Below are 144,179 nucleotides of genomic sequence, written 5' to 3'. Positions count from 1 at the left end.
GCGTTCCTCCTGTGGGTGTTCGAATGGAGGTTCGGTATCCCCAAAGTGCGAATGGGAGTTTGCTCGGTCAATCGCGGTAATTGTCCTACATTTTCTTGATGATTGTGACAAGTATTTTGTTTAGTGCTTATACCGCTCCGTTGTTTGGGGGAAGGTAGGGAGATGAACAGTGTCATTTGATATTGTACTTTTTTAACAAGGCTTGTGCTTCGGTTCGGAAATGGGAGCCTTGATCATTGACGATTTCATGTGGTACCCCGTATCTGCAAATGATGTTGCCTTGCATGAACTTGGCCACTTGTTTAGCGGTCAAGACTGAATAAGACTGTTCTTCTACCCACTTTGTGAAGTAGTCGATTGCGACTAGGACGAAAAAATGTCCATTGGTGCCTATCGGATTGACTTTGTCGATGATGTCGATGCCCTAGGTCGAGAAAGGCCAGGGTGATATCATAGTGCATAGAAAGGGTCGTGGTATGTGTTGTATGTTGGCTGGCAATTGTGGTAATGTTTGACGTAGTTTTTGCAATCGGCTTCTATGGTGCTCCAATAGTAGCCTAACCTCTTCCATGACTTTCTTGGCTTTGTTGTGGTCAATATAAAGGAGAAGTATTCCTTCAGGTATTTTTTTGTAGAGTTTGTTTTTGTTTATCACGAATTTTGATGCAAGTAAACGGATGGCTCTTTGTCATCTTGGATCAGAGTTGGGAGGTAATTCGTTTTTGGTTTTGTAGTTAAGTATGGCTTGGTACCAAGGTTCGGCATGGTTTTCCTCGTCATTGTTGATGGCGCAGATGTGAGCTGGCCCGCTCCTTCTTTTGACGCATAAGGGCACGGTTGTCATGTCATCAGGTATGTTGATGAGTGAAGCGAGTTTTGCCAGGGCATCGGCAAATTGGTTTTCTTCTCTCGCTAAGTGGAAGTAGTCAATTTGGTCGAAGAATTCGACTTCTTGATTGATTTTTGCTTGGAAAGGTGCTAAGCTGTTGCTTCGAATTTTCCATGATCCGGACACTCGATTGATGATGAACGCTGAATCACTGTGGACCCTCAATATTTTGATGCCAAGTGTTATGGCTTCTTGTAGGCCGATAAGGTAAGCTTCGTATTCGGCGGCGTTGCTGGTGACGGTGAAGTCCAGCTTGACTGAGATCGGAACGTGTCCTCTTTCTGGAGATATCAGAAGGATTCCTACTCCAAATCCTCTTAGGTTTGACGCACCGTCAAAGTATAGGTCCCATGAGTCGGTGTCAACAAAAAGGATGTCTTCGTCAGGGAATAACCAGCTGTCGGTCGTTGGATCCTCGTTAATGGCATTTTCTTCGAGGAAAACGGCGCCATTCCCTTGCTAACATTGAGGGTTAGAAATATGAGATCAAACTTAGATAGCATGAGAGTCAATCTGGACAGTCTTTCGTTCAATATGGGTTTTTCGAAGATGTACTTGATAGGGTCCATCTTGGAGTAGATGTGAATCGTGTAGCTGAGCATGTAATGTTGTAGCTTCTTTGTGGAACATACCAAAGCGAGGCATGTTTTCTCCAATTGGGTATATTTGGTCTCATTGTCGATCAACGTTTTGCTGATGTAGTAGATGGCTCGCTCTTCGCCGTTGACTGTCTGTGCTAGCATTCCTCCCATGGTCGTGTCGGTGACGGTCAAGCATAGGGATAAGGGTGTTCAATGCTGTGGCGGCATGAGGACAAGGGGCTTGGCTAGGAACTTCTTTATCTTATTGAAGGCTTTTTGACAATTATCAACCCAATCGGTGTGATCGGTAACGCGGAGCTTCTTTAAGATAGGCCCACAAATCATGGTGAGCTTGGCTAAAACGCGGCTGATGTATTGAACTTGACCCAGAAATCCCCGAATCTTCTTCTTGTGCTTAGGCCGAGGCATTTGTTGCAGAGCTTTGATTTTGATTGGATCAATTTCGATGCTTCTTTTGCTGACGACATGTCCCAAGAGTTTTCCGGTGGTGACCCCGAATGCACACTACTGAGGATTTAGTCTCATATTGTATTTTCAAAGATGGGCGAAGAATTTTCGAAGGGCGTCGATGTGGCCATCTCATTATTTTGACTTAACGATCATGTCGTCGACGTATACCTCCACTCCCCTATGCATCATGTCGTGTAGGAGAGTGGCGGCGGTTCTCTGATAGGGTGCTCTGGCGTTGATTAGACTAAAAGGCATGACCGTGTAGCAGAAGGTGCCCCACTATGTAGTGAATTCAGTTTTGTGCATGTCCTCCTCATCCATTTTGATTTGGTTGTATCCGACGTAACCGTCCATGAATGATAAAAGGACGTGCTCGGCGGTATTTTCTACCAAGATGTCGCATGCGGTAAGGGGAAGTCGTCCTTTGGAGTCACCCTATTCAGGTCTCTGATGTCGACACAAACCCGGATTCTCCCATCCTTTTTGTGTACGGGGACTATCTTAGCCACCCAGTCAGAATACTCAAAAACTTTGATTAATCCAACTTTAAATTGCTTGTCAACCTCTTCTTTCATTTTCAATGTCGATTCAGGGTGCATGCGGCAAATCTTTTGCTTCACGGGTTTGGCTCTTGGGTTAATGGGTATCCTGTGCTCTTCAAGCTCCTTGTCAATCCAAGGCATGTCTTTGTAGGACCATGCGAATACGTCCATGTATTCGAGCAAGAGGTCGATGAATTGATGTCTCTCTGAGGGGTCAAGGGTGGTCCCTATCTTAAGTTCTTGAGGTGCTTGGTCAATCCCTACGTTAATAGGTTCACTCTCCTCAATGATGGGTATTCTAAGTTCATGTTTGTCGAGTTCTTTTGCTAAAATAGGCGGGTAGTTACTCAAGTTAAATTCCTCATGTTCGTTCAGAATTGCATTGCAATTATAATGAGACGAGTCGTAAGCAAACTTGGCATTCATTAAGTCTAACTAAGCGAAGAGCTCGGACAAAACATACATCTCATGGGGAGTCAGTGGCGACGTTTCAAAGGAGGTGGCCCCCAGGACAAGCTCCAGGTTGCTACCTTTCGTGGGAGTAGGAGTGACAATAGTTGACTCAGCCTCTGTGACATCCCCGAGATTGTGATAAAATAGTGGTAAAGGGACTTTGACACGGCTGTTGGGAATGTTGGGACCTAAGACAGACTCTGACTCTGACTTTTCATCAGACTCAAACTCAAAATCATCTTCACTTCCTTCCTTGAACATGGGGCCCTCTCCGGTTGTGATCTTGATAATGCGGCCTTGGCGATCAGTCCATTTGAAAGTCTTCCTCCACCCTTGGACAGTTTTCTCTTGGTTAGCATCAGAGATCAAGGGAGTAGGGTCGTATTGGTTGTCTTTGAGGGCGATAGGTATGATTTCTTCATGGTTGAGATGTTTGATGTTGACTTCTCCAAAAAGGAGGCTTACAACATATCCGTCTAGGTAAGGGGTTGACTCAGACTTGATTTTTGTTGCATTAGTGTTGTTGTCAGGGATGAAGTAGCAGTCTTAAAAGACTTCTATACCCGAATGTTTGACCTTTAATATAGGATTGTAGATTGCCTTAGGAAAACTATCGTAGAGTCCAGATACTCCTTCAAGAACGAAATATCCGTTAAGGGTTAGGTAATACGGGCGGAGGATGACTCCTTGCTTCTTGCAATTTTTTCACGAGGAGGCCCATCTCCCGAATGTCTTCATAAGTCAGTTAGTAACCTAGCCTAAAAGGGATGTTAGGGACCTTCGCCTATTTTAGGGGAGGCAAGGCATTTTTCAGCGGGTTTAGGGATATGCCCGGGAAGTACCCCTGGCGTATCAAGATTTGATCGAACATGAGGTTTCAGAACGGGTGAGAATCGGAGGGTGTTGGGTCATCGGTTAGGCGTTCACGGCTTGGAACCCCAACATTTTGTCATTGATTTCCTCACTGACCTGAGAGGCTATCCCCTTTTCCATGACATCTTAGATCGGGGATGCGGAAAGGGTAAATGCCTTTCCATTAAAGGGGACCCTAATCTTCTGTTGAAGGGTAGAAGTGAAAGCTTTAGTGCCATGGATCCAAGGACGTCCTAGGAGCCTGTTGAATGATGCATTCATGTCGAATACTTGGAAACTAGCTTTTCTCTCAAAGAGGCGTGTTTATATGGTTAGGGTAACGAAACCTGAAACCTTGCGATGAGTGCCGTCATATGTGCAAACTCCATGATTGGTTGATACGAGGTCAGCCTCCTTAATTGCCAGCTTTTGAGCAGTTTTAAGAGGAATGACGTTCACGGCGAATCCGTCATCCATCAAAACCATGGGCACGTTCTTCTTTAAGCATTGCATGGTGATGTGCAGGGCCAGGTTATGGTTGGCTCCAAAGGGAGGGATATCTTCGCCGGAGAAGATGATGGGGTTACTTAGACCAGGAGCATCCCTTGTCATGTTGGCTACCACTTTTTTAGGTGGGGAGGTGGAAGGCACTGTTAATTCTCCCAAGGCTTGAAGTAAAGCCTCCCGGTGTTCAAAGGATGTGGCAATTAGCTGCCATATGGATATTTCAGCCTTGGCCTTTTGGAGTTGCTTGAGCATTGAATTATCTAGAACCCTCCGTTGGCTATCGATGTCCGGGACGATTTGGTGATCGATTGCTGGCATGTTGTTTGTTTTAGGATTTTTGTTTTAGTAGGGGCGACCGGACCGGGGAAGGTGATCAATTTCCTTGGTTTGCTTTCCCTTTCTCTGAATGATGTAGACGTCATCTACATCATCTCCAAATGCCGTTGATTTCCGGGTTGCGAATAAACTTGGTGGGAGTGTTCCACGATGGATAATTTTAGTGCCGGTAATTTTTTGTTTGGGTGATTTTTGTGAAGGTGGTTATTGTGAGTTATGTTAGAGGGTGTGCGAAAGAATAGTGGCGGAGGTGGTCCACCTTAAAGTTGGGAGTTTTTGGTATTTTGTGGACCCTCTTTTGGATGTGGCATGGGTGTTGGCGTGTTAAAGATTTGTCTCTAGTAAGCATCTTCAATCTGGGTGATCCTTTCAGATAGACTAGCAGTAGTTCTCTCGATCTGCTGAAACATGGCAAGCAAGGAGGTGGCACTAAACATGAACATGCCGTCTGGGGCGTCATTTCCCAAAGCATTCATTTCTTCCTCAATAGGCAAGATAAGGTGTGAGCAATCCAGAGTTCATTCATCAATTGAAATGGCGTGTATCCCCAAGAGGTTTGTTTTGTTGTTTGGCTTTGATAGTGAAGGTAGGGGTAGCTCCCCCTTCTCAATATGTCTTGGATGGCATGCTTTACCTTGAAGAAAGTTTCGGTATCAGGGCCCTTGCCTTGGTGATATTTGCAATAGGCGTTTGGGTTCCAAAAATGAGTCTTCTTCGCTTTAGACGTGTCTGGAGTTGGTCCAATTAGTTGCAATTTTCCCTGTTCCATGAGCCTCTTTAGGGCGCTAGCATATGTTTACCCTAAATTAGTGAATGCCCTTTGGGGACCTTCGACTTTTTTTTGGTTCGAGAAGGTTGACCTCGTCAATTTTGGTGGTTTGACCATAGGGACGGAATCCACTTGATGTAGACCCTTGATAGCCTCTACCCATGGTTTTGGCCAAGACGCCCTTGCGTAGGTCATCTTCAATACGGGTCCTAAGGATTTGCAGATCCTGGAAGGTTTTGATGTTTTGGTACCTTAGAAGATTGGCATATACCAGAAGGAGGTTGTTGGCGAATTTCTCCACTGGGGTTGACTCGGTCGGTTTGCTTACCAATTAGGTGCTCACCCTTCTCCAACGGGTTAGGAATTCGGCGAATACCTCCTTGTCTTTTTGCGTTAGGACTCTAAGGGTGCGGATATCGGCCTGAATATCGACATTGTCGAAGTATTGCTTAGCAAATTCAATGACAACTTTGTCTCAGGTGGTGATGTTTTTTGGATCAATGGAATAGTACCATTGACGGGGAATCGGTTCCAGAGATGACGAGAAGATCCAGGTAAAGAGTTCCTGTTTGACTCCCTTAATTGACATATAATACTTGAAGGCACGGATATGGTTGAGTGGGTCCTACCCTCCTTTGAACTTGGGTACATCGGTTAATGTGAAGTTGTGAGGTAGTTGGTCCCCGACGGGCTCCAACCATCGGTTGTTTTCAAGGTGGATGTTGTTCCCACGGGCTAGGAGTTACTCTTCTAAGAGCTTGAGCCTTTACTCAGTTTCGGTTAAAGGAAGAGGGTTATGTTCTCTAGACTTCTTGCTCTCTAGAGTGTCGATACGAGTCTCGACACGATCTAAGGTGAATTTATGGGCTGTGAGCAGACTAGCTAGCCGAGCATTTGTGAGATCTCTGTTGTTATCATCATTGTTGTTTGACGAGGCTGAAGATGGGGCCTGAGGCAGAAAACGACTCATGTTACAACTCAATCCGACATGAGTTAATGAGCAAACGTAGAAATCATATGGGCGGAAAAACATCTCAGATGTTAAGAGATGAGGGCGACTTATGTGTGGCGCCTTGGTGCTAACTCAATTGACGGTGCGACGGCGTTTACTTGACCTTGAATCGGGTTCAACTTGATGGTGTGACGCAATTCAACGAGTCTCGGTGGTGAGACGACTCATAAGTAGAGACCCATAAGTACATTTGCTTTGACTCGGTAGACACAAGGCAGAATCGGAGTGGTGGACTAAAATTTTCAAAAATAGGAATTTTCAAAAATATATTTGTGGCTTTATAGACGGTTTCTGAAAATAGATATCTTCGAAAACTGGCTAGTTATGATTGAAAAGGTCACCCTAGGTCTGTTTTCAAAAGACAGTTTGGGATAGAGTTGTGACGGCCTTGAAAACAGTGCGTTGTTTCCGAATTCGGGTTTTCGAAATTCAAGAGGTGAATGTTTTGAAAATCGAGGTTTGAAAAGTTTGAAAGTTGTTATGGTCTCCAAAACAATCCATTGTTTTCGGGATTTGAAAACGCCATTATGTCGGTACAAATGTGTTTTTGAAATGGATGTGAAAAACCAGGTTTTGAAATCGCTGTTACGACGGCGTGAAAGGTGTTTTTTTTTTTGAAAAACGGTTTAGAATTCGTGTTTTGAAATTGCCATTACGACAGCGTGGAAAGGTGTTTTTGCAAATGATTGTCAAAAACCGTGTCTTGAAATCGTCATTACGACGGCGTAAAAGGTTGTTTTTTCAACGGTCGGCAAAAGACCTAGGTTTGTAATGGCCATTATAATGGCACGAAAAGTGATTTTTCCAAATTTTAGAAGTGACATAAAAGCACTTATGATCACATAGCACATAAGCACTCACATTTCATTATATTATGCATAATGCTAACACGAGCTTGGGCTTAATAAAGGTGGTTACACATTAAGTGATCAATCCCCGATTTTCAAGAGAGATGCCAATTCAAACAAATTGTGTAAGGTTGGTGCCCTAGCCCCGTTTACGTAGGAAGTGAATGCTCTTTGACAAAACATAAATGTGTGTCGTCAATGGTATGCTTAACGCAATCAGGTTTCCAAACGCGGGGATGGGAAAACTCACCCCGATGAGATGAGCCAATTGGTCGATAATGGTTAGGTTGTGGGCCCCGACAAGGAGCCCGACTTATGACCGTAATATCAAATGATGCACTTCAACCAAGACCTCGTTCGAGTTTCAAATCTAGGGATCACAACGACATAAGTGTCCTAGTTTCCCTAGCGAAGTCGCCAGTCTGTGGACATAGGCCACCTACACGTCAATCTGTGGACATGTAGCGGTCTGAATGCCACGTTCGGGGACGTAGAAATGCTTTTGACCGGATCGCTTTAGATCGGTCGGTTTCGTCTCGATGAAGATCTCAAATGATGCAGGGATTGTTGGAATATGTGTCCTCCGACAATAATGCGATTACAACTGTCGATCATGATGATCACATGTTTAAATCTCATTTTAAGAATACATGCGGGTTGCAATATTTTACAGTCAACTGGTCCACACATATCGGTAATGATTGGCTAACTAGAGTTTGACATTACTGTCGTGCGGCGGTGGTGATCAGTTGATCCCCTTAGGTCATACCTATAGGAAAATACTCTTAATTGATTATTTAATTAATCGTATGCTGATACGAGTTAATTAAATTGCTTAAAATTGACGGATGATCTTGTGAGTAAAATTAACGTGTCTTATTGTAATTCGATTAAGTTAGATACGGTCTAAGTAATCGAATTGTTTTATTACTTAGATAAAATTATTTTTTATGAAACAATTGAAATTGAAATTGAATGAATAATTTATTATAAATACAAGACGTTGAAATTTATAATTTGATAAACCGTTTTGGTACAAGTAATTACGAATTACTAGTCGATATTGTATATGACATATTTTATGAGTATGTTGATTTTTAATATGTTAAAAATACATTACAATTTCATATGTCAAGTAACATGTCACATTTGTCACAATTGACAAAAGACAAAATAAAATGGACCTTCCATTTTATGCCATATATGCCGAAAATATGGAGGGAGTATAAGGTTTATATTGTGTTTTTATTTTAAGTGGAAAACACAATGATTGAAACTAACTAGTAGCCTTGCATACCTATTCTTTCTTGGGTAGAAAAACTAGCTCATGCATTGGGCACTCTCCTCCCCTCCAACCAGTTTTGCATGGTAAAAAGCCAAGGGTTTTTCCTCTCAATTATTTATTCATTTTTGATGATAAAAACTTCTAGTGTAAGAAATAACTATTCTCTCTACATCTTATGAAACCTTTAGAGAAATAAAAACCTCACAAAAGCTCCTCTCTTGACCTAAATATTCAAGAGAAAATACAATTTATTTTGTGTCAAATTTTAAGTAAGACTTGTATTAGTTCTAGTACAAAATAATATTAGTTATTAAGAGGTTTCCTTGGGTATTCACTTTTGGGAGAGGTTCTATTTTGGACCTTTTGTTCATCCATTATAAGGAAGCTCAAGAACCAACAAGAAGGAGATCTTGTTGGTGCCCTTAATCCGAAATCTCTAAGTAAGATAGACGATTTCTTCTCTTATCTAGTTTAAGTTTGCATGCATAAGATCTAGCTTTTATTTTATGACTAACTAAATTAATACATATATGAATATGTAAATTAATGTGATTAATGAATCTAACAAGCGGTATCATGAGCCTTAGGTTGTTTGCATGCAAATCATTTTATAGTTTTTCCGAGTTATAAGATTAACATACAAAACTAATTAATTTGGATTTATGAAGATAAACCGAAAAATAACTTTGCATGTTAAAAGTTTCTGGTCCTAAGTGATTTTTAGGACATTTTGGTTTATTTATGGATTTTATTGTTCATTTTATATATTATTGGCATTAAAATATGATTTTTATGATAAAAATGTCATTTTTGGACGAAAAATAGCTAAACATCGCATTTTTCAGTTGTTTTTGGATATGTTTTCACATATATTTTCTACTGATGGCCTGTAAATTTTCATGTAAAATGAGTTGTTTTGCTCGAAATATGGATTTTTAAAGTTAAAATCGTATTTAAATGGGTAAATAGGTTAATATAAGTTAAATTTCGAATCTGGTCATGGAAATTTAGTATGTTGTCACATGAAATTTTACAAGATGTCTATAAAATATTTGGCTATAATGAAGTCTTTATGCATGATTTATGATTTTTTGATGAAAAATCACATAAATAGTGACTATAATTAGTACTAATGATAAAACATACTTCATGACTAAGGAAAAACGTCACATGTTGCATTTTATCATATATTTCAGATCTAAAAGTGAAAAGTTGATAAAAATAATTTTTCTCATATTTTTATGGTCATAATTGTTAAAACCGATAAACCGCAACATTGTTTTTCTCGATAAATTTTCGAAAATTTTAACCTATGTTTTGAACATTATGAGTGTCATGGTATTTTTCCAGAATGTTCATGAGTTTAAATTTCAAATTTCGAAATTATTTGAAATTTTTATAATTTAATTTGAAGTTTATAGCATAATTTTGTATTTTGGGTCCATTTATGAACAATATTAAGAAATCAAGTTTTATTATTGTCAAAATGTTAGTGGAGACTAATTTTGAGTCCTAAGATGGTTAGGGTAATTAACTTGTACATAAATATGAATTTATGTAATTATTGTGATTTTAATAGGTTAAATCACGCATATCCGTAAAAACCGATTAATATATGATATTGGCTTTTAAAAGGCGATTTAACATAAAATCTAGCATATTATAATGCTGCATTTTATTTATGATTGTCATATTTTAATTTTATGTAATTTTGAATTATGTATTTTTTACTTAGTATGGCCTTAGTTTTAATTGGTATTACCCGAAATGTATGGTAATATCGATTCAGTTGTATTTATTGTGATCTCGTATCACCGTTTTGTAATTTAATAGATTTATTTTTACTTTAATTACAAATGTATAATAGGAAGTTATGTAATGCATTTTGTAATTTAATTATTCCGGAGTTCCTTGAAGATGGTGCCATTCGAGAAGGCGATCCATCAAAAAAAGTGTTGCCTTGAAGTGTGTGCCAAGACCGAAGTTCAAGGGACCAAAGGAGTTGGTTTTCGATTTTGTAATAGTTTATTAGATTTACTATTTTAGGAAGGCCATACTAGGATTTTATTTTTATGCTTTGCATTTTATTTATATGTTGCATGCATCGCTAAATCGCCATAACTAAACATGCATTTTAAATCGAGTTTATCGACCGTGTCAATTACAATTATCGTAGTTCACCGCGTTAGTTCACTTAAAACATGATAGATAATAAATTGACATGACCTCTCGCTAAAATAAACAATTGAGACTTAGCCTTACCAAAAAGTAGAAACCATGAAATCATATTTCATGAGGGAGTGCGCTCGGCCATACCGGGGTACAAACCTTGTTACGTAGGGGAAGTGGGTGATAAATGTCTATCCACCGAATTCATGTTGATAAGGGATGAATCGGCCCTACCGTGCCCAAGTTGATGTGGATTTGGATCATGGACACATTTATTCGAAATTTGGGTTGAACTCAACAAAAGTATTCTCGACCTTTGCCAGGTGTGTTTTGGGCTAAAGATAAATATTAATGTAATTTTATCGACCAAGAGTTCTAAAAGTAGAATCGATTAAAGCGTAAATCCACCGAGTTATATTGATAAGGGATGAATCGGCCATACCGTGCCCAAGTTAATATGAATTTGGATCTTGGAATCATTTATCAAGTTGGGCAGAGGTCACTAGATAAATGCAATAAAACTTGTTTAAATATTTACGATTATTATTATTATTTTAAAAAAAACGACAAGTGTTTTATTCCTTCTATTTTTGTTTTGTAGACCACTTTTATTTCTCATAACAAATGGCCGCACCGAACACCAACGCTACCACTCTCACTAATGTTTCATGGCTCCGATCCTTCATGGATCGTTGTAAACTTGAAAAGAATGGGTCAAATTTCTCCGATTGGGATGCCCAACTCAAATTAGCCGCTCAAGGTGACGACAAGCTTCGTTACCTCACCGAGGCCTCTCCACCCGAACCTAATCCTAGGTTGAGTGCCGCCACTAGGAAAGCTTATGAGGCTTACCACAAAGAGTCCGCCGCTATGAAAAATGTGTTGATTTTTGCTATAGAGGCGGATCTCCAAAGTAGAGCCTTTAAAATGGGCAACGCTAATGAAATCTATTCCAAACTTGTGACAATGTTCTCACAAACACCGAGGATCGTCCAATATGAGGCGGCCTCGATATTCTTTGATCTCGATTTTTAGGAGGGTCAAAAGGTTAGCCCTGGCGTGCTCAAATTGTTGGAGCTAGTCGAGACATTGAAATTTCAAAAGGTTAAAATCCCCAAGGAGCTCATTGTTGATAGGATTCTTCACTCCTTAACCAAAGTCAAAGCATATGTACAATTCCGGGTGAATTTCAATATGCAAGACAAGGACGTGTCTCTTGAAGAGTTGCACAAGTTACTTGTGCAAACCGAAAGTGACATGGGGCTAATTGTTAACCCACCTAAGGACGAGCTTAATATAAGCACTAAGAGCAAGGGGAAGTTCAAGAAGAATGGGAAAAAGGGTAAGAGGAAAGCTCCCATGTCCACCAAGGCTAAGACTTTTGAAGCAAGCACTTCCAAAACAATAAGGGTCCTCTTGATAAATGCCATTATTGTAATGGTGTTGGACATTGGAAGAGGAATTGTTCCAAGTATCTTGGTGACATCAAAGCTGGAAAGATCACTCCAGTAAGTAAATGACTATCCTTTCTTTTATGTTTCTAATTCAACTATGGTATTTTGATACAAAGTTATGATAATGTATCCCCTTTTAATTGTAAATATGGCCTCCTCCAAGCAAAGACAAGGGAAAAGATAAGCAAGCTTGAGAAATCATGAGGGAGCTAGGAGTAGCTACCAATGAAACATGGCTTTTATTATTGTCTTTATTATAATGTTAAGAGTTTTAGAACTATTTTGATTTCCGTGTTCGACATGGAAATGGTTGATCCTTTCTAAACAACGGTTGTATTTTGGATTATGGTGGCTTGGCTTGCAACCCAAGTCACCCCTATTATCGTATTCGTTTGTTTTAAAAATTCATCTTTATATGCTTGCACATAGAAACATATGATCATCTACTTAAAGTGATCCAATAGACAATTATAATGATGGGATTCATTATATGTCCACAAGCTTGAGGCTTGTGGATGATCAATTATAAAGTGATATTAAGTTGATGAACTCTCCTAAAAGAATGCCAATTACCAAGTACACTCATCAAACCTATTAGTCAATTTATGAGATAATCCTCCTTCTAATTCAACTCATTATTTGTGTCTCATAAGCTATCTTTGAATATCTAGGGTATTTATTCTAAATATAGAGTTGGAGAAAAATGAAGACACAAAGAATACAAAGAATAATTTGTATGCTTGAGTAAATGAGATCTAAGAAAGAAAGAATGATTTATATACCTATATAGTTAGTATATTTGAATTGATGAGATCAATGGTATCGAATAGATGAGATCTACATGCCAAAAGAGACCAAGTGAAGTAATCAAAAGAATATGTTCTTATGGTAACTACACGAGGAGACCAAAAAAAAGTTTTAAAAGAAAATGACTAAAGATAAGTCTCAACAAGAGATTTTGCTAGTTTATGACCTAGATATAAATAGATTTTCAATATTGATATTTACTTAAGAGCCTAAATGAAACAAAGTTTCATCCTTGAATATAAATGAGTTTATGACTAAAAGTTGCAAAGAAAGATATGCCGATGTCTACAAAAGCTAAGTTAATTGTTAACCACGCTAGTGTCATTACTTAACCTCATTATGAAAATGAAATGGTTAAACCTCCTTCCAAAAGGGGTATTTTGATGGACGTGAATTAAATGGGATTTCACTTTTAAATAATGACATTGCTACGCATCATTATAAAAATGAATGAGTTAGAGATTAAGATCTCTTTCCATAAGTTTAAGGTTGAAACCTTTTCGAAATAGGTATTTTGAAAAGATATATTGGGAACATATATGGTTTTATCTTAATAACTTGGCAACATAAAATTGTTTTCAATTCTTAAAATGTTTCGATTGAGTAGTCAAATACGAAACATGTGTAATTGAGTGGGAGTTTGAAATTATCATGTGAAGACATGAAATTTTGTGGGAGCAATCTTCTTGTAAAATTTATAACTCATTACTCATTGAGAATGACGAGCTAGTGCTATCTTTCACAAAGAAGTATTTGAGTTTTCAATTCTGGATGAAAATGGACTAAGATGAATCCAATCACATCATGGGATGTTGGACAGGCATTGAGACATGCACATCAAATCAACGAGAAACGTAGGTTATTCATATCGATAAAAATGGAATTACCATAAGCAGTCATGGTCATTCTGAAGGAAAAGTAGATCTATATACTTACATATTCATATATGTTATAATTTAATTTATCATAAAATTAATGATTGATCTTATGCATGCAAACATTAAAACAAAATAAGGAAGAAACATTGTTCTTACATTGTGATTTTCGGTTTAATGGGCACAAGAGAGATCACCTTTCCCTCTTATTCTTGAGCTTTCCCTTTTGGATGAACTAAGACCCAAGTGTAGGATCTCTCCCAAGGATTTATACCCAAAGCTTTCTCTTAATTAAAATTAATATTATAGATACTATTACAATATTAATCTTGTAGAAAAATGACCCAAAACAATTTGGTTTTTAATCTCCCAAAAACCGGTTGGGAGAGAATAGGAGAGGAAGTATTTTCTCTTTCTAAAATCTTAATTTTTGATAAGTTAGAATGAATGAATAATGCACACTAATGCATGTAGTGTATATTAAAAAATATAAGACAAAAACCCTTTGCCTTTTCTTTGGTAAAACCGGGTAGAAGGGAAGAGGAGGGAAGAAAGGAGACCCAATGCATGCTTTTGTTTGCCTTCACAATGCAAACTAGGGTTGCATGGCTAGGCTATTAGTGAATGACTATGTTTTCCACTAATTTAAACAACACAATTTTAGCCAAAACCTCCCCTTAATATCGGTACATACATAAAATGGAATCCATTTTACTTTTGTCAATTTTGTCTTATGTCACATGTCATATGTTACATAAATTAGTTATGTATTTTTAACATATTAAAAATCAACGTATTAATAAAAATACGTCATATACAAAAATCGACTTAGTAATTCATAATTACTTGTACCAAAATATTTTACCAATTTACAAATCACAATAAATTGTATTTATAATAATTCATTCAATTTTAATTGTTTCTTTAAACAATAATTTCATCTGAGTAATGATACAATTCAAATACTCAGACCGTATCTCATTTTAATCAATTTCAATGTGATACGTAAATTTTACTTCCAAAATCGTCCGTCAATTTTCAAGTAATTTAATTAACTCGTAACGTTATACGATTAATTAAATGATCAATTAAGAGTGTTGCCCTATAGGTATGACCTAGGGGATCAACTGATCACCACCGTCGCACGACAGTAATGTGAAACTCTAGTCAACCAATCATTACCGATATATGTTGATCAGTTGACAGTAAAATATTACTTCCCAATTTTATTCTTTATAATGATACTTAAACATGTGATCATCATGATCAACAGTCGTGATCGCATTATTGTCGGAGTACACATATTCCAACAATCTCCCACTTGTCCTCGACAAGTGTGCGTCACCAATTCTCTTGTCCTATTACTATCTCCCACTCAATGCAAGGTGTCTTTCAGGTCGTAGTTGCAAGTGATCATATCGAGAGTGGTTTCCTCGATCTGGAGAATAACTGATTGACCGGATTTATCTATCATAGATACCTTCCGAGCGTGGCCGCGCATTTCCAGTTCATTACTCCTCGAGTGGCCCTGAGATATTGTTATAACCCTGACTAGGGATGGACAATTCCTATCGCACTCATTCCCTTCGACTAGCAACAGACATCATAACCCAAAATATGCCCATTTGACCCCATTTACGAAGGTCGTAGTAACACAAATCAAAGATAATCTGAAACTATGCCATCTTAGGCGAATAGTCTTTAGTCAAAAGAATCGACTCATTCGAATACAATAGTAGCTCTCGCCACGACCAGGCTATAAAAATTTGCCAGAACTCTATAAGCGGTCATTAGGCCCGACAAAATGTTCCTAATAGTCTGCTTATGTGATCGACCAGTCATCTCACATGACTCTATGGCACTTGAACTTGCCATCAATCGCATCACACTCTAGTCATTTCGAGACGTCACGTCATGTAAGTAACTATGAGCAAATACAATGTTAATCCATGTTCACTTTAACGGGGTTCAATTGTCTCCACAACCCATTTGGATATAACAATGTACTAGGTGAGTTAATAATAACTCAAACGACAAATGTCGACATCACACTCGGGTAGTCAATACCATATTACCACCTTGTGATGCAAATCGTAAGTGTAAACACTTATTGATTGCAATAGAAGTTTAACATGCCATGTGTCCATGTGTTCAAACTTCTTATAATCGCATTTTCCTTTAAATTCATGTTCTCTCTCATAGCATGAATCTTACCAAGTACACATCAAGGTTCCCGACCTCGGTTTTGGTTCTTTATCTTGAAAGAACTTCCTTATCGATTATCACATAACGAACGAATTTGTGGTGAATGATATAACTTGTACTGATCAAGTACTCCATCCACACACAATGCACTAGGTATATGTTTTGCAGAATCTTGCAACAATTTGACAAGATGATTAGCCTAGCACTTCTCACAAGTCCTAACATAGTTAGGAAAGATTAGTTTTGAGTAACTTCTTATTCAACTAAGTATCTTTCCAAAACTTCTTATTTCTCTTTCTAGGCTTGAAAGATTTAGGATTCTCATAAATCCTTACATGTGCTCGAATTTTCATTAATATGCGCAACCTCTTGACACATATAAGAGCATTCTGACAAACACCGAAATCGCTCATCGTATTCTACTTGAGAATTCATGACGTTTCTATTGTGGCTTACCAATGAATCATCATGCTCTTATGCATATGATTCACCATTGGACATGTGCATGATCATTCTAATGGCGGAAACATTAGTAACTTATAATCATGTCATCAACTATATTTAGGTTCAAGGAACGACCATGACTGCTAATGGCAATTCCATTTCATTTAGATGAATAACCTATGTTTATGTTGATCCGATGTGTATCTCCCAATACTTATCCAACATCCCTTGATGTAATTGGATTCATCATAGTCCATTTTCATCCAGAATTGAAAACTCAAAACTTCCTCTATGAAGGAAGGTGTTAGCTCGTCATTCTTTAATGAGTGGTGAGTTGTAAACATTCAAAGGATGATAGCTCCCACTAAATTCCATGTCTTCACATGATAATTTCCTAACTCCCACTCAATTCCACATATTTAGAAATTGACTTCTCAATCGAAAATTTTCAAAAATTGAAATATAAATTGCATTGCCAAGTTATTAAGATAAAACCATATATGTTCCCATCATATCCCTTCAAAATACCTATTTCGAAGAGGTCTCATTTTAACCTTACGGAAAGAGATTTTAAATCTCTAACACACTCATGTCATAATGATGTGTGGCAATATCATTTATTAAATATAAGTAATATCTAATACACGTCCTTCAAAATATCCCTTTTAGAAGGATGTTTAACCGATCCATTTTCATAATGAGGTTAAGTAATGACATCTGCGTGGTTTAAAACTTTGGCTATTGGAGATATCGGTATATCAATCCTTGCAACTTCTAGTGATAAATATCGCTTATTACTAGGATGTTACATTGATTCATTTAGGCTCTTAAGTAAATCTCAAGGTTGAAACTATTGGTCAAAATTTATCATAAACTTAGTCAAAAACTTGTTAAGACTTTACATTAGTCATTTTGTTCCAAAACTTTCTTTTGGTCTCCTTGTGTAGTTATCATAAGAATATGTTCTTTCGATTACTTCACTTGGTCTCTTTTGTCATATAGAACTAACTTGAGACCATAGATCTCATCTATTTGGTATACTATGTAAATAGATATACCTTCATTCAAATCATTCTTTCTTGCATAGATCGTCATTTACACAATAGATCTACTTTTTATCTTGTCTCGTGTGTTGTGTCCTCATTTTTCTCCCACTCTATCTTTAGAATAAATACACTATAGATTCAAAGATAGCATATGAGACACAAATAATGATTTGAAGTATAAGGAGAACTATCTCATAGATTGACTAATAGTTATAGATTTCGTAAGTGTACTTGGTGATTGACATTCCTTTAAGAGAGTTCATAGACTCAAAATCGCTTTATAAATGATCATACACAAGCCTTAAGCATGTGGACATATAATGAAACCCGTCATTATATTTGTCTATTAGATCACTTTAAGTTATATGTTTCTAAGAACAAGCATTTAAACATGAATTTTAGAACAAAAGGATAAAATGATAAAACGGGTGACTTGTCTTGCAAACCAAGTCACCATTATCCAAAATACAACCCATTATCCAAAATACCTTTCCATGTCGAACACGGAAACTTAAGGTTCTAAAATCCAAAACATAATTTAAAATAAGACAATGAAAAGCAAAGCTCCATGAAAGCTATCCCTAGCTTCTTGATGGTTTCTCATGCTTGCTTTTCCTTTCCCTTGTCTTTGCTTGGTGGAGGCCCTATTTACAATAAAAAGGGAGATACATTATCACAACTTTGCATCATAATACCATAGTTGAATTAGAAACATAAAAGAAGGATAGTCATTTACCTACTGGAGTAATCTTTCCAGCCTTAATATCACCAAGGTATTTGGAACAATTTCTTTTTCAATGTCTCATACCATTACAATAATGGCATTTATCAAGAGGACCCTTCTTGATTTTTGAAGTGCTAGCTTCACAAGTCTTAGCTTTGGTGAATGTGGGAGTTTGCTTCTTACCCTTCCTCCCATTCTTCTTGAACTTCCCCTTACTCTTAGTGCTTATGTTAAGCACATATTTTGGAGGATTCACATTTAACCCCATGTCCCTCTCGGCTTGCACAAGTAACTTGTGCAATTCATCAAGAGACACATCCTTATCTTGCATGTTAAAATTCACCCGGAATTGAACATACGCTTTGACTTTGGACAAGGAGTGTAGAATCCTATCTACAATGAGTTCTTTGGGAATTTCAACCTTTTGAATTTTCAAGGTCTCGACAAGCTCCATGAGTTTGAGCACATGAGGGCTAACCTTTTGGCCCTCTTTGAAGTAGAGATCAAAGAATGCCGCAGCCGCCTCATATTGGACGATCCGCGGAGTTTGTGAAAACATTGTCACAAGCTTGGAGTAAATCTCATTAGCATTGCCCGTTTTAAAGGCTCTCCTTTGGAGGTCCGCCTCCATCGCAAATATCAAGACATTTTTCATTGCGGCAGACTCCTTTTGGTAAGCCTCATATGCTTCCCTAGTGGCGGCGGTCGACCTAGTAGTAGGTTCGGGTGGAGATGCCTCGGTAAGGTAACGAAGCTTGTCGTCACCTTAAGCGGCTAGTTTGAGTTGGGTGATGCGTGTGTTTTATATGATGTTTTACATCCCATTTTACATGCATTTCAGAGCTCATTCATGTAGTTTATGCTACATTTCTCCCTATTTCCGTCTACTTCCGTATTTTTGTACATTATTGCAGAAATGTGAAGAATCCAGCGGAAATCGAGCTAAATCCATCCCCGAGTATCTTGCATTGCATTTGACGTGAAGTATTCGCTTAAGGAACGAGCTTGGTGCGCAATTCAAGGCCCAAAAGACAAATCCACGAGATTATAGAAGTCAAGTAGCAGCTCAAGCAGTCGATCGACCACGCCATCGGTCGATCGACCAACTGCGGTTCGAGCTAGCTCATATCAGATATCAAGATCAGTCGATTGACCAAACTGCTATTCCAGACGAGAATTAAAAGACCGAGGAAGCGTAAGCCATTGAGTTTAGGTTTTGGAAATAAAAGTTACGTATGTTTGCTATATAACGTAACTTAGAACACCAGTTTTAGGGATCCGATTTTTATCAAGTTTTTACATTAAGTTTTACACAGTAACATTGAGTTTTATTAGGGTTTGGAATATTGTTTAGCATTGGAATTTCCGCTCTTGTTCTTAATCGTTCTTCGGCTATTCTCGGTATTCTTTTGCCCTATTTCATTTCACTTCTATTTCGTTATTAGTATAGAATTGCTAGTTAGATTCCCGAAACCATTTTATTATTGCATGTTAATTGTTTGTCCTACCGCTTTAATTATGAATTCAGTACTTTTATGCCCTAGTATTATTGTTGTTATCACCTTCAGCATGAGTAGCTAAATAGTATGTGCTAGGATGTAGGGGAATTATGGCGTAGGCGGCGTAGTATTAAATTGGACTGAATCGTGTGTCAGTCGATCGACTGCCTTACCCGGTCGATCGACTGGCCACGTGAGGTTACCTTTCGTTTTAATTGATTTTAATGATGTATTTAACGAATCGAATGCATGCGACCAGTTAGATGCTTAATTTATGACTGGCCCATTAGATCGAAAGATAGGGAAAGTTGTTAGATCACCAATTAAGATGACTAAACTGTGCCGAGATCGAAAGATAAGTAGAGTTTAGACCGTTAGTCACTTTTCAGGACGAGAGTCAGTATTAGTGATATCAGGGACCTATAGCGAGATCGAAAGATGCTATTTGTTAAGAGTGGACCGAGAGGACCTGTTGTTTCCCGCCTCACTTGTGTTCGATTTAGACCTGTTTAGTATGCTACCGCCAAAGCTATAACGAACCGACCATCCTAGTACCTCCTTTTATATTTGATTTCATCTATTTGCTTAGTTTACTTTATTTTATCGCTCATTAGCTATAGACCAATCCAATCAAACCCCCCACCTTATTGTTACCTTAGACTGAATTTAAACAACTAGAATTTACGTCTGCCTCTCTGTAGTTCGACCCGACTGCCGCTAGCTATAGTTGTAGTTGGAAATTATAAATTTATTTTTTACACCTCACGACGGGTATCAAATTTTGGCGCCGTTGCCGGGGAGGCAATAGTTCTAATTTTTAGTTGTTTTATTTTTAGTCTTTCTTAGTTTAAGGGACATCCGTTCCTTAAACTTTTCTTATATTCTTTTTGTAGTTTCCTCTTATGCGCAGGTCACAGGGTGGTGAACTAGTACCATTCAATCCTGAGATTGAGAAATCTTTGCGCGAGTTGAGACGATCACAAAGGGTATTACCGACGTAAAGAAGAGAGCCGAGTACCTGTCAAGCTATCACGAGAATGAGCTGTTCGAGGAAGACCCACATTCTTCACCCGTTTCCACTTCTTGGTAGAGACAGTCACTTCTCCGAAATTCCGAGTCATGGCCGAGGAAGCGAGTATAGCTAGTCATTCGACCCGACACCGCAAATTTATATAAGGGGTTCGAATTACCAGAGATGACAGAAGTTCGAACCAAAGCCTTCATACATTAATATGGTTGAGAGAAACCGATTCGGGGAGCCGCAAATGAAGATGCAAATGCGCTAAGCATATGGAGACATTTATTGATTACATCGTTGTTCCATACCCCCACCAGCCAGCGTGACCCAAGACCAGATCAAGGAGACTATGTTTATCTTCTCCCTTCGTGATGCTGCAAGGGAGTGTTATAGAGATCTGGACCGAGCCGTTCATGGGATCACCGGTTGGAATTCATTGGCTTTGGCATTCTACAAGAAATATTTTTCTACCTCAAAGACCAATGCAATTAGAGCTCAAATCATGAGCTTTAAACAAGGGCCGGACGAGAACTTCCACGAAGCATGGGTCCGTTTTAATAAGTTGGTGCGAACCATACCGCACCATGGGTTCGAAAAATGGAGTTTGTGCAATCAGCTCTATAATGGGTCAGTATGACGATCGAGAGGGCTATTTTGGATCTTTGCACCGATGGGTCGATTTGCTTTGAGAATTTAGGAGAAACCAAGGGGTGGAAGATCATTGATGATCTAGCCACCCACAAGGTGAGTATGGGAATTCCGGAGGGAATCAAAGGAGGAGCGCTGAATCTCCTTCTCAGAGGCCGCACATGAAGCTCTCACTGCGAGATTTGACAAGTATGAACTAGGAGGAGCTTCAAAGGGGGGTATGTACCAAGTAAATGCTGTGTTAGACGGTCCATTCATCTGTGAAAGGTGCGGAGCTGAGGGACACGTTTCGAAGAATTGTCCTAGTCCCTTTCGCCTCTTGTCTTTGCCTTTCAACATTATAGGCGGACAAACACCTACTATGAGCCTAATGTTCATCCCAACCTGAGGTGGAGTAGCCGAATGTCCTAAATCCAACTCCACCTCCGCAAAGACAACCCTATGTGCCCCCTCATCAAAAGCAACAACAATATCAAAAACCTCCTTATGTGCCGCAGCAGCAACAACAATCCCATGGTTCTGATTTTGCTGAGTTCAAGAACATGTTGCTGAAGGAGTCCCAAGCAAGAGAGGCCGGGATGAAGCTACTAGAGAGCCAAATTGCTCAATTGGCTAGTAAGAGTACCACTCGAGCTCCAGGACACTTACCGACTTAAACCGTCCAAAAGGAGACCCTAAACGCCATCACGTTGAGGAGTGGGTCTACTCTGGAGTGGCCTGCCATGGTCGAGGACGCTGTTGAAAAGAATGAGGCAGATCCGAGTCAAAAGAAAGCTGTAACGAATAATTCAAATAAAAAGGCGTCTACTAGGTATATTAGTCGATCGACTGATACACCCAGTCGATCGACTGATATGCGGGTTACAGCAGCTTCTGGAACTGTACATCTCGGTCGATCGACTGAGGATAGTGGTCGATCGACCAAGATCGCTTCTGATAGCGAGATTTTTCGTCCTCCGATGCCCGATAACTTGAGGGACCATTTGTTTCGGGGCCCGAAAACTCCGAAAGTGTTAGGGCCAGACCCGAGTGCTGATGGGTCCGTCCCCATTCCGAAGTTTGACCCAATGACGGTTAATGGCTCACATTTGAGACGGTCTGAGGAGGGTTCGAGCTTCAACAAGGAGAAAGCAATGGACTTCCAGCCTAAGTCCACGGATGCCGGCATGCGCAACTTAGAGGAGAGGGCTAAGGTACTTCTTACAGCCCCATATCCGGAGAGACTAGTGCCAACAAAGGAACAGGTATCTTTCAGTAAGTTTGAAAAAGTTATTCGTAGCTTAAATGTACAAGTACCCTTCCTTGAGTTAGTTAATCAAGTGCTAGCCTACACTAAATTCATGAAACAACTCTTGTCTAAGAAAAAGTCACTTGAACATGTTCATACTGTCGCACTTACTAAAGAGTCATGCTCTTACTAGTGTCACACTGCACCTCACAAGCTAGAGGACCCGGGTAGCTTTTCCGTTCCTTGCAATATAGGTACCTTCTCTATTGAGAAGGCATTATGTGACTTAGGAGCTAGTATAAGCGTCATGCCTTTGAGTCTAGCTAGGAAGCTCAAATTGACTAGGTTTGCAGTAACAGATATGACAGTATAGATGGCTGACCGATCTGCGGTCCAGCCAATAGGAGTCTTAGAGGACATCCCTCTCCAAATAGGGAGGTTCTTCTTCCCCGCCGACTTCGTGGTACTTGACATGCCTGAGGATGCCCATATTCCCATTATTTTGGGTAGGCCATTTCTGCACACTGCTGCTGCAATCATAGATGTCGGTCTAGGAACCTTCACTTTCAAAGTAGGCAAGCATTCTATTGTTTTTGCCCAACCGGCTAAGAAAAAGGACCCCATGTGGCATGTGACTTGTAACACGGTTTCTGACAAGAAATCGTACTTTGTGCTTCCGGATTTACCTATCTCTATTCCTGTTGTAACCCCTCCGCCCCAGACTGGGAGCAAATTGGAGGAAGATTTGTCTATTTCTGATAATGCAGGAGCTGGTTTGGGGAAGGTAGAGTTGCAGGTCACTCTAGCTGTAAAGAGGCCGATCATTCAAAGAGGAGGTCTTGATTGCCTTAGCTATGGCATTGATGAGGAAGTTGATGACGAACCGGTCAAGGCACGGAAGTCCGACTTTGACTTTGATAAGCAAGAAGAGGTCATTGACTGGGGAGATGATGAAAGTGTTGATCCGTTGAGCCATACGGACGTGGAAGCTAAGAAGGGTGTAGCTGCTAAGATAAGCACCATTGAGGCTACCTCTAGTAGCCAGAAGCCGACAAAGTGGGCCATTCCGTGGCCGTTCTTGATCAACTACTAGTTGATCACATGTTTTCCAAACATCTTATTTGCTTTTGTTTGACACTTTTTATTGCTTTTGTGTGCGCGAATCTTCGCATTTTATTTTGCTCGCTTAGGATTTTATGCGTTTGAGACTTTATTCTGGGTTTTGCGCAATTTTGGGCGCGTATTATTGTGAACTTGCAGGTTTTTAGACCTCATTAGCTCAAGTAATTGAGCAAATACGAAGAAATAAGGAGTACAGCAGTATTCTCAGTCGATCGACTGGCTACATTGGTCGATCGACTGAGTTGCACTTTCCAGGAGCTACTGTTCCTGACACCTTGGTCGATCGACTGCCGTCCTTAGTCGATCGACTAAGGACGCTGCTGTACTTATTCACGACCTCTCCCCTGCTGTGTTTGGTCGATATGCGGACTTAAGGGAGTTTTCTACTCCACTTTTCTTTCCGTCAAATTATTTATTTCTTCTAAATTTCTCATTTGTGCACAATTTTACCGCTTCAAAATTATATTCTCAATTTTATGCGTGGGTTTTATTTATCTTTCAGGTACCTTTTAGTAGCACTGCTGGCTACTGAAACCTCCTAGCTCACGCTGGTTTGGGGAGGTTTCCTTTTTGCTGCGCTTAAAGTTTTGTAAGTTCCCGATTTTCACTTCATGTCTTATTTATTTCATTTTCTTGCAAATTCCCATTTCTCTCTTCTTCATTACATGATTTTGCACAATGGGGACATTGTGCGATTTGGTTTGGGGAAGGGTTTTGCGTCGCATATCATTTGCTTGCATTCACGTTTACATTCTGTTTTGCATTGTTCATTTCATTTTATACGAAATTCAAAAAAATTGAAAAATTCCAAAAAAAAAATGCACGTTTATTTTAGCATATAGGTCGAGTCGGAACAGTAGTATTTCAAGGATGATATTGCATTTTGCACCTATTTTGCCTGAGCCTTGCTTGATTAACATGTTATTAGTAGAATCGTATAAGTGCATATCTACGAGTTTTCGTTAATTATTTGCTGGACTTGAGACTTGACTTAGAAAATTGGCAAACTACATCATATTTCTGAGATTTAGAGCCTATAACTGATGACATCTATGACCAGTTTATTTAGGAACGTGAGTAGTATGAGGCATGTCACATAAATGTGCATAAATATAAACTTAATCTGCTTAATACCTGTACGCATTCGGTCTGTGGTTAGTTGACACATGTGGTAGAGGTTTCCCCTTATTCGTTTTGCCCATAAACTCCACACTGCCAAAAATATCCTTTTTGTCCCATTACTACATCCTACATTTAGCCTGCCCTTGTCAAGCTAGTAGTCTGTGTTCTTGGGATTGTTACTTAGTTTTTGGTAGCATATGCTCATGTTTGAGATAATATTGGAAAGATGAAAAGGAGGAAAGAAAGAAATAGAAATGAAAAAAAAAAGAAATGAAAAAAAAAACGATTCGAAGAGAAAAAAAAAAGAGTTCTGTACTGTTCGTGCGGTCGATCGACTGCCCCTTTTGGTCGATCGACTGAGGTTCGAGAAAAAGAGAAAGAATCAATTCGCATAATTCAAGCCTTTATCTTTTGGCGATTTTTGCTCCCATGTATTATTCATATTTTATGGGGAGTTAGTTGATTACCTTTATACCTGGAGATTGTGAGATTTGTGCTTGCTATAGCACTGTTCCATTTGTTTTTTTATTAAGAAGTTGGATGTTGCCATATGGTTCCGTTTCGGTACTAGCTTGATCACCTGTACCTCCAATTTCCCATAAATGTTTTGCCTCTTCTTAGCCATACCTCACATATTCACATATATACCTCGGCATGTGTCATGGTCTCTTGTTGGTTGGAATGCGTATGTACGGTTGTAGAGATTGCTTTCATATTAGACTGCAGGCATGTTCTTATAGGTCGTAGTTAGGTGAGAGTCTTTACAAAACCAATTCTTTCTATCCTCTTATATATTCACCTGTGTTTATTGAGTGGTATGAGCGACCCGTGAGAGTCCAATTTGACAAGTCTCTACAGTTGACGGTTCAGTAGTTTTAACGGCTCCATAACTCGTTCGCATGATTCATTTGCTAATCGATTGTTGGTTGTGCATTAAATTGGTTTAGGCTTTACATGTTGCATTTCGCTCTGAGATTGAACTCGTTCCATTATGTAATTAGATCGAGTCTAGTTCTTGCTTGGGGACAAGCAAGGGTTTGGTTTGGGGAAGTTTGATGCATGTCTTTTATATGATGTTTTACATCCCATTTTACACGCATTTCAGAGCTCATTCATGTAGTTTATGCTACATTTCTCCCTATTTCCGTCTACTTCCGTATTTTTGTACATTATTGCAGAAATGTGAAGAATCCAGCGGAAATCGAGCTAAATCCATCACCGAGTATCTTGCATTGCATTTGACGTGAAGTATTCGTTTAAGGAACGAGCTTGGTGCGCAATTCAAGGCCCAAAAGACAAATCCACGAGATTATAGAAGTCAAGTAGCAGCTCAAGCAGTCGATCGACCACTGCCATCAGTCGATCGACCAACCTGCGGGTTCCAGAAGCTACTGTATACTGAAGATCAATCGATTGACCGCCATGCTCAGTCGATCGACCAAACTGCTATTCCAGACGAGAATTAAAAGACCGAGGAAGCGCAAGCCCATTGAGTTTAGGTTTTGGAAATAAAAGTTACGTATGTTTGCTATATAACGTAACTTAGAACACCAGTTTTAGGGATCCGATTTTTATCAAGTTTTTACATTAAGTTTTACACAGTAACATTGAGTTTTATTAGGGTTTGGAATATTGTTTAGCATTGGAATTTTCGCTCTTGTTCTTAATCGTTCTTCGGCTATTCTCGGTATTCTTCTGCCCTATTTCAATTCACTTCTATTTCGTTATTAGTATAGAATTGCTAGTTAGATTCCCGAAACCATTTTATTGTTGCATGTTAATTGTTTGTCCTACCGCTTTAATTATGAATTCAGTACTTTTATGCCCTAGTATTATTGTTGTTATCACCTTCAGCATGAGTAGCTAAATAGTTTGTGCTAGGATGTTGAGGAATTATGGCGTAGGCGGCGTAGTATTAAATTGTACTGAATCGCGTGTCAGTCGATCGACTGCCTTACCCGGTCGATCGACTGACCACGTGAGGTTACCTTTCGTTTTAATTGATTTTAATGATGTATTTAACGAATCGAATGCATGCGACCAGTTAGATGCGTAATTTATGACTGACCCATTAGATCGAAAGATAGGGAAGTTGTTAGATCACCAATTAAGATGACTAAACTGTGTTGAGATCGAAAGATAAGTAGAGTTTAGACCGTTAGTCACTTTTCATGACGAGAGTCAGTATTAGTGATATTAGGGACCTATAGCGAGATCGAAAGATGCTATTTGTTAAGAGTGGACTGAGAGGACCTCTTGTTTCCCGCCTCACTTGTGTTCGATTTAGACCTGTTTAGTATGCTGCCGCCGAAGCTATAACGAACCGACCATCCTAGTACCTCCTTTTATATTTGATTTCATCTATTTGCTTAGTTTACATTATTTTATCGCTCATTAGCTATAGACCAATCCAATCAAACCCCCCACCTTATTGTTACCTTAGACTGAATTTAAACAACTAGAATTTACGTCTGCTTCTTTGTGGTTCGACCCGACTGCCGCTAGCTATAGTTGTAGTTGGAAATTACAAATTTATTTTTGACACCTCACGACGGGTATCATTGGGCATTTCAATCGGAGAAATTTGACCCATTCTTTTCAAGTTTACATCGATTCATGAATGATCGGAGCCATGATGAACTAGCGAGAGGCCATTTGTTATGAGGAAAAAGTGGTCTACAAAACAAAGGAGTAAAACAAATGTCGTTTTAATAATAATACTCGTAAAAATTTTTAATTTAAACAAGTTTTGTGCATTTTTCTAGTGACCTCTACCCAACTAGATAAATGATTCCAAGACCCAAATTCATATCGACTTAGGCACGGTAGGGCCGATTCATCCTTTATCAATATAACTCGGTGGATTAACATTTAATCGATTCTACTTTTAGAACTCATGGTCGATAAAATTACTCTAATAATTATCTATAGCCCAAAACACATCCGACAAGGGCACGGTATGGCCGATGAAACCCTTATCGAAAAACTTTTGTTGAGTTCAATCCATATTTCGAATAAATGTGTCCATGATCCAAATCCACATTAACTCGGGCACGGTAGGGCCGATTCATCCCTTATCAACATGAATTCGGTGGATAGACATTTATCACCCACTTCCCCTACGTAACAAGTATTGTACCCCGGTAGGGCCGAGTGCACTCCCTTGCGAAATAGGTTTTCATGGTTTCTACTATTTGGTAAGGCTATGTCTCAATTAATTGTTTTAGCGAGAGGTCATGTCAATTTATTATCTATCACGTTTTAAGTGAACTAAAGCGGTGAACTACGATCATTCTAATTGACACGGTCGATTAAACTCGATGAAAGAAGATGCATGTTTTAGTTATGGCGATTTAGTGATGCATGTGACATATAAATAAAATGCAAGCATAAAATAAATAAATCCTAGTATGGCCTTTCCTAAAATAGAAAAACTATTTAACTATTACATATTCGGAAACCAACTCCATTGGTCCCTTGAACTTCGGTTGTGGCACGCATCTCGAGGTAACATCGTCTTTATGTATCGCCATCTTAAAGAAATCCGTCTTTGGGAACTCCGAGATAAATTAAATTACATAACAAATTACATAATTTCCTATTATACATTTGTAACTAAAATAAATAAAATAAATCTATTAAATTACAAAACGGTGATACGAGATCACAATAAAATTACAACCGAATCGATATTTCCATACATTTCGGGAAATACCAATTAAAACTAAGGCCATACTAAGTAAAATTACATAATTCAAAATTACATAAATAAAATTATGACAATCATAAAGGAAAAATGCAGCATTATAATATGTATGAACATGCCCAATTTTATGTTAAATCGCCTTTAATTAGCCAATATCGTATATTACTCGGTTTTACGGATTTGCGTGATTTCAACATTTTATAATCACAAAAATTACATAAATTCATATTTATGCATAAGTTAATTGCCCTAACCACTTAGGACTCAAAATTTAATCTTCGCTAATAATTTGACCATAATTAACTCATATTTCTAAATTTGTTCATTAATGGACTAAAAATTTCAAAAATAAGCTATAAACTTCAAATAAATCACAAAATTTCAAATAATTTCAAAATTTGAAATTTAAACTCATGAACATTCTGGAAAAATACCATGACACTCATAATGTTCAAAAACCTTAGGTTAAAAATTTCGAAATATATCCGGAAAAACAATGTTGCGGTTTATCGGTTTTAACAAAAATAATCATAAAAACATGTGAAAAATTATATACATTAACTTTTCAATTTTAGATCTGAAAAATATAATAACATGCAACATATGATGTTTTTCTTTAGTCATAGAGTATGTTTTATTAATTTTTTTTTTTCATTAATTAAGTCACTATTCATGCCATTTTTCTTCAAAAATCCATAAATCTTGCAAAAGACTTCACTATAGCCCATTATTTTACACACATCTTGTAAAATTGCATGTGATAACATACTAAATTTATATGACCAGATTTGAAATTTATCTCATATTAACCTATTTTTCACCTAAATCCGAATTTAATAATAAAAAATCCATTTTTCGAGCATAACAAGTCCAAAAATTATGAAAATTTACAGGTTATCTCAAAATAATATATGTGACAACATATCTAAAAAACACTGGAAAATTCGAAGTATAGCTAATTTTAGACCGAAAATGACATTTTTACTCATAAAATCATATTTAAATGCCATTATTAGATAATATGAACAATAAAAATCCGTAAATTAACCAAAATATCCTAAAACATTTTAGGACCAGAAATTTTAACATGCATGAATTAATTTCGTGATATATCATAATAACACAAATTTTACAAGTTTTATATGTTAATCTTTATAACTCGGAAAAACTTTTAACCGATTTGCATGCAAACAACCTTGGCTCATGATACCGATTGAAGGAAAAGTAGATTTATATACTTACATATTCATATATGTTATAATTTAATTTGTCATAAAATTAATGATTGATCTTATGCATGCAAACATTAAAACAAAATAAGGAAGAAACATTGTTCTTACATTGTGATTTTCGGTTTAATGGGCACAAGAGAGATCACCTTTCTCTCTTGTTCTTGAGCTTTACCTTTTGGATGAACTAAGACCCAAGTATAGGTTCTCTCCCAAGGATTCATACCCAAAGCTTTCACTTAATTAAAATTAATATTATAGATACTATTACAATATTAATCTTGTAGAAAAATGACCCAAAACAATTTGGTTTTTAATCTCCCAAAAACCGGTTGGGAGAGAATAGGAGAGGAAGTATTTTCTCTTTCTAAAATCTTAATTTTTGATAAGTTAGAATGAATGAATAATGCACACTCATGCATGTAGTGTATATCAAAAAATATAAGACAAAAACCCTTTGCCTTTTCTTTGGTAAAACCGGGTAGGAGGGAAGAGGAGGGAAGAAAGGAGACCCAATGCATGCTCTTGTTTGCCTTCACAATGCAAACTAGGGTTGCATGGCTAGGCTATTAGTGAATGATTATGTTTTCCACTAATTTAAACAACACAATTTTAGCCAAAACATCCCCTTAATTTCGGTACATACATAAAATGGAATCCATTTTATTTTTGTCAATTTTGTCTTATGTCACATGTCATATGTTACATAAATTAGTTATGTATTTTTAACATATTAAAAATCAACGTATTAATAAAAATACGTCATATACAAAAATCGACTTAGTAATTCATAATTACTTGTACCAAAATATTTTACCAATTTACAAATTACAATAACTTGTATTTATAATAATTAATTCAATTTTAATTGTTTCTTTAAACAATAATTTCATCTGAGTAATGATACAATTCAAATACTCAGACCGTATCTCATTTTAATCAATTTAAATGTGATACGTAAATTTTACTTCCAAAATCGTCCGTCAATTTTCAAGTAATTTAATTAACTCGTAATGTTATACGATTAATTAAATGATCAATTAAGAGTGTTGCCCTATAGGTATGACCTAGGGGATCAACTGATCACCACCGTCGCACGACAGTAATGTCAAACTCTAGTCAGCCAATCATTACCGATATATGTTGATCAGTTGACAGTAAAATATTACTTCCCAATTGTATTCTTTATAATGAGACTTAAACATGTGATCATCATGATCAAAAGTCGTGATCGCATTATTGTCGGAGAACACATATTCCAACACATTCATTGAACCTAAGAATGGTTGATCACATGATTAAAGATTACTAATGTTTCCGCCATTAGAATAATCATGCACATGTGCAATAATGAATCATATGCTTGAGAGCATGATGAGTCATGGGTAAGCCATAGAAGAATCGTCATGAATTATCGAGAAGAACTAATGAGCTATTCTAGTGTTTGACAGAACACTCTGTTATGTGATAAGAAGTTGCACATATTGAAGTTCCAAAACGCGTAAGTATTTATGAAAATCGTAAACTGTTTAAGCTAAAAGGAGAAATAAGAAGTTTGAAAAGATACTTGGTTATAGTAAGAAGTTACTCAAAACTAGTATTTTCAAATTTGCTAGGACTTATGAGAAGTGCTAGGCTAATCATCTTGACAATTGTTGCAAGATCGTACAAAACATATACCTAGTACATTATGAGTTGGAAGAACATTTGACTAGTATGAGTCATGTCATCCACCATAATTCGTTTTTTATGTGATAAACAACAAGAAAGTTCTCTCAAAGTAAAGAACTTGTACCTAGTTTGGGAAACTAGATATGTACTTGGTAAGATTCATGTTATGTGAGACAAACATGATAATAATGGAAAAGGCAATTCAAGAGTTTGAACACATGGACACAATGGTGTGTTAAACACATGTTGCGAGTAACTAGTGTTTACACACTTACAATATAAATCACAAGGTTGTAATATGGTATTGACTTCCCCAATGTGATGTCGACATTTGTCATTTGAGTTATTATTAACTCACCTTATACTTTGTTACATCCAAATGGGTTGTAGAGATAATTGAACCCCGTTAAAGTGAACACGGATTAGCATTGTATTTGCCCATAGTCACTTACATGAGGTGACGTCTCGAAGTGACTAGAGTGTGATGCGATTGATGGCAAGTTCAAGTGCCATGGAGTCATGTGAGATGACTAGTCGATCACATAGGCAGACTGTTAGGAACACTTTATCGGGCTAATTACCGCTTATAGAGTTATGGCAAATTTATATAGCCTGGTGGTGGCGAGAGCTACTATAGTATTCTAATGAGTCGATTCTTTCGAATAAAGACTGTTCGCCTAAGGTGGCACAATTTCAGATTAACTTTGATTTATGTTACTACGACCTTCGTAAATGGGGTCAAATGGGCATATTTTGGGTTATGATGGATGTGGCTAGTCGTAGGGAATAAGTGCGATAGGAATTGTCCAGCTCTTGTCAGGGTTATAACAATATCTCAGGGCCACTCGAGGAATAATGAACTGGAAATGCGTGGCCACGCTCGGAAGGTATCTATGGTAGATAATTCCGGTCTATCAGTTATTCTCCAGATCGAGGAAACCACTCTCGATATGATCACTTGCAAGTACGACCTGAAAGACACCTTGCATTGAGTGGGAGATATTAATAGGACAAGAGAATTGGTGACGCACACTTGTCGAGGACAAGTGGGAGATTGTTGGAATATGTGTCCTCCGACAATAATGCGATCACAACTGTCGATCATGATGATCACATGTTTAAATCTCATTTTAAGAATACATGTGGGATGTACAACTGGTCCACACATATCGGTAATGATTGGCTGACTAGAGGTTTACATTACTGTCCTGCGACGGTGGTGATCAGTTGATCCCCTTAGGTCATACCTATAGGGAAATACTCTTAATTGATTATTTAATTAATCGTATGCCGATACGAGTTAATTAAATTGCTTAAAATTGACGGATGATCTTGTGAGTAAAATTAACGTGTCTTATTGTCATTCGATTAAGTTAGATACGGTCTAAGTAATCGAATTGTTTTATTACTTAGATAAAATTATTGTTTACGAAACAATTGAAATTGAAATTGAATGAATAATTTATTATAAATACAAGACATTGTAATTTATAATTTGATAAATCGTTTTGGTACAAGTAATTACGAATTACTAGTCGATATTGTATATGACATATTTTATGAGTATGTTGATTTTTAATATGTTAAAAATACATTACAATTTCACATGTCAAGTAACATGTCACATACGTCACAATTCACAAAAGACAAAATAAAATGGACCTTCCATTTTATGTCATATGTGCCGAAAATATGGAGGGAGTATAAGGTTTATATTGTGTTTTTATTTTAATTGGAAAACACAATGATTAAAACTAACTAGTAGCCCTGCATACCTATTCTTTTTTGGGTAGAAAAACTAGCTCATGCATTGGGCACTCTCCTCCCCTCCAACCGGTTTGGCATGGTAAAAAGCCAAGGGTTTTTCCTCTCAAATATTCATTCTTTTTTTATGATAAAAATTTCCAGTGTAAGAAATAACTATTCTCTCTACATATTATGAAACTTTTAGAGAAATAAAAACCTCACAAAAGCTCCTCTCTTGACCGAAATATTCAAGAGAAAATACAATTTATTTTGTGTCAAATTTTAAGTAAGACTTGTATTATTCCTAGTACAAAATAATATTAGTTATTAAGAGGTTTCCTTGGGTATTCACTTTTGGGAGAGGTTCTATTTTGGACCTTTTGTTCATCCATTATAAGGAAGCTCAAAAACCAACAAGAACGAGATCTTGTTGGTGCCCTTAATCCGAAATCTCTAAGTAAGATAGACGATTTCTTCTCTTATCTAGTTTAAGTTTGCATGCATAAGATCTAGCTTTTATTTTATGACTAAATAAATTAATACATATATGAATATGTAAATTAATGTGATTAATGAATCTAACAGAGATGTTCGGAGTCTCTGCCAAGAAATTATGGGATGCCTAGAAACCGTACGAGTCCACTTGATACCTTGGTCAAATGAAGCATAAAGCACTGCTTGACATAGGTACTAAAGATAAGGACTCGTCCCTCTTTTAGCATTCTATCACTAGAATGACTCTGGTACGCCCTGGATAAGACCGTCCACAATCCAAAGGTTCTGTATAAGAGGTGAGGGTACGTATTGAGAAGCTTGTTAATCGAACACCCAATCCCACCCGTGGTAGCGGCCTCTACTGATCGATCTTGGTTGGTTAAGTGCAAAAGTTGATAAAACGGGTTTAATGCATGAATGCGCATCCACAAGTTTAAACCTAACATGTGAGATTTGTTATGTCGGTTATTTATCCAAATATCAAGTAACTGATGTCGAGTTGGATTTAAGTGTTGATTTGCATGCAAAGACATAAATTAAACATCTATTTAATAAGTTACGTTTATGGTGCGTAACACGATCCATTTGTTTGAAGAAGAAGTGTTTAAAATGTGAAATGCAAAATATAAACTCGTCAATCTGATCCCTTATGTATTCGGGTTAACCGATATCAAGATCGTCCTAGACAAGTGTAACACCCCCATACTCCAAGTGCCTTACCAGGACCACTTAGGTATGAAGACATTACCATCTCGGTTACCCGAGGCAATGATAATCAAACAACAATAAAGAAACAACGTTTATTATAAATAATTTAGCGAATAGTTACAATCCTCAAAACCAAACCAAAAGTACGATACATTATTTCAAAATGACTGTTCTAACTGAAATGTAAATAAACTAAAGGCTACAGCGGAAGACTCCTATCATCATGTCGTGGCATCCCAGCTATCCCAGTACTCATCTCAATACCGCTCAATATCTCGCTCACCATCCCGAATGGATCACCGCAGTTTACAAAACAACACCGGGTCATAATAATCACACAATCAATATGTATAACAACCATAAGATACACAGACGACTTTAATCACACACACACACACAACCAACCAATTCCCATCATCTCAATCTTGACCGTCCACCGGACCAGCCCCGCCGATGGGGACCGCAGCCGTACCCACCAAATCCCCGCTCCACATAGTGAGCGATAACCCTGTCCATTAATGTGCACATCCCCTTCCGTGGCGGGTTCCACGAAGGGCGAAACTAGGGCGTGAAGTCACTCCCGCAAGTGACCCCACTCAGCCGAGGCCACGCCTCGCGAACCATCAACAACGATCACAACCACAATCACAGTACAATTATTATATCAAACAACCAAATACAACACATCAACCAATATCCCATTATGGGACTAATACTGAGTAGGAAATCCTACCTGGTATGCACACAATCAGACGGTCTCTCTCACGAGTCAAAAGCCTCTTCTATGAACCCTCCTCCTATCATATAACACATAGAGGCTACACATCACATACTACACATAAAAACCCCCAATCTCTAAATTAGGGTTTAACCAAATCAAAGGAAATACAATAAAAAGGGTACGTAGATCTTACCCTCGACGCAAGGAACCCAACGATATAAACAACGACAAGAACTGACCGTCGAACTCCGGAATTGTTAAGAATGCGATTAGGAAGATGAACTTGTTGCTTTCTCTCTTAAACAGGAAATTAGGTTTTGTAAAAGTGATTTAAAACAATGACGACGAAACTTAAATACCTTAATCGCATAATTAACAAAACCCGAGAAAACTCCCCGTAAAACCGGACACTCGATCGAGTACCCCCTTACTCGATCGAGTGCCCCAGCTACTCGATCGAGTACCCAACAGGTCAGAAACTATTTTATTTCGCAACTTACCCTTACTCGACAGAGTAAGGGCTACTCGATAGAGTACCCCAAGACTTATAAATACGGAGTATTACAGTCTTCCCTCCTTAAAAGGAACTTCGTCTCCGAAGTTCAAACCACTACTAAACAAAGGTACTCCCATAACCTTCCCGACTCAGCAACCAAAACAAAATTCCCCATAAAACATGATACTAACCCAACTCATCCTGACAAACATCCCGACACAGCATATTAAAGGGGTATAAAACTCTTAAAAACTGTTCGCGATCATGTCCTACCCCCCTAAAAGAAACAAGGTTACGTCCCCGTAACCATACATACCTGATCAAAAAGGAAAGGGTAACGCTCTTTCATAGCTTCCTCTGGCTCCCATGTAGCTTCCTCGGTCTCGTGGTTAGACCACAGGATCTTAAGCAAAACTGTCTCACCACTCCTAGTCTTTCTAACCTTTCGGTCTAGAATCTGCTTAGGCACCTCAAGATATGATAAGGACTCATCTAGCTCTAGGCTCTCTGCCTCCAACACATGTGACGGGTCACTCACATACTTCCGCAAAATGCGATACATGAAACACATTATGCACTCTCTCTAACGCAGCTGGTAAAGCCAGACGATAAGCAACTTCCCCAACTCGCTCTAAGATCTCATAAGGCCCTATAAACTTCTGACTTAACTTGCATTTCTTCCCAAATCTCATAACCCCGCGCATAGGAGACACTTTCAAAAGAACCTTGTCCCCAACTTGAAACTCTATGTCCCGACGATGTAGATCTGCATAACTCTTTTGTCGATCCTGGGCTGCTCTCATCCGTTCCCTGATCATCTTAATCTGTTCCACCATCTCATGCACCATCTCTGGTCCTAAAACCACTTTGCCTCAAAGACTATCGTCCCAACAGATTGGACTCCTACATCTCCTCCCATACAAAGCCTCAAACGGTGCCATACCTATACTGGTGTGATAGCTGTTATTGTAAGAGAATTCTATCAAGTCCAACCTCTGCTCCTAGCTACCACCAAAATCCATCACACAAGCTCGCAACATATCCTCAAGTGTCTTGATTGTTCTCTCGATCCGCCTGCGTCTGTCGCAGGATGAAATGCCGTACTCATCTTCAAAGTTGTTCCCAACGATTCCTGCAACTCCTTCCAAAACCTCGATATAAACCTCGCATCTCTGTCAGACACTATGTCCTTAGGGACTCCATGTAACTTAAGCACGTTCTTTCGATAGGCCATAGCCAATTGTGCCTTAGTCCATGTATCTTTCATTGGAACAAAGTGAGCTGACTTGGTCAGACGATCCACTATCACCCAAATCATGTTGTTACCTTGTTGACTCTTTGGCAAACCCACAATAAAATCCATGGAAATGGATTCCCACTTCCACACCTCTAAAGACTGAATCTTACCTTGTGGTCGTCGCTGTTCCCTTTAACTCTCGGCATGTCAAACAACGGGACACAAACTCAAATTGTCTCTTTCTTCCCCCAGGCCACCAAAACGTTTTCTTCAAATCCTTGTCTAGCTTGTCTCCACCCGGATGAACTGAATATGGTGTGCAATGTGCCTCTGTCATGATAGTCTTTTTCAACTCCTCGTCACTAGGAACACACCACCTAGCATCAAACCTCAAACTACCGTCTGTATGAATAGAAAATCGGGACACTGTCCCTTTCTCTACTCCATCTCTCCACTCCACTATCTTAGGATCCAAAGCCTGTTTATCCCGAATATTATCATAAAACTCAAGCTGTACTGTCATATCACCCATGGCATCTCCTTTCTGCATCATATATATCCCAAAACTCGCTACCTCATCTCTCAGCCTCATCAAAGATAGAGCCGTACACGGAATGTACACTCTTCCTACTCAAAGCATCAGCTACAACATTGGCCTTTCCTTCATGGTAGATGATTTCCATGTCATAATCGCCAATCCGCTCCATCCACCTCCTCTGTCTCATGTTCAACTCCTTCTGCGTGAAAATGTACTTGAGGCTCTTGTGATCAGAAAATACCTTAAAGATTGCTCCATAAAGGTAATGTCTCCAAATCTTGAGAGCAAACACCACTGCACCCAACTCCAGATCATGAGTAGGGAAGTTCTCCTCATAAGGCTTCAATTGTCTAGAAGCATAGGCAATCACTTTGCCATTCTGCATCAACACACATCCCACCCCATTCTTCGAGGCATCTGTATAAACCTCAAAGTTCTCGCTCCCTTCAGTAATGCTAAAGACAGAGCCGTGGTCAAACGCTCCATTAATGTTTGGAACGCCGTCTCACAACTCTCATCCCAACGAAACCTGTTCTCTTTCCTCATCAACGCCGTCATCGGTCTAGCTATCTTGGAGAAATCTTTCACGAACCGTCTGTAGTATCTAGCTAAACCCAAGAAACTCCTAACCTCAAGAACATTCTTCTTTGGTGCTTCCCACTTTGTCACCGCCTCAATCTTCGCCGGATCCACACTACCCCATCTTTAGAGATTACATGCCCTTAAAAGCAACTTTCTCTAACCCGAACTCACACTTGGACAGCTTAGCATACAACTCATGATCCCTCAAAGTCTGCAACACGATCCTCAGATGCTCCTCATGCTCCTCCTTAGTCTTAGAGTAGACTAAGATATCATCGATAAACACCACTACAAACTGGTCCAAGAACTGTCTGAAGATTCTATTCATCAAATCCATAAACACCGCCGGCGCATTAGACAACCCAAACGGCATCACCACATACTCATAATGGCCATACCTCGACGTGAAAGTTGTCTTTGGTATGTCCACCTCTCTAATCTTCACCTGATGGTACCCCGACCTCAAATCAATCTTAGAAAAGACTGTTGCACCACTCAACTGATCAAACAGGTCATCTATCCTTGGCAAAGGATACTTGTTCTTTATCGTTACACGATTCAAACTCCCCCGTAATCTATGCATAACCTCAAACTCCCATCTTTTTCTTCACGAAAAGAATCGGTGCTCCCACGGCGATACACTTAGTCTAATGTATCCCTTCTCTATCAGATCATCCAACTGCTTCCTAAGCTCCTCCATCTCCTTAGGACCCATACGGTGCGGTGCCTTAGAGATTGGCCCCGTCCCTCGGCTTCAACTCAACGGTGAAATCTATCTCCTCTTCGGTGGCAACCCCGGAATCTCCTCTCGGAAAAACATCTCGCAAACTCCCCACCACCGGTATCTCATCAACTGTCGGACTCTCTATCCGATCATCTCTCACATGGCACAGGATCGAGGACATCCCTTCCTCGTATAAGACTTCAAGGTAACAAAAGAATCAACTTAACTTTGGGTTTGACTAGAAACCCACGATACGACACACTAACACCCTTAGGACCTCTTAAAGACACTTTCTTTTGATGACAATCTATCTTAGCTTTATACTTTCCTAACCAATCCATCCCAACTATCATCTCAAAACCGTTAAAAGGAAACTCTAGCAAGTCTACAGGAAATCAACTTTCCCAACTATCAAAGATACATCCCCGAACAATCTCCCACACGATACTGTACTCACCCGAAGGTATGAAAACTTGCTCACTAATAGACTCATATACTCTCAAACCCAACTCGTTTTACATTACTCAAGACACAAACGACCGAGAAGCCCCCGAATCAAACAAAACAAAGGTAGGAATACCATTAACAAGGAATGTACTGGTGATAACGTGCGCATCTTCCTCACCGCTTTCTTCTCCATCATGAATAACTTGCCATCGGTCTTCCGCCCACCTCCCCGGACAAGATTAGTTTGATGTGGTCGGCTTAGCACCCGACCCTTAATTGTTGTTGTTGTTCGCTGGTGGTTTCGATAATAATTACCTCCGTTGCGGTTGCCTCCACTCGGTAACTCGACTTCCCGGTTTGGCCATGATCCAGCCCGGTGCATTGCTCGCGAAGCTCTGCGCAGTCTCCGGAAAGATCCCGGTGCACTTGTGCACTCATGTCTCTTGTGGCCTACACCACCACAAATGATAGCAGTCACTCCTCAACTATTACTCACACTTCCACGGCCACGCCCAAAGGAAGCCCCAGCACTGAACCTAGACCCAGAAGAAAATCCCTTAGACTGATTGTGGTTGCCTTTCTTGTGATTAGATTGGCCACCACCCTCGCTCTCAGACTTCCTCTTCTCACCACCTAACCTCTCCTGAGCCATCTCCACCAACCTCTCCGCTCTCCCAGCTCTCTCATAAGCTTCCTTAACATCTGTAAGGATTCCCACGGGTAACTTATCCATAATCTTAGGGGTCAACCCCCTCTCAAACCTCAATGTCGGGTTCTCCTCACTCAAACCCATATCCTCGATACCTAGACTTCTCATTGAACAGCTGTAGTACTCAAAACCACGTACATCTCGGATCATCTTAAAACCATCAAACTCTTCTCTCATCTTACTCCTCACATGTTCCTTACGAACTCCTTCCTCACAGCCCTACGAAACTCCTCCCAAGGTATAGCGGGTAAGCCTTGGTTTGTATATATCTCCTTAGCACTCACTTTCACCGAATCCCACCACTTGCCTGCCCTCCCTCGGATAGAACGCAGCACTGTTCCACCCTCATCTCATCGGACAAGAAACCAAATCTAATATGTTCTCCATCTCTCTCAGCCAACTATCAAGAAGGTTAGGTTCCCCAACTCCCTTGTATTCTTTCGGGTTAAACCTCGCAATGTAAAGGCTGATTTTTGAATGATCAACCTCCTTCTCCTTATCCTTATTCTTGTCCTCATTCACTTTTTTTAGGGTCTCGGTAAAGAGCATCCTGGTGCTCTAACATCTTAACGATGTCATCCACGGTCATAAGCTCAGCTCTCGCATACAAAGCAGTTCTCTTGGGCGGCATCTTGAAACTATACATATATAAGAAAGGGTAGATATGAACATACGTACTAAACTTCAAAACGCGAAAACACGCCACCCAGAACCCACTCGATCGAGTTCCCAAACACACTCGATCGAGTAACGGGCTACTCGATCGAGTGCCCCACGTACTCGATCGAGTACCCAAACTTCGAGACCCCAAACAGGACCTTCGATCTCTTACCTACTCGATCGAGTATCTAGGCTACTCGATCGAGTGACCCCCTACTCGATCGAGTACCCCTAGTTACTCGATCAAGTGCCCCAAAACTCGATTCTGGACTCAAAATCGCCAAAAACCCACCCGATCGAGTCAGTCCCACTCGATCGAGTAACACTATTTCATAAAAGCTACCCGCATGTTACGTCATATGCTAACATGCTAAACTTTATAAACCACATTATATCATAATAAACATGCTACGCATCTTTTCTACTATCTAGAGATCATTTCATCATGTTATTAAATGCCACATTGTAAATCATCCAACATATTATCATCTCATCAACAAGTCCCCCCCATATCACCATTTTCTTTCACATGCTCAACTTTCTACTTCAACACCCAACAATTAACACATTCCATCACATCCGTACACAAGTTAACCAAACACACATACGACTCGACAAACACTTCCCCCATGTGACCGGTTCAAAGTTGTAGGGCGACCCCTGCGACTTTAGGATGTCTCCCAAGCCTTTGCACTAGCTCCTACAACTTTTACCCCGGGTTCATTTTAATTGACTCCCTATGTTCATTAGGTTCATTGGTTACAGGTTTCAGGATCGTCGCTCTGATACCATTTGTAACACCCCCATACTCCAAGTGCCTTACCAGGACCACTTAGGTATGAAGACATTACCATCTCGGTTACCCGAGGCAATGATAATCAAACAACAATAAAGAAACAACGTTTATTATAAATAATTTAGCGAATAGTTACAATCCTCAAAACCAAACCAAAAGTACGATATATTATTTCAAAATGATTGTTCTAATCAAATGTAAATAAACTAAAGGCTACAATGGAAGACTCCTATCATCATGTCGTGGCATCCCGCTATCCCAAGTACTCATCTCAATACCTGCTCAATATCTGCTCACCATCCCCGAATGGATCACCGCAGTTTACAAAACAACACCGGGTCGTTACTAATCACACAATCAATATGTATAACAACCATAAGATACATGATGACGACTTTAATCACACACACACACACACAACCAACCAATTCCCATCATCTCAATATCGATCGTCCACCGGACCACCACCCATGGGGGACCGCAGCCGTACCCACCAAATCCCCGCTCCACATAGTGAGCGATAACCCTGTCCATTAATGTGCACATCCCCTTCCGTGGCGGGTTCCACGAAGGGCGAAACTAGGGCGTGAAGTCACTCCCGCAAGTGACCCCACTCAGCCGAGGCCACGCCTCGCGAACCATCAACAACGATCACAACCACAATCACAAAGACAATTATTATATCAAACAACCAAACACAACACATCAACCAATATCCCATTATGGGACTAATACTGAGTAGGAAATCCTACCCGGTATGTACACAATCGACGGTCTCTCTACTGCAAGTCAAAAGCCTCTTCTATGAACCCTCCTCCTATCATATAACACATAGAGGCTACACATCACATACTACACATAAAAACCCCCAATCTCTAAATTAGGGTTTAACCAAATCAAAGGAAATACAATAAAAAGGGTACGTAGATCTTACCCTCGACGCAAGGAACCCAACGATATAAACAACGACAAGAACTGACCGTCTGAACTCCGGGAATTGTTAAGAATGCGATTAGGAAGATGAACTTGTTGCTTTCTCTCTTAAACAAGAAATTAGGTTTTGTAAAAGTGATTTAAAACAATGACGACGAAACTTAAATACCTTAATCGCATAATTAACAAAACCCGAGAAAACTCCCCGTAAAACCGGACACTCGATCGAGTACCCAAGGTACTCGATCGAGTACCCCCTTACTCGATCGAGTGCCCCAGCTACTCGATCGAGTATCCAACAGGTCAGAAACTATTTTATTTCGCAACTTACCCTTACTCGACAGAGTAAGGGCTACTCGATAGAGTACCCCAAGACTTATAAATACGGAGTATTACAACAAGTGCTGGAAATGAAATAGAAAAATCCCAGGCAACCCCTTTGGGGCGCGAGCCCGTAGGTGATGCAAGGGGCCCTCCCTTGGTTTTACAAAAGGCAAAGAACAGAAGGGCATGGAGGCGCATGTCAGACGGCGGCCCAAATGAGCCTTCCGGGCTTGCAAAAGGTTTTCAAAACCATTTTAAAAGGTTGTTAAAAACGCACTTGTTGAAAAGGTCGTGAAGACCGCTTTTGTGTTAAAGTGTAGAATATGACTCAAATATTCTAATTCTCTTTGCAATGGTTAAAGACACTAGACTTACACTTGCCCCTAGATCACACAAGGCTCTTGATATTGGGACATTACCAACCACACATGGAATGGAAAAGCTACCCGGGTCACCAAGTTTGGTGGACATTTTGTTCAACAAGACCGTGCTACTATCCTCGGTCAATGCCGCCAATTCTTGGCTTCCCAAAGTTCTTTTCTTAAAAAACTATCTTTTAGAGATTTTGCATAAGTTGGCATGTTCAATATCACTTCGATAAAAGGGAGAGTAACTTCAAGTTTGTCCAACATGTCAAATAAATTTGTATACTTGAAATTCTCCCTAGACCTTATGGCTCTAGAGGGATAGGGTATGTGAGAAACGAGTTTTTAATTAGGTGATACCTTACATGTGGAGGTTCCACTTGTTACCTTGATTGTAAGTAGTTGTAAAATCGGCTCGTCAACCCCTTCTTCATAAGGTATATCCTTGACAAACCCTTCATCATCTTCGATCAAGGGAGTCTTCATACAACTTGTTCCTTCACTTTATGTCTTCCCTTTCTTTGTTTCACTCATTCTTGTCGACGGAGTCATCGCCGGACTTTTCCTACCATCATTCATCACCACTCTCTTTCTCTTTGGATCAACTTCCACTTTGAGATTCTTGTAAGGGTCCTCAAATCTCTAGACCTCTTCCTAAAAGAACCGCATGTGCTTGGTGGCTTGCCGAGGCATCCCTTGAATTTTGGCCTTCGGCAAGCAAGCCACCCGGTGGTCGTTGGGGGTTAGCTAGAGCTTGGGAGGCGACTTGGGCCTCGAGATTCTTATGAGAGACGGAAAGATTCCTTAACTCTTGTTGGCTTGATGTGGCCAAGTTTTTCATGTCTTGTTGGTGTTGAGTTGACATATTTCCTAACATCTTGAACAAATTGTTATATTGCACATCTCCCATGGAACCTCCTTGTGGTTGTGGTGGTTCTTGAAAAGGTGGGATGGTTATGGTGTGAGGAAAACCGTAGTCATGATTTCGGTTATTGGAACCTTGATTGTTGTTATTTTGAGGTTCATTCCCTTGGTTGTTTCCTCTATAACCATGGTTTTGAAAATTAGAATCTTTGTCTTTCTTAAAGCTTTAGTTGAACCCTTGGTTTCCATGATTGCTTTGATTAAAACCTTGATCTTGGTACCCTTGATTGTTGTATCCTTGGTTCCTTAATTAAACCCTTGATTTCCATGTTTAAACCCTTAATTTCATTGATTTCCTTAATTGTACCCGGAATCTTGGTATCCTTGGTTGTGATTCCCATAATTGTTCCTTGAGTTTTGCTCACTACCTCTTAGTTGAGTAAATCCCGGAGGATTCAAGTTTTGGGCTTGTGGTTGCATTGTTGGTGGGTTTTGGACATTTGTACTCTTGTAGCTCATGAAGGGAGGTTCCGCAATCCTGTATGGTAAAAGTCAGAATTCAGGTTATAGGTGTTTTCATTGTTGTTGAAAGGTGGCCTAAGAGATCTAGTGGAGGTGTTGAAAGCTTGGAAGGCATTTACATCTTCTACATTGTCCTCACCATTCATGTTGTTGTAAAGATTATTGGCACAAATGTCAAATGTGTGGCCTACTCCTCCAGAAGGCTCACAAGTAGGTGCTTGCATACTCTCCTTCATGGGTGGTCCATGAGAAGAACTTGCTTGGTGTAATTGTCTCCTAGTCATCTCATCAAACTTCTTGGTAAGGAGATCGAGCTTGGCATTCGTCTCCGTAATAGAAGTTGAGATGTTTTCTTGAGGGTATCGACTACTCTTTCTCAATACATTTCTTTTATGCCCATAGTTTGATTCAAATTCTACCATCTTCTTGATTAGAGCCGACCCATCGGCTTCCCCTAAATGATCAAAGGCGCCTCCCCCCCCGAGGCATTAACCATTTCCTTTGTTCTAGGTACCAACGTTTCCAAAAAGGGTTGGGTGATGTACCTTCCGGGAATTTCGTGGTATGGGCGTCTAGCAATCAAATCTTGAAATCTATCCCATGCTTCCCCTAGGTATTCTCCATCATCTTGTTGAGAAGTCGTGATTTGATTTCTAATAATTGTAGTTTTTGAAAATGGATAGTACTTGGCCAAGAATGCCATGGCTAGATCATCCCAATTCGTGAAGGTCTTTGGAGGGTGTAAGTTAAACCATCTATCCGCCTTCTCTTTCAAATAAAAGGGAAATAGAATAAGACAGAACATTTTCTCGGGTAAACCATTTATCTTCATCAAGCTCACCTTACTCTTGAATTTTCTAAGGTGAATATGGGCATCTTCATCTATATTGCCCTGAAGAAAATCTTGCTCTATAACTTCAAGTTGAGCCGGATGTATCTCAAAGTTGTTAGGTGCCAAAGTACCAAAGTTAATTGGGGACGAAGAATCATTGGGATTCGGTATATTATGGTCCCTAAAGCCGCCATTGGTGGTGTTATATGTGGTGTATTTGGTGGAGTTAGGATGTTGTGAAAGGGGTTTTCTAGGAATGGATCAATTGTGCTCGTATCCTCTTGAATGGAGTTTCGAACCCTTGCTATAGTCCTGTTCCTCAAAGAAAGGAGATGCCTCTTAGAATCGCAACTTTAGAGCAAAGTGTGGCCGTTCCACCTAGGTATACAATTCAGTTCACCGTTAGACACCCAGTGCTTTTGGGCACTAGGGATTAGCAATAACACACACACACACACACACACACACACACACACACACACACACACACACACACACACACACTCTAAAAATCAAACAATTACTCAAACAAACAAGAAACTAAAGAAGACTAATGCTAAGACTCAAACTAACTAAGCATAACCTAACGTCATCCCCGGCAACGGCACCATTTTGATACCGGTTTTGTCGTGAAACCGATATGCAAACAAAATTTATAAAACCCAACCACTATGTAGCTAGTGGTCGAGGTCATTCTCAAGGATGGAGGGGATTAGTGTTAAGCTAGTTCAAGTTCTATTTTAGTCTATGAAGATGGAATGAGATTTTCAACTATCAAACTAAATATAAACTAATGAATTAATATGTAAGTAACCAAGGCAAATATGGTAATGAGTTTAGCAAATGTGACAAAAACTAGGGTTATGGTTCACTATAGTGGGATGAAAGAATTTTAGCCAATTTATTACTATGTTGATTAGGGAAGTCGTAGTTAGCCTCATCTTTTGATTAGATACTATACTTGAGTCGAAATAATCCCGGCTTTCGCTTCAAATAATCCCAACTCATCAATAATGCACATTTCTTGGCACAAATCTTAAGCTTTCACTCAAGAACAAACAAATAACATGAAAGAAACTCCCAACTTTCATTGGGGCATTTCATCTTACACTTACCATGCACAAAATTGAAAGACAAATTCCCAAACAACTTAGAAATTAACTAGGCATAAAACTCTACCATATTATCTATAATAGATTCCCCTAACCCTAGGGGAGGATCTACTCACACATAATGGGTTGAATGCAAACAAAAGGGGTTTGAGATAACACAAGTAAAATAACAACAAACATGATGCAAGTTATTGACATAGAAATGTAAACTAAAGAAAAAAGAAGTAAAGTAAATAAAAGAGATGAGAAATAATACCAAACAACCAATTAAAGGTTGAAACTTTGGATTAATGGAAGAAGAATTTCTTCAATATCTTCACATACAATCCAATAACACAATGTAAACATGTAATAACGCTATTTAAGCAGGAGCCTTAACCTAGATATTACTGATTAAATAGGACTGTTACCATCTCTATTTCCTAAGGTGATGATAATCAAACAAAACAGCTAAGTACTTTAAATATAAATCCTGCACTTTAAGACTAATTGTTTAACCACTTTACAAAATTCGAAGCCAAGTGAAAAAGACTTAATTATAACTGAACTTTGCAAAGAACTAGTGACCATAACTAAGGTGGCAACCAAAGCGGCAACTCTAGACCCGTATCCTCATCACGCCCCATCCTCATGCACAACATCACCAAAGCTACTTCCAGAACCTTCTTATCATACTGCTTCCCATTCAAGCGAAAATCATTGAATAAATCGACACATGCAACCCCGGAAACCAGGTGACAAATTACACAAAACAAAATAAGGTCAACTCATGCCAACTATAATTATAATAATAATAAAATGGAATAAAAGAAATACTCTGTAATTAAATTTCCACAATGATCAAGATAAGATAATTACGAAATGCAATATAAGCACTCAGACACGCAGCCTCTGCAACCATGTAGCTCACGGCCAGCATACACACACGACACCTCAGTGTCACACCATCATCGCAATACGCAAATCATTAGGACCACGGTGCTTCTACTTCGCCATGCCTGGCCTACCAGTTCTTCAGGTCCGCAACAGCAGTTGTGCCAAGCCTACCAATATCTCACAGCATAGTTGCCTCGTAGGAAACGAACACGATTTCTCAAACCATTCCACTTAACTCATCTCAGTAGTCAACCGTAACATTTATAATAACTTAACAGCACAATATAAACTCAGTATAAGATGATCTCAATATACTAAGCTACACAATATTTCAGTAAAATACCACTGCAATGACAATTATTACAGTATAACTCAGTAAGATTGATGTAACCTTACCCATCACAATATAATTAAACAGGACAATCATTCTAGCAATTTATGCGCATCTATGTAAGACAAATAACATATAACACGAGTTGAGTAGGAAAACGTACCTCAGCAGCAGACCATCTTAGCAATTATCAAATAAGTTAGAATAAGGCTCTCGTACGAACTTCGCGCCTATTATAATTATTCCAACATAAAATAAATATCGCTGCAACAATAAAATACACAACATACGAATCACGCGTAACCTAGGCTGAGACCAGGCCAGGGCTAGACCATCCCAGACTATGGCCAGGCCATCCCCAGCCAAGTTAGGCCGTCTTACACTCACGGCTAGTCCACGCTCGGCCACAATAGGCCATGGCCATGACCCGAGGCCACTCCCCCCGTTCACGGTCTTGCCCAACACCCCCAAACCCTTGGTCTATCTCACACCACTAATTCATCATAAATCCATCAGTATAAAACCGTCTCATAAGGACAATAAAATTCCCATGCTATCATAGTAAGCATAATGCTAGGGTTTGGGTAATGTTCGTAAATACTAGTACAACAATAACTAAAATGAATGATAAGAATTATAGGATTATACCTACGATCGAAAGGGTTGAAAATTTATGAGACGAGCCTCGAATCTTATGCCCTAGTTCCAACCATGCTCTGTCCTCTCTCACGGTTCTCTTCTCTTTACTTTTCTCTCTAGGTTTTCTTTTGTGTTTAGATTTATGAGAATGGATGGTGTCGTAGTGTAATTAGATGCTTATATACTACGAGCCTATCAACAACATAAGTGAAATCCCGAGTCAGCTTGCTCCCTTACACTCGGCGCATAGTCGGCCCTTAGTCGGGCAAAGTCCTAACCCATCACTTTACTAATTCCCAACTTACCAACTGAACTCAACCTCAGATGATATATATATAAAATATCTGAGGTCCAGCTATTTAAACGAAATATTATTAATATACGTAGATAATATATATATATATATATATATATATATATATATATATATATATATATATATATATATATATATATATATATATAGAATCGGGATCCTCAGTACGAACCAAATTACGGTGCGAACCGCATTTAACTTGTGTATCAAGCCCAATTAGTAGCATAAAAGGCCCCCGCATTTTCTCATTTCTAATCATCAACCAGTATTTCCTTACTCCATATCCTTTGTCTCATCTTTAATTCATCATCACCATACACCACTGCCAGCACCACCACCACCCTACTCCGGTCGTGACCACCACCATCCTACTCCGGCCGTGACCACCACCCTACGCCGTCAATCCTTCGCGCATTACCAACTCTCTTGTACTGCTTACCTGCGTATTAATTGCGAAGTAATAACCCGACCATCTCCCTCGTCGTCTCTTCTTCGACGAAGTATGGTTGTTTGATGTCGGTTTCCGGCGAGAATTATTTCGATTACTTCGCCAGCGCAATCCCGTTTCTTAAATTTTACATTCTTTGTTTTAGATCTAGCCATTAGATCGAATTTTTTCAAACAAAAATATAAATCATAACTGAAGGCTAATACTTTCACCCATAAATCCTTATAAATCCTCCCAATTAATGTCGGTTAACTCGCCACCGGAGCTCATAGGGGCCGAGTAGGCGGCGATGAGTAGTCGATTCATAGGGGGTGGTTACTGATGTCGTGAGCGAGGTCTTGGGATGCGATATAAGCGGCGATGACGGGCCAGGCTCTCACCGGCGTCGTTAAATGTGTTCGCATATGGCATTTTTAGATCTGAAATTTGAAACGTATGATGGGGAACGCGACGTTGTTGCTCAGCCAATTAAATGAGGGATCCAAACTACAAGTTTTCTCCAGAACTGAAATTGAAAGCGAAAACCAAAATCGTGCCGAGAAAGAAATGGTAGAAGACAATCTAGACGCAGGAAAGATCGAAAGCGGTTGATTCATAGTATTATGTTTTGTTTCTTTAATTCACCATCTGAGGAGTTTGTTCAGAATTCTGGGATGTTTCTCCTTTAATTCTGTTTATCTGGATCCAAACTGTTAGTTTGCTGAGGAGGAAGTGAAGAATATCTTCTTTTAGAATTCAATTTGATTCTCTCCGGTGTTGTGTTTCTTTATTTATTCGTGGGTGATGGTGGTGGTGGTGCCAGTGGCAGGCGTGATGGTGGTGGCGGCGGCAGTGGTGATGGCGGCAGTGGTGGCGGTGGAGTGGTGGTGGCAGTCGGTGGTGGAAAGTAGTGTTTGGGGTGGATACATGTATGAATACTACTAGATACATGTATGAATACTATTAGATACATGTGTATCCGGTAGTATAACCATGTGTATCCGGATTCCGGAAGTAATATGATGTGTATCCGTGAGTATGAACTTGTGTATCTTGAAGTTTTATAATATGTATCTGGCTTTAATGTCATGTGCATCCGCAAAAAATATAAAATGTATCCGCAAAAAATATAAAATGTATCCGAGAGTTAGTGTTAAAACTTGTAACAATTTCCATAAAGTGTATCCGCTAATAATATAAAATGTATCCGCAAATAGTATAAAATGTATCTCGGAGTTAGTTTAAAAACTCCCAAAAAAATTAGTGTTAAAAAAGTGTAAAAGTGCATCTAGAATTTTAGTGTGGAAAAAGTGTTTCTACATATGTTATAAAATGTATCTACATAAAAGATGTATCTGGAAACAAAATAAAGTGTATCTGAAAAAAAAAAAAAAAAAAAAAAAAAAAAATTAAGCTAGTTCGTACGGTTCGTACGTTAGGGGCGGGTTCAGGTACGAACTGAGTTACGGTGCGAACCGTACGAACTATTCAAATACACAGTATAATACTTCTCAGATACACAATATAATACTTCACAATACACAATACTTCTCAGATACATAGTATAAATACTTCTGGATACACAAGTTTATACTTCCGGATACAAATTGTATTACTACCCGGATACGCATGGTATTAGTACCGGATACACATGTATCCGGTTGTAATACCAAGTGTATCTAGGGTGGTATTTTGTGTATCCACCGCCGTCGCCATCACCACTACCCCATCACCATCACCACAACCACCCCCACCATCGGCACCACCATTACCATGCGTATCCGGTAGTAATACCATACGTATCCGGCCTGATATTTTGTGTATCCACCATACTCACCACCACACCAGTGACACCACAACCCAACCTGCCGCTAGAACCACCACCAGCCCCACACCTTTCGTATCCACCACCACCATTGACTCTATCATACCACAACACTCACGCCACCAACGGCTGCAACAACACCAACATCGGCACACAACTGTTCTCGCTCAGGACATCAGCAACCACCGCCATACAAACTCACCAAACACCACGACTAATCGGTATACACGCCGGAAACTTCACAGTAATATAAAAACATGAAAACAGACCACCATCATCACTTTCGCTGGCGTTTGTCCTGGCCGTCGCTTTCAATTGCCTACCGCGCGTGATGAGAGGTTCAACTTCTTTAAATTCGGCATCTGAATCATAGATCTGCAAAATTTGAACTAAGATTTCAGCGGTGGTTGATGTCCGTTAATCGATAAAATTTGAAACTTTATTTATTAGATTTACAAAAATGCACAAGAAATTTGGACAAACTATGAAACTAATAATAAAAATGCAATTATTGTGAAAAATCAGGGAGCATACATGTATTCGACTTTTGTTTTTTGAAATTCGAGTTCTAAATTAAATGTGGTTGAATCTCTACCATACATACAGAATTGCATTGTTAGTGAGACTGCCGTCGAGAAATGCGGTGTCAGGCACCTCGCCGGCATCATGGGTGATGAGGATCTGGATGGTGCGTCGACGATGTCTGGATGATACATAGGCGAAATTGATAGAAATGCGAAGAGGAGATAAGAAGTCCGCGTCGGTCGGATGACAGGTAGGAGACGGGATTATGCCGGAATCTTATTTGTTCACCGACGTTGTTGGTGTTTGCCAATGGTTGCTTCGACATGTCAGTGGTGATAGAGATGATGATAAAAGGTGGAGGGGATCTCATTTGGGCTTTGTGAATCTGTGAGGGGTTTGGGCTTGTTTTTGTCATTGGGTTAAGATAGATTTGAGCCCTATATAGAAGTTCGTACGGTTCGCACCGTAATTTAGTTCGTACAGGATCCTGATTATATATATATATATATATATATATATATAGAGATAGGTTCAGGTAAGTCCACAAATTTGGTTGAGTCCCTAAGTCCCATTCTTAGCCAATCATTTTTGAGTGTAACTTTACTGATTTATGAGTGTAACTTTAGCCATTTAATGATTTGTAAGTGTATCTTATCTTTTAAGGCTAACTTATATACACAAATTTGAATTTGTAAATTAAAATTTATGTAATTTTAACAAAAATCTATGTAACTTTAGTGTCTTACGAATGTAACTTTAGTCATTGGGAGTGTAATTTTAGTCGTCGGAGTTATAACTTTTGTAATATGGTGGTTTGTATGTAAAACTTTGAGTTTATATACTTTTATGAGTGTAATTTTAGTCATTTGAGGTGTAATTTTAGCCGTGAAAAATGTAACTTTAGTCATGTGGTGATTTTTATGTATAAATTTGAATTTATATACTTTTCCGAGTGTAACTTTAGTCTTTGAAGTCGTAACTTTAGTCGTTGAAGTTGTAACTTTAGTCGTATAGTAGTTTAATGTAAATATTTGAATTAATATACTTTTCTATTGTAAAAGTAGAGTGTAACTTTAGTCCGATACGAGTGTAATTGTAGTCCGATACAACTGTAACTTTAGTATGATAAGGCTGTAAATTTAGTTCGATAGCTTGTAACTTTAGTTCGTCAAGTGTGTAACTTTAGTCCGCTAAGTGTGTAACTTTAGTCCGACAAGAAGCTAATACAACCATGACCACCACCACCACCCTCAGATCTGAAAAAAAAGAAAAAAAAGGAAGAGAGGGAGGCGGCTATACACCACCACGCATCACGCACCACAAACACCATCCCCCACCCATTCTCCACCGCGGCACCACCATAAAAAAAAACAGAAAAAAAACGAACAAAAAGACACACCAAATTCACCCATCAACAACCAACAACAACCACAACTTTTTTTAAAATCTGGAAAAAAAAGATAGGAGAAGAGGAGGAGGCGGCGTGGTGGCAACAACCAACAACCAACCACCATCCCAATCTTCTGCCCCCATCTCCCACGTCAACAGTAAAAAAAAAAAAAGAAAAAAAAACCACCAGAAACCCACCACGACACCCACCACGACACCACCATTAAAATAACACAAAAACTGAAAAAAAAAATGGTAACAACTCACCCATCAACAACCAACATCAACAATCATTTCAATTTTCGAGATCCGAAAGAAAAAAGAAAAAAAGAAGGGGAGGAGGAGGACGGATGGTGGCGGGGTGGCGGCGTGCAAGAGGGAGAGCGACGGGGGTGTTGTTGTCGGTGGTGGGTAGTGGTCATGTCGTGGATGGTAGTAGAGAAGGAGGAGGGTGTGTTGTGAGGGAGAGATCGGAGGGAGAGAGAAAGTGGGAGGAAGAGAGAGAATGAGAAAAGTGTGTTGTGAGCGGTGAAATGAGAGAGCTAGGGTTTTGGAGTGTTTTAATCTAGACCCTTTATTTTGATCTAATCTTGGCCATTCATTTATTTGATCCAAAGTCAGATTGGAACATGGGACTAACCAAAAATAGGTGACTTACATGATCCTTTCTACATATATATATATATATATATATATATATATATATATATATATATATATATATATATAGAGAGAGAGAAGAACCGGATCCGGTGATAACCACAAATATAAATTATCATCCACTATATTCACACTTGCCGATCCTGATCCTAGAGCAAAGGGGTGATTGAGTTGAAGGAGAACTTGTAAAACAACGTCTTTATGCCAATGTAAAATTTAGAATCTGGGTCTCTTTCGCATGAGGAGTCGATTGTCCTCCCAAATTCAGTGTTCATACTGTGAACTGTTATGCTGCACCTTCAGTTACTCACCCACAAGTTGTGGTCAACGATACGACCCTTGAATACAATTATTAACATGATCTTTAGTTTGCTCATTACACCAATCATCACTTATTATTCCATACTATACTCAGTTAAAAAAAAAACAACTATCAAACAGTGGACTCGACCAAATGCACATTTCACATGTATCTAGGACGACAACTCCTATAATTATTCCGTCAGATGAGAAAGTTGAATTAAACACAGAGTTCTAGTGGCATACATAACCATACACATATTGACGTACCTATGCCCCACATCATTCCCGTTGGTCTGACAGTAAATTCTTGTATAGAAGTACAACACATAAAGCAGGACTACTCAAATAAAGGTTTCACAAATCTCTAATAAAACTTGTCTACTCACTTACACAGAAGATTCTGAACACGCATCATATCCGAATTGAACTTAAAGGCCCACCCGCTTGGTGGCGCGTCATCATATCACCCCTTTTTTTAAAGAGAAAAATAAACCATGCTGAGAGAAATCGAACAAACACAGGTTATCATCTAATTTTACTCACCTTCACACGAATACTTATACAAGTATATGGTTCATGAATGATATTTAAGCTTTGAAACTTGCTCGAGTTTTCCATCAACAATTGCAATACATATATGTATAACATGCAGGGATAGCTTATGATAACATCACTTAAACATTATGTTGGGTTCCTTATGTTGATGATAACATGCCCATTTGATTTGTATTATCTTAGTTTACCTTTTCAGGACTAATGATGTAATCAAGCTTGGATTAAGAAGTGTTGAAGTTGTTAATCATTCCATTGTAATTAGTCGTGTGTCATCTAATGTACAAGTGAGAAAGTTAAGTATAGTAGAGTAATAAAAACGCAGTCAGGATATTTTCTTTAACAAGCAAACAATTTGAGTGGACTTTGCCATGACTCGTAAGAACTTGAAGATCTTTTTATCTTTCAAATGCTCTCTCGTGACTCTTATTTTCAAAGATAAAAATCTGATTTTATTAAGGAGGTAGTATCCAATGAAGAGTGGTTTGAATTATTCAAAATGTTTCCTCTTTGTGCAAATTCAATCCCTTGGTTTTTAAGAAAACAAAAGTTGATTTTTGCCATTTTGGTGATAACTTGTCTCTTGTGACTTGTCTTTCATTCTTTGTTTTCTGATTTTACATGAGCATTTAAGGGTATTCTTCTATCCTTCTTTCTCTATTCTTACCTATGCAAAAGACTCCATTTTGGTGCAAGCTTTTGAATGGCTACCATTGCTCCTCACATGCAAAACCTTTGACCCTTCAAAACCCTAAAGAACCCCTTCACTACCTCCTCTATAAATACCGTGTCCTATCTTCATAAATCCCCAAGACTTTCTGAATTAATTCTTTCATGTTTTGCAAAGTGTTTTTAATAGCTTAAAACCGTGTTCTTTTGCAAAATACTTTTAAAAGTCTTCAAGTGTCTTTCGGTTTCTACTGATCATGTGTACTTTTTGCTTTTATATACTAAACTCTCTTGCTTAAAAGTGTTGATCTTGTAAAAGTTGTCCACCTCTATTCTTTGTTAAGAATGTGTTAGTGGAAACTTGATCCTTTACATTTTAAGTGTGTTAGAAGAGTTTAGGACGGAGTAGTCTTTTACTCTTGACAACCGGAGTAGGTTGTGAGTTGGCAATCGGACACTACTACAAAATTGACCTATTGTAACATATTGCACGCAACACTTACTTTTAATGTTGCAAATTAAAATAAATATATTATCTAAGCAACACTTATCATAAAAATGTTGCATTTATCTTTATAATGCAACATTTTTGTAAAATGTTGCATTTTATCACTACATGTAGCAACATTATTTTCCAATTGTTGCATTCAGTGGATGTTCTAGCAACACCTTTTTGATATGTTGCGATGTGTCATCAATGTAGGGGTGTTTTACTTCCTGTCCGTACCAAAAAAAATTTAACTGGACCAGACTGAAATCGGAACTAAAAATTATGGTTCGATTTCTGGTCCAAGTTTCTTAAGGATTCCGATCCATTCCGGTTCAGTCTCGACTTTTTCCGATTGGACTGGAAAGACCGAAATTTATATTTCTATTTTTTTACTTACGTACATTAGTTTATAAGATTCATTATAAATCTTGTTCAAATATGCGTGATTTATCGTTATTATACGATAATAATATATATTTTTCATTTTTATAGGTATAACATAAATAAATCATTTATAAAGTTGACATAAATAGGCAAGTATGAAAAAATTTCAGTCCAACGGGTCCCGTGTGGCCTTGGACTGGAATTTTCCGATCCGGAATTTTGATTTCAATCCGGACTCCGACCTTTAATTTTTTGTGATTCCGATTTCGGTCCATTCCGGTTCCGGCCTTGACCGAACCGGTTAAAGGTCATAATTTAATTTTTTTTTTTTTTAGAATTTTTAAAAATGAAAAAAATTACTAAAAGTCTAAAAATTAGGCGGGATAAGCGAAAATTAGAAAAAAAGCCAAAAAAAAAAACGGAAAAAACAAATTCACACTTTTATCTGTTTAGAGATAGAGATAACAATCGCCATTTGACATTTTGACCTAAATCATCTAATCGTCTTCAATACCACTGCAGTTCGATGTACCAAAAAAAAAAATACTACTGCAGTTCAATCGTCTTTTACAAGCGCCTTCAATTATATTAATCGTCTTCATCAGTTGTTTTTCGCTATTCAATTCAATCGTCTGCATCGATCGACTTCACCCGCAATATTCCCAATTTGTCTATCGTGCACGGCGATTCAGTTTCGGTAATTTCAATTTGATTTTTCGACTACTTTTTTTTTTTTGTGTTGCAACTCAATTCTATTTGCTATTGAATTTTGATGTTGCGTTGATTTTTAATATAGGTGATATAATCTTTACTGATTGAGATGAATTGATTACTAGAACATAATTATATTATTAATCAAAGCTTACCTTGTATCTAATGCGTAGTTATATTGGATTCTACATGATTCATCAACGATAGTGTTAAAAATACAAAAAGACGTGTGAACTGTTTGATGTATTAGCCTCTTTAATTTTGCTATACAAGCCACCCGTTTTATCTATCTCCTTTATCGAAGTATTGGGGAATGGATTGGTAGTGGTAATATACAAATATTGCCATCGAGTACGTATCATAATATTTATTGACTCATTACTTTTGGTTACGGATTATAATGGAATAAATCAAGATGTCTCACTAAAGTGGTTGCGCTCTTCTTTTGTGAAGTAGAGTGGTCCTTCGATGCAGTTCTCGACGCAATTTTCATCTTCCATCATTCCGAAACAACCTCTTTGTATTGATAATACAAGGGTAAGGTTGAATACATACCGCTCAGTAAACTTATTTCATTTATGCTGTAATCTTCCTGCAATTCGTGAAATTTAGTGTGTGGTGTGGTGTGCACTTCCATAGCTTACTGATGAAGCTATTCAGTTTCTTTATAGTCCGTTATTTCCCAAATTATGTATTGGTATTTACTACTCTCTCCAATTCACAATAAACCTCCCATTTCATTTTGGCACAAAAATTAAGGAAACACACTACCCCACCATATAATTAAATTTGGACCACACAAATACACTACCCCACCATACAATTAAATTTGAACCACACAAACACTTACCAAAAAAGGAAATAGGGAGGTTATTGTGAATAACCGAAAAAGGAAATAGGGAGGTTTATTATGAATTGGAGGGAGTATTTAGCATTTGATTCATTGGTTGCTTCGAGTACTTTATCAAGCCATGTATCAGTTTGTAACTCTTAAGTTAGTGTAGGTCGGCGAATTCTTTGCTAACTGTATTACTTGTAGAACAAGTTATTAGCTGGTGTGAAGTGAAATATGTGAGAATGGTGGTAACTAATGTTAGCTGGGAAATTGAGAGAGTTAAAAAAAGAGAAGAGGTGGTTCTTGATTGTTAATCTAAGCAAAGTATAGGATGTAGGACATAAAAGTTAGGACAGACAGATCGATAATGAAAGTATAATTGTTGGATTACAAAGAATATTAACGATTTAATCTCAGAAATAACATAAGAGAAAGACAGGGTAACTAATGACAACACAACAAGCAAGCTAAGATTTGCTTTGTAAAGCTAATTAATGAATGAATGCTTTCAAGATTCATCTTTGCTTGTTTGATTGTTTGACGTACATGTAGTATATATATTCACCTAGAACCCGCTTTTTTTTTTAAACATTGCTGACCAATTATATTTGCACATTATTTTAATCCACATTATAGAAAACATGTCAACGAGAGGGTTGAGAAATTGATATTATATTATGTAAGCAAAAAGACTTGGTAACCGATGTGGCCTATGGCAAGTGGGAAGGGAGAATGCGTTTTTGCAAAGAAATATTATTTCTTGTGTTGGCCCTTTTCGTCTTTGGTGGTTGTAACTGTAATTGATGAACATGAAGAGTAAACAATAATTTATACATGATGAAAGATTTGTTTCAAGTTCATTTTTACTTTGAATGTTGTCTATTGTCACCAATTCACTTATCTTTTCATTATTAATTACAGTGGTTTTAATTTGATTGGAGGATACATGTGAAGTTACGTCATTTTGAGGTAGTTTCTGGATCTCATTGATGAATATAGAGAATTGCTCAATTTACCGCATAAAATACATTCAGTTTGTGTGATATTGATTTATTGTGAATGTATTGCATCGTTTCGAAGTTTTTATTGCTGGTGAGCTTGGGATACTTAAGCTTGCTAATAAGACAAGACTTCAAGAGTTTGGGATACTTAAGCTTGCTAATTCAATGACAAGTCTAGTTGACAGTAACAATAACAACAAGAGGAAAGCGAAAGAGAAAAGTGCTGCTAATAAAAATGACATGGAATACACTCCAGAAATCATGACTGAAGGTATTTTGTGCAAGATTCTTGGTAAGTTACCTCTAGAAATCGCTAAAAATTATTTATGTTAGAGGTATGTCTTTCTCATTCCATAGTGTAATATTTCTCAATCCCCCTTTGTTGTTGAACTTTGAGTTCGTTTGTTTCTGGGCTATTTTACGATTTGGTACTGGTGAGATCTGGCCAAATTGATCTGCAACTGGTTTGATTTGGTGAGATCAGGCCTTAACTCTTAGGATTAAGTTGGGAATAAGTGGGCGTGTCTTATAAGTTTGCAGCTTTTGTAAAGTTTCTGGCTGCGAGAATAAATATTCATTTGCCACCAATTTAACTGCTTATTTGCTTTGCAGTAGGACTCTGTGATCTTTCCTCAATTTTTTTTTGAATAAAACTTCCACTTGCTAAGCCATGCTTTCTAGTATGAAAGCTTTGTTTTTACCATGCTATTAATCAAGTTTTCTCGATTTGATACTATTACATAATACTGGGTACATGATATATATGCACTTAATTGAATATGCATTGCATAGATTTATTCTACACCATGATACTTGTATGCACAAATCTATTCATATTCACTGTGGGTTGAGTGAATTTGGTATTCAAGGCTATTATGTATTCAAAGATTGTCAGTGTGTATAGTAAGGTGACATGAGGAGTACGGAGTAATATTTTGGGACTTCCTTCTGAGGTTGAGAGGTTTAGCTTTGTTAGGTTTTTGACTGGAGAGTCAACAACTGTTTTCTTCTTCCAACATATTATTGATGGATGGCAGTCTAATTGTTTGGTATGGTATTCGATTTTGTTAAAGAACAATAGTAATTCTACAATCACGTCTTGTTCCTACCTCTTAAGCTTATATCTTGTTTATTCTACGATATGCGCTGGTTGCCAAATGTGTTTTTCATTGTTATTTTATGCTCATTTACTTCATGTGAAGGTACATTGTTAAAAAAATTATTTTCAGACAGATATGCACAAAATATTATTTGCCGTGTATGGTCATCGTGTCTGATTCAGTAATAATTTATAATTAACCTTGTCTTTTGTCACAGGTCTTGTTTTGAGTTATATAGGGATGCAACATTAGATGCAAATTGGGGCTCGCTGAAGGCTTATACAGAGGTCTTGTTTTGAGTTATATAAGGATGCAACGTTAGATGCAAATTGGGACTCGCTGAAGGCTTATACTCGCACGGTGTTTAGTTCAAATGCCCAAATATTTTCTGAATTGTTAGGAAATTGAGCATTTAGCTTTTTCTTTATGACATTTTTTGTATTACGGAACATGGATATTGATTTTGGATATTGTAATGAACATATGGGATTTTGTGGATCAATAATTAATGATTATTTTTTTATCAATCTTGTATGTGCAAAAAAAAAATGGTTATAGCGGTGTAAACGGTGGTACAAATATAGTGTAAATTCAATCTGAATTAAAAAGTTGCATTAGATCTAATATAATGTTGCCTTTGATAAAATTGGGAATGTTGCAATAAAACCAAAATAGTGTTGCTTGTATGTTTCATTTGGACAAAAAAGTGTTGCTAAGTGTAGAAATAAGTGTTGCCAAATTTTGGAGGGAAGGATAAAAATGTTGCATTTATAAATTTAAAGTGTTGCAATAGCTTGACAAAATAAGTGTTGCATAAAGGAAATAGGTGCAACATTTTACAAAAATGTTGCATTTGAGTAAAAAATGTTGCAGAAAATGTTGCAATGATCTATTGCAACGAGACTTTAAGCAGCACACTTAAAAATGTTGCTTAAACCATAATGCAACATTTTATAGGTAATATGCAACATTTTTGACGTATTGCAATAGATTCACTTTGTAGTAGTGGGAGTAGATTGCGAGTTAGCTTGTCATAGAACGGAGTAGTTCTTGTACTAGCTTTGCAACCGGAGTAGGTTGGCGTCTTTTATTACAAGGGTCTTTTAGTTGTCGGAGTAGATCACTAAAGGAAAGTAATAAAAAGGTAGATTGGACGTAGGCACTTTAGTATTTGCCGAACCAATTCAAAAACTCGTGTTCATTGTTTATCTCTTTAATTCCGCTGCTTTCTTACTTTGTTTGTTTGTTTTGTTTAGCTTAAACTTAGAAGTAACATTCATCATACTTTATCGTCGTATTTGGTCTGCGAATACTCCACAAACCGAGACAAATAGATACAAATCGAACGATTGTTGCTTTCATACTTGAAAACATTCATTGTAACTTTGTTTGTTTTGTTTCGCTTAAACTTAGAAGTAACAGTTCACCATACCGTCGTATTTGGTCTCGGTGATAATACTCCACAAACCGAGACAAATAGATACTGATCGAACGATTGTTGCTTTCTTACTTGACAAACATTCATTGTGATACTTGTTCAATCTTTCAATATTATTCAAAGTATCCTCAAATCTCTTTTGTTCACTTAACTTACTTTAATCCAATAAAGTTGAAGTTAAAATTTTTAAAAGAGTACCTAATTCACCCCCTCTTAGGTACTTGAATCCATAAACTCAACAATTGGTATCTGAGCCTCGTGCTCTTGATCGAGGCTAATCGCCTTAGAGTTTGATTCGTGGGTAATGGATTCCGAGAAACACTCCAAGATCCCTGTCTTTACCGGTTCGAATTTTGGATGGTGGAAACTCAAAATGGAACATTACATCAAAATTATCGATTATCAATGTTGGAACATCATCCAAAATGGACCTCTTGCCATTGAGGAAACCGATATTCTTAACGGTTTCACCAAGACAAAAGAGGAAAGAAATTACAATGAGAACGACTTCAAGCTTGCCGAAAAGAATTCCAAAGCAATGTCGATTCTTCAACGTTGTGTTGGTGAAGGGGAAGTTAGTCGAATCTCCGGGTGTCCTACGGCAAAATCTATTTGGGATTCCCTTGTACTTGCATATGAAGGGACGTCCCAAGTAAGAAAACACCGTATTGATCTTCTCATGCAACAATATGAAATGTTTAGAATGTCAAAGGACGAGTCTTTAAATAATTTTTCTTCTCGTTTTTCTTGTATTATTAATGAGCTTCAAAGTCTAGGAAGGAATTTTGAGTCCGAGGACATCATTCGAAAAATCCTTCGTAGTCTAACCCCTAAATGGCAACCTAAAGTCACCGCCATAGAGGAAGCTAAAGACTTGTCAACCCTATCTCTTCATGAACTAATGGGATCACTAATGGCTCACGAGTTCAATCTCGATAAGCATTCTAGTGAGTCATCAAAGGGAAAGAGTCTCGCCCTCACATCTTCTCCAAGTGATGAAGAAGATGAGGAGGAAGACGAGTTTGCTATGTTCACAAGAAACTTAGCCGGGTTGGTCAATGGCCAAGGTAACAAAAAGTTCACTAATAATTACTCTAAAAAACGCTTTCCTAAGAAACGACCTACTTCCACCATGGGATGCTTTAAATGTGGTGATAAAACTCATCAAATTAAAGAATGTCCCAAGTGGGAGGAAATCAAATCTAAGGAAAGAAGAGAAAAGGTTAAAAAAGACTATAAACATAGAGTCATGAGTGCTATATGGGGAATGTCCGACTCCGAGGAAGATGAGGAACTCATCGAGGAGGAACTTGAGGCTAAAATGTGTCTTGCAAATCATGGTAAAGAAAAAGTCTCAAAAACCTCAAAACTTGAAAACTTAAGATGCCTCATGGCTAACCCCGACGATTCCGACTCCGATTCCGACAACGAGGTAAACAATCTAAAGGCCAAGGCTAGAACTTACTCCAAAGAGAAAGTATGTAAGCTTCTTGATCAACTTCTTGATAAGTGTCGGTCTCAAACTAATAAGCTTGATATAATGCAAAATGAGATTGAGGAAATTGCTCAAGAGAATTTTAATCAAAAAATGAACTAAAAGCAACAGATCAAAGCATTCTTCACTTCGAGGCATATAATGAAGTCAAAAGAGTCAACAAGTTAAACAAGCATTTGACTAAAGAACTAGAGCGTCTTAGGTCGACACCCACGGACGTCTCTGACCTTGAAAATGTCAACACTACCTTGGTGATGCAAGTTTCCTCTCTAACCAAGGAACGTGATGATCTTTTGAAGGACAAAGACGATCTTGAAAATGAGATCTATGACCTTGTTGTTGAAGTTGTAGACTTAAGAGAAACAGTCTCTAAGACTGTTGCTTCTGACCACGATTTAGACAAGTTTAAAAGAAAAGGTGAATGGTTGGAAAATGAAAATGAGTGTCTTAAGAGTGAGGTTGTTTGTCTCAAGAATGAAATAGAAGACCTCCATGAAAGGCTTACCTTCTTTCAAAAAGGTATGCCCGAATGTAGCTCTTCTAGCTCTTCTCCTCATCTTAGATCCGATGAAATCGTTGATCTAAACCAAAGACTCGACAAGATGACATCTAAGTATGAAGAGTCCAAAGAAAGAATCATTTATCTCGTGTCTAAACTCAACAATCACACCCATGACTTCATTGTTGAGAAAAGATTGTCCATTGAAAGTGTCAACAATGATGAACTCGAAAGAAAAAAGAAAAGAATTTGCATCTTCTTTCACGTGTCCATGACTTGACCAATGAGCTTGTTAATGCTAAGAACATCACTGAAAAATGGGAAGGAAGTCAAACCGTGTTAAACTTCCTCACGAATCAAACCGAGAAATGCGATAAAACTGCTGGTTTGGGGTTCAAATGGAACAGTCAGACTGATTGTTGCATCCGTAAGCCTAAAAACGATTTTAGAGGAAGGAAGTATGTAGGTCTTCCCGAATACATCATTTGCAATTATTGTGGTGACAATGGTCATGTTTTTAATGGATGTACAAAACGTTTTGATGACATTGAAAAGAACACCAAAGTATTAAATGAAATGAACATTAAGAAAGACACCACAAGTTATGTTGATCACAAAAAGGGACCCAAATTCATTTGGGTTCCTAAACTCAAAAACTAATCTTGTGTAGGGCTTGGTGAGAGGCGGCCGCAATTGGTACTTGGATAGTGGATGCTCTCGTCACATGACGGGTGATAGAAGCCAATTCCTCTCACTTAAAGCGTATGATGGTGGCACGGTAAGGTTTGGTGACAACAAGAAAGGTGAAGTAATTGGTATTGGAAAAGTTGGTAAGTCATCCTTACTTTGTGTCGACAATGTGCGGCTTGTCAAAGGTTTGAAACATAATCTCCTTAGTATTTCTCAACTTTGTGATAAGGGTAATGTTGTTGAATTTCATGCTAATATGTGTCGAATTTTTGATGCCTCTACTAATGAACTAATACTCGAAGGAAGACGTGTCAAAGATGTTTACTTAACTAATTTGAACTCTCTATCCGGTCACACCATGTCTTGCATGAGTGTAATGAACAATGATCCTTGGTTATGGCATAAAAGGTTTGGTCATGTTAGCACAAAAACTCTTAATACCCTTAAAAGACTTGATTTGGTTGAAGGCATTCCTAATATAAAATTTGAAATTGATAAAGTATGTGATGAATGTGCTAGGAGTAAACATGTTAAAAGTTCCTTCAAATCCAAAAGAATTATGAGTACATCTCAACCTTTGCAACTTTTACATATCGACTTGTGTGGACCAATGAGAACTAGAAGTAGAGGTGGTAGTCGTTATGTGTGTGTCATTGTTGATGATTACTCTAGGTTTGTTTGGGCACTCTTCCTAAGCTCTAAGGATGAGACATTTGATGAGTTTCTAATTTGGTTAAAGAAGATTCAAAATAAACTTGGTTTAAAACTTGTTTCAATGAGAACCGATCATGGAACCGAATTCGAAAACTCATCATTTGGTGCTTATTGTGATGACAATGGTGTAGACCATAACTTCTCGGCTCCTAGAACCCCACAACAAAATGGTGTGGTTGAAAGGATGAATAGAACCCTTGAAGGAATGGCTAGAACAATGTTATTAACTAGTAAGTTGCCTAAGAACTTTTTTTGTGGGCAAGCGGTAAATACCGCTTGCTACATTTATAATCGTGTCATGATAAGGAGTACTTTAAATAAAACCCCTTATGAATCATTGCGTGGAAGAAAACCCAACATTTCTTATTTTAGATGTTTTGGAAGCAAATGTTTTGTTCACAACAATGGTAAAAACAATTTGGGTAAGTTCGATCCACGTAGTGATGAAGGAGTATTTATTGGGTACTCCGATCATAGCAAGGCCTATAAAGTCTACAATAAACGAACCTTGTTAATTGAAGAAAGCATCCATGTCATTTTTGATGAATCTAGTGTGCTTGGACAGGTACAAAACATGGATGATGATAATGAGGATGAGGACGATGAATTTGAGATTGGTCTTGTTCGAAAAGACTTCGTGTTCACGGATGAAGAAGCTCCCAACTAAATTGCAACATGATACGAGACTGCGCCATCAAAGGAAAGCAACAACTCGGGGGAACACGCAGTATTTCGATTCCTCTCCCGGAAGCAACAGACCCAACGATCGTTGCTTCTACCTCCGAATCAAGAAAACCAAAACAAAGTGAGGATGAAGAACCTTCCAGGCCAATGGAAACAGATCAACTTGTGGATCGATGCGGTGAGGGGAACAAGAAACCATTGTTCCAAAAAGGTGGAAACATCAAAGCTCTCATCCACTCACCAATCTCACAAGTGATCTCAACTCGGGAATTCGAACAAGATCATCCATCAACAAATCCGCTCACCTCAATGAGTATTGTGCTCATAATGCCTTCCTATCTCAAATTGAGCCTTCAAATGTAATCGCCTTGACCGATGCAGACTGGTGCTTGCCATGCAAGATGAGCTCAATCAATTCAAAAGAAATGAGGTATGGCACTTAGTCCCTAGACCGCCTAATCGTACCGTCATTGGTACTAGGTGGGTCTTTCGCAACAAGCTTGATGACTCGGGAGAAATTGTAAGGAACAAGGCTAGACTAGTGGTGCAAGGTTATAACCAACAAGAGGGTATTGATTACGATGAAACCTATGCACCGGTAGCTAGACTTGAGGCCATACGATTGCTTATAGCTTTTGCGGCTCACAAAGGTATTAAACTCTTCCAAATGGATGTCAAAACCGCTTTCTTAAATGGATATTTGGAAGAAGATGTCTTTGTAGAGCAACCACCGGGTTTTGAGAACAATGATTTGCCTAACCATGTTTTTAAATTAGACAAAGCTCTTTATGGTTTAAAACAAGCACCAAGATGTTGGTATGATAGATTGTCTAAATTCCTTATTGAAAATGGTTTTAAAAGAGGCTCCGTTGACAAAACATTGTTCTTGAAGCAACAGTCAGACGAACTGTTGGTTGTACAAGTATATGTTGATGACATTATATTTGGTGCAACAAATGAACTCCTTTACTTATATTTTTCGGAACTAATGAAATCGGAGTTTGAAATGAGCATGATGGGTGAGCTAGGATTCTTCCTTGGGCTCCAAATTAAACAATCAAATGAAGGAATCATGATCCATCAACAAAAGTATATTAAGGAAATGCTTAAGAAATTTGGGATGACTAATGGTAAGCCTCATGATACACCTATGGTAGCCGGGTCCAAATTGGACAAAGACGAACTCGGTAAGAATGTTAGTGATAAGGTGTATAGAGGTATGATAGGCTCACTTCTTTACTTGACCGCGAGTCGTCCCGACATTCTTTTTAGTGTTTGTTTATGTGCTAGGTTCCAAGCAAATCCGAAAGAATCTCATTTCAAAGCCGTTAAACGAATTCTTCGGTATTTGATTGGAACACAAAATCTTTACTTATGGTACCCTTTACATTGTCCTTTTGATCTTATAGGTTATTCGGATGCGGACTATGCGGGGTGCACGGTAGATAGAAAGAGTACCTCCGGAATTGCAACGTTCTTGGGTCCTTGCTTGACTTCTTGGGCCTCAAAGAAACAAAACACGGTAGCTCTTTCTACGGCCGAAAGTGAGTACGTTAGTGCGGCACATTGTTGTTCTCAACTCCTTTGGGTAAAACAACAACTCTTGGATTTTGGTATTATTTTTGACTCCATTCCTTTAATGTGTGATAATACGAGTGCAATAAATATCTCCAAAAATCCTATTCAACACTCTAAAACCAAGCATATTGATATTCGTCACCATTTTATTCGTGATCATGTGGAAAAAGGACATATTAAACTTATCTTTTGCAAGACCGAAAATCAAATTGCCGATATTTTTACTAAACCACTTGCAAGAGAACATTTTGAGAAATTTAGACTAGAAATTGGGTTAATTAATAGCTTGTGATTTTTAGTATGAGTTTTACACAATTTCCTAATTGATTAAGTTAAATTTGGATATATGTTATTAAGTGTTCTAAGTGCATTGACATCATGTTTGGACCAAAAAATTGACACCGTATTTGTGAGTCGGTAATCACTCAACCTCATATCTAAATTTACGTTTATTATATGCTACCTTGCGTTTTTATTTCGAGTAATTGAATTTGTTTAAGTCGGGCCAACCACCTCTCCTACATCATTTAATGGGCCATTAAACATCATTTAACAACCCATCACCTACAACTACCCGTCCAAACTACCTAAACCCACTAACCCTCCATCTCCCAAATCCAACTCCCTCATATCTCACCTATCCTAACCCACCATGGTAAAAACATCATTTAACACACCCATTAAACCCACAAAAATTACCTCCCTACCTGTCACATCCAACCCACCGACATCACCAACTCCAACCATGCCTCCTGTCAAAACTTCTTACGCCTTTCCTCCACAAACCTCAAACCCGACTTCAACAAACCCAGATCCACCTAGCCCTCAACCATCACCAAAACCCACTGATCCACCATCATCCGACAACACTCCCATCGCCTCAATGGTAGGAAGACGCACTCGTGGTGGTCGGAAGAAAAGCTCCACTACTCCGAGCTCCTCCTCTGAACCGGTTACTGTTATGGTTGAAGATGTTGAAGATGAAACCGAATTTGACCTGAATGATAATCCATCGAAATCCGGCGAGTCTGACCCGACTCCGGCAAAGAAAAACAACAAAAGGAAAGAAAAAGCCCCATCCTCTCAATTACCCCCAATCTCTGAAAATGTTGAACAAAGTAACATTGATAATCCCAGTGTTGATATTCCAATTGAAAATCAAAATGAACCTACCTTAAAAATCGAAAACTTCAAAGAAAAAACTTGTCTACCTTGCTCCCTCTGATCCGGTCTCCCTAACCTCGAAATGGGATCTAGTCACTGTTTGGGCGCACCTTGAGAGTCTCGACCTTCCTACCTCCATTTACAAAAATTGTGAAAGGTTGATGAACATTAAAGCAATTCACTCTCCTCGGGTGTATAATCAAAAGCGGTTCGAGCCACCGGCTTTCCACTCTGTCCGTGATATGGTTTTAGCTCAAGGTTGGGAGAAATTACTGGAAATGCGTGAGCCGGTATTTGTGAGTGAAGTGATTCAATTCTTTGCAACGGTACGGGTTGATAAATCGGTGATTTTGTTACGACTAAGGTGAACGGTAAGCCTCTAAAATCGACTCAATCTGATTTCGCTCATCGCTCTTAATATTCCAGTCGGAGGCTATGACAACCTCCCCTCCGAAACTTGGGTAGCCTTACCATATGCCTCACCTCTTAGCATCGCTCAAACCGTTTGTCCCAAAACTGTCTCCCCCGGACCCGTGAGCAACACCCAAATTCCACCTCCTCTTCGAATCATTTTTAACATGTTGTGTCGCTCCATTTATCCTTCGGGTGATAGAGGAAAACTCACCATTGCCTTACAATACTTAATCTATCACATTGCTACCCACAAAAAGGTGAACCTAGTTGGGCTTATGTTTAAACGTTTCCATCTTATCTCGACTAAGCTTCGTCGACCTTCTTCTAGCTTGATTCATTTACCCTATGGAATGTGGCTATCGGTTGTGCTCAAGGCACATGGGGTTTTAGTGAATACTAGCTTGGGTTCGTTGGATATGTGTGATACCATGAGTGATGGGCAAATGGGGAAGATGTTGATCAAAATTGAGAATGATGAACTAATTGCTGTGAAAATCAAGAAGGACCCGGAAGTTGGTTCATCAAGTCAAGGTAACTCGGGTAATATGCGGGACGTGCTTAATGTCAGTAGCCGAGTTGGGTGCGTGGATTAGGGAAGATGCTCGCCAAAAGGACTTGGCTATTTCGGCCCTTGCCTCTACTTTGGACCTCATTCGTGGAGAGGTGGATATTATTTCCACTCTTGTGTCCACAAAAGAGGTTGGTGAAGATGTTAATGTGGATGATGATCCGTTGGGTAGTGGCTCGGATGGTGAACAAGCCTCCTCTCCTTAGCCTTTCCAGTCCCTCTCGGCCCTTTAACCTTTTACCCGTATCCCTCTATTTTGTTCCACCCGTGGTTGTGCCTTTCTAAGACTATGTTTTATTACTTGCTATTTTGAACACTTGGTGGTGTACTTTAAACTCTATTTAGCTATGTTGAACTTTGGTTAGCTTATGCTTAATCCTTGTTAATGTTGACCTTGTTACCTTGTCACACTTCCATGTGTCTTTTTGTGTTTTCTTATGAAAAATCTGCACTCTAATGCTTGTGACATCCCTATCCTTTTGATGATGTCAAGAGGGGGAAAAGGTAAACTCATGCTTAATCTCTTTGCTATTGATTAAACTAATGGCTTGTCTAACCTTCTTAGCTTGATTCTTGTTTGGGGCAATGTAAAATTGTCATGATAGTTTGATTCTAGCTTTTGCCCTTGGTAAGGTAATATTGTCCCTTCTCTATCATTTGATCTTGCTTGCTAAAATCTTGAATTAAGGTGTTTACATTGCTCTTGCATTCGTTTAGGGCTTGTCATCATCAAAGGGGGAATTTGTTGGGTTCCTTATGTTGATGATAACATGCCCATTTGATTTGTATTATCTTAGTTTACCTTTTCAGGACTAATGATGTAATCAAGCTTGGATTAAGAAGTGTTGAAGTTGTTAATCATTCCATTGTAATTAGTCGTGTGTCATCTAATGTACAAGTGAGAAAGTTAAGTATAGTAGAGTAATAGAAACAGTCCAGATGACTGTTGCTTTAACAAGCAAACAGCTGAGTGGACTTTGCCATGACTCGTAAGAACTTGAAGATCTTTTTATCTTTCAAATGCTCTCTCGTGACTCTTATTTTCAAAGATAAAAATCTGATTTTATTAAGGAGGTAGTATCCAATGAAGAGTGGTTTGAATTATTCAAAATGTTTCCTCTTTGTGCAAATTCAATCCCTTGGTTTTTAAGAAAACAAAAGTTGATTTTTGCCATTTTGGTGATAACTTGTCTCTTGTGACTTGTCTTTCATTCTTTGTTTTCTGATTTTACATGAGCATTTAAGGGTATTCTTCTATCCTTCTTTCTCTATTCTTACCTATGCAAAAGACTCCATTTTGGTGCAAGCTTTTGAATGGCTACCATTGCTCCTCACATGCAAAACCTTTGACCCTTCAAAACTCTAGCAACCCCCTTCACTACCTCCTCTATAAATACCGTGTCCTATCTTCATAAATCCCCAAGACTTTCTGAATTAATTCTTTCATGTTTTGCAAAGTGTTTTTAATAGCTTAAAACCGTGTTCTTTTGCAAAATACTTTTAAAAGTCTTCAAGTGTCTTTCAGTTTCTACAGTCGTGGCCACTTGTTGCTTTTTATATACTAAACTCTCTTGCTTAAAAGTGTTGATCTTGTAAAAGTTGTCCACCTCTATTCTTTGTTAAGAATGTGTTAGTGGAAACTTGATCCTTTACATTTTAAGTGTGTTAGAAGAGTTTAGGACGGAGTAGTCTTTTACTCTTGACAACCGGAGTAGGTTGTGAGTTGGCAATCGGAGTAGATTGCGAGTTAGCTTGTCATAGAACGGAGTAGTTCTTGTACTAGCTTTGCAACCGGAGTAGGTTGGCGTCTTTTATTACAAGGGTCTTTTAGTTGTCGGAGTAGATCACTAAAGGAAAGTAATAAAAAGGTAGATTGGACGTAGGCACTTTAGTATTTGCCGAACCAATTCAAAAACTCGTGTTCATTGTTTATCTCTTTAATTCCGCTGCTTTCTTACTTTGTTTGTTTGTTTTGTTTAGCTTAAACTTAGAAGTAACAGTTCATCATACTGTCGTATTTGGTCTGCAGTAATACTCCACAAACTGAGACAAATAGATACAGTCAGAACGATTGTTGCTTTCATACTTCAGCAAACATTCATTGTAACTTTGTTTGTTTTGTTTCGCTTAAACTTAGAAGTAACAGTTCACCATACTGTCGTATTTGGTCTGCAGTAATACTCCACAAACTGAGACAAATAGATACAGTCAGAACGATTGTTGCTTTCTTACTTCAGCAAACATTCATTGTGATACTTGTTCAATCTTTCAATATTATTCAAAGTATCCTCAAATCTCTTTTGTTCACTTAACTTACTTTAATCCAATAAAGTTGAAGTTAAAATTTTTAAAAGAGTACCTAATTCACCCCCTCCCCCTCTTAGGTACTTGAATCCATAAACTCAACACATTACTAAAACAAAACTTTGTTATAACATGCATAATCCCATGTTCAGCATAGATTCTGACCAGAATGCAACCAAATATTACGATATAAGTTTTACGATCTACTCCATCATTCCTTATTTGACACACCATACATAAAATCCAGCGACATGAAATGAACAAAATAAAATAGCACAACTACGAAGGTCTTCTGTTGTCAGGCTTCAGGCAACTCTCGAAATTCTACTTCCGAAACGAAACCAACTGTACTTCCTAGGTCCAGGGTTGTGTGACTCTTTCACTATCACTACATCATCAACAGAATCGGAGTCAGAGTCAGAATCTGATTGACTCTGCTCCCTAAGTCCCCTCATTTCGGACTCTTCAGAACTCTCCTCTAGGTCGTCTTGGTCATCGCTACTAATCTCTATCACCTCAACTGACTCGCTGAAGTCTTCTGAGGTTGTGCCCTCAAAGAAAAAATCATTATTGACTCTGCTACTCTGACCATCCTCAAACTATTTCGCAGCATGATAATTCATCCAGTAGTAATACTGGTGCCCTAGTCCGCCTTTCATATCTTCGTAGTTCATATCTGCAGGGTACCTAAGCCCACCTTGAAACTTAGGGTCGTCATATAGGCGCTTGTCATGTTCTTCATACTATTTCATGAAATAGCTTTTAGCTCCAGCTAGTGGGCCAGTCTCAGGAAGGGTGCTATTCAAGGCAAAAGCTCTTAGGTAAGTGTCAATCAAGTAATCCTCATCCCAAAGTTTCCCATAGGCTTCCATACGTTCTTCTAAATGTTGACAGCATATATCAAACTCTGTTCTGGGATGCATATAAAATTCTTTAGGGCGATCAGTTTCACGGAGATTCATCCTATGTAAGGACACATACACAGATTAGATTAGAACACATCGAAACATGTATATATACTCAATCGATTAAATTCACAAGATTGTTAACTTTAAATATTCGTTATTCCATCTCATACCAAACACTGTCTTCCCTTTCTTTTCGTGTATAAATATAAATTTTTACGTTAAGCAATACATATTAGCACACATCACATACCATTATGTTACTAAGAGAATCATTGAAATAGGAGAGTTGGAAAGTCCAAAATGCAAATAATCAATTTATAACGATTTTCTCAAACCGTTGGGTCCAACCAGAATGTTTGATGAGTCATAATTATATACATATTTATTCCTCCCTTTAATTACTTTTGATGCGGTTTTCGTGCTAGTTTATATCATTGACATGCCTTTTATGTTAGAATGTCGATACTTCCGCTTTTTGATGTTTAATACAGGAATAATGCATTTGGGGAGCAAATGAACTAAATGGGAATCGCGGAGTGGGAATGAATGGATACACGAAGCATGGAACGGGAATCCATAAGAATGAAGGAAGAGAAGTTAAGAAGAAAACACAAAGAAAAGAACTTCTTATTACAAGTGCTCACTTTGAAGATATATATCTCAAGTTGTACAACTGATTTTCAAGTGATTCCAATCGAAAGTGAAAGCTTATCCTCTTAGCTTTCCAACGCCATGTAAATCGCTTATTTCAGACAAGTAACGAAGAAATAGCGGCCATTTGAAATTCAGTGCGCGAAGTAGGAACTTGGTTCCTCGATCGAGTGCACCTAGGATTGATCGAGGAACCCCATACTCGATCGAGTACACCTTGGGCTCGATCGAGGAACCTCCATAAACAATTATGGTTCGCAATGTCGAGAGTTGGGCTATCTGAGAATTGGTGCCTCGATCGAGTGCACCTAGGCTCGATCGAGGAACCACTAGTTTCATATTATTCCGCAATTTTCCTTAAGTCGGTTATGACTACTATAAATACCAAAACTCGTACTCTAGGTTATTTTTAGGCTTTATTTTCAGTAGGTTTAGTATAGTTACTCTAAAAACTCTCTCAAATATTCTTATTTTAGTTTAGTTTCATTATTATTGTTCAGATCTATTGCCTTTAATTACGATATTGTTCTAATCTTTCATCAATTATTATTTCAATTTCTTGTTCATCTCTATTATTGTTCATCATGTTTTTGATTATTATTATTATTAGTATTAGTGTTCTTCCCTTTAATATGTGTAGCTAAATCTTCTATCTAGGGTAAAAGGGGATCTAGGTTGTTAGAAAAGGGGTTATTATGAATTGATTGTTAAATTGCTCTTAATTGTTGTTTAATTACCGTATTACTTCTAATTAGTTGATTACCGATCAGAATTGATTAATTAGTCTTGCATAAACTAGGATTATCACCGATCGGGTTAAGACTAGTATAGGCCATGATAATTGAATTAGACCGATTTAATAATAGCGATTCCATGTTAAGTTAGATCTAAAAAGACATATTCGAATCGACCGATCTTTTGACTTTCGACGATATAAATTGCTCAATCAATGAATTAAATCCTACCCTTTGATGACTACCTAGTGAAACCGAATCCCTAGACTCTTTAATATCATTGTTATTCGTCTTTATTTACTTGCAATTAGTTGATTAGCATACACACAATCAAACCCCCAAAATTGGTTACCTTAAGACAGATTTAAATATAAACAAAGTAGATAATCACCGCCTCCCTATGGATTCGACCCTGACTTACCGCTAGCTATGTAACACCCCCTCATACCCAGGTACCTTACCAAGGACTACCCTAGCATGAGACGCTGTTACCATCTCGGTTGCCCCAGGTTAGTATATCAAAAGCAATAATCCAAAACAACTTTATTAAAGTATAAAGAGTTTAACGATTACATAATCTCAGACCAACTCAAAATAAAAGTGTAAGGGCCTCAATACAACTGAAATCAAAGACAGCTAAACTCGTAACAGCGGAAGCTAGACTCGAAGTGATGACTCCCCATGACTGTCCCATAGCTAAACATCTGCATTACCTATCATAATGTGCTCACCATCCCCGAATGGATCACCGCAGGTTTTACAAAACAACAACACGGAGTCAGCTACTACATAATTCAAATAAGACAAACAAATAATGTAACCGGCTGATCATCCTCCACAGTAACTGACTACACACCGAAGTGTGTAGCCCTGCCGGATTACCCATCGCAACAGGTAATCCACTCCGCCGGTGGGGGACCGCAACCCATCCCCACCAAGTCCAGCTCATCAACGAGCGACTATCAATCCATGTCCCTTAATATGCACATCCTCCCCCGTGACGGGTTCCACAAAGGGCGAACTAGGGTGTGAAGCTACTCCCGCAAGTGACTCCACCACAATCACACATACCACAACATCAAAGCTGTCACAACACCACAAACGTCACAACACAACCACATCACCACCGTCACCACAACACCCATACTCTGATGATCAGCAGATAACAACAATTACAAAACAAACACAGTCTTAATGAATTAACAGTAACTGAGTAGGGAAACCCTATCTTTTTACAATCCGCTATGCTGCAATCAATCCTACAATATGCCTAACAAATAGCACATCGTCACCTACAACAATGATAATCAACAATCACATAACGCAAACACTATATACAAAACCCCATTTCCCCCAAATTCCTAATTAAAGACAAACCCTAAAATTAATCATGAACAAACATGGAAATAAAGACATACCGACGAAAGAGTGAAGGATTAAATGTGATTGCTGGGATTATCCACACATACAAAGAGGAGAGATTGGGAGTGATTAGAGCGTCGTACGTTTGATTAGGTTTTGTAAAATGATGTTTAGAATCTGGTTATCGAAATTATATAACCTCTAATTACTCCCGAATCAAACCGCTGAAATATTACTCGCCAGACCGAATACTCGGTCGAGTATAGAGTATACTCGGCCGAGTATCCTCTACTCGGTCGAGTATTCATCATACTCGGCCGAGTGTTCCTCGGCAGTAGCCAAACAGACTACACGACACACACTACTCGACCGAGTAGGCCATACTCGGTCGAGTACCGGCCTATAAAATCCGTAGTATTACAGTCTTCCCCCCTTAAAAAGAACTTCGTCCCCGAAATTCCAACCCAACCTATAAAACCTGGACACCTAACACTAAGTCCACCAACCACGCATACTTCCACAACACGGCTCACGATAACATCTCAACATAGCCTCCTAATACTGACTCCATAATATTACCGAATAACCACAATATAATGTTGCCAACCTTGTCTCACTTCCATAACATCACTAGCAACTCAATACCAAGACAATCCACAAAATAAGATCAGCCATTAAGACAGAATGTTACATTCTACCACCCTTAAAACGAACTTCGTCCTCGAAGTTTACTCACACACATAAACATCCTCACACAATCCGTTACTCACACTCCTAAACATCATACTACTATGAGCACTGCCATTACCTGTAATAAAATCAACCCTAACACAAATCTATCCTTACTCTACACCAACACTTAAACTTCCAATTGTACCATAACATGTACAACCATCAAACTCTCTTTGTCGCATCCTATTCCTCTTAAGATAAAAGTTACGTCCTCGTAACTCACTAATAATAGGTCCATTGCCATACCTCTCATAAACCTCATTATCAACGTATGTCAACGATAAACCACTATAACCTCAAGACCTACAACCATTCCTATATCCAGGACTCTCTTTCTCTAGCAGTTCTCGTGCCTCCAATTAATCTGTACTCCCATAACATATATCAAAGAATCCTCAGTATAACCACTACTCCATCTCTTCTACATTACCACACAACAACATACTTCTATATACATATACACTCATCTCCACAATCTTATCTCACAATTCCTCAAGTGTTACACATACTCACATTAACTTCTCATGTTCATCTTTTCTATTACCACAAAACTCACCCTTGACTTGACATGATACTAAGTCCTAAAACTCCGTACTCGCTGTCCCAAGAAAAGGTGCTAAACCACCTGTAATTCCAGTTCAATACCACACATGTTCCACAATTTCTTTCCACAACTATTTCCACCAATGCCTCATCTAACTCAAGATCAGAAGTACTCCAACAACCTCTCACAATTGTGTCCCATTAACAGAATACTACTTTACCATGACAACAACAGAACCGTACCCAACTCTTTTTCATATCATACTATATACATTCAATAGGACCATACCCATACCGACACTGGTAAGGAGCATCGGGAAACAACACAACGGTCTATATGCCCCGACCGACACTAACAAGAAATAGCAGTAAACAAACAACGATCTATGACAACACGAAAATACTCGTATCACAACACGAATTACCGTGCACACTGCACAAAACCACATCGATAGCCATCACAACTTTTATAATCTCATAACACCTACTCAGCATAACTTCCTTGACCACAAGACTTTCTTAAAACTACTCTACCAGATCACGACGCAGCACATTAGACGGGACCACAAATTCTAACCTTATGAATATTATTCATACCATGACTCTTGAGGCTGGAACCTCACACCATTACTTACAGATATCATACATACACATATAAGTATTACATATGACGTGAAACACACATATAACGACTCGTAACTATCACGCCACACCATTACTCGTGAGGCCAGGACCTCACACAAAGTTTTACACACCTCATGGACCCATAATCGAATCTAACTAGCCAATCCTGATCACGTAAGTTACCACTTGACAATGAATACCTCTCATTCGGACTTAACTCAGGTGCCTTTCATAACATATCCTGTCATACACACAATTATCACCCCTCCGGCAAATGTAGCCATAACATGAGTACTCAACTTCAAGAGAGCACCTCATATATCCACATCGTATACTCCCTCACAACCAAACATACTAATCACCTCCACAAAATCAACCTCATTAGAACAACTAACTTCCCTAAAGTAACATCATCCTCAACCACTAGTGACAATACTATGACACCAACATCCTTCATGTGACTACTCTCTTACTATCACTTCTTAATATAACAATCCATTCCCTCTCTTTGGTTATCATCCCAAATAACGAACATCCAATCCATCAACAAAATCTACCTCAACATTATTCCTAATTCTATCCTTTATCATATTGTTACCTAACTCTCCACCAAAATCTCAGATCGTGCAAACACTCCACAAGCTTTTTATTCCCTTAATACCTCGAAACTCACGGCTAACATGTCGTCCTGCTCTCCTATATAACCATTAACTCACACCTTCTAGTGAGGCTATCGTACATTTCCATAATTTGCTACCTTCATGCTCCTTAACTCCGGTCAACGTTCTCTCAACTTACTTCCATCCCTCTTTCCCCCTTTTTACTCAATAATACCAATTAATAATTCATATCCTTTCTCTTTCTACCTAACTCTTTAGTAATTTATTTATTTTTCCATAGCTCCACAACTCTAATTCCATTAATTCATATCAATATATTATCATTCTTATTATCATTTATCCTCTCTCATCTTGCTTCTCACTCACCCTTCTCGCCATCAAGTCCACACACTAACAATTACTCTTCAATTAGTCGTATCTCACTTTTGTATCTCTAGAAACCCAAAAATTTACCTCATACCGTTAATTTCCCAAAGAATTACACACTAGGCTCACCCCTTGATATTCCAAATTCCCAAACTCAGTCACTATCTACAAATCCACATCGCGACATAACTCCATCTACGTTCACTACATACCCCTCTACTTCATCCCTCTAAAGCAACCCTTCATTATATATATCCTTAAGCAACACAATCCTAACCGTCTTCCTCCATAAATCCTTACACAGCCCAATTTGCCACTAATCGCATCCCCCATCTCGACCTTTCAACCTCACATTTCTTTACACTTATATCACTCTTGCCCATAAACACTGACTTTTATATTACTCAACACACGACTATATCTCTCATCATATCTCACCAACATGTTCCTCACCTTGATTAATTCATCATTCCTCCATTTCCTTTTTCAACTATCCCTCATAACCATATTAACACATGTCTTCCTTACCTAACACATGTCATTTACAAGCCGACATTCTCCTCGTCATAGCCTTTGGTAACTTACGTATCCAGACCGTCACATAAATAAAAGAACGTTTGAAGACCCAAAACATACATGTATACATACGCTACGACATAAAACAATGTAAGAACATATCCGGGGATTAAAAATTAAGGTAAAAACATAGCCACCGACTCAAAATGGCCGCCCACTGAGGTACTCGGTCGAGTATGTAGCATACTAGGTCGAGTACAGGCTACTCGGTCGAGTAATGAGACTACTCGGCCGAGTTAACCACTCCAGAAGCTAAACAAAATTATCATAGAGATATTACTTCGCTGAATATGGAACACTCGGTCGAGTATAAAAGATACTCGGCCGAGTAGGGACTACTCAGTCGAGTATCGGCGCAGATCTCAGCACCGTCCAGTTTTCGTAAAACAGTCATATCTCACTCGTTACTTGGTCAATGTGAGCGTGTGACCTATTGTTAGAATCGTAAGAAGACAAGCTATCACTTCCAATTGTAATTACAGAAATATAATTTCTAGAACTCAACTTATGACAGTTTTAAGACAACCCTTCGGTAATCGATCTTCATACAAATCAAATTTTCTAAACCAAAATAATTTGAACATGCATATGGCAACAACAACAACTCAATACTTCATGAAAGCAGTACATAATTGAACTCTTATCATACTCACATGAAAATTAAACACAAAATTCATATATATATATATATATATATTTATAGACGCATGCCCTTAATCACATGTTACTACCAAGTAACCCTAAAAAAAAATCACATGTTACTACCAACAAACCAAACATTAACATCATCATGCTCATATACTTCATGATCAAGATCTATCATATGCGAATTCAAAATCCACCTTTCATATACTACCATGTTCCAACACTTTTACCATGTCATCTAACCACTTCACAAGACTCAAGTTACAAGTATTACACACACATGACTCAAACATACAACAGTTTCCCCCCCAAGTGACCGGCTTGAGATCGTAAGGGCCTTAATGCGACTTCGGGACGTCTCCCAAGTCTTTGCGGTAGCTCCAAACAACTCTCCCCGGGTTCATTTTATTTAGACTCCCTAAGTTCATTGGGTTTATTAGTTTTCGGTGCCAGGATCGTCGGCTCTGATACCACTTTGTAACTCCTCCTCATACCCAGGTACCTTACCAAGGACTACCCTAGCATGAGAGGCTGTTACCATCTCGGTTGCCCGATGTTAGTATATCAAAGGCAACAATCAAAAATAACTTTATTAAAGTATAAAGATTTTAATGATTACTTAATCTCAGACCAACTCAAAACAAAAGTGTAAGGGCCTCAATACAACTGAAATCAAAGACAGCTAAACTCGTAACAGCGGAAGCTAGACTCGAAGTGATGACTCCCCATGACTGTCCCATAGCTAAACATCTGCATTACTTGTCATAATCTGCTCACCATCCCCGAATGGATCACCGCAGGTTTTACAAAACAACAACACGGGGTCAGCTACTGCATAATTCAAATAAGACAAACAAATAATGTAACCGGCTGATCATCCTACACAGTAACTGACTACACACCGAAGTGTGTAGCCCTGCCGGATTACCCATCGCAACAGGTAATCCACTCCGCCGGTGGGGGACCGCAACCCATCCCCACCAAGTCAAGCTCATCAACGAGCGACTATCAATCCCTGTCCCTTAATGTGCACATCCTCTCCGGTGATGGGTTCCACGGAGGGCGAACTAGGGTGTGAAGCCACCCCCGCAAGTGACTCCACCACAATCACACACACATCAGCATCACAACTGTCATAACGCCACAAACGTCACAACACAACCACATCACCACTATTACCACAACACCCATACTCCGATGATCAGCAGATAACAACAATTACAAAACAAACACAATCTTAATCAATTAACAGTAACTGAGCAGGGAAACCCTACCTTTTTGCAATCCGCTATGCTGCAATCAATCATATAATATGCATAAAAAATACCACATCGTCACCTACAACAATGATAATCAACAATCACATAACACAAACACTATATGCAAAACCCCATTTCCCCCAAATTCATAATTAAAGACAAAGCCTAGAATTAATCATGAACAAACATGGAAATAACGACTTAGCGACGAAACGGCGAAGGATTGAATGCGATTGCTGAGATTATCCACACATACAAAGAGGAGATATTGAGAGTGATTAGAGCGCCGTACGTTTGATAGGTTTTGTAAAATGATGTTTAGAAATTGGTTATCGAAATTATATAACCTCTAATTACTCCCGAATCAAACCGCTGAAATATTACTCGCCAGACCGAATACTCGGTCGAGTATAGAGTATACTCGGCCGAGTATCCTCTACTCGGTCGAGTATTCTTCATACTCGGCCGAGTGTTCCTATGCAGTAGCCAAACAGACTACACGACCCATACTACTCGACTGAGTAGGCCATACTCGGTTGAGTATCGGCCTATAAAATCCGTAGTATTACAAGCTATCTTGTTAGTAGTAGTATAGTATTTATTTTGACTAAGGCAAACGACTGATAATAACCTTATCAAATTTGGCGTCGTTGTCGGGGAGGCAACAATTGTTCTTTTTGTTTCTGTTTATTTTTGTCTTTTGTTTCGGGGAACTTCAGTTCCTTGAGGCAGTTTTATCTTTTCTGGTTGTTTTTGTGTATGCCCAGGTCTAATAGGTTAGAGATTATACCTTTTGATCCCGAGCCAGAAAAGACTTTTCGATTCAGACGAATATTTCATTGAGAAGTAAGTCAAGTGGAAGACTTGAGTACACTTGACTACGAGCGGTATACTTTTGCAGAAGATTCATCCTTTGAAGAGGACACTCTTATTTCTGCATCTGTGACTGTGACACCCCCATACTCCGAGTGCCTTACCAGGACCACTTAAGGTATAAGAACATCACCATCTCGGTTACCCGAGAAAATTATAATCAAATGACAATGAAGAAACATAATTTAAATAACAATATAGTTTAAAGTGATTACATGATCAAAACCAAAACTGTTAAACTGAAATAGAAGATTCTCAGACTGTCTACTGCTAAAACTATCAAAGCTATAAAACATCGTCTGACACATCGAAAGACTTCTAACTGCCACGTGATGACTCATCCCAGCTATCCCATACGCGTCATATCATACCTGCTCAATAACTGCTCACCACCCCCGTGTAACACCCCGTATTTTATTAAGTTGGATAAAATTCTTTTAATTGTTATTCTGAATTTAATTACATCATTTAACGATTTATATATATATATGCTTAGCTAATTAATTAATTTCATCATAATTCGATACGTTAATTTTAATAATCATTAATAAGTTTATTTAAAGTTAGTTCGAGTTTATTGAAGTTAGTTCGAGTTTATTTATTTAATAATTTCCGTTTCTTTACGAGTCCTTATGAAAGTTGTTTTAAGTGAACCCGAGATGGATTTTGGGAACAAAACCGTCCAATTAGCTATTTTGAGCTTATTTCACTAAATTAGCAAGTTTTTTATTAATATCCGTTAGTTTTGTAAAAATCGCTAATAATTCCGATTCCAGCTGATATTGTATTATTTACGTTAACTAGCTGAGTTTATTTTATTTTCACTCATTAAATTTATTTATTATTGATTCCGTTTTATTACTGAAACTTTTACTTAAATCGGTTAAATTTAACTCGAAACGGTTTTAATAACTATCGAAGTTTCTTAACGATGAAGAAACGTACGTATAATAAATAGCAGCAGCAGGTCGCTTTGCTCCTCATTTCTCACGCAACATTTCTTCTTCTTCCTTCCTTTTTCTTCTTTTTCGTTCTTTTCATTTTTTTAATTTTAAATTGATTCCGCCACTCCGTTTGTCATCCGTTATCAATGATTTTCGTTCCATAGTCTTTGCTTTCATCGTTCTGTCAATCCGTTGTAAGTAAAATTCATTTTCGTCATGTATTTTTACAAACCCATTTATATTTTCAGCTTTATTTATTATAAGACGGTTGTATGTACTAAAATAGACGGTGCAGTAGAATATTTGTTAGTCATGAAGGACTAGTTCGATCGGAAAAAGGTAACGATAACGGATTACTAAATATTACTTGTAAAATATGTTTATTTCGAATGCTGGTTAGTCTGTTTTATAATTGAGACGGTGTATAATTATATATAGGGATCCTTATGGATGTTAATTAGTTAGTTGTATAGTTGAGACGGTGTATACTGATATGTAGAGATGATTGAGACGGTGTATACTGACCTCTAGGGATCATTTGGGATGCTAGTTAGTAAGTGGTATATTTAAGACGGTGTATACTGACATGTAGGGATCGTTTTGGGATGCTATTTGGGATCTTGTTTAGTTGTGGTATTGTGCAGTAAATTAGGACTGTTTTTGAGTCCACTTTGCAGGTACTTTGGGACATTTTTGGGACTGTTTTGACTCGGTTTAGGACTGGTTTAGGATTGATTGAACTCTGTTTTGGTACCAGTTTTGTGCAGACTTCAGACTGTTTTGGGACAGTCGAAATGGAGGCCGTGTGGGCTGTTTTGGGCTCGGTTTTGGGAGCCATGACAGGCTGGTTTGGGCTCAGTTTTGGGACGGATAAAATGGTGCTTTATGGGACTGTTTCTAGGGCGTAAAAGTTGTGACAATTTTCTTGGTATGCCTGTCAAAAGGGAGGGTCATAATGGTTTATGAACATAAGACAGTAGCTAATGAATATGTTTACATGTTTTGATTTAAATTAATTTCCGTCTCATATTTTTATATAACGATAATTCGTTAATATCGTCCCTTCACATAATTATTTTAGGTGACTTATATGTGGTTGAAGATGAAGAGTAATTTTGGGTTTTAAAAGCATTCTCAAGTTTATTGCTTGCCTTTTTCTAGCTTAAGGTAACTATTCCGAGTTACTCGACGAATTAATGTCACATTAGTAGTAAATGTGGTGTTTGTTGTTTGATAGATGTTAAGGTGATTGATAATGTGTTACTTTCGTTTTTCACATGATAGAAATTAGAAATAGCATGAGAATTATATTGTGATAAATTTTATGATTTGGGCCAAAGTAGGCAAAGACTCTGAGCTGGGCCAGATTGACCGAACGAGTTTGGTCAAACTAGGTTTAAACCGGTCAGCCTCGATTTGACCGATGACCCGTCGCGGGACTCGGGTCGAGGGTTTGTCTTTGAGGTGGGATTGGATATTTTATGTTGATGCCTTAATATTTGTGGTTATCATTTCACATGTTGATTGTTGGATGAATTGGTTGCCTTATACTTGAGTCTTCTTGCCTTGTTGCCATTTTAGCTTGTTCTCATGAATTATGAGATTAACGGTTAGCTGGAATTTGGATTATTATTGATATTGGAGATATTGTTGGATTGTCAGCTGAATTGGGTATCCTACTTGTCTTGTGTGGTGTGGGCTAAAGTATTTAAGCTGGGACTAGCTGGGACTAGGTCCTAGGTGAGTATTTCGGCCTTCATCATAGATAGGCCTTTATAGTCTTTGACGAGTGTATGTTCACTGCTCAATAGCCTTTGTGTTCCTGACTTGGTGGGTTTATATCCAAGTTGGGGCATGACCTCGTTACTTATTTTGAGAGTAAGTGGTCAGCTTAAGTACTAGCCAACCCTTTGGTGGACTCCTTAGGGTACTCACATGGTTTAATAAATTTGTGGGTCTTGGGTGCGGTGGTGTGTATCCGCATGTCTAGGTCTGCGCAGATTTTAGGCTAGGGTTGTGTTGTGTCTTGGCCATGTTTTGATAGAACCTCTGAGCCAAGATACCGGTTCGATTACCTTCCCTACCTCGTGGTATAGACTCGAGTTACAGAGTGACTATTGACCGTACTAAGAACTTATGCCTGTCTTTGATATATTGTCCTTTCTTGTTTGATGATTCTATGAATCATAGAAGGTGAGATGCAAGCCGGCTATGGTTGATAGAGTTTGGATTCCTGGATGTTATGTGATTCACATGATAGTGTAGTATGAGTCTGACTAGTATTCACATGCTAGGACTATGTGTTGTTATATTGTTGTTCACATGATAAGCACGATTGTCTAGCATCTATATGCTAAGGCTATGTGTTATTCATATTCATATTCTTATGTTTACATGTTATATTAATTATGACATTTCGTGGCTGGGAGAACTCGGAGTTACTCCCCACTGACTGTGGCTTTCGTATTTGTATAAAATGCGAATGACAGGTAGGTGATGCATATATGGGGTACATGGACGAGCTAGCGAGCAAAGTAACCTTGGAACCTAGATTGGCTTTATTCTATTGTGACCCTTAAACACTTTTTATGTCACATACATTTTAGGGACGTATGTCTCCCTCTTTACATTTGGTTGTATAATTTGCTATTCGCGACTTTAGCGATGGTTATGTTATGACACTTCTAGTTAGACCTTGTATGTTTGACACCTTCCAATTTGGATATCTTTATAACAGGTTCAGGTTTTAAAATTACAGGTTTTTACCCAATTGAACTTATTACAAACATATCCATGCAGTTTTATTCTAGAATTACGTGTTCACTTTTCCGCGATAAGTGAGGGTGTCACACCCCGAATGGATCATCACAGTTTTTAAAACATTTAAACAGGGTCAGTACTAATTACACGATACAAACTAACATGAAGCAAATACCAAGCAGCTCAATCAACACATCAATCCCCAGTCTCCATCATCAATCTCCACGCAACTGACTACACACTAAAGTGTGTAGCCCTGCCAGAGTACCCATCGCAACAGGTACTCCACACCGCTAGTGGGGGACCGCAGCCGTTCCCACCTAAGCCCCGCTCATCTCATCGAGCGATAAACCCATGTTCCTTAATGTGCACATCCCTCCTGTGGCGGGTTCCACATGAGGCGAATCAAGGGCGTGAAGCCACTCCCGCAAGTGACTCCACTCAGCCAGAGACACCCCCCGAAGAACACAGACACATAAACACTAACAACAACACAAAATCAATAACCGTCTGAAACAATCAACAATGTGAAATCACAACCGTCTGAATCAATCAACAATATGAAATTACAACCGTCTGAATCAATCAACAATCACTAACTACAGCACAATCACCACACACATCATGTAACTAATACTGAGTAGGGAAACCCTACCTGGAATGCAATCACTATTCAGACGATCTAGCAGCTGTCTCAAAATCCTTCTTCTATGAACCCTCCTCCTATACACATATTCATACAATCACTACCACAACAATATAATCATAAAACCACCAATTCCCAAATTAGGGTTTAACCAAAACTACCCAAATGCCATAAAAATGATACGTAAGACTTACCCTTGATGCAGGGATTACAATGATATCAAGAACGAAAGAAACCGACTCCTCTAGCTCCGGAATTTGTCAATAAAGCGGAAGAACAAGGCAACGTAGGATGAATTCTCTCTTTATCAGTAGATTAGGTTTGCAAAAGTGTTTAGGAAGATGGCGAAAAGTTATTAAATATTAATCCGCCTTATTAACAAAATCCGTCAAATATCACCCAAAGACCGACTTACTCGATCGAGTAAGTCTCGTACTCGATCGAGTGCCACTTACTCGATTGAGTGCCAAGGCTACTCGATCGAGTACCCTACAGGCAGACTACCGTTTCGTTACTCAAACATACTTACTCGACAGAGTAAGTCCCACTCGATAGAGTACCCAAAGACTCGTAAAACCGTAGTATTATAGTCTTCCCTCCTTAAAAAGAACTTCGTCCCCGAAGTTCAACCTATACATAAAAAAAACCTACCAACTTGACTAAGACACAACAACGCAACTAAGAACTCAAAACAAAACCTCACCCTATAACACATGAACTCTTAACACCAACTCCACCAGCTATACTTACCTCCACAACATGTCTCACGATATCGTATCAACTACATTATATCTCTCTCGACACTAACTCCATACACTACTGCTAGCTCCGTAACATATCATCCAATATCAAAATACTCATAACATCTAACGAAATGTTACATTCTACCACCCTTAAAAGGAAATTCGTCCTCAAATTTTACTCACACTCATAACATTATCATCCAACTGTCAACACTATTGAAATATTCTCTTATTCCTAAGCATCGAACTATTACAACCACGGTCATGACCTTTAATAAAATCAAAACAAATATCCGTCCTTTATGCTACGCCAACACTCTACTTCCAATTATACTACCATATGCACAACCATCAAAATCTCTTTTATCGCATCCTACTCCTCTTAAGAGAAATGTTACGTCCTCGTAACTCACTAATACTAAATCCTAGCTATATCTTCTAATTATCCCCATCACCACCGCATGTCAAAGATAACCACCTATAATCTGAACACTCGCCATGCATAAATCTACGGCTCTCTTACTTAAACAATTCTCATACTTCAATTCACTCGTCACGCCACCTAACCTATACCTCAAAATCTTTAGCTTAACCAAAACTCCATTTGTTCCCTATTACTGCCAAAGCGACATAATCCTCAATACCTGCACCTATCTCCATACTCATAACTCACGATCCACAATTTCAAAAATAAAACATTTCAAAACATTTCAAAAATACCTGGAGTGTTTAATGCACGACGACGGGGTCACAATGACACTAACTAGAGTCATAACCGACACCAGACCAAAAACCGACTCAAAAATTCAACCCGACTCCAACAACAAGTCAAACCAAGTCAACCACAAAAAACAAACATTTCAAACCTTCTATGCTAAGATTTCCCAGATTTATGAATGGTCAAGTACTAAACATATGACTACAAATCCTAGGATTGAACAAATCATGATTGCGTTTGTTGTGAAAGCGACAACACAGCTCGAAGACCCGCGACGTGGCTCGCGCCTCTTTGAGCAGCCCAGGTGGCTCGCCCCCTCTTTTCTCCCTTAAAATTCTCGACTCGACTTCTAAAGTCACAATCCGACCCGTATTTACGACCTACCGATCGTAAACACGAGCCTTACACATTGTTTGGTACCGTCATCGTGCATTAAACCACTTGACCGACCACTTCGACCACTACACCATCACTAAACTTTTAAAACACTCTTTTACTTACCAAAACGGTTTTAAACCGAGTTTTTTCCGATCAAACGAGTTGTTACACTTACTTCGGTCACTCGCCGTAACCAAACATGTAAGTATGAGGATGTAAAAATCCTCTTTTATTATGTTTTCATTTGTTTCATGACTCTAACATGCTAAAACATGCATAACATGAACCAAAACATGGAATAAACGAGCCAAAAGTGATTTTTGGTCTGAGGTAGAAGCTCCTTAGGTCGCCAACTGGCTCGCGCCTAAATGGGGTATTCAGACCAGAAATCAACCGTGTTTGTTCTCGTCATTTCCCTTAATCCATTTTTCATATTTGTAATCGGTTTTTACCATTCCAAGTATTTTCGAAACCTTTTTGTTTCATTTCACATGTTTTAACCATAAAGCATTTTTCACCCTTGGTTCTTCTTACCATGACGGTTAAATCCGTGTTTCGGTGATAATATTTGGTTAATGACATTTAGAAGGTATTTTAAAGCCTTTTATTTCTTTTCTTCACATTTTTCAAACAAACATATTAGTCACCAACACAAAGTCATCCTTGGTTCTACATACCATGCCGGATTTTAACCCGGGTACGATGATGAGTATCGACTAATTACATTCAAATGGACTTAAAACAATTAGTCCATAATCATTTTTCAAAACTATTCATGTCAAGTTTGTCAAATCGAACCCGACACCGAATATTATCAAATAATGATGATTATTCGAGTCTAGTTCTTCAAATCAACAAATGCGGTCTAAACGACCCTTTAAAATCAAACCGGGTTCAAATACCCATTTTCAACACGTTTTATAACATTTTCTAAAAGGTCATAACACGGCACATAAACCGTGGGCTAACCCGCGCCTAAACAGGCTCCCCATTTCTCATTTTCAAAGCCAGAGGGAGGCCCCTTACACCGCCGGCTGGCTCGCGCCTCTTATTGCCGTCTGGTACAGGGCATGTTCCCTTCTAGCATTAGTCTAGGACGATCCCGACTCTGGTTAGCCCGGATATAGGATGGATCAGATGACTATTCGATTATTCAAAACCATATTTGCAAAATGCCTTACTAAGACTAATGGATCATGTTATGCACCCTAAACCTAATACGGTAAATGGATGTTTAATTTCCGTCTTGCATGCAAATCAACCATTAATCCAACTCGACATATTATACTTGATACTTGGATTAAATCAACTGACTTAGAAAGCTCTCACATGTTAGGATTAAATCATTGGATGCGCATTCATGCATTTAAACAGTTTTATCAACTTTTGCATTCAACCAACCAAGATCGATCAGTAGAGGCCGCTAAACGCGGGCGGGATTGGGTGTCTGATTAAAGGGCTTCCCAATACATACCTTCACCTCTTACTCAGAAACTTTGGATAGTGGACGACCTTATCCAGTGCGTGCGAGAGTCATTCTAGAGATAGGATGCTAAAGAGGGACGGTTTCCTTATCTTTAGTACCTATGTCAAACCCTGCTTTGTGCTTCGATTTGGCCGAGGTATAAAGTGGAATTCGAACTGGTTCTAGGCATCCCACAAATGCTTAGTGGCGACTCCGAACATCTCTAATCGTTTCGAGACCCTTACCGAGATGAAACCGACCGATCTAAAACGATCCGGTCGAAAGCACTTTTACGCCGCCGAGCTTGGCTTTCAAAAAAGACCGCTGCCATTGTCCACAGATCGGCTGGGCATACGCAGGTGGGCCATGTCCACAGATTGGCGACTTCGCTGGGGAAAACTAGGACACTTACGTCTTTGTGATCCCTAGATGGTGAGACTCGAACGAGGTCTTGGTTGGAATGCATTAATTGATATTACGGTCACGGTCGGGTTTCCTTGTCCGGGCCCACAACCTAACCCTTTTCGACCAATTGGCTCATCTCATCGGCGTGAGTTTTCTCATCCCCGCGTTTTGAATCCCGATTGAGTCAAGCATACCATTGACGTTACACATTTCTGTTTCGTCAAAGAGCTTTCATCACTTTCGAGCACGAGGCTAGGGCACCCTCCTTACACATTTTGTTTGGATTGGTATCCCTCTCGCAAATCGGGGTTTGATTGCTTGGTGTGTAACCAAGCCTTTTAAGCCAAAACCCGTGTCAGCATAATGCATTATATAATGAACTGTGAGTGCTTATGTGCTATCTGATCATAAGTAATTCCGTGTCATTTTCAAACTTTCAAAAACACCCTCTTTGCGCCGTTATAATGGCCATTTCAAACCTCGGTCTTTCGCCGACCGATGCACGCCTTTCTAGGCCGTCGTAATGACGATTTTCAAACCCGGTTTTGTATAACCATTTCAACACGCCTTTCTAGGCCGTCGTAATGACGATTTTCAAACCCGGTTTTGTATAACCATTTCAAATCACCTTTTCACGCCGTTATAATCGCCGCGTCTAGACACGGATTTTAACCCGTTTCGTGCCGACAATGGCTTTCTTTCAAAACCCGAGAAAGGCACACACCCTTTTCTCGAGACACTTTCGAATCCCGAGGACCATGCACCGTCCCCGAGACCTTTTCAAACATTTCAAACTCGATTTTCAAAACATACAATTTTTAATTTCAAAACCATCTTGGGAAGCAACACACTGTTTTCCGAGCCAACTCAAACTCAAACCGTCTTTTGCAAATAAACTTAAGACAACCCTTTTCAACTGATCGACTTGTGGAGATTTCTATCTTCGGAAGCCGCCCATTAAAGCGACAAATGAATCTTTTTGGAAATTCCTATTTTCGAAAACTTCAGTCCACCATTCCAATTCCGCCTCGTGTCTATCGAGTCAAAGCAAATGTACTTATAGGTCTTTACTTATGAGTCGTCTCACCAAGAGACCCGTCTAATGACGTCACGCCGTCATGATTGGATTGGTGTCAAAGGTTCGGTCAAACACCGTCACGTCATAAATCGAGTCAGCGCCGAGGGACCACACACGGTCGCCCCATCTTGTTGAGTCGATCTTTGTCTCGTCCTCTGTGTTGTTTGAGTTCAGTCTTGGAGCCGTGTCGGATTGAGTTGTAATGTGAGCTTTTTTTCTGCCTCAGAGCCATGGCCCCGTCTTCAACTTCATCTGTCAACCACAACAACAATGATAACAACAGAGATGTCACAACTGATCACCGCCCACCGCTTTACCGCTCTTAAGGTCACCCTGGATCGCGTCATGACCCGTATCGACGCCCTGGAGAACAAGGAAATTGGGGAACATAATACCCCACCTCTGACTGAAACTGAGAAGAGGCTGAAACTCTTGGAAGAACAGCTCCTAGCCCGGGGTAACAACATCCATCTTGAAAAGAACCGAAGGTTCGAGCCTGTTGGGGACCAGTTACCTGACAACTTCACCCTGACTGATGTGCCTAAGTTCAAGGGAGTGGAGGACCCACTCAACCACATCCGTGCTTTCAAAGACTACTTGGCCATTAAGGGGGTCAAACAGGAGCTTTTTACCAGGATCTTCCCATCCTCTTTGGAGCCGATTCCTCGCCAATGGTACTACTCCTTAGACCCGAAAAACCTTACCACTTGGGATGAGATCGCAGTTGAGTTTGCCAAGCAGTATGTCGACAACGTCGAGATCCAGGCCAACACCCATACTCTCGAGGTGCTAACCCAAAACGACAAGGAAGGATTCACTGAGTTCCTAACCCGTTGGAGGCGGGTGAGTACTCAGTTGGTCAGTAAGCCAAGTGAGTCAACTCTGGTGGAAAAATTTGTCAACAACCTCCGCCCGGTTTATGCCAACCTACTGAGGTATCAGAATATCAAAACTTTTCAAGATCTGAAGATTCTGGGGTCACGTATTGAGGACGACCTCCGAAAGGGTGTTTTAGCAAAGACCAATGGCAGGGGTTATCAAGGATCCACTTCAACCCGATCTCGCCCTTACGGTCAGACAAACAAGATTGATGAGGTTAAACACGTCGAACCATCTGCCAAGAAAACTGAACGCCCCCAAAGAGTGTTCACCAACATAGGGTCGACTTATGCAAGTGCCCTGAAAAGGCTCATGGACCAAAGGAAGTTACAACCGATCGGGCCCACCCCGGACCCGGCCAACGACAAGAAGTCCCGATTTTGGAACCCCAGCGCCTAGTGCCAGTATCATCGAGGGAAAGGGCATGATACCGAAAATTGTTTCAAACTCAAGCACCTCATTCAAGACATGATTGAGAAGGGAGATTTGCCTATACCCCCACCAACTAAGCCGAACAACAAAACGAATCCCCTGGGAATTTGGTCGGACTAAATCTTTTCGGTAACTTGTCGTTAGGAGCACCTAGACCAAAACACAATTTATAGCTTCATAAACAACTCTACAATTAGTAAAGAGGCAAGTAAAGGTCGGATCCTAAGGGACGGGAATTGAGATGAGATTTCTATTGCAACTAGTGGTGTCTTAGGGGTGTCACAATTTGGGTTGATGTAGAAGGTCACTAAACTAAATACCAATAAAAGTAAACAAGCAAGATGAATTAAAAAAAGGTTGTAAACAATTGATAAAAAACACTAGGGTATCATGGGGTCATAGGGGATTCATGGGAATTGATCATACAAACATGTTCTCAAATTATAAGCAAGCAATTATTGTTGTGATGGATTAACTTGGGTTATATCTTACAATCCTAGGAAAGTTTGGGTCCCAGAGCCGAATCGATTAGATTGTACAACACCTACAAGTCGACTTAGTCTTCCCTACTCAACAACATGCATGGTCTAATGAGACTCGAGTTGGTTTATGTCTTACAAGTCTCATTGAAAAGATAGGTGATGGGTAAAAAATGCAAGGATTCATAGGCTCGCATTTCATCAAACATAACATGTGCATGAGTGATTTTGAGGCTTCTTCAAGTCTAGCCATAGCCTTTTCAAACTTCAAATTGATGGTATCAATGTGAGCACTAAGTTGAGCACCCAATTGAGTAACGGAGTCCACTTCATGCTTTCCTCCTCTAGTAGCCTTGCGAGGTCTACTATATTGTGAGTTACGGACCGCCATTTCCTCAATTTTGTTCCAAGTTTGATTGTCATCAACTTTGGTGAACATTCCATTTGATCCAATGTTGAGAATGTTCCTTGAATCTTCATATAGACCGTTCCAAAATTGTTGTACCAAGAACCACTCGCTAAGTCCATGGTGAGGACATGAGCGACAAATTCCTTTGAACCGCTCCCAAGCTTCATACAAATATTCTTCATCCCTTTGCTTAAAACACGTAATTTGAGCTCTTTGCATGTTAGTCTTTTCCGGTGGATAGAACTTTTTGTAGAAATCTAGAGCCAAATTTTTCCAAGAATCAATTCCGAGAGCGACCTTACCAAGGCCCTTCAACCATTGTTTCGCGGTGCCAATTAGAGAAAAAGGAAATAAGACCCATCGAATTTGGTCTTGAGTTACACCGGTTTGAGAAATCGCATCACAATAGTCACAAAAGGACTTCATATGAGAGTAAGGGTCTTCACTAGGCATCCCCCCAAATTGGCTTCTTTCGACTAATTAGATAAATGTGGATTTGGCAATAAAATTTCCGGATAGATGTTGTGGTGTTGGAGTACCATTGGGTAGGTTCTCCTCGGTGGGTACGGAATGTGATGAAAACTTAGGCATTGTGGGTTGATTTTGTGTTGTATTTTGTGTTGGGTTCTCCTCACCTTCTCTTACAAAAGGGTTGATGAACTCAATAGTTGGTTGAATATCTACAACCTCACCAATACCTCTCAAATTTCTCCTAGCAAGTCTTCTATTGTTTGTCAAAGTTCTTTCAATTTCACGATCAAAAGGTAACAAGTCACCTTGTGACCTTCTATACATGCAAAATATCAAACAACTCGAAAACAATTAGAACAAACCTTGAGGAGTTTTACTTCCCCAAGGCAAAGAAAGACACAACTAATAACAATATAAGAAAATCTAAATCAAGTTAACACCGTCCCCGTCAACGGCGCCATTTTTGGTCGGACTAAATCTTTTCGGTAACTTGTCGTTAGGAGCACCTAGACCAAAACACAATTTATAGCTTCACAAACAACTCTACAATTAGTAAAGAGGCAATCAAAGGTCGGATGCCAAGGGACAGGAATTGAGATAAGATTTCTATTGCAACTAGTGGTGTCTTAGGGGTGTCACAATTTGGGTTGATGTAGAAGGTCACTAAACTAAATAGCAATGAAAGTAAACAAGCAAGATGAATTAAAAAAAAAGGTTGTAAACAATTGATAAAAAGCACTAGGGTATCATGGGGTCATAGGGGATTCATGGGAATTGATCATACAAACATGTTCTCAAATTATAAGCAAGCAATTATTGTTGTGATGGATTAACTTGGGTTATATCTTACAATCCTAGGAAAGTTTGGGTCCCGGAGCCGAATCGTTTAGATTGTACAACACCTACAAGTCGACTTAGTCTTCCCTACTCAACAACATGCATGGTCTAATGAGACTCGAGTTGGTTTATGTCTTACAAGTCTCATTGAAAAGATAGGTGATGGGTAAAAAATGCAATGATTCATAGGCTCGCATTTCATCAAACATAACATGTGCATGAGTGATTTTGAGGCTTCTTCAAGTCTAGCCATAGCCTTTTCAAACTTCAAATTGATGGTATCAATGTGAGCACTAAGTTGAGCACCCAATTGAGTAACGGAGTCCACTTCATGCTTTCCTCCTCTAGTAGCCTTGCGAGGTCTACTATATTGTGAGTTACGGACCGCCATTTCCTCAATTTTGTTCCAAGTTTGATTGTCATCAACTTTGGTGAACATTCCATTTGATCCAATGTTGAGAATGTTCCTTGAATCTTCATATAGACCGTTCCAAAATTGTTGTACCAAGAACCACTCGCTAAGTCCATGGTGAGGACATGAGCGACAAATTCCTTTGAACCGCTCCCAAGCTTCATACAAATATTCTTCATCCCTTTGCTTAAAACACGTAATTTGAGCTCTTAGCATGTTAGTCTTTTCCGGTGGATAGAACTTTTTGTAGAAAGGTAGAGCCAACTTTTTCCAAGAATCAATTCCGAGAGTGGCCTTATCAAGGCCCTTCAACCATTGTTTCGCGGTGCCAATTAGAGAAAAAGGAAATAAGACCCATCGAATTTGGTCTTGAGTTACACCGGTTTGAGAAATCGCATCACAATAGTCACAAAAGGACTCCATATGAGAGTAAGGGTCTTCACTAGGCACCCCCCCAAATTGGCTTCTTTCGACTAATTGGATAAATGTGGATTTGGCAATAAAATTTCCGGATAGATGTTGTGGTGTGGGAGTACCATTGGGTAGGTTCTCCTCGGTGGGTACAGAATGTGATGAAAACTTAGGCATTGTGGGTTGATTTTGTGTTGTATTTTGTGTTGGGTTCTCCTCACCTTCTCTTGCAAAAGGGTTTATGAACTCAATAGTTGGTTGAATATCTACAACCTGACCAATACCTCTCAAATTTCTCCTAGCAAGTCTTCTATTGTTTGTCAAAGTTCTTTCAATTTCACGATCAAAAGGTAACAAGTCACCTTGTGACCTTCTATACATGCAAAATATCAAACAACTCGAAAACAATTAGAACAAACCTTGAGGAGTTTTACTTCCCCAAGGCAAAGAAAGACACAACTAATAACAATATAAGAAAATCTAAATCAAGTTAACACCGTCCCCGTCAACGGCGCCATTTTTGGTCGGACTAAATCTTTTCGGTAACTTGTCGTTAGGAGCACCTAGACCAAAACACAATTTATAGCTTCACAAACAACTCTACAATTAGTAAAGAGGCAATCAAAGGTCGGATTCCAAGGGACAGGAATTGAGATAAGATTTCTATTGCAACTAGTGGTGTCTTAGGGGTGTCACAATTTGGGTTGATGTAGAAGGTCACTAAACTAAATAGCAATGAAAGTAAACAAGCAAGATGAATTAAAAAAAAGGTTGTAAACAATTGATAAAAAGCACTAGGGTATCATGGGGTCATAGGGGATTCATGGGAATTGATCATACAAACATGTTCTCAAATTATAAGCAAGCAATTATTGTTGTGATGGATTAAGTTGGGTTATATCTTACAATCCTAGGAAAGTTTGGGTCCCGGAGCCGAATCGATTAGATTGTACAACACCTACAAGTCGACTTAGTCTTCCCTACTCAACAACATGCATGGTCTAATGAGACTCGAGTTGGTTTATGTCTTACAAGTCTCATTGAAAATATAGGTGATGGGTAAAAAATGCAAGGAATCATAGGCTCGCATTTCACAAAACATAACATGTGCATGAGTGATTTTGAGGCTTCTTCAAGTCTAGCCATAGCCTTTTCAAACTTCAAATTGATGGTGTCCATGTGAGCACTAAGTTGAGCACCCAATTGAGTAACGGAGTCCACTTCATGCTTTCCTCCTCTAGTAGCCTTGCGAGGTCTACTATATTGTGAGTTATGGACCGCCATTTCCTCAATTTTGTTCCAAGTTTGATTGTCATCAACTTCGGTAAACATTCCATTTGATCCAATGTTGAGAATGTTCCTTGAATCTTCATATATACCGTTCCAAAATTGTTGTACCAACAACCACTCGCTAAGTCCATGGTGAGGACATGAGCGACAAATTCCTTTGAACCGCTCCCAAGCTTCATACAAATATTCTTCATCCCTTTGCTTAAAACCCGTAATTTGAGCTCTTAGCATGTTAGTCTTTTCCGGTGGATAGAACTTTTTGTAGAAAGGTAGAGCCAACTTTTTCCAAGAATCAATTCCGAGAGTGGCCTTATCAAGGCCCTTCAACCATTGTTTCGCGGTGCCAATTAGAGAAAAAGGAAATAAGACCCATCGAATTTGGTCTTGAGTTACACCGGTTTGAGAAATCGCATCACAATAGTCACAAAAGGACTCCATATGAGAGTAAGGGTCTTCACTAGGCATCCCCCCAAATTGGCTTCTTTCGACTAATTGGATAAATGTGGATTTGGCAATAAAATTTCCGGATAGATGTTGTGGTGTGGGAGTACCATTGGGTAGGTTCTCCTCGGTGGGTACAGAATGTGATGAAAACTTAGGCATTGTGGGTTGATTTTGTGTTGTATTTTGTGTTGGGTTCTCCTCACCTTCTCTTGCAAAAGGGTTTATGAACTCAATAGTTGGTTGAATATCTACAACCTGACCAATACCTCTCAAATTTCTCCTAGCAAGTCTTCTATTGTTTGTCAAAGTTCTTTCAATTTCACGATCAAAAGGTAACAAGTCACCTTGTGACCTTCTATACATGCAAAATATCAAACAACTCGAAAACAATTAGAACAAACCTTGAGGAGTTTTACTTCCCAAGGCAAAGAAAGACACAACTAATAACAATATAAGAAAATCTAAATCAAGTTAACACCGTCCCCGTCAACGGCGCCATTTTTGGTCGGACTAAATCTTTTCGGTAACTTGTCGTTAGGAGCACCTAGACCAAAACACAATTTATAGCTTCACAAACAACTCTACAATTAGTAAAGAGGCAATCAAAGGTCGGATGCCAAGGGACAGGAATTGAGATAAGATTTCTATTGCAACTAGTGGTGTCTTAGGGGTGTCACAATTTGGGTTGATGTAGAAGGTCACTAAACTAAATAGCAATGAAAGTAAACAAGCAAGATGAATTAAAAAAAAGGTTGTAAACAATTGATAAAAAGCACTAGGGTATCATGGGGTCATAGGGGATTCATGGGAATTGATCATACAAACATGTTCTCAAATTATAAGCAAGCAATTATTGTTGTGATGGATTAAGTTGGGTTATATCTTACAATCCTAGGAAAGTTTGGGTCCCGGAGCCGAATCGATTAGATTGTACAACACCTACATGTCGACTTAGTCTTCCGTACTTAACAACATGCATGGTCTAATGAGACTCGAGTTGGTTTATGTCTTACAAGTCTCATTGAAAATATAGGTGATGGGTAAAAAATGCAAGGATTCATAGGCTCACATTTCATAAAACATAACATGTGCATGAGTGATTTTGAGGCTTCTTCAAGTCTAGCCATAGCCTTTTCAAACTTCAAATTGATGGTATCCATGTGAGCACTAAGTTGAGCACCCAATTGAGTAACGGAGTCCACTTCATGCTTTCCTCCTCTAGTAGCCTTGCGAGCTCTACTATATTGTGAGTTATGGACCGCCATTTCCTCAATTTTGTTCCAAGTTTGATTGTCATCAACTTCGGTGAACATTCCATTTGATACAATGTTGAGAATGTTTCTTGAATCTTCATATAGACCGTTCCAAAATTGTTGTACCAACAACCACTCGCTAAGTCCATGGTGAGGATATGAGCGACAAATTCCTTTGAACCGCTCCCAAGCTTCATACAAATATTCTTCATCCCTTTGCTTAAAACCCGTAATTTGAGCTCTTAGCATGTTAGTCTTTTCCGGTGGATAGAACTTTTTGTAGAAAGGTAGAGCCAACTTTTTCCAAGAATCAATTCCGAGAGTGGCCTTATCAAGGCCCTTCAACCATTGTTTCGCGGTGCCAATTAGAGAAAAAGGAAATAAGACCCATCGAATTTGGTCTTGAGTTACACCGGTTTGAGAAATCGCATCACAATAGTCACAAAAGGACTCCATATGAGAGTAAGGGTCTTCACTAGGCATCCCCCCAAATTGGCTTCTTTCGACTAATTGGATAAATGTGGATTTGGCAATAAAATTTCCGGATAGATGTTGTGGTGTGGGAGTACCATTGGGTAGGTTCTCCTCGGTGGGTACGGAATGTGATGAAAACTTAGGCATTGTGGGTTGATTTTGTGTTGTATTTTGTGTTGGGTTCTCCTCACCTTCTCTTGCAAAAGGGTTTATGAACTCAATAGTTGGTTGAATATCTAAAACCTGACCAATACCTCTCAAATTTCTCCTAGCAAGTCTTCTATTGTTTGTCAAAGTTCTTTCAATTTCACGATCAAAAGGTAACAAGTCACCTTGTGACCTTCTATACATGCAAAATATCAAACAACTCGAAAACAATTAGAACAAACCTTGAGGAGTTTTACTTCCCCAAGGCAAAGAAAGACACAACTAATAGCAGTATAAGAAAATCTAAATCAAGTTAACACCATCCCCGTCAACGGCGCCATTTTTGGCCGGACTAAATCCTTTCGGTAACTTGTCGTTAGGAGCACCTAAACCAAAACACAATTTATAGCTTCACAAACAACTCTACAATTAGTAAAGAGGCAATCAAAGGTCGGATTCCAAGGGACAGGAATTGAGATAAGATTTCTATTGCAACTAGTGGTGTCTTAGGGGTGTCACAATTTGGGTTGATGTAGAAGGTCACTAAACTAAATAGCAATGAAAGTAAACAAGCAAGATGAATTAAAAAAAGGTTGTAAACAATTGATAAAAAGCACTAGGGTATGATGGGGTCATAGGGGATTCATGGGAATTGATCATACAAACATGTTCTCAAATTATAAGCAAGCAATTATTGTTGTGATGGATTAAGTTGGGTTATATCTTACAATCCTAGGAAAGTTTGGGTCCCGGAGCCGAATCGATTAGATTGTACAACACCTACAAGTCGACTTAGTCTTCCCTACTCAACAACATACATGGTCTAATGAGACTCGAGTTGGTTTATGTCTTACAAGTCTCATTGAAAAGATAGGTGATGGGTAAAAAATGCAAGGATTCATAGGCTCGCATTTCATCAAACATAACATGTGCATGAGTGATTTTGAGGCTTCTTCAAGTCTAGCCATAGCCTTTTCAAACTTCAAATTGATGGTATCAATGTGAGCACTAAGTTGAGCACCCAATTGAGTAACGGAGTCCACTTCATGCTTTCCTCCTCTAGTAGCCTTGCGAGGTCTACTATATTGTGAGTTATGGACCGCCATTTCCTCAATTTTGTTCCAAGTTTGATTGTCATCAACTTCGGTGAACATTCCATTTGATCCAATGTTGAGAATGTTCCTTGAATCTTCATATAGACCGTTCCAAAATTGTTGTACCAAGAACCACTCGCTAAGTCCATGGTGAGGACATGAGCGACAAATTCCTTTGAACCGCTCCCAAGCTTCATACAAATATTCTTCATCCCTTTGCTTAAAACCCGTAATTTGAGCTCTTTGCATGTTAGTCTTTTCCGGTGGATAGAACTTTTTGTAGAAAGCTAGAGACAAATTTTTCCAAGAATCAATTCCGAGAGTGACCTTATCAAGGCCCTTCAACCATTGTTTTGCGGTGCCAATTAGAGAAAAAGGAAATAAGACCCATCGAATTTGGTCTTGAGTTACACCGGTTTGAGAAATCGCATCACAATAGTCACAAAAGGACTCCATATGAGAGTAAGGGTCTTCACTAAGCATCCCCCCAAATTGGCTTCTTTCGACTAATTGGATAAATGTGGATTTGGCAATAAAATTTCCGGATAGGTGTTGTGGTGTGGGAGTACCATTGGGTAGGTTCTCCTCGGTGGGTACGGAATGTGATGAAAACTTAGGCATTGTGGGTTGATTTTGTGTTGTATTTTGTGTTGGTTTCTCCTCACCTTCTCTTGCAAAAGGGTTTATGAACTCAATAGTTGGTTGACTATCTACAACCTGACCAATACCTCTCAAATTTCTCCTAGCAAGTCTTCTATTGTTTGTCAAAGTTCTTTCAATTTCACGATCAAAAGGTAACAAGTCACCTTGTGACCTTCTATACATGCAAAATATCAAACAACTCGAAAACAATTAGAACAAACCTTGAGGAGTTTTACTTCCCCAAGGCAAAGAAAGACACAACTAATAACAATATAATAAAATCTAAATCAAGTTAACACCGTCCCCGGCAACGGCGCCATTTTTTGTCGGACTAAATCTTTTCGGTAACTTATCGTTAGGAGCACCTAGACCAAAACACAATTTATAGCTTCACAAACAACTCTACAATTAGTAAAGAGGCAATCAAAGGTCGGATTCCAAGGGACCGTAGTTGAGTTGAGATTTCTATTGTAACTAGTGGTGTCTTAGGGGTGTCACAATTTGGGTTGATGTAGAAGGTCACTAAACTAAATAGCAATGAAAGTAAACAAGCAAGATGAATTAAAAAAAGGTTGTAAACAATTGATAAAAAGCACTAGGGTATCATGGGGTCATAGGGGATTCATGGGAATTGATCATACAAACATGTTCTCAAGTTATAAGCAAGCAATTGTTGTTGTGATGGATTGAGTTGGGTTATATCTTACATTCCCAGGAAAGTTTGTGTCCCGGAGCCGAATCGATTAGATTGTACAACACCTACAAGTCGACTTAGTCTTCCCTACTCAACAACATGCATGGTCTAATGAGACTCAAGGTTTTTTATGTCTTACAAGTCTCATTGAAAAGATAGGTAATGGGTAAAAAATGCAAGGTTTCATAGGCTCGCATTTCATCAAACATAACATGTGCATGAGTTGAGATCATAACAAGCAAGCAAATAAACCATGAAAGCATATTAATTTAAGCATGAATCATTCCCCATGTTGGTTTCCCCTAATTACCCATTAACCTTAGCTATGGGACTACTCACTCATTATCATGTTGAACATGCTAGTAAGGTTGTCAATCATACCAACAAAGTGAAACATGATGAATAAATGAAAGTAATTAGCAATAATTAAAAAGGGATTAAGAGAATTATACCTACTAATGATTCCAATAATAAAGCAAAGAATAAAAGAAGTACTTGATGCTTGATTGAGAGGTTGTCAATCTCCCAATAATAACCCAAATAATCTTCAATTACCCAAAATAAAGGATGAACAAAAGAGAGATTAAGGAAATAAAACTTATATTAAAACTTGATTAATTGTTGATTACAAAATTAAAGAGAGATTTGATTGATATTAACTACACTAGAGATTGCTAAGAAGAACATCCTCTTCTAAATAGACTAATGGGGTATTTATAGTGGGGATTAGGTGTAGGAATTAGGGTTAACTAAGGGCTTAAATGACGATTAAGTCCCTACTTAAGAAAACGCCGGTATTTTTGGAAGGATGGGCATCTTTCTTGAAGCTTGAAGAGGACGAAGTTGTGCTGCCTTGGAATCCGTGCGTCTTTAGCACGGGACGGCCGGATTCGAGGGTCTCTGTCCGGGCGTCTTCAGGACAATACGCACGGATTGCTGGACAGTCACATTTCTTCTTCTTTTCTTCCCTTTTCTTCATAAAATCCTTGGGGATTTCCTCGGGGATGCAACGATATTTCCTCGTCATTGCCCATCTACTATAGTATGTACAAAGGCCTTCTAATCTTATCTCTCCTTGATGCTTGGTCATTGAATTCAATCAATTTAGTCTCGTTTTGCCATGAAAATGCAAGGTTTGCACTCCTTTCCTACCAAGGACACAAAACCTCAAAGAATATGCAAAACAAAGAACTAAAGACAATAAATGACCCAAATATGCACTAAAAAGCATGGGAACAAGGCTAATTCGGGGACTAAAAATGCTCTAATTATGGTCACATCAAATATCCCCAAACCGAACCTTTGCTCGTCCCGAGTAAAGAGGTGACAAAGACTAGGCCTATTATTTAAACTAACCTAATAACATAGCCGATATGAGACAATTAGCGGGTCTCACTCCGCCCCTTCAACTCACAACAAGACAACCATGAGGTAGGATGCCTTCTTGCAAGGCAAGGTGGGTCTTGCCAAAATAGCGACACATCCAAACATTAAGCACACAAAAACAAATAATGGATGCATCTACAAAAGAATAGCCACTTTCCTCATCTAAGTGGCGGAAATTATCTACAAGGGAAGCAATTCAAGGCTACACACTCCTTCATAGATGCAATTTCTTCAAACTACTAAGCCTAGAAGGATACCAATAAATCACCTCCAAATTGTGTCAAGCTAGGGTACCTTTGTCCTTAATCATTAAATGCTTTTGTGAAGAGTAGACTCCCTATGGTGTTAGAAACACTGGAGGATCGCGGAATTCCCCCTCTTGCCTAGACAAGAAGAAGGGTCGTCCCCTCTCTACCATGCACAAAAATGGATACGGTGGATAAAGGGATCAATAGATATTTGAGTTTCACTTTGGGAGTTTGCTTTCATTTTTGTTTTCCCCCCCAATTTCATGTGGCATATAACATTTGAGAACACTTTCTTGCCATTTCTTTTTGATTTTTTTCATTTCAACACTTGACAACTTTCAACTTTTCTTTGCATTTCTTTTGAACATTTTCAAAGTCACCCCGTATGTAGTGAGGGTGGCTTATATTTGAAGCTTTAGGAGTTCTATTTTTGTTCCTCTTTTCATTTGATGCATTTTTTGCAAACTTTCTTTCACTTTTCATTTCATTGAACTCAAATTGATTTCTTTTTGTGCCCATTCCCTTTGATGACAAAGAATGTGGTACAACATGGATGATGGATGCATGGTTTCAATGGTCACCTTGGAAGAAACGGTAGCCAAGGAGTTATCACACCACAAGGTACTCTTGACTAGGCTTTAAACCATGGGTCAAAGGAAACTAGCATGACACATCCTAGGGTGTTTTACAAGTATTCTAACAAGCAAAGTCTTTAAGAAGAAAAAGCATCTACTAGGGCCTATATACACTTGTCAAGCTTCCCAAGTAGACGGTTTCGCAAAATTTTTCTAACATGCAAACTACATGCCATGATGCAATTACCATATAAACATCCTAATGCAAATGATTTTACCAACTAATATGACATATAAACTAAATGTAAGTCCTAAGTTCACATTGTTATACCGCATCAATCAAAATAAAGCCACATAGTCATTAACATAAAGAGGAAAAAGGAGATTGGAAATATCATACCATGCGGTCTTCAATATCCTCATGTCTCTGATGTGGCGTAGTCGATCAATGTGAACAAGGATAAAACAAACACAATATATACAAAAATATATACATGACTACGCTACAAAGGAAATAAACTTGTTTTTGGTTTTTCAATTTTTCAATTTTTATGGTTTTTCAAATTTTTTAATTTTTTTGGATTTTTGAATAAAAGTTAAGTTAGAATTCCCCATCCCCACACTAATATGGGCATTGTCCTCAATGGCCAAAATGATGGGAAATTATGCAAACATGATGCATGATTTCTACACTAAATGCAAGATACACTAATCTACACTACATGATGCATGGTTTTTGTTTATGACGGAGAGGATAATTTAGATTACCTTCCGTTGTGTATGTATGTACTTCCCCAAACCGAGTTAGACATTATTGCTAATGTCCTAAGGTTGGGTGTAGTTCATGCACACATAATGCAATGCATGAAACTAAATTTGTCATTTTGGATTTTCAAAAGTGGGAACAAGAAAATAAGAACAGCTCAATGGGGCCGAGGTGTTAGTCCTCTATATTGCTAGGACTACTCCAATCATGATCAAGATAAATAAATAAAACAAAGAGAGAAATAGACAAACCTCAAGAGGGTAGGAGCCTCCAAAGCTTGCTAATCTTCCATCATATCATCACTATCATCATATTCCTCAATAGAAGTGGACTCATCACCACTTCCCTCTTCACTTTCTTGTTAAGTTTGTTAATCATCCTCTTCTTCTTCTCTACTAGCCTCTTCATCAATGCTATTATCAACCGCATCACCGACAACCTCATCGTCACCCGGACTCTCATCCCTAGATGCACTCGGAAAGAAGACTTCCCTATCCGCCCAACTAGGCAAAGGACATGAAGGATCAAGGAGTCCTTGCCTAGCTAAATGAAGGAGGGGTGGATATTGGGCTAAGTAAGCATCTTCCCGATCCTTAAAAGCTTGCTTGTGCATCTCTTGCATAAGAAGAGTCATATAATCTTTGCTTGCTTCAACACCTTCGGGTTTGAACTCTTGGTACTTGAAAGGATAGGGTGGTGTGACAATGGAAGAGGAGGGCATTTCAATTTCATCCCTTTGTTGTCGGATAATGTATTCGGCCTCTTTTGAGAGGGGAAGGAGATAGTTGGTCCGATGGACACTTAAACGACAAATCTTCGAAGGCAAAGTAAAAGATCTAGCCTCACTAGTGAGCCACCCATACTTGGTGTCAAGAGGGTTATGAGAGACCCACTTGTAATTGTTTATCATAGTATCCAAATCAATGAGATGACCACCCTTTTTCGCCACATACTTGATATCCTTGTTGAAGTTCGGATCAAAGTATTTAGCCAAAAGAGTGACTAGACCTCCATTTACAATAACGGTAGTGCCTTGCTTCCGACAATCAAATTTAGCCATCTATCCACTAAAAGCCTTAGAAAGTTGAAAGGCTTGGTGAATTCCCCTCCAATGTTTAAGGCCGACTCAAGAATAACAAAATCGAGCTTGGTAAAGTGGTTGGTGTCTTTTCTTGTAATGATGGTGTTCCCTATGACCTTGTGCCATACTCTAATGCCCGGATGGTGGACTAATAGAGTGCGACTAGCATGATAGTTCCCAAATTTCCTTCCGGAAATCGCCTCCCAAAGAGGAGCGGGGTCATACTTGCCAACATTCTTGAAATAACTAGGTGAATCATCAAGACCCAAAGCTTTAGTCATTTCCTCAAAGGAGATGCGCCTACTAACATTAGCTAGGCGGAACTCGATGTTTTCCATGGTCTCTACCTTTGTAACTTTCAAAGAACTCAAGAATTCTAAGGTAAGGGAGGGGTATGTCAATTCTTTTGTTGTAAACAATTTTTCCAACCCCATGGCTTTAAAGAAGGCTCTAGTTTGCTCAAGGACACCCAACTTATCTAAGGCATCTTCACAAATAAATTTGGTGGATAGAAATGATTTTCTAGCAAACGTGGCAAAAGTTTCCCTATGGGATTTGGAAATGGAAATTACCTCCGGATAGTTCAAAAGTTGAGCAATTTCCGGAGTAGTAGATGTTGTTGCTTCCAAGGGAGGTGGTTCTTGTTGCACTTCCAAGTTTGAGCTAGCTACCACCATAGCCAATGAGGCTTTCTTTGCTTGAAGACTCTTTTGTCTTGTTGAGAGTGCCTTTGCCTTTGGTGCCTTTGTTGCTCCTTTTGTCCTTGCCATTGATTCTTGAACCAAGAAAAGAGTGAAAATCTTCAATTTTCAAGTGTACCCAAATCGATTTTAAGATGAAAAGCTTTGCCTTTATAAATTCAAAAATCGACCCAAAGGTTGAAGATTTTGGTGCTTGGTTTGATTTTTGTTGAAAGAGGAGTGATTAATTTTTGTTAGGAGGATGTTTTGATTTGATTTTGATGAATGTGGTTGAGGAAATTTTGTTTTTTTGATGGAGAGGATGAGGGTTTTGAGTTTTGGGGTTTATGGGTAGTGTTTTGAATAAAGGAATGAAGTAATGAATGTGGGAGGGGGTTTATAAAAGCCCCGAAAATTTTGAAATGCAGGGAGAAGACGGGCGGCTTTCCTTCGGGACGCCCGGATTCTGTCTGTTCTTGGTTGGGAAATCCTCGCCTAAAGACGGGCGGCTTTGAGCAAAGATGCTCGGATTGTTCAGCTGTGGGACGAGCGTCTTTCAGTGAAGACGGCCGGATTCCTTTCCAGGGAATTTTCTTGTTTTTCTCAGCCAAAAAGACGGGCGTCTTCTCTTGCAGGACGGGCGTCTTTCTGAGGATGGGCGGATTTTTTTGCAGGACGCCCGGATTCGTTAACAGTCCCAAAATTTCAAAAATTCAGCTCATGAAGGACGGGCGGATTCGGACCAAGACGCCCAGGTTGCCTGAAGACGGGCGGGTTCTCTTGAAAACGCTCGGATTCTTCCCCTTTTAACCGGATTCAGTTCCATCCGTGTACTTGCATATCCCGCGTCATTTTTCATTCTTCAAAATCTCGTGTTCTTCATTGTGGGGGCACTACTAAGGCATGGATAGCCTAGGCAATTTATATCCCCACACTAAGCTAAAGCACTACACATCAATTGAAATCATTAGTCCCTCCCTCACTTCTCTCAAAAATGATAATTATCTTGATCAAGGCACAAAAATCCAAAAATGACAAAAATGCAATATAAGAATTAAAATGCGAGTTATGGAGTTAGAAATATTTACAAATGGTGGTTTAGGGAGGACTTCACCAAACTCTCATCCTTAGTGAGATGTCATGGGGGCATGTCCAAGGTGTTGTTGATGTTGCTCAACACCTTGAAGAAGTAATCAAAAGCTTGTTCATTGTCATGATATAGATCTTCAATAGATCTTTGCCCTTGTTCTCGGTCTTGATCGATAGCATTACCAATATAGGGATTGAAAATCCCTTCAAATTCATCGTCCGAAATACCACACACTTCATCTACTTGATCACTAAATATCTCATGAGTTGATAGAGACAACTCTCCCATTATCTTGTCTTGGCCAATGGGGCCATCTTCTTCATTGCTTGACTTTGGTGAGCTTTTCAAGCTCTCTTTGTTATAATTCATTTGCTCTTTGAATGGAGCATCTTCAATTTTCTTCTTCCATTGAAGTTCCGACTTCTTCCTATCATCCTTCCGGCTATAATGATCAATCATAAAACATGGTTCATGCAAACGGGGAGCTCTCATGGTCTTGTCAAGATTGAAAGTTATACTCTCATCTCCCACTTTTAGAGTGAGCTCTCCATGTTTCATATCAGTCACCGCACCCGCGGTGTTTAAGAAAGGTCTTCCTAGAATGATTGGAATGTTGGAGTCTTCTTCCATATCAACAATGACAAAGTCCACCGGGATGAAAAATTTCCCAATTCGTACGGGAACATATTCCCATATCCCTAATGGTGTCTTCGTAGATCTATCAGCCATTTGGAGTGTGATATTGGTGCATTTAAGCTCTCCCATCCCAAACCTTTTACTCACCGAGTACGGCATAACACTCACACTAGCCCCTAGATCACATAAGGCTTTGTTGATCGTGGTGTCGCCAATGGTACATGGTATTGAGAAGCTTCCCGAATTCTTGAGTTTTGGAGGTGAACTCCCTTGAAGTATTGCACTACTAACCTTAGTGAAGGCGATAGTCTCAAGCTTCCGGATCGACTTCTTCTTTGTGAGGATGTCTTTCATGTATTTCGCATAGGCCGGTACGTGATTGATTAATTCCGTGAAAGGAATTGAGACTTCCAAATTCTTCACAATTTCCGTAAATTTTCCAAGTTGGTCATCAAATTTGGGCTTGGCTTGACGACTTGGAAAAGGAAGTCTAATCACAATGGGTTCCTTCTCCTTGACCTTGTCTTCATTTTTCTTTGAGATTTCTTCTTTTGATGGTTCTCCATCCTTGGAGTTTTGCACAATTTATTCTTTGTCACTAGCTTCCACAACTTCATCCTCAACTTGCTTCTTCGGTGCTTCATACCTTGTACCACTTCTCAAGTGAATGGCACTAACCGTTTCATGTCTTGGGGGATTACTTTGAGGTGGTAATTGCCCCTTTTGTCTTTGTGAGCTTCAAGATGCTAGTTGATGGTGGTTTCCTTTGCTTGACTATCCTTTTGCATTTGAGTGAAAAATTCTTGTTGATTCTTTTGCATTTGAAGGACCGCTTTTTGAACATCAAAACCTTGGTCATTTTTTTGATTGTATGGAGATTTATTTTGGTAACCTTGGTTTTGGTTGTAAAAGGGTCTTTGATTTTGGTTTCTCAGGAGAGGTGGGGTGTATGTTGTTTGAGGGTTTTGAACATTTTGGCTTTTGTATGAGAGATTTGGATGGAATTTGGTGTTTTCATTGTAATAGTTGGAATAAGAGGTACCTCTCTTGTATTCTTGGAAAGCATTCACTTGTTCATTTGTTCCCCTACATTCACTTTGGTCATCTCCCAATGTTCCACAATTCTCACATATCCCACTTGGGATTGATGAAGATGCCGTCATGGCATTAACATGATGTTTTGGTGATTTTGAGGCTTCTTCAAGTCTAGCCATAGCCTTTTCAAACTTCAAATTGATGGTATCAATGTGAGCACTAAGTTGAGCACCCAATTGAGTAACGTAGTCCACTTCATGCTTTCCTCCTCTAGTAGCCTTGCGAGGTCTACTATATTGTGAGTTATGGACCGCCATTTCCTCAATTTTGTTCCAAGTTAGATCGTCATCAACTTCGGTGAACATTCCATTTGATCCAATGTTGAGAATGTTCCGTGAATCTTCATAAAGACCGTTCCAAAATTGTTGTACCAAGAACCACTCGCTAAGTCCATGGTGAGGACATGAGGGACAAATTCCTTTGAACCTCTCCCAAGCTTCATACAAAGATTCTTCATCCCTTTGCTTAAAACCCGTAATTTGAGCTCTTAGCATGTTAGTCTTTTCCGGTGGATAGAACTTTTTGTAGAAAGCTAGAGCCAACTTTTTCCAAGAATCAATTCCGAGAGTTGCCTTGTCAAGGCCCTTCAACCATTAATTCGCGGTGCCAATTAGAGAAAAAGGAAATAAGACCTATCGAATTTGGTCTTGAGTTACACCGGTTTGTGAAATCGCATCACAATAGTCACAAAATGACTCCATATGAGAGTAAGGGTCTTCACTAGGCATCCCCCCAAATTGGCTTCTTTCGACTAATTGGATAAATGCGTATTTGGCAATAAAATTTCCGGTTAGATGTTGTGGTGTGGGAGTACCATTGGGTAGGTTCTCCGCAGTGGGTACGGAATGTGATGAAAACTTAGGCATTGTGGGTTGATTTTGTGTTGGGTTCTCCTCACCTTCTCTTGCAAAAGGGTTGATGAACTCAATAGTTGGTTGAATATCTACAACCTCACCAATACCTCTCAAATTTCTCCTAGCAAGTCTTCTATTGTTTGTCAAAGTTCTTTCAATTTCACGATCAAAAGGTAACAAGTCACCTTGTGACCTTCTAGACATGCAAAATATCAAACAACTCGAAAACAATTAGAACAAACCTTGAGGAGTTTAACTTCCCCAAGGCAAAGAAAGACATAACTAATACCAATATAAGAAAATCTAAATCAAGTTAACACCGTCCCGGACAACGGCGCCATTTTTGGTCGGACTAAATCTTTTCGGTAACTTGTCGTTAGGAGCACCTAGACTAAAACACAATTTATAGCTTCACAAACAACTCTACAATTAGTAAAGAGATAAGTAAAGGTCGGATCCCATGGGACGGGAATTGAGATGAGATTTCTATTGCAACTAATGGTGTCTTAGGGGTGTCACAATTTGGGTTGATGTAGAAAGTCAATAAACTAAATAGCAATGAAAGTAAACAAGCAAGATGAAATAAAAAAAGGTTGTAAACAATTGATAAAAAGCACTAGGGTATCATGGGGTCATAGGGGATTCATGGGAATTGATCATACAAACATGTTCTCAAATTATAAGCAAGCAATTATTGTTGTGATGGATTGAGTTGGGTTATATCTTACAATCCTAGGAAAGTTTGGGTCCCGGAGCCGAATTGATTAGATTGTACAACACCTATAAGTCGACTTAGTCTTCCCTACTCAACATCATGCATTGTCTAATGAGACTCGAGTTGTTTTATGTCTTACAAGTCTCATTGAAAAGATAAGTGATGGGTAAAAAATGCAAGGATTCATAGGCTCGCATTTCATCAAACATAACATGTGCATGAGTTGAGATCATAACAAGCAAGCAAATAAACCATGAAAGCATATTAATTTAAGCATGAATCATTTCCCATGTTGGTTTCCCCTAATTACCCATTAACCCTAGCTATGGAACTACTCACTCATTATCATGTTGAACATGCTAGCAAGGTTGTCAATCATACCAACAAAGTGAAACAAGATGAATAAATGAAAGTAATTAGCAATAATTAAAAAGGGATTAAGAGAATTATACCTACAAATGATTCTAATAATAAAGCAAAGAATAAAAGAAGTACTTGATGCTTGATTGAGAGGTTGTCAATCTCCCAAAAATAACCCAAATAATTTTCAATTACCCAAAATAAAGGATGAACAAAAGAGAGATTAAGGAAATAAAACTTGTATTAAAACTTGATTAATTGTTGATTACAAAATTAAAGAGAGATTTGATTGATATTAACTACACTAGAGATTGCCAAGAAGAACATCCTCTTCTAAATAGACTAATGGGGTATTTATAGTGGGGATTAGGTGTAGGAATTAGGGTTAACTAAGGGCTTAAATGACGATTAAGTCCCTAATTAAGGAAACGCCGGTATTTTTGGAAGGATGGGCATCTTTCTTGAAGCTTGAAGAAGACGAAGTTGTGCTGCCTTGGAATCCGTGCGTCTTTAGCACGGGACGGCCGAATTCGAGGGTCTCTGCCCGGGCGTCTTCAGGACAATCTGCACGGATTGCTGGACAGTCACATTTCTTCTTCTTTTCTTCCCTTTTCTTCATAAAATCCTTGGGGATTTCCTCGGGGATGCAACGATATTTCCTCATCATTGCCCATCTACTATAGTATGTACAAAGGCCTTCTAATCTTGTCTCTCCTTGATGCTTGGTCATTGAATTCAATCAATTTAGTCTCGTTTTGCCATGAAAATGCAAGGTTTGCACTCCTTTCCTACCAAGGACACAAAACCTCAAAGAATATGCAAAACAAAGAACTAAAGACAATAAATGACCCAAATATGCACTAAAAAGCATGGGAACAAGGCTAATTCGGGGACTAAATATGCTCTAATTATGGTCACATCAGAATTCACGCCATCTCTGACGATGAGCCGACCCTAGACTGCTCTCATCTCATCTTGCCGATTGACGACGAGGTGAATGTTCTGGAAAAGGATCCTTCAGACGGAGTATTTGTGTTCAGTGCTGCCACCATGCTCACTATGTTTCAGCAAGTTGAAGTAGCCATAACCAGCCTCTCTGAGAGAATCACCCGACTCGACGACGCCTACCGTCGACTCATCTTCAATCCGCCAACACCGCGTCCGAGGGAGAATTCCCCAAGCATTCAAAACTACCCGCCCCAGAATGGATTGATCCCGGGACCATTCTGGTATAGACCTCACGAAAATCACCTTCAAAATAACCACCTTTAAAATAACCACATTCAAAATAATCACCCTCAAAATAACTACCCTCAAAATAACTACCCCCATAAAAATCGCCCTCACAAAAATATCCCCCACGAGAACTACCCACCGAGGAATACCCCTCCAAGGTATCCTCGAGACCCTGAAATTAACGGCATATGGCGGGATGATGTTGAGGATGTCTATGTCATCCCGGGGAAGGAAAAGCGGACGAAGGAAATCTGACATCTCACCCGGTCCGGACATCCCTATCAGAATCCGAGCAACCCAGCGGTCATTCCAACAACGAATGACCAAGTCGTCCCAGAAGTGGACACTCAAACAAAGGCTCCCGAGAACTCAATCTTAAAACAGCTCCAGAAAGCAAAAGCCGAAATCTCGATTTGGCAGCTGATCACAACGTCTTTTGAGCATCGACAGGCCTTGCTATAGGCCTTGGAAAAATTAACCGTGCCCTCCACGTCTTCCCCAGAAGAAATAGTGGCACACATGACGAGAGACGCCCCTGATCTGAGTAACCCGGTCGTCTTCTCCGACGAGGATATCCCCCTGTTTGGAGCCAATCATAACCTGGCCCTGTACATTACCGTACAATGCCTCCAAAAGAATATACCAATGGCCCTCGTGGATGACGGTTCCGCCGTGAATGTCATTCCTCTCAAAACTGCCCACATACTGGGAATTAAGGAATCTGATTTAATCCCAACGAACCAAGGAGTACGCGCCTTCGAGGGCACTCATCGCAAGGTCGTTGGGCTAGTCACTTTGGCCGTCGCAACCGGGCCACTAGAAAGACAAACCAGTTTTCAAGTGGTCGACATCGACGCGTCCTTCAACATGCTCCTGGGATGTCCCTGGATTCACGCCGTCAAGGCGGTCACATCAACGCTCCACCAGATGATCAGGGTCCCCTTCAACGGGAAAACAATCACGATTCCCGCTTCCCTAATCAAAGCAGTTATGAGAAGGGGGATGGCCTCCCAAGCCATTGAGGAGGACGACAATGAAATGTGGGGTTTCCAAGCCGTAAACGCCCTAACTAATGAATCAGCGACCTTTGAGTGTGACCCGTTCACCAACCTCACGGTCAACCATCTCATAATGCGTCAGGGTTACTTCCCGGGTTTGCCGCTCAATCCACTAAAGGACCCATTGCCTCCCTTGAAACAGGCTAAGGTCCCCAACATTCCCTTTGGGCTGGGATACGAACCTACCAATGAAGACATCCAGGAGATGAACCTCCGAATCCGAAAATGCAAGAAGCACGGAGTCATCCTCCGTACCTACCACCTGACTCTCAACGGATACTTTGACCCCGAGGGAGAGTCTGAGCTCTACCACGGATTTCCGGAGCCAATCTATGACTCTGTGGCCAGGGCTAGATACTCAGGAGTGGAAGTCTTCCAGGACTTCTACTTTATTCCCGACAACATCGATGCTGCATCAACTGAGTCCAAGCCGTCACTATGCCTTGACGGATAAGCTGTCACACTCCTATTCTGGGAAGATAACGTCAAACAGCTCGACTATGAGGACATTATCAACATCGCCCTGAAGGACAACCAGTTCGATCCAACCGCCTTAATTTCCGATACTGACCCGGAGAAGGCTACCCAGGGCTGGAGGAAAACCGTCAAGTGGACCGATCGCCAAGGCCGCATTCTCAAGATAACAACTAGAGAAGGCCCTATGTTCAAGGAGGGAAATGAAGGAGGATCTGAGTCTGAGTCTGAGTCGGAGTTAGAGTCTGTCATAGCTCCTAACACTCCTGATGTCCTAGTCAAGGTCCCCTTCCCACTATTTTATCACAAAGTCGTGGCTGATTCAGAGGCTGAGTCCACTAAGGTCACCCCTACTCCCATGAAAGGTGACAACCTGGAGCCTGTTCCAGGGGCCACTTCCTCTGTCGTGTCGCCTCTGACTAACCACGAGATGTCTGTCCTTTCCGAGCTTTTCGCTCGTGTCAACTTAATGAATGCTAAGTTTGCTTATGACTCGTCTCAATTTAAATGCAATGCAATTCTAAATGATTACGAGGAATTTTACTTGAGTGACTACCCACCTCACTTAGCCAAAGAATTTGACAAGCGGGAAACCAGAACCCCCATCATTTAGCAAACCGTGCCTATTAACGTAGGAACCGACAATACACCTCAAGAACTTAGGATAGGGACAACCCTGGCCCCTCGGAAAGACAACAGTTCATTGACCTCCTCCACGAATACAAGGACGTGTTCGCCTGGTCTTACAGAGATATGCCTGGGATTGACAGAGAAATCGCAGAGCACCGGATACCCATTAAACCTCGGGCTAAACCTGTAAAACAGAAGTTACGCCGGATGCGTCCTCAGTGGGCCCTAAAAATCAAAGAAGAAGTGGACAAACAGTTCAAGACTTGGTTCATCAGAGTGTCTGAATACTCTGACTGGGTGTCCAACATTGTGCATGTACCAAAGAAAGACGGAAGGATTCGGGTTTGCGTGGACTTCAGGGATCTGAACAAGGCGAGACCAAAGGACGACTTCCCTTTGCCACATGTTGACATTCTGGTGGACAACACTGCAAAACATGCTCTCCTATCATTCATGGACGGGTATGCCGGATACAACCAGATTAAAATGGCTGAGGAAGACATGCACAAAACTGCGTTCACTATACAGTGGGGTACGTATTGCTACACTGTCATGCCTTTCGGCCTCATCAACGCCCAAAGAACCGCTACCACTCTCCTACATGATATGATGCACAAGGAGGTAGAGGTATATGTCGATGACATGATCGTCAAATTAAAAGAACGGGACGGCCACATCAATGCCCTCCGGAAATTTTTCGCTCGTCTGCGAAAATATAACATGAGACTAAATCCTCAAAAGTGTGCATTCGGGGTCACCTCCGGAAAACTCTTGGGACATGTCGTTAGCAAAAGAGGCATTGAGATTGATCCAACCAAAGTCAAAGCCCTTCAACAAATGCCTCGGCCTAGGAACGAGAAGGAGATTCGGGGATTTCTCGGTCAGATCCAATACATCAGCCGGTTCATTGCCAAGCTTACTATGATCAGTGAACCGATATTCAAGAAGCTTCGTGCCTCTGATCACACCGATTGGGACAACGACTGTCAGAAGGCATTCGACAGGATAAAGGAAATCCTATCCAAACCTCCTGTCCTCATGCCACCTCAACCGCGGATTCCTCTATCCCTATACCTGACTGTTATCAACACAGCCATGAGCAATGCTAGCACAAACAGTTGGCAACGAGGAGCGAGCCAGCTAATACATCAGCAAAAAGTTTATCAAGTACGAGACGAGGTATACCCTCTTGGGAAAGACATGCCTTGCCCTAGTATGGTCAACAAAGAAGCTGCGGCATTACATGCTCAGCTACTCGGTCCACATCTACTCCAAGATGGACCCGGTTAAATACATCTTCGAAAACCCGTACTTAACGGAAGGCTGTCTAGATTGACACTCATGCTGTCTGAATTTGATCTCAAGTTTGTACCCCTCAAGGTTATCAAGGGAAGAGCAGTCGCTGATTTCCTAGCAGAATATCCCGTCATTGAGGATCCAACGACCGACACATGGTCACTTCCCGACGAAGATATCCTTTGTGCCGACTCTGACGCATGGGACCTATACTTTGATGGTGCATCTAATCTGAGAGGCTTCGGGTTAGGAATCCTTCTAATATCACCAGAGGGAGAACATGTTCCGATCTCGGTCAAGCTAGACTTCGCCGTCACCAACAATGCCCCTGAAGATGAAGCATGTCTCATCGGCCTACAAGCAGCCATCACACTTGGCATCAAGAGATTGAGGGTCCATGGCGATTCCTCACTCATCATTAATCAGGTATCCGGATCATGGAAAATCCGATCTGACAGCTTAGCTCCCTACCGAGCAAAGATCAATCAAGACGCCGAATTCTTCGACCAAATCGACACTTGCCGCGAGAGAAAAATCAATTTGCTGATGCCCTGGCAAAACTTTGCCGCACTCGTCAACATACCTGACGACATGACATCGATGCCCCTATGTATCGAGAGAAGGAGCGAGCCAGCTCACATTTGTGCCATTATCAACGACGAGGAAAGCCATGATGAACCTTGGTACCAAGCCATCCTCAATTACAAAACCAAAATCGAATTTCCTCCCAACTCTAATCAAAGAGGACAAAGAGCCATCCGTTTACTCGCATCACAATTCGTGATAAACCAAAATCAACTCTACAAAAGAACACCCCAAGGAATTCTCCTCCTTTGCATTGACCATCACAAAGCCAAGAAGGTCATGGGAGAGGTCCACGATGGAGAATGTGGCCCTCACATGAGTGCAATGATGCTTACACGGAAAATCATGCGGCTAGGTTACTACTGGACCACCATGGAGGCCGATTGCCGTAACTACGTCAAACATTGCCACAATTGCTAAATCATCGCCACCATACAACACATACCACCATCCTTTGTATACACCATGACATCACCCTGGCCATTCTCAACCTGGGGCATCGACATCATCGGGAAAGTCAACCCGATAGGCACCAAGGGGCATTGCTTCGTCCTCATCGCCATCGACTACTTTACCAAATGGGTAGAAGCACAGTCATATGCAGTCTTGACCGCCAAACAAGTGGCCAAGTTCATCTAAAACAACATCATCTGCCGATAAGGGGTACTACATGAAATCATCAGCGATCAAGGCTCTCACTTCCGGGCGGAAACTCAAGCCTTGCTGGACAAATACAAGATCAAACGACATCGACTATCCCCCTACCGTCCCCAAACAAACGGAGCGGTGGAGGCAGCGAACAAAATTCTTGTTACCATTATCAAGAAAATGCAAGACAACTACCGCGATTGGTCGAGCAAACTCCCATTCGCACTTTGGGGATACCGAACCTCCATTTGAACACCGACAGGCGCCATACCCTTCTCCCTAGCATACGGTATGGAGGCGGTTAAACCGGTAGAGTTAGAGGTCCCGTCTCTACGCATCCTACTGGAGAGTTAAGTCCCTGAGGCGGATTGGACCCGTCGAAGGTACGAACAACTCACTCCTCTAGACGAACGGCGACTCAACGGCTTGCACAACGTCCAGCTATACCAATGATGTATACAACGGGCATTTAACAAGAAGTTCAAACCCAGAAACATCCAGGAGGGTGACTTGGTCCTCAAGTCAGTTCGAGCACCATTTACCGTCGTTTCGAGGGGAAAATTCAAACCCAACTGGGCCGGGCCAAACCTGGTCAAGAAAATACTTTCGGGGGGCGCAGTGAGACTGAGTGACCTAGACGGGGATGACTTTAAACACCCGAACAACCGAGACCAAGACAAGAAATACTACCCTTGAACCCTATAAACCAACAACCTATCCTAGTTTTGCTACTAGCAACGACCTGGACCCTCTTCAATTCAAGTTCCTCAATGTGTTCTGATTTGAAATTGCATGTTTTATCGAGTCTAAGTTGCGGCACCTTGCCCGTTTCAAATGTCCTTTGATTCGTCAAAGGCAACGTCCATTTGCACTACAAAAACAAACCCCTGAACTACGAGCATGGTTTAATTTCACCTCTTCAGGTGGATTCATATGCAGTCCCTCTTATGCCTGAGGGATACAACAACAAAACCTAATCGCATTCACAAAACATTTTGAACTACGATCATGGTTTGATTTCACCTCTTCAGGTGAATACGTAGGCAGTCCTTTCTTACATAAAAAGGATACAACCATTCCCACAATCAAAAAATAACCATCTCCACATACAAAAAATATCCCCATCAAAAAAAAGGGAAAAGGGAAAACCATTCCCTTTCCCCACAAAATACAAAAATAAGCCTTTCTCCCTTTCCACAAAATAGCACTTTCCCAAGTGCAAATGTTTAGGACGATTCAAATCGAATTGCCTTTACCAAATGGATGGAAGAAACAAGCGTTCACAATTTTCGACACGAGCAATCCTCTTATTTAATTAATAATGGGAGGGATTACAATTTCAACAACAAATAAAGCTCGACGAGTCTACAACTTGTCGAAGCTACGGTGTCAACTAACACACCTCACATAATAAAACTAGCACAAAACACACAATAACTAGCTAGTACAACATAATAAAAACTCACAACAATAATATAACATAATAATAAAGTGGGTAATGGAGGTCGTCACTCTTCCATTCTACCCTTGCCTAGCATGGATTTCCTCTCTGGAACGGATCCTCAATGGATCTAAGACGACGACGGCCTCCGGTCTAGCACAAGACCTCATATTCGACCCAAGACTAGCCAATGCACGGATTACCATATTCTTGGGACCGGAACTCCTCCTCTTTGGTGGTCTCATCACATCGGGGGTAGCTCCATCGGCATACTCCTCAAAGAAGGCACGGTTGGCCTTGCCAACCTCTCGATACTTCAGATCGACAACCTCGTCCTTACGAAATTTGCATCTCTTTTCCAAGGACAGAGCACGTGACCACTTGACATAAGCGGGAGTCACCCATGTCGTGGCAGCGGGGTTTGGCACCTCCCAAAGCGGCCGAGTGGCCCACCACCTTTCAAAGAATTCGACAAGCTCGAAGTTCTGGAAAATATTCTCTTGGACAAGAGTATCTTGAGCGGGCACCTTTTGTTGACTCCCTATTTGCCTCATGAGCCTTTCGGGATAAATGAAGGAAACAACCTTCAAACCCACCACCATCAAAGAGCGAGGACTAGCACCCGAAGCGGGCAACCCCGTGAAGGACCTCAAGTGCCACGACGACACCACCCAACGGATATGAGGACCACCCTCCTCCGCCAATCTTGCGGGCCAATAGGCCTCGGTGGAAGCAAAACTCTCCGGGAACAACTTCTTCCTCATGGTAAGATGACGGAAGGAATAAGAAGAAGTATTAACTGGAGGCTCTAAATACCTTAGCCTCTCCAATAGCCACACTTGGAGGATCCCTGGTGATCCGAAAGAAAGAGCTTCTCCACAAGAGCCTTCCTTGTCCAAAGTTTGGATAATCTCTCCAAGCACCAACCATGATGGATCTCTACCATGCTCCATTTGCTCAATCACATGGATAAGGGTCATGCTACCATGGCATCTTGGCCCCTTCTTCTTCAAGACATCAACAAAGAGGTACACATGGACAAGGCAAAATGCAAGACCCCTTCTCCTAGCCACTTCCGAGACATTAGCATCTAGTCGGTTTGAAAAGATGTTGAAAAGAGCCAACATATCCACACCATGTGGAGCAAGAAGAAAGTTGATTTGGCTTGTTGATAAGCCCAACATGGAACGGAATTTCGCCTTGTAGCACAACCGAGTCGGAGGAAGCACCGGAGCACAACCCGACCACCCACCAATGACTCCAACTTCTTAGGCAAGAGTACAAATTTCACCTTTCGGGAAAACGAAAACATGGTGTTTCGAATCCCAAAACCGAGACCATGCTTCAAGAAACGAAGGTTGCACCTTGACTTGACGAAGCACCAACATTTGAGCGACTCCCATGCAATCGAGTTGATACTTCTCGGGAGGCGATAAATCCCGGCACCATTGTCGCAATGCGTTCTCAAAAGCATCCATGAAATATTTTTGTGGAAGAAGAAGAGGTTTTGTAGAGATGTTTTTGTGTTTCGTATGATGAAACAATGAAGCGTAAACGTCCCTATTTATACAAAATGATCAGCGCATTTTTCAAAAAAGGGGAGAGCTGGCTTCCATCGCCAAGCTGCTCGCGCCTCTTTGAGGCTCCTCCAGGATTACCGCTGTTGACTTGTCTCTTTCAACGTGTGTTTTCTCCTGACACCTCAAACCTCCCGCCAGGAACCTCACGCCTCTTCGGGATGATTCGGGAAATTTTGTGTTTCCTCACACTCACATTTCCTTGTTTTCGCGTTTTACGAAATCCGTCACGGCTTCCATGACGCATCATTAAACATGCGGATTTTTCTTTCTTTTTTTTAAAAGGAGGGAAGGGCTAGTCGCCCCGATCCGTGATGAATCGTTTCCATGTAAGTCGAATTCCGAAAATTTTTCGCTTTTTCGCAAATTTCCGGCAAAAATCAAAATCGAAAATTGATGACACGACATCAATTTTCCTCACAAATTCAAGCACTCACAAACTCGAGTCTTGACATCAAAAACCAAATATACTCGCAAAAATACTTCTCTAAAATTCTTTCCTGACAGTCTGAGTTTGAATTTTTCGAGTTATCTTCAATAATTTCGATGCAATTTCATTCACGACACGAGTTAATTGCTCAAATTTTCAAATCATTTCCTTTTGAATTCCAAACGCGACGATTTGTCACGGAATTTTCAAAAGTCATTTCAAAATTTCAAATTTTAACTTCAAGTCATCTTGGTTAATTTTTGTTTTTCAATCAAATGCTTCTACGTGTTTACGTTTATGTATACATGCTATTTGTTGCCTGTTTTCTACACTAACGATGCAGGAACTGGTGCAAAGCAAAAGGAGAATCAAACAGCCGACAGCGCTCCTCCGAAACAGAACACAAAAAAGCCAAAAATCACAAAATAAACCACAATCCAAAAACACGTACATACAAACCGCCTTACGCAAAATACATCAACAAACGTCTATCATACAGACACTACCCTAAAACAAACGTCTATCATACAGACACTGGCCTAAAACAAACGTCTATCATACAGACATTGACCTAAAACAAACGTCTATCATACAGACACTAGCCTAAAACAAACGCCTCATCATACGTATTACATCGCCTAAAACAAACGTCTATCATACAGGCACAGGCCTAAAACAAACGTCTATCATACAGACACTGGCCTAAGGCAACGAACTGAGGGCTATCCGCCACCTACCGAACTAAGCACTCTCTATCCTCTCAAACGGAAAAGAAAGAGAGCAACATGGGGAACAAGGGAGCAACAGCGAAAGCAGAGGAGGTTACCATGACGATAACCCCACGCTCCTTCTCCACGACAAAAAGGAAGACAGTGTCTTGCAGACTTCGGATGATGAGGAGGCCCAGAACCATGATGCGATGCACCGTTCCGATACTGAACCCCACTCATCAGCCACCCTGTCTATGAGCCCCAACGAAAAGGACAAGCCGGCCATATCAGCCGCCTCTCCTCCTCTACGGAAGCATCCTCCACCACCGCCTCGAATACGGCAGCCTCCTCGGTCGCTACAGCCCCTCCAGGATCGACTTCCTCCTCCAAAGCCTCAATGACGGACCCCATAGGTCCCAGACGATACCCTGCGATAAAAAAAAAACAACAAACAAAATACGTCAGCCGAAATTTCGGCATTACGACGGCATGAAATGGATAAACCCAAAAACAGAAAATAAATCACAACCTGCAATACAAAAACAAAGGGCAATCCCGCCCCAAACCATTCACAAAAAAAACACAAAAACGACTCGCCCCTCTTTTCAAGCAAAAGACGAGTCAAAACCACAAAAACGGCATTTCAAGACCCATACAAGGTCCGCCTACAACCCAAAATACATTCCCGACACAATGGGGATTTTACATTCCCGACACAATGGGGTATCTTTCTGCGGCTCAAAAAGGCAATTCATACGCTAATTTGAGCCCAAATCGGTCAAAAATTCAAAAACAACCGCAAAAAGGCAATTGTTATTTTATCACGCCTCAAGGTGGCCCAAAATACCAATAAGGTCCATTTCAAGGCAAACTGACTCAATTCAAGCCCAAACAGGCGCTTATTTTGTCAGACGTAAGACCGTCGCAAAAGGCAAAAACCCAATTTTGCCCACAAACATCCAACGAAGGTCCGTAGATGGTAAATACGGGTTTTTCCCACTACAATGCAACCTAGTGGGACCCACTACCCAAATAAATAAACTTGGCATTGTGAAATGAGACAGTTTCTCGCCTCAATCACGTTTTTCGAGCATAGGGAGCAGGAACGGGGATCAAAATGCAAACTAAAAGCACCCCTATACTCATAAACAGGTTTCTAACCTAATGCAAGCATCAATTTCACTCGAAATGGGCTCAATTAAAAATGCCCAATTCGATTTTTTTAGGGCAAGATTCGCCCTAATTCAATTAAGCTAAGGATCAACTGTTTTAAATGGATTTAAGAAGAAATACTTACCTTGAGATGACATTTGTTGGCGATGGCACAAGTGAAAGCAAGCTAGAAGGTCCTTCAATGGCGATTTTGCGGGATTTTTGAGGTTAAAGATGAATAATGAATCATCCGCAGCTCAACCTCGCGTCTTTTAACAGAAAAAAGGGAAGCCGGCTTCCATCGCCAGATGGCTCGCGCCTAAACCAGGCCTCCCCTTTGCTTTTCAGCGGATTTTGGGCTTCAGCCCAATTTCCCATAACAAACTTCAAAGTTTTCATTGACGATGTTGAATGTCGTCATTTCCTCAAAAGCAAACAAAACCAAATAGTGAAAATTTAAATTCGCTATTTTCAAAAGATTCAAGCAAATGGCGATCAAAACCGCCAACTTCAAAATAATGGCGAAAATTCAAAATCGCTATTTCCTCAAAATCCGAACGACGGCGATTAAAACCGTTAATTTCAAAAATAATAGCGAAAATTCAAAAACCGCTATTTCTCCAAATTTCAAGCAACGGCGACACATAAACCGTCACTTCAATCAATAGTGAAGATTCCAAATTCACTATTTCCATCAATTTCAACGGCGGCAGATAAACCGTCACTTCAATCAATAGTGAAGATTCCAAATTCACTATTTTCATCACATGTCAACGGCGGCACATAAACCGTCACTTCAATCAATAGTGAAGATTCCAAATTCACTATGTCCATCAAATGTCAGCGGCGGCACATAAACCGTCACTTCAAGCGCAATAGCAAACTCAAATTTTCTATTTTCCTCCAAAATTAAGACAAACGGCGATCAAAACCGCCACTACAAATTCAAGCCAACGAATGGTGAAGATTCCAAATTCACTATTCCTTCAAACACATCAGGGGGCTTCCTCGAGGAACCCACTCATTCCAAAAATGGTGATAGTGAGAAGCAATACTCACCACTTCCCCAGCGATATCACGAGTTCGCTACTTTCAAAACAAACCCATTCGACGCGGCTATTCCCATGGTGCATTAACCGACCGTATCATTTGGCTGGCGAGCCTTTGTCCGCACCCACTCAAGGACACATACCGAAGATGCCTCGGGTACATTTCCTTACCATTGGCTGGCGAGCCTTTGTCCGCGACCATTCAAGGACACATCCCGAAGATGCCTCGAGTAAATTTCCTTCCCATTGGCTGGCGAGCCGTTGTCCGCGACCATTCGAGGACACATCCCGAAGATACCTCGGGTACATTTCCTTACCATTCGGCTGGCGAGCCTTTGTCCGCAACCTTTGAAGGACACATCCCGAAGATGCCTCGGGTACATTTCCTTACCATCGGCTGGCGAGCCTTTGTCCGCAACCTTGCAAGGACATATCCGAAGATGCCTCAGGTATGACTCCTTCTTATGGCTGGCGAGCCTTTGTACGTAGTCTAACGGACTTTAAACGACCCGCACGGATAGTCGACAGACTCTAAACTGTTCCAAACGACAGGTCCTTGACTCGTACCCTCGAGTCGACTTGGCGTCGCCCTTCCCGACGGCAGGTCCTGGGCCCGAATCCTTTCGAGCCGCCTCGACGTCGCCTGGGTCTCCAGGTTGTAATCTTCGATTGACCTGGGGGCTCTACTTTGACTTTCGCCTTGTCCAAGCCTCAGTCAAAGTGGGGGCTCTCTAGATACCCGGTATCTGCTGAGACTCCAACAAACCCCTGATGATTATCGAACTACAACATGTTTTGGAATCGCGGCATTTGATCGACAGTTTGTGTACAACTTTACGTAGGAAAACTTAAAACGATTTCGAAAATAAAACATTTCAAAACATTTCAAAAATACCTGGAGTATTTAATGCATGACGACGGGGCGCAATGACACTAACTAGAGTCAAAATCGACACCAGACCAAAAACCGACTCAAAAATTCAAATCCCGACTCCAACAATGAGTCAAACCGAGTCAACCACAAAAAACAAACATTTTAAACCTTCTATGCTAAGATTTCCCGGATTTCTGAATGGTCAAGTACCAAACATATGACTACAAATCCTAGGATAGAAGAAATCATGATTGCGTTTGTTGTGAAAGCGACAACACAGCTCGAAGACCCGCGACGTGGCTCGCGCCTCTTTGAGCAGCCCAGGTGGCCACGTCGCTCAAAACTCACACAACCACTCATTCTCCTATAAATACCCCTCAAATGCCACCCATTTGAGAGTTACACGAGTGTCCGCCCCCTCTTTTTTCCCTTAAAATTCTCGACTCGACTTCTAAAGTCACAATCCAACGCGTATTTACGACCTACCGTTCGTAAACACGAGCCTTACACATTGTTTGGTACCGTCATCGTGCATTAAACTACTTGACTGACCACTTCGACCACTACACCATCACTAAACTTTTATAACACTCTTTTACTTACCAAAACGTTTTTAAACCGAGTTTTTTCCGATCAAACGAGTTGTTACACTTACGTCGGTCACTGTCCATAACAAAACATATAAGTATGAGGGTGTAAAAATCCTCTTTTACTATGTTTTCATTTGTTTCATGACTCTAACATGCTAAAACATGCATAACATGAACCAAAACATGGAATAAACGAGCCAAAACTGATTTTTGGTCTGAGGCAGAAGCCCCTTAGGTCGCCAACTGGCTCGCGCCTAAATGGGGTATTCAGACCAGAAATCAACCGCGTTTGTTCTCGTCATTTCCCTTAATCCATTTTTCATATTTTTAATCGGTTTTTACCATTTCAAGTATTTTCGAAACCTTTTTGTTTCATTTCACATGTTTTAACCATAAAGCATTTTTCACCCTTGGTTCTTCATACCATGACGGTTTAATCCGTGTTTCGGTGATAATATTTGGTTAACGACATTTTGAAGGTATTTTAAAGCCTTTTATTTCATTTCTTCACATTTTTCAAACAAACATATTAGTCACCAACACAAAGTCATCCTTGGTTCTACATACCATGCTGGATTTTAACCCGGGTACGATGATGAGTATCGACTAATTACATTCAAATGGACTTAAAACAATTAGTCCATAATCATTTTTCAAAACTATTCATGTCATGTTTGTCAAATCGAACTTGACACCGAATATTATCAAATAATGATGATTATACGAGTCTAGTTCTTCAAATCAACAAATGCGGTCTAAACGACCCTTTCAAATCAAACCAGGTTCAAATACCCATTTTCAACACGTTTTATAACGTTTTCTAAAAGGTCAGAACACGGCACATAAACCGTGGGCTAACCCGCGCCTAAGCAGACTCCCTATTTCTCATTTTCAAAACCAGGGGGAGGCCCCTTACACCGCCGGCTGGCTCGCGCCTCATATAGCCGTCTGGTATAGGGCCTGTTCCCTTCCAGCATTAGTCTAGGATGATCCCGACTCCGGTTAGCCCGGATATAGGACGGATCAGATGACTATTCGATTATTCAAAACCATATTTGCAAAATGCCTTACTAAGACAAATGAATCATGTTATGCACCCTAAAACTAATACGGTAAATGAATGTTTAATTTCCGTCTTGCATGCAAATGAACCATTAATCCAACTCGACATCTTATACTTGATACTTGGATTAAATCAACCGACTTAGAAAGCTCTCACATGTTAGGTTTAAATCATTGGATGCGCATTCATGCATTTAAACCGTTTTATCAACTTTTGCATTCAACGAACCAAGATCGATCAGTAGAGGCCGCTAAACGCGGGCGGGATTGGGTGTCTGATTAAAGGGCTTCCCAATACGTACCTTCACCTCTTACTCAGAAACTTTGGATAGTGGACGACCTTATCCAGGGCGTACGAGAGTCATTCTAGAGATAGGATGCTAAAGAGGGACGATTTCCTTATCTTTAGTACCTCTGTCAAACGCTGCATTGTGCTTCGATTTGGCCGAGGTATAAAGTGGAAATCGAACGGGTTCCAGGCATCCCCTAAATGCTTGGTGGCGACTCCGAACATCTCTAATCGTTTCGAGACCCTTACCGAGACGAAACCGACCGATCGAAAACGATCCGGTCGAAAGCACCTTTACGCCGCCGAGCGTGGCTTTCAAAAAAGACCGCTGCCATTGTCCACAGATCGGCTGGGCATACGCAGGTAGGCCATGTCCACACATAACTATTTAGTGCTCCGGTTAACTTCTCATTGGTCTAAAAGTCACATCTCATTATTTCATATCGATATCATCTAACTCTTTTTTACCATAAATATTCTCTTATTATGCTATCACTCACCCTTGCCACCAATCGATCCATAGAATCAACGTTTACATGTTGAAACAATTGCATCTCCCTTTTTACATCTCTAGAAATCAAAAGTCATTTTATACCGTTAATTGCCCAAGGAAATCACACGTTAGTTTCACCTCTTGATAACACAAATTCCCAAACTTAATCACTATCTGCAAATCCACGTCGCGACATGTCTCTATTAAGTTCACTATATACCACTCTTCTCAATCCCTCTAAAACGACCTTTCATTATATATATATTATTAACCAACACAATTCCTAACCATCTCCCTCCATAATTCTTTACACATTTCAAGTTACTACTATCCACATTCTTCCTTTCAATCTATTCATTCTCACGTACCTTAGACTCGCATCATCCCTTGCCCATATTTACTTATTTTTACATTACTCAACACAAAATCATATCACTCATATCTTCTCACAAAACATGCTGCATATATTAATAAGCCTTACCAATCCTTCTTTGCTTTTTCCACTATCCATCACAACCACACATAACTCATGTCCTCCCATGAATTCATATTCACCACAAGTGCCACTCACTACACCATAAGATTGGGTAACTTACGCATCAAGACCAACATACATATAAAACAATGCATAAAGAAGCAAAATAATACCTTTGCATTAAACATAATATGCAACGAAGACAAAAGATAAGCATATGACTCAAAATAGGGGTCACTAGATCGAGTACAAGGCACTCGATCGAGTAAATGACTTACTCGATCGAGTAGGTGAAAGTCAGAGACACGTATAAAAAATTACAAGGGCTATCAAGTAAGGGGTACTCGATCGAGTACCAAGGTGCACTCAATCGAGTTAGGGCCAGTCGATTGAGTGCCCTACACATTTCTCAGCACTGTCCAGTTTTTGTAAGACGGTAATAACTCACTCGTTTCTTGGTCGTTTCTGGCGTGTGACCTATCGTTAGAATCGTAAAAGAACAAGCTATCACCTACAATTGGAATCACATTAAAATCATTTATGAATGTCAAGTTATAACAGTTTAAAGACAACCTCTCTATAATCGAAAACACAACTACTTTATTTTACTTCCAAACAACTTAAACGACAACAAGGTAAACAAAAACAAGTCGATGCTCATAAAACCAGTATCCCTAACCACATGTTACTATCTTCAAAAGCGAAGCAACAACATCCATTGTGCACATGCATCATTCAATTTACCAAGCATGTATTACTTATATGTTTTTATTCTATAACTTTACGTAAACAAAATCACAAATATATAACAACAAGTCTCCTACTCACATGTTACTAGCATAACGAAATTATCAAATCTCTTCCATCATAGAACATGCTTTATCAATAATCATATTATCATGCAACAATTATCATCTTTTCCACCAATTATTCATGCTCTTACTCAAACTTTCAGCTATATAAACTCGTACAACACTACCAACAACATATATGCATACATAACTCTATGTATAACTCAAATCAAACAAATTTTCTTTCCGTATTTCTATAATGTCATATCGTAAAACAACTATCATGCTTTCAATCAATAATGTATAACATCACCTCATTATCATCTTTCTCTACATATTCCCCATTCTCCACAAAAATACATCCTCCAATTTATACCACACTTTGCTACAAAGATCCACAATTCACAAGACAAACACATAGTGATCCAGACTCATATCCCATGGTGACCGGTTCAAAATTGTAGGGCGAGTTCGTGACTTTATGACGTCTCCCAAGTCTTTGCATTAGCTCCTACAACTTCTACCCCGGGTTCATTTTAATTAGACTCCTTAGGTTCATTAGATTCTTTGGTTACAGGTTCCAGGATCGTCGCTCTGATGCCACTTTGTGACACCCCCATACTCCAAGTGCCTTACCAGGACCGCTTAAGGTATAATAACGTCACCATCTCGGTTACCCGAGGCAATGATAATCAAATGACAATGAAGAAACATAATATAAATAACAATATAGTTTAAAGTGATTACATGATCAAAACCAAAACTGTTAAACTGAAATTCAAGATTCTCAGACGGTCTACTGCTATAACTATCAAAGCTATAAAACATCGTCTGACACAGCGGAAGACTTCTAACAGCCACGTGATGACTCATCCCGGCTATCCCATACGCGTCATATCATATCTGCTCAATAACTGCTCACCACCCCCGAATGGATCACCACAGTCCTTAAAACATTTAAACGGGGTCAGTACTAATTACACAATACAAACCAACATGAAGAAAATACTAAGCAGCTCAATCAACACATCAATCCCCAGTCTCCATCATCAATCTCCACACAACTGACTACACACTAAAGTGTGTAGCCCTGCCAGAGTACCCATCGCAACAGGTACTCAACACCGCCAGTGGGGGACCGTAGCCGTTCCTACCTAAGCCCCGCTCATCTCATCAAGCGATAAACCCATGTTCGTTAATGTGCACATCCCTCCTGTGGCAGGTTCCACAGGAGGCGAATCAAGGGCGTGAAGCCACTCCCGCAAGTGACTCCACTCAGCCAGGGACGCACCCCGAAGAACACAGACAGATACAACAACAGTCACGACAATAAACAACAACCGTCACAACACCAACAATTACCAACAACCAATTCCAGTACGATAATTACTCAATAAAAATAACAATCACCACACAATCATTTTACTAATACTGAGTAGGGAAACCCTACCTAGAATGCAACATAAACAGTAGACGATCTAGCAGCTGTCTCAAAACCTTTCCTCTACGAACCATCCTCCTATACACATAATCATACAATCACTACCACATCAACATAAACATAGAAAACCCCCAATCCCAAAATTAGGGTTTAAACAACCGTAACCAAATGCAATAAAAATAGTACGTAGGACTTACCCTTGACGCAAGGATCACAATGATACAAAGAACAATGAAATCCGACCTCTCTAGCTCCGGGATTCGCCAATAATACGAATAGGAAGAACAACGTAGTTTGCAATCACTTTTGAGTGTATTAGGTTTATAAAAAGTGTTTATGAAAGATGACGGCGTAATATAAATACTAATTCACATTATTAACAAAACCCGTTGAGATATAACCCGTTAACCGACTTACTCGATCGAGTAACTAACATACTCGATCGAGTGCCACTTACTCGATCGAGTACACTACAGGCAGAACACTGGTTCGTAAATCAAAATATGCTTACTCGACAGAGTAAGCCCCACTCGATAGAGTACCCAGAGACTCATAAAACCGTAGTATTACAGCTTCTCCTTCGAAACAGCACCAGCACTCCTACTTTTAACCGGATCAACATCAACATCTTGCTCCCCTGGAGAGTCAACCTCCTGTTCATTTCCCATGTTATGCAGGTCAGGATACTTTGAAGCAGCAAAAGCCAACTCAGCTTCAGGGTTCCATTTGGTCCTAGCCTCAACAGGCTCCGACATAGAAACCATCTTCCCCTTAATATTAAAATAAAGGGAGGCATCATCAAGCTTAAACTCCAAATCATCCCTCTCCTGGGTGAGCTCTTCATTCCTATCTAGCGCCTTCTGCAAAAGTTGTTTATTTGAATCTGCTTCAGCCTTAGCAGCATCCCTCTCAGCCTGCGGCTTTGCCAAGTAAGCAGCTTTAGCAGCCAGGTCAGCCCGTGCAAAGTCTAGTTCAGACTTCAGCCTATCATAATCTGATCTCATCAGGTCAATCCTGGCTACCAAAGAAGTAGCCTGATAGGCATTATGGAGACAGGCCGCAGCGCCCTAACCAAAAACAGAAAGAATAATATGAATATTATACCTCACTAATACAAATATCCAAATACACAAAATACACATAACAATAAAAATAGCCTACCTCCCTCACAACCGCCAAGGCACCTGCCAAAAGGTTGACTAAGTGATCCACTGAAGCAACCGCCTGGGTAGCAGTCTCAATATGGTAAAGGGTGAGCATGACATTGACTTGGAAGTAGCATAATCCCTGATCTTCACCTTAGCAGCCTCCATATTATCCACCGTGGCTTTCACTTCCCTGACTGGGGCAGATATATCAACATCTTCAATTTTTCTTTTCTGGGCTGCTGAACTTGTTTCAGTAGAGGCAGTAGGAATGATAGTGACCTTGGAAGCATCAGGCAGTTCGATTAAATCAATAACGGGCTCAGCATCTCTGCTTCCCTGAGAACCTTCCTCCTTGATCTTAGCCAACCTGGCTGAAAGGTCAGCCATACCAAATTTGGCAAGGCCAGTAGATAACCAGGTAGTTACAAGACGAAACACAACATTAGGAATATAAACTAAACATCACCAAGAAGCCAGAGTACGAAGAAAAAAGAAAATAAGATAGACTTACTGCCTAAAGTGGAAGCACTAACAGCCCTTGGAGGTTTAGCCACCTGGCCGTACCATCAGCCTTCAGACAACATGGAAGATGACCAGCCCCGCAACAGAGAGGCCAAGACCTCTCCAAAGGAGGAATAGCAAGGAAAGCAGAAATATTTGCAGTGGGATACTCGGTTTCAGTAACCCAATCATCAAATGCACACATAAGAGGTATGATTCAATATAAATTTCATTTTATTTTTTACTAACGAATAAAACATGCAGGATAAGAGAGAAGTTAAAACTCACCAGCAACCCAAGCTTCGTAATTTAGGTATGCCAGATCAGGACCCACGGAATTGGTCTTGACAAACACATATCCAGCAGCCTAGTTCTTAACATGGCCACTATCCAGATTGCTCACAAGGGCAGTACTGGAAGCCCTGACCTTAAAACTTATACGACCATGGCTATTGGTTCTAACACGATATCAGGCTTTCAGATCGTCAAAATAAAACGGGATATTATGCTTTTTACAGAGGTGCTCAACAGAACAGACCACCTTCCACACCATGGGCATCAACTGATAAGAAGGAACACCAATTTCCTTAATAACCTAAACCATAACAGGAGAAAAGGGAAGCTTACAACCTGCCCTAAAAGCCCAATCATGAATACAGAACCAACCAGGACACGCCCAGTCAAGCCTGATAGGAGAATTCTCAGGGATCCAAACTACAGAATCAGCAGGGATGATCCCCTTATCCTTCAGTACCTTTTCAAACTCAGGCTTCAAACGATTTGAGAGAAACTAGTCCTCTTTTAAGGCTTTCGTGGGCTTAAATTGGAAATCACCATGAAAAATTGAGATCATCTCCAAAGGAGAATCATTCGGGTTATCAACTACAAAAGGTTGAGAAAAAGAAGATAAAGGCAAATTTTCATAAGAGGTTTCCTCAGGATTTTGGGGAGGTGGAGTTTCAGGAGTCACCACCCTGGTGGATTTCTTTTTCGCAACCATTGTTGAAAGATTATGAAAATTAATTGAAGACTAGAAATTAAGGAAGATTGAAGAAGAAGATTATTAAGAGAGAGCAAAGCAGATTTTCCTGATGAAGATTAACTTAATGAAGCGAAGGAGTAGTTATAGTAGATGAAACTAGGGTTTCAACCGCAAGTTGGATGGATAATCATTGAAGGGGTTGCAGTAAAAATTACACGCGTCATAAACTGAACAAAATAGACGTTACAGGAACTAATTAGGCACAATCCAACCGGTGAGTAATTTTCCAAAGTTGAAGTTATCTCCTTATTTTTTGTCCTGATACATTGAAAATACGGACATAAGGGGCAAATGTTAGGCCTGGAAATCCGCAGACATCCCTGATCAATGTCTCACCTTAGCCTGACTATCAGGGTGCCAGGATGTCAGGCTATCAGGACACATGAAGACAGGCGCCAGGCCATGGAGAGGACAATGGTCAAAATATCAGGACGATATTAGACCAGGAAATCATATTATAAGAGGAATACGCACGCAGCATTAAATAGGAAGATCTCGCAATTAAAGCAGCAATTAAGGACGTGATATTGAGATTTATTGCGGGTAATTAAGGCAAATATTCCGCATTAATACCAGGATCAAGCAGCCGTTCAACTGGTGACTATATAAGGAATATTTGGAAATCATTTGAAGGACGACAACACAATAGAAGATAGAGCATACAATATTCTCATACAACTCTTAGATACTTACATCCCATTGTCCTAAATACATAATACAATAGTGAAATTCTCTCCAGGCTTGGTGCCCGTGGTTTTTTCCCATTCAAGGGTTTTCCACGTACAAAACTCTTTGTCTTCTTATTGTTATATTTATCGTATTTATATCTTTATATTCCACCTTGACGACCTGACCTACAGACTAACTAGAGCTAGTTAACCCTACCCAAATCAACCCTGACCTGATTTCGCCTTGCGAAAAATCCATACAAAACACCAGTCATATCAAAATGGGACCAGGCAAAACATGAAGATTTATTCTTAAGAAAACTTACTAGTTCTAGTCTGATATTATCAGAGACATCAGATCCTACTAGTACGTGCCTGTCAGGATACCGAGGGTCTAATATTACCTGATCTATTTCCATTTGGGTTTCTGCCACATAAGTGCTCCTGACAGGGTACTGTAATTGCTAAGCGAGAGACTTACCTGCCTTGGAAGGTTTTAAGGATTCAGTATAACATTCCTGGGCAGGCTTTTATCGGTATTTTGACGCATTGGTGATAGGTTGAGGGGATAGCTCTGACATTATGGATTCAAGGCCTACCTAGGATTGCATTCTAGGATGAAAGGCAGTCCATGACTCCAAATCTTTCATATAATGAGACTCTTTCAACGTAGGATGGCAGGTAGATTTCTCCCAGAGTATTCTTGGTTTCACCACTGAATCCTACTAAGACATTTGATTTCTTTATGATCTGGTTCTCATCAATCTTCATGGCTTTCAAGATGTCAAGCATGATTAGGTTGACTGAGCTGCCACCATCTACTAGGATTCTTAGGACACGTGCAGTCCCAATTTGCATGGTAATGACCAGGCTATCATGATGAACATCCGAGATTCCCTGCATATCGGTATCATCAAAAGTAATTTTACGTAAATTTCTAGGTTTGAAAGGATATTTTATTTTTGACTCACTGGCTATTTTCTTTGCAGTTGAGCTAGTCAGGCTGCAGATTTCAAATACCCCGTTGATGAATTTGACTTCATAGATGGGTGGTGCTGGGGGCAGGTCAGGTTGTGGTCATTCTTGATCCTTTCCTGATTTGCTGCTTTCCCTGTTCTTTGACGATATCAAATCTTTCAGGTAACCTTTCTTTAACAGGTAGGCCACTTGTCTGCGTAGACCCATACATTCCTTTGTGGTATGTCTTATGTCCATGCGAAATTCACACCATCTTGTTGTATCCTTTCTTGAGTTTGGGTTATCTGTTTTTTTGGGCCACTTTACAATGTCTCCCATGTTGTCAAGCCTTTTGATCAATCCTGCAGTATCAACACAGAAGTTATAATCTTGAATAGGCGGGTAAGTATAAGAGTTACCTCGTTGCTCATGAGCATAGTTGACTTATGATCTTTCAGTCCTAGTGTAGGGGGATGGCCCTGGAACTGGTTCCTCTGTGATTAGAACTTTTCCTGTTGGATCTTTCATATCCTGAGACACTATCAGTGGTTTCAGCTTTGAAGCTTTTGTCTTCTTCGAGCATGATGTAGCCAATGGCCTTTACCGGGACGTCTTCAAAATTCAGGCAAGGTTTCATAGTCAGCTCGTCATAGAAATCACTGTCCAATGGTAGTCCCTGCCTGAAAGCTTCCACGGCTGTTCCAACATCACATCTGGGGATTGATACTTTCTCTTTGTTGAATCTGGTCAGGAATTCTAAAATTGTTTCGCCAGAAATTTGCTTGATTTTTTATAGGTCACTGGATCTCTTTTCGAGTTCCCTGCTGCTGGCGAATTGATGGTTGAACGAGTTTATCAAAACTGCAAAGGACTTAATGCTTCCATTTGGCAGATTTATGTACCATTGAAGGGCAGGTCTGGTCAGGGTTGTTCCAAAACCCTTGCACATGTATACTTGTCACAAATCACTGAGTTTGGAGGCTACCAACATTCTTTGTTTGTAGTAGGCTACATGGTTCTGAGGATCTGTAGTTCCATCATAAATTCTCATTGATGGCGCCATAAACTTTTTAGGCAGATCTATCTTGGCTATCTTATTCACGAAGGGAGAGTCAGCATAACTTTCAGGGTTGGCTTCTTCAATGGTTGGAGGTACTCCAGGGATCTTCTCAAATTTCTCATGGAGTTTCTGGATCTCCTAGAGCATGGCCATCATTATGGCTGCGCTAGTTTGTTCTAGGATGGCCTCTTAATTTGGAGTATCCTCTGAGTCTGAATCAAGGTCTCCTGCTTTGGATTTCGTTAGATTTGGAGTACCAAAGTTAGAGAAGTCAATGTTTCTGATAATTGAAGAGAATGGTGTTCCAAGCTGAATCTTCAATTTTGAGCTTGAAGCCTTATCTCCTAGATTTTGCTTCAGACTGGACTCTGATTCTTTTAGTTTCTGGACTTCAGCCTCAGCCTGGGCCATTTTCTACTTCAGTTGCTCCATTTCAAGTAGTTGTTGTTTGGCGGCAGCCAGTTGTTGTTCTATGTTGTCTCCAGTCATTTTTTGGTAAGATTTTTATGTTGTTTGGAATTAGGTTTTGATTATTTTTGAGCTAGATGACCCACGGTGGGCACCAATTGTTTTAGCAAGATTTCTCACAAGGATAATGTAATGCCAGGGATGTAATTGCAGGGCAATCTAACTCAAAATAAGTATGCCTGACTAGTACGACAGATTAAGTAAAAAACAAATACTAAAGTAAGACACAAATATTTATACGTGGAAGAACCCTGGGAATAAGAGAAAAAACCACGGGCACCAAGCCAGAAGGGATTATTACTATGATTTTGAGTATCCTGACAGAGAATGTGTATGTCAGGCGAGGAATAGAGTGTGGTTGTTTAATAATAATGCTAAGGTAGTTTATGATTACAAATATGAGAGTAGAATGCGAGTGTGTAACTGATCTTTCTTCTTTCTTCTTCTATGCTATTTATAGTGGTCTTCTTCCCCTTGTAACGGTCCTTCAAGGTTGTTTTAGGATTTCATAGTAAATAGACCTCGTGCCCTATTTACCAGGGAGAGGTTGGTTTACTCCTAAAGTTGGCCGCCTTTGGTCTTGCTGGGTTGACTGTTTCATAGTTGTTTTGGGTTTTGTTGAATAAGTCTCATGTGTAAATAGGAACCACTTTTCTGAACTTTAGCTGTTGCCTGACGCGTTCTGGTTGTGCTTAACATGTGGCTTGATGAGATATCCTTTCAGGCCTGGCCTAATAGGCGCCTAAACTGACTTTCCCTCCTGGTTGGCACCTGTTCAGATGTTTGGACGTCTTATATTGAATGCCTTCTGTTCGGGCTTAGCTTGGACAATCGCCTGATTCTTGTCTGATCAGGTAGGGTAAATCTGGGCCCAACATTAGTAATAATTTTTAAATGTTGTGTAATTAGGTTATGTTATGTTAGTGGCCATTATTGTTGTTAGAAATCAGGATGATTGTAAAATGTTATATTAGTTAGCAATGATTGTAATTATGTTAGTAATATTGGTTTGTTAGTAATGTTGGTTTAAAATGTAAGTTAGAAATGATTGTAAAACTAATGTCAAATGTTTTGGTAGTTAGTAGTAAAATAAAATGTTAGTTAGAAATAATTGTAAAATGTTATGTTATGTTATTAATTGACTTAATTTAGTAGCCATTGTTATTGTTGTTGATGTTAAAATTATTGTTGGGGTTGATGTTGACCTAGTACCCGTTCAAGAATGACTCATTAGGAGAAATTCTTGAATAGTCCCCGTTTTGGGACTATCTTCGTACGTTTCAAGTCACTTAGGTAGTGAATATGTACTTGTGTTTTGTTAATGAGGAAGGAGTTTGGTGACAATTCCTTTAATGTTCTCGGAATGCATATGTAATCCCCTATAAAATCTAGTGCAAAACAGTGGCGGAAACACTGTCGAATGAGATTAAATACACAAAGATAAAAGTTCTAACTGTTATAAATTGAGAATGTATAAAATTCTCAAGGATAAAATTAAATGGTTAAGTCTAAACAAATGCCACTTTTATAAAAAAGGGCGAAAATAAAATTCCTCAAAAGTGTTAAAACTAAAAACCATAAAAGAAAGCAGAAAACAGTAGGATCTCGCAAACTACTCGCTAGCTCACACAGAAATCCCCAAAAAGCTAATACCCGTCATGTTATAAACATAACGTACACAATCATGGGGAGTAACTCGACGTTCTCCCAGCCATATCACATGATATAAATGTTACAGATGCAAATAATATATCAAAGTAATTGAAATGTTATAAAACATAAGTAACAAAATATGATTACCAAATCACGTTAACCAACGTCTTTGCATGCTTAAAAGCAAAATTCCTCAAATGATAGAATGGAAATAATATAGTTCAGGCTAGATATTCACTTTAGCTATACTCCTTGACACCGCAAAGATCTTACACTAGTTTCGGGAACTCAGTGTCACGCAAAGGTGACTAACTCCAAGTTCGCTCACTAGACAACAAGCTATAATAGGACACGTCTTACCACGCAAAGTCGAAGTCCTAGTCTAAGTACATGTACATGACTCTACGACAATCTGATCGCCCGCAGGATACCCAATCTTATAGCTGTATAAGAACCCGTATGCCTTAGTTTATTATTCTTTGCCTTTACTTTCATTATTCCAAACTTAAAAGTATTCCAAGTGATATAGTATATTATTCAAATGGTTCGTAAGTGAACTACACTTTTATTTTCTTCGAATTAGAAAACTTAAACTTAAAACCAAAAGTATAAAATTTATTTAAGGACTTTAAATAAATTAAGTTACTGAAATTAAACTTTAAAGACCATCCTTTGACTTAAGGTACTTTAGTAAAGACTTATTACTTAGGCTTTAATGAGACGGAGCTCTACATTAGTTTATAAAACTGAACAGCAGTATTGTAAAATTTATAATTAATTACAGAAAAATCTAAATGACGCAAGGCCAATTTTCATGGTTTCCTATAGCTTTTATCTACAACTTTCATGTTTTGACAAACTTTAAATTAGGAACGTATCAGGGGTCTAAAAATGCATTTCTAAAAACTGTCAGAAAACGTCACCCATAATGTTTCAGTTCATAAATCTACTTTTAGAAAACATTTTAAGGCAAGGCATAATTTTAAACATAACTAAACATGATAAATCTTCATTGAGAAAAAGATTAGCTACTGTATCAAAAGCAAAATATCTTTTAAAAATGAATCTTTGAGAGAAGTCAGAAACGCGTTTTACAGATTTGAGCTGTTCACAAATAATTTATTCTGACCAAACTGTAAGTTTAAATCTTATGAAAAATTTTATACAGCCTCTACACTTTAAAATAACAGGAGTTTATTCTTTACACTTTTACAAATTCGAAATATAAACAGGTGATATGATTTTTACAAACAGACGAACATATTTGACAGATTTAACAACGGTTTCCATCAAACTTGTAAAATACACCATAAATCGAAAATAATGATTGAAGACCTACAAATTTATACACAACCTAATGCTCCATGTCTCTGCCATATAATAAAATATTGTAAATTTACAATTTTATTTAATATTTTTAACATAATTAAAACTGAACAAATCGCTATAATCGCAGTAAATCGTCAATACTTTAAATTACGAAATAAATATTAAAACTCCAAAATAATTACCGCGAAATTCATGGTATCTTAAAATCAACTATTAATTCCAGAAAAAAAAAAATTTACATCAGTTTAAATTATAAAAACGAATTATTAAAACCCTAATATCAAAACCATCGATTTGATCATAAAACTTGTAAATCAACCAAAATAAATTCCTATTGACAAAATAAAATTTATACATAGTCAAAATAGATTATGGATATCAAGAGATCAGAAAGTAAAGGTTTCAAAAATCATATGTATCAATAAATCTTTATAAAACCACAAAAAAAGCAATAATACATACAACTACAACAATTAATCAATGCAATACCGAGTAACGTCGTAGTTACCTTGTTACGAATCCGAATCCACATATGCTAGCATTTAATATCTCCTCTACAAACCCTTAGAAAAGGATGAACGGATGATGAGGAAAGGTCGATCGAAATAAAGAAGCAAGAAGGCAAGCGCGTACGTAGATTAATTTGTAAAACGGAAATAAAGAAGCAAGAAGGTAAGCACGTACGTAAATTTTATTTTTGCGAGAAGAACGGCGGAAGCGATGGGTTGCTCTTATTATTTTTTGTAAAAGAGAAGTTATGAATAGCTCCTCTTCAGTCTTCACGGTTCAAGTGAGAAAGAAATAAGGAGACTTGAGTCTTCTAAAACACTAACATAAGATGCTAATAGGAATAGGTCAAAGTGGTTACAAAAGATAAGATGGTTAGCAAATAAATAAGAAAGAAAAGTGTGACAAAATGTATAGATCACACGCACCAAAAGACCAAGGGCAATTTCGAAAATGGAGAATAAAATCACCATTTAAATAGAAGTCGGTCCGTAAATGAAATTGGACTAAAAATCGACTTAAAAAGTAACTAATTAAAATATCAAATCAAAACCATAGATTAAGGAATAAAATTAAATCTCATTAATAAAGATAAAATATATGAGATTAGAAATTAAAGAGAATAAAGGAGTTCAAAAGAACAAATTCAAATTCCAACAAATTAACTCGGAGTAGAATTAGAATACGAATAAAATGAATAAATAAGGTGAAGCTGAAATAGTTAGAAATAACAATAATTCTCGAAAACAAGGAAATATTCGAGACATAAGAGAACTCAAGAATTCAAAGGAAGAAAAGAAATGGCTCACCGATAAATTCCGAGTCATACAAATCAAATCGTAATCGTAAATAAAATACGGTTACGAAAATAGATTACAAAAATGGCGGGTGTTACAACCTCCCCCACTAAGAAAAAGTTTCGTCCTCGAAACTTAAAAGTAGAAAACAAAATTTAAAGAACAAGATATTTTTTTTTTTTAAATCATTTCAGTTGACACTTAAATTCGAGAAATCATCGTTGAGGTCATACAATTTTTAAACCAGTTTTCAAAATTGAACTATTAAAAATCACTTGTCTCATCTCATGGAACGAGGGAATACTGTCGCGAACCAGGATTCTGTCGTCCAAGATAAGGGTAAGTCAACATTGGAAAAATCAAATCTTACACCCATGCATCGCCAATCTTGAACCGGTCATTAGACGTCTTTAATGACAAGTCCTAGCATCCACCAATGTCGAAATTCAAAAGTAAATGTGCCAATTTTACTTAAAACCTTTGAACAAATCAAATTTTGAAAATACAACACCACTTTGAAAGTTTATAAAGGCACCAAAGTATTGAAAACCAAAATTCGGAAGTATTTTCAAACGAATTTCAAGTTATTTCGAAACAAAACCAAATTTAAATGATAACCCAAAACTAAAAGAGAAAGGGAAGTTCAAAACTTTGAAGCTAGTCATAATTCAAAATTTCCCAGATAATCAAAATATTTTCATAAAAGTCAAAATATTTTGTGTAAATGGAATTTCTCAAAAAAAAAGTTAACGAGAAATCAAATTTGTATATGCAACATAACATTTGAAAGTTTTTTTTTTTTTTATGCATTAAATAACTTTATTTGAAACAATACCGGTATATTTCCAAACCAATTTTAAAATATTTGAAACAAAACCAAGTTTAGACACTAATCCAGAGTAACATTAAATATGAAATTAAAGTTTTTAAATCATAACTCAAAATTTAAATATCCGAGAACTAAACTTTGTAAAAGCCGAAACTCTTGTATAAAATGGAAATATCCGAGAAAAAGGGTCAACGGTAAATCAAGACAAAAGTTTTGAAACTAAAGCAAGGGAGAGAAGGATTTAAGAGTCATATATAACTCTCTCAAGGATTATGAAAGGGGATAAACATCTCGAGATTCAAAAGAGGGAGTGCAAATTTTACTTAAAACCTTTTTACAAATCGAATATGTAAATACAACATAACTTTTGAAAGTTTTAGAAGCATCCAAACAAAAATTTTGGAAACAATTCTGAAATACTTTCAAACGAGTTTTTAAAAAAAAATTTCAAGACAAGACAAAATTTAGATACTAACTAAGAGTAAAACGAAAATAGAAGTTTAACACTTTGAAATCATAAATTTTCAAGATAATCAAAACTTTGGAGTCAAACCTTGTATAAAAAGAAATATTCGAGGAAAAAGACTAAAGGTAAAAGTTTTCAAACTTAAGCCAAGGTTAAGGTAGTAACAGATGCTCAGGTGAAGAAGTGGGAATGAGAGATTCAAGAGCTATACAAAGCTATCTCAAGGATTACAGAAGAGGTTAAAGATCTCAAGATTCTTGGTATGACTCCTCTATAGAACCCAAGCTTTTTCTATTTCCATCGAAAACAAACCAAGGCTATTAACACTAGGCAACTAAGTTGTCAAGCTCAGAGTTGCCAAACTTCCTAGTCTACATCCTCCAAGATTATCGATTAACACAACTCCCATCTCAAATCCTTACATAACTGATCATCCTGTCAAAACATCATGGTAAAAATACATCAAGTACTTCAACATCCAACCGACTAACTAAATTTCTCAAGTTATCAAATCCATAAGACTCCTCGAAACACCAAACAGAAAACATCGTCTAACAAAGCTCTGATGATTCCTTTGCACTAAAAGCAACAAGGCCTCTAATATCCACAAGTACAATCTAAAAAGATAAAGCTCTCTTAGAAGTCCATCAAAGTCTTTTAGAAGTTCATTAAATTCCCCATCATAACACTTCAACAACTAGGGGGATTAGAACTCAACCAAGCAACAATTTCGATCATATAAGGTCATCAAACAACAATTTCTTTTAAGGTAATTCATACCAAAATATTCCTCTGAGAAATACCAGTACTAAGGTTAAGACATTAAGATATGATAGGTATGCATAATTCCCAACTTCAGGTTCTTAATTCTTCAAATCAATATAATCAATCCAAACTGCAGTTGAGCTAAGACACTCCTTATTTCCAAGGTTAACACTAAACAACCCAAATAAAGATAAGTCACACAACCAAAAGTTCCAAGGTTACAACCTTACCTCAGAACTCAACAATCTAAATCCATAAGAATAGAAACGGAGATTAATCTAGATCAACCAAAAATGACACATGGATATTATAAAACCTTAATCACCTCCAGTCCAAAATATGTAAATTACCTATAATCTGAAACCATTAACTACGCCAAAATTCTAACTCCATAATCCACTACTCACCATTCAAGTTAATCCTTAAGAAATAACAGTCCTTACAAGATAAACATTAAGGATAAAACTCACTATCCTCAAACCATAAGTAACAAGACTTTACTAAACCTCAAACTTACTTAACTTCCATCACATTTCTCCAAGAAAGAGTCAGTTTAACCAATGAATCTCAAGAGAATAGATACCAATGTGGAGGAATCACAAAGAAGGATTATTCATCAGAATAGGAGATGAAGATTTATAACAAGGATATAGGAAGCATCTAAGGCTGAAAAAAGTAAAGGAAAAAGAACGATGATCATAGACTAACAAGGTCTGAGATCAGAGAAGGACTTTTTAAGGCTCTAGAGTTTCAAGAGGGCTCACTAGGTCGCTCCATCTTCCGGTAGAGAAAACAAACACACCAGTCTTGGGTCGCTCCATCTGACGGATCCACAGTGTAATCATCTCTGGGTGTACTGCACCATTATGGAACTTGAGTCCTCTCTTGGCCAACTTGTCTATAGCTTGAGCGGGATGAATCGAGATAAAACTACCATTGTCCCTTCCTTGTGGCATCAAGTTCTCCACGCGTTCGGGCGTTCGACTAGGTTGTGGAGCGAGTTCAATATCACCATCATGATCGCGTTAAGTCCGGAAAACACCACGTCCATGTCCACCTTCCTTCATCTTCTTCGTCGGAGGAAATAAAAACAAAACATAGATTCAATGCTAGTCATTGATTTTGCAAGAACACATAAACTAACATTCAAGTCCTTATGGTTTCTACCCATCTCTCACTAAATCATTTATTTAGTCAAATCATTTATTAGGCATTTTCCTAAAGATCAATGTGTGAGCGTCGGGAGCAAGTGATGCTCGATACCAACCGTAATCCCTATAAAATCTAGTGCAAAACAGTGGCGGAAACACTGTCGAATGGGATTAAATACACAAAGATAAAAGTTCTAACAATTATAAATTGAGAATGTATAAAATTCTCAAGGATAAAATTAAATGGTTAAGTCTAAACAAATGCCACTTTTATAAAAAGGGCGAAAATAAAATTCCTCAAAAGTGTTAAAACTAAAAACCATAAAAGAAAGCAGAAAAACAGTAGGGATCTCGCAAACTACTCGCTAGCTCACACAGAGAATCGATCAAAGAAAGCTAATACACATCATGTTATAAACATAATGACCACAATCGATGGGAGTAACTCGACGTTCTCCTGACCATATCACATGATATAAATGTTACAGATGCAAATAATATATCAAAGTAATTGAAATGTTATAAAACATAAGTAACAAAATATGATTACCAAATCACGTTAACCAACGTCTTTGCATGCTTAAAAGCAAAATTCCTCAAATGATAGAATGGAAATAATATAGTTCAGGCTAGATATTCACTTTAGCTATACTCCTTGACACCGCAAAGATCTTACACTAGTTTCGGGAACTCAGTGTCACGCAAAGGTGACTAACTCCAAGTTCGCTCACTAGACAACAAGCTATAATAGGACACGTCTTACCACGCAGTACGAAGTCCTAGTCTAAGTACATGTACATGACTCTACGACAATCTGTACCGCCCGCAGGATACCCAATCTTATAGCTGTATAAGAACCCGTATGCCTTAGTTTATTATTCTTTGCCTTTACTTTCATTATTCCAAACTTAAAAGTATTCCAAGTGATATAGTATATTATTCAAATGGTTCGTAAGTGAACTACACTTTTATTTTCCTTGAATTAGAAAACTTAAACTTAAAACCAAAAGTATAAAATTTATTTAAGGACTTTAAATAAATTAAGTTACTGAAATTAAACTTTAAAGACCATCCTTTGACTTAAGGTACTTTAGTAAAGACTTATTACTTAGGCTTTAATGAGACGGAGCTCTACATTAGTTTATAAAACTGAACAGCAGTATTGTAAAATTTATAATTAATTACAGAAAAATCTAAATGACGCAAGGCCAATTTTCATGGTTTCCTATAGCTTTTATCTACAACTTTCATGTTTTGACAAACTTTAAATTAGGAACGTATCAGGGGTCTAAAAATGCATTTCTAAAAACTGTCAGAAAACGTCACCCATAATGTTTCAGTTCATAAATCTACTTTTAGAAAACATTTTAAGGCAAGGCATAATTTTAAACATAACTAAACATGATAAATCTTCATTGAGAAAAAGATTAGCTACTGTATCAAAAGCAAAATATCTTTTAAAAATGAATCTTTGAGAGAAGTCAGAAACGCGTTTTACAGACGAGCTGTTCACAAATAATTTATTCTGACCAAACTGTAAGTTTAAATCTTATGAAAAATTTTATACAGCCTCTACACTTTAAAATAACAGGAGTTTATTCTTTACACTTTTACAAATTCGAAATATAAACAGGTGATATGATTTTTACAAACAGACGAACATATTTGACAGATTTAACAACGGTTTCCATCAAACTTGTAAAATACACCATAAATCGAAAATAATGATTGAAGACCTACAAATTTATACACAACCTAATGCTCCATGTCTCTGCCATATAATAAAATATTGTAAATATACAATTTTATTTAATATTTTTAACATAATTAAAACTGAACAAATCGCTATAATCGCAGAAATCTAACGTCAATACTTTAAATTACGAAATAAATATTAAAACTCCAAAATAATTACCGCGAAAATTCATGGTATCTTAAAATCAACTATTAATTCCAGAAAAAAAAATTTACATCAGTTTAAATTATAAAAACGAATTATTAAAACCCTAATATCAAAACCATCGATTTGATCATAAAACTTGTAAATCAACCAAAATAAATTCCTATTGACAAAATAAAATTTATACATAGTCAAAATAGATTATGGATATCAAGAGATCAGAAAGTAAAGGTTTCGAAAATCATATGTATCAATAAATCTTTATAAAACCACAAAAAAAGCAATAATACATACAACTACAACAATTAATCAATGCAATACCGAGTAACGTCGTAGTTACCTTGTTACGAATCCGAATCCACATATGCTAGCATTTAATATCTCCTCTACAAACCCTTAGAAAAGGATGAACGGATGATGAGGAAAGGTCGATCGAAATAAAGAAGCAAGAAGGCAAGCGCGTACGTAGATTAATTTGTAAAACGGAAATAAAGAAGCAAGAAGGTAAGCACGTACGTAAATTTTATTTTTGCGAGAAGAACGGCGGAAGCGATGGGTTGCTCTTATTATTTTTTGTAAAAGAGAAGTTATGAATAGCTCCTCTTCAGTCTTCACGGTTCAAGTGAGAAAGAAATAAGGAGACTTGAGTCTTCTAAAACACTAACATAAGATGCTAATAGGAATAGGTCAAAGTGGTTACAAAAGATAAGATGGTTAGCAAATAAATAAGAAAGAAAAGTGTGACAAAATGTATAGATCACACGCACCAAAAGACCAAGGGCAATTTCGAAAATGGAGAATAAAATCACCATTTAAATAGAAGTCGGTCCGTAAATGAAATTGGACTAA

The 144,179-nt window shown here is 39.1% G+C and overlaps 1 long non-coding RNA gene and 7 other non-coding genes across 10 annotated transcripts; all 8 read left to right on the top strand.

Annotated features, from left to right (window-relative positions):
• The first annotated feature begins 44,933 nt into the window (after positions 1-44,933).
• On the top strand, positions 44,934-45,040 carry LOC141635572 (small nucleolar RNA R71). The gene has a single exon (XR_012540249.1). It is a non-coding gene; the product is annotated as a small nucleolar RNA R71 (small nucleolar RNA).
• An 11,086-nt stretch (positions 45,041-56,126) lies between these two features.
• On the top strand, positions 56,127-59,978 carry LOC141634460 (uncharacterized). Of its 3 annotated transcripts, XR_012539195.1 has the most exons (4): positions 56,127-56,385; positions 56,877-56,957; positions 58,177-58,224; positions 58,336-59,978. It is a non-coding gene; the product is annotated as an uncharacterized LOC141634460 (long non-coding RNA). The 3 variants fall into 3 exon arrangements; XR_012539193.1 differs by having other exon boundaries at positions 58,177-59,978; XR_012539194.1 differs by lacking the exon at positions 56,127-56,385 and having other exon boundaries at positions 56,785-56,957.
• A 32,267-nt stretch (positions 59,979-92,245) lies between these two features.
• On the top strand, positions 92,246-92,352 carry LOC141634884 (small nucleolar RNA R71). The gene has a single exon (XR_012539601.1). It is a non-coding gene; the product is annotated as a small nucleolar RNA R71 (small nucleolar RNA).
• Positions 92,353-93,962: 1,610 nt separating this feature from the next.
• Positions 93,963-94,069, top strand: LOC141634611 (small nucleolar RNA R71). Its single transcript, XR_012539338.1, has one exon. It is a non-coding gene; the product is annotated as a small nucleolar RNA R71 (small nucleolar RNA).
• A 1,609-nt stretch (positions 94,070-95,678) lies between these two features.
• LOC141637083 (small nucleolar RNA R71) lies at positions 95,679-95,785 on the top strand. Its single transcript, XR_012541645.1, has one exon. It is a non-coding gene; the product is annotated as a small nucleolar RNA R71 (small nucleolar RNA).
• A 1,608-nt stretch (positions 95,786-97,393) lies between these two features.
• On the top strand, positions 97,394-97,500 carry LOC141634814 (small nucleolar RNA R71). The gene has a single exon (XR_012539535.1). It is a non-coding gene; the product is annotated as a small nucleolar RNA R71 (small nucleolar RNA).
• A 1,608-nt stretch (positions 97,501-99,108) lies between these two features.
• Positions 99,109-99,215, top strand: LOC141634828 (small nucleolar RNA R71). The gene has a single exon (XR_012539548.1). It is a non-coding gene; the product is annotated as a small nucleolar RNA R71 (small nucleolar RNA).
• Positions 99,216-108,246: 9,031 nt separating this feature from the next.
• Positions 108,247-108,353, top strand: LOC141634693 (small nucleolar RNA R71). Its single transcript, XR_012539418.1, has one exon. It is a non-coding gene; the product is annotated as a small nucleolar RNA R71 (small nucleolar RNA).
• The last annotated feature ends 35,826 nt before the right edge of the window (positions 108,354-144,179 follow it).

This window comes from Silene latifolia, chromosome Y (genome assembly GCF_048544455.1).
Source record: "Silene latifolia isolate original U9 population chromosome Y, ASM4854445v1, whole genome shotgun sequence".
NCBI lineage: Eukaryota > Viridiplantae > Streptophyta > Magnoliopsida > Caryophyllales > Caryophyllaceae > Silene > Silene latifolia.
This window is presented reverse-complemented; position numbering and strand designations above follow the sequence as displayed.